The sequence below is a fragment of the Oreochromis aureus genome, linkage group 19 (assembly GCF_013358895.1).
Source record: "Oreochromis aureus strain Israel breed Guangdong linkage group 19, ZZ_aureus, whole genome shotgun sequence".
NCBI classification, from domain to species: domain Eukaryota; kingdom Metazoa; phylum Chordata; class Actinopteri; order Cichliformes; family Cichlidae; genus Oreochromis; species Oreochromis aureus.
The window spans coordinates 28,938,920-29,054,531 of NC_052960.1; the positions used below are offsets into that span (position 1 = coordinate 28,938,920).

A 115,612-nucleotide genomic window follows, 5' to 3' on the forward strand; every position below is an offset into this window, starting at 1 on the left:
GCTCCAGCAGATGATCTGATCATAGGTGTTACAAATGTGCAAAAAAAACTAAGCCATCAAGAAGGGGCCAAATAGTGTCAAATGAGACTAAGACTCCTGCATGCCTTTTGGGCAATGTTTTGAGGATGTAGAAATCCATGTTGTGAAGTGAGATTTGAGCTGGTCATAGGTCTTTAGGTGACTACCCTAGGATGCAGTCTTTTTTCAAATCTAGCCACGTCTTGGTTTGTTTACATTTTCTACATTTTTTGCCTAAAGCACATTTAAACTAGCTTTGTCAGACAACCCAAGACAGACTGATGAGCTGATGAGTGCCTGATGCTGTGCAGTGACACAATCCACCACCCTGGAGTTTTTCATTAATTGTCCCGCTGAGCTAACATTCAGCCAGGAGAGAAACAATCTGCACACAGTGGAGGTGAGTGCCCTAATAGATGGGATCAGATCAGGCCAGAAAGCAATCAGATTGGTCTGAAGTGATCATTTTAGCATTTATACTTCAGAATGTGCTTTGGAGGTGATATCTGTCTTCCTAGAAGATTTATTTTATTTATTTCTATTTCTAAAGCTTTGGGTCATTTCTAAGCTTTAGCTACAGTAACTGGACAAACTATAGCTGTAACTACAGCTGAACTTTAAAAAAACACCCAACCAATAACATGATCACAGATTGTGGAAACTGAGGTCAGCTCTTACAGTTAGAGCCACTTCCTGCTTCAGCATGGATGTGTCAGGTGTCATTTAGTTTGAGCTATTGTCCTAGATTGAAGGAACTTCATGAACTAAAAGAAATGACAGGATACTATACTAACTGGATTGTCACGACCTGCGGGATCGGCAAGGCGCTGATCAGCATCTCTCCACTCCTAGCCCCCCTTCTCTCCTCTTTTTCCTCTCTCTCTCCCCCACTCTCCCCTGTTTTGCCGGGGCGGAACTCATGGCGGGTTCACGCCCTCGGTCCACGCCTTCCCGGATTGTGCACACCTGGGCCTCATCAGACCAGCTGGTATATCAGAAGGAGGAGATCAGCTGTTCAACGCTGGATTGTTGTGAAGGCTTCTGTCAGTACACACCCAGCTCAAGTTTCCCGTGCCTCTGTCTCAGAGACTTAACGTGTTCCTTTGTTCCTGAGCAGCTCCTTCAGTGGGAGACTGCGGCACCCACGGTGTGGGACGGAGAGATTTCGCAGGTCTTTCCTCCCCACTGCTGTCAGACTCCACAATAAAGACCTTGACTGATCTAACACACACATCCACACATGTGCAATAATACTAATGTGCAATAATCCTTTCTGGCATCGTTGTATTTTTACTCAGTTGTATATAGCATTTGTATTCTATTTTTATCTTATTGTATATTTTATTCTATTTTATTCTGCTGTATATAGTATTTTATTTTATTCTATTCTGTACAGTTGTGTACTGTATTTATTCTTATCTTATTTTATTCTAATTTTTCCTTCACAACTTTTGCACTGTCCACTTCCTGCTGTGACAAAACAAATTTCCCACGTGTGGGACTAATAAAGGTTATCTTATCTTATCTTATCTTATCTTAGATTCCCCGGACCCGTTCCCGTGTTTCCCTGTGTGGAGTGTGGAAGGAGTGACAGGTCGCTAGCGAAGAGGAGAGAGGCTGTTTTGAGTGCGTGTGTGATTTCCCCGTTTTCCCTGGAGCCCTGGACCCCTGCCCCTCACGTCTTGTATATAGCACTAACCCCGCACTGTCTGTACATACACTTGGTGAAGATCTGTAATAAACAATCTCTGTTTGAACGCTACCCAGGAGTCCTGCGAGTGGATCCTCTAAGCAACCCGTGACAGTAACAATCCAGCCATACTATGGATCCAGCGGACTCAGCTCAGCAACCCGCCCCCCCTCCAGAAGCCGTGTTGGAGCGACATGAGCAGATGCTACAACACATTAACCATCAGTTGCTCGCGCTCACTCAGGCTCTCGCTCAGCACATACCTCTGCCAGGTCCCGCTATGCCCCCCCCGTCTGCTCCCGCACAGCCGCCAGCCCCGGAACTCTCCACACCACCAGCCTCCGCTTCCGCGGAGCCCCCGGAACGAGCTCTACCGTCACCGGAGCCATTCGCTGGTGAGTTCCACAAGTGTGCTGGGTTTCTAACACAGATTACGTTGCAGTTTAGGCAGCTGCGGCGAACATATGAAAGTGATGGAGCTAAGATAGCCTTTTTTGTTCAGTTACTCCGCGGTCAAGCCTTAAACTGGGCTCAAGCCAACCCGGAGATTACTTATGCTGATTTTCTCTCTAAGTTTAAAAGTGTGTTTGAAAGGGGCACCGGAGCAGAGGCAGCGGGCCACCGTTTGCTGAATTTAAAACAAGGAAGACAGTGTATGGCGGACTTCTCTGTGGAGTTTTGGACACTGGCTGAGGAGACCGGATGGGGGCAGCCTGCGCTGATAAGTACCCTATTAAACAATGTTTGTGATGAACTCAAGGGCGAACTATTAATGAGGGAGCTGCCCAAGACCCTGTCAGAAGTAATCACCTTATGTGTTAAGGTAGATGAACATTTGAGGGCGCGTCGCCGCGCCAGCAACTACAGTTCCCAGAGGCCCGTGGGGCGAGCAGAGACAGCTTCCAGCGGAAGCGGAAGCGGAAGCAGCGATCGGGAAGTGGACCGTGGCGACGAGCATGAGCAACCTATGCAGATCGGACGCTCCCAAATTTCCCCGGAGGAAAGAGCACGCAGATGGAGGTCCGGTGAGTGCTTTTACTGCGGCCGCAAGGGCCATCTCGCCAAGGTCTGTCCAGCACGGCCAAAAGGTCTCGCCCGCCGGTAGAGAGGAGGATACGGGTGGCGAGGTCTCCTCTTCACATTCTCCTCCACGCTTCATGCTAGCTGCTAAAGTGACTGTCCACTCTGCCTCTCACTCCCTTCAGGCGCTGATTGATTCCGGGGCGGAGCAGAACTTCATGGATGCTTCCCTGGCTCTCAAACTCAAGATTTACACACAAGCATTGCCCCACTCGTTGCAGGTCACCGCGTTAAATGGTCAGCGTCTCCCCGACATAACTCACATCACAGAACCCGTGTCCCTAACTCTGTCTGGGAATCACACTGAAATGTTACAGTTTTATGTCTTTCAAGCCCCTCTCACACCCCTAGTGCTAGGATTTCCATGGTTAAGCCAGCATAACCCCGTACTCGACTGGAAGGAGGAGAGGGTTCTGGGGTGGGGGGAGGAGTGTCACATGACCTGTTTAAAAGCAGCTACTCCCATAAAAGCATCTAACCCTCAACCTCACAAGCCCCCTGACCATTCAGCCATCCCATCAGAGTATCATGATCTCAAGCAAGTATTTTGTAAGGACCGAGTGCGCTCTCTTCCTCCTCACCGCCCGTACGATTGCAGTATTGATTTGCTCCCAGGTGCACCTCTTCCCACTAGTCGCTTATACAGCCTCTCTCAACCTGAACGTAAATGCATGGAGAAGTACATTAATGAATCCGTGGCTAATGGACTGATTTGCCCCTCTTCATCCCCCGTGGCTGCCGGGTTCTTTTTTGTTACTAAGAAGGATAAAAGCCTTCGGCCATGTATTGATTTCCGGGGCCTCAATAACATTACCATTAAGAATAAATACCCTCTGCCACTCTTATCCTCCGCCTTTGAACTCCTGCAGGGGGCGACCATTTTCACTAAGCTCGATCTGTGAAATGCTTACCACTTAGTCAGGATAAGAGAGGGAGACGAGTGGAAAACAGCCTTCAACACGCACCTGGGCCATTTTGAATACTTGGTCATGCTGTTTGGACTAACTAATGCTCCCGCTGTGTTTCAGGGTCTAGTCAATGATGTTCTCCGAGATTTCATCAATCGTTTTGTGTTTGTGTACCTTGACGACATCCTCATCTTCTCCCCCTCTCTCTCTGATCATGTACGCCACGTCAGACTGGTCCTGCAACGTCTCCTGGAGAATCGCCTGTTTGTTAAAGGGGAGAAGTGCGAGTTTCATGTGAGTACTGTGTCGTTTTTGGGCTACATCATCGAACAGGGCGATCTAAGAACCGATCCAGCTAAGGTACAAGCAGTCTTGGACTGGCCCACTCCGCCTAACCATAAGCAGCTTCAACGGTTCCTCGGTTTTGCCAACTTTTATCGGAGATTCATCCGTGACTACAGCAAAATTGCTCTGCCACTAACCCATTTAACTTCCCCTAAGGTACCTTTCTGCTGGGATGATCAAGCTCAGGAGGCTTTCTCTCGGCTAAAGAAATGCTTTGTGTCGGCTCCCATCCTCCGACAACCGGATCTCAAGCGACAGTTTATTGTAGAAGTGGACGCCTCGGATGTAGGGGTCGGAGCCGTTCTCTCCCAGCAACTAGAGGGTAAGCTCCACCCTTGTGCTTACTTCTCCTGTCGTCTCTCTCCCGCAGAGCAGAACTACGACATCGGGGACAGGGAGCTGCTGGCAATTAAACTCGCCCTGGAGGAGTGGCACCACTGGCTAGAAGGCGCAACAGAACCCTTTGTAGTATGGACTGACCACAAGAACCTCGAATACATCCGGTCGGCTAAACGACTAAACGCCCGACAAGCCAGGTGGGCTCTGTTTTTTACCAGATTCTGCTTCACCATCACCTACAGGCCCGGTTCTCGGAATGTGAAACCCGATGCCCTGTCCCGCCAATTCACCTCCTCAGAGGATCCCACCCGTGAGGCTCCCATTCTCCCTCCCACATGCGTTATCGGAGCCCTGTCGTGGGAGATCGAGTCCGCCATACGGGAGGCCCAGCGGGCAGAACCGGATCCAGGGACTGGCCCCCCGGGATCGCTCTTTGTTCCCACATGTGTTCGCTCACGGGTGCTTCAATGGGCCCACGGGGGAAAACTCACCTGTCATCCGGGCATTCATCGCACCGTCACCTTCATCAAGCGGTTCGCCTGGTGGCCTACTCTGGCCAAGGACGTCCAAGAATTCATCGCCGCCTGCCCAACCTGTGCCCAAAATAAACCTGTCAACCAGCCCGCTGCCGGCCTACTTCATCCCTTACCTACGCCGAGCCGCCCCTGGTCCCACATTGCGGTTGACTTTGTCACTGGTCTTCCGCCGTCATCAGGTAACACAGTCATCCTCACCATTGTCGACCATTTTTCTAAAGCTGCCCACTTTGTTGCTCTCCCCAAGCTCCCCACTGCCCTGGAGACCGCCCGGCTTCTGTCAACTCATGTGTTTCGCCTCCACGGGATCCCCGCTGAAGTGGTCTCGGACCGGGGTCCGCAGTTCACCTCGCGTGTTTGGAAGGAGTTCTGCACCTCCTTGGCGGCCCAGGTCAGTCTCTCGTCAGGTTTTCATCCACAGACCAACGGTCAAGCAGAACGGGCCAACCGTTGCTTGACATCCACTAATCAGACCACCTGGAGCGAGCAACTGACGTGGGTGGAGTACACTCACAATAGCCTTACCTCGTCAGCCACGGACGTCTCTCCGTTCGAGGCCTCCCTGGGGTACCAACCTCCCCTGTTCCCTGCTATCGAAGGTGAGCACTTTGTGCCCTCTGTTCAGCAGCACCTGCGGCGGTGTCGGCGCGCATGGCGGGCCACTAGAGCTGCCCTTCTTCGCACGGCAGACCGGAACAAACGGCAGACAGACCGTCACAGGACTCCGGCTCTGGCCTACTCACCTGGACAGAAGGTTTGGCTCTCGACCCGGTACGTACCTCTCAGAACAGAATCGCAAAAGCTCTCCCCCCTTCATAGGACCGTTCGAAGTGGACTCCGTTGTTAACCCCGTTTCTGTGCGTCTCAAGCTCCCCAGGACCATGCGTATCCACAATGTGTTTCATGTTTCACAACTCAAACCCCACTGTTCCAGTCCTCTGTGCCCTCCTTCTGGACCCCCTCTGCCCGCCCGGGTCATTGCTGGCCATCCGGCCTTCTCCGTGACTCGGATTATGGACGTCAGGCGCTGGGGTCGTGGCCTGCAGTATCTTGTGGACTGGGAGGGCTATGGCATCGAGGAGCGTTCCTGGATCCCGTGGGCGGCTCTGCTGGACCGGGGCATGGTTCGGCGGTTCCATGAGGCTCACCCTGAGAAGCCTGGGGGTCGCCGGGAGGCTCCCGTTTGGGGGGGGGTGTTGTCACAACCTGCGGGATCAGCAAGGCGCTGATCAGCATCTCTCCACTCCTAGCCCCCCTTCTCTCCTCTTTTTCCTCTCTCTCTCCCCTTCTCTCCCCTGTTTTGCCGGGGCAGAACTCATGGCGGGTTCATGCCCTCGGTCCACGCCTTCCCGGATTGTGCACACCTGGGCCTCATCAGACCAGCTGGTATATCAGAAGGAGGAGATCAGCTGTTCAATGCTGGATTGTTGTGAAGGCTTCTGTCAGTACACACCCAGCTCAAGTTTCCCATGCCTCTGTCTCAGAGACTTAACGTGTTCCTTTGTTCCTAGATTCCCCGGACCCGTTCCCGTGTTTCCCCGTGTGGAGTGTGGAAGGAGTGACAGGTCGCTAGTGGAGAGGAGAGAGGCTGTTTTGAGCGCGTGTGTGATTTCCCCGTTTTCCCTGGAGCCCTGGACCCCTGCCCCTCACGTCTTGTATATAGCACTAACCCCGCACTGTCTGTACATACACTTGGTGAAGGTCTGTAATAAACAATCTCTGTTTGAACGCTACCCAGGAGTCCTGTGAGTGGATCCTCTAAGCAACCCGTGACATGGATACTATAGCTCTATAGGAAAGAAATACTATAGGAAAGAAATAAGAGCAAGTTTTTCTTTGGCACTGTAGCCAGGCTCTCATAGCTCTGTTGAGCCAAGGATTCCTTTAACCTTAACTAGAAATAACTTAATGAATTTATTTATTTATAGTTTATATTCTATTTATTATTTTTTTTAATTTCACAAAAAGAAATTTAGCATTAGAGAAAAAATAGTCCCAACCATCTCACAGATATAACATTATTTGCAATATAGCTGATATAATTTAGTCGTTTTCTGCAAATGATCTTTCTGAGTTAACTTCAGTAATTACTTCCTCCAAACCATCAATGTGTCTTTTAGACCCAATTCCTATAAGACTGCTCAAAGAAGTCCTGCCATTAATTAATGCTTCAATCTAAAATATGATCATTCTATCTCTATTGATAGGCTACGTAACACGGGAGTTCTAGTCAGGTTTCAAAGCCAGTTACAGCACAGAAGCAGCTTTAGTGAAGGTTACAAATGATCTTCTTATGGCCTCTGACAGTGGACTTTTTGGCGTTTGATACTTTTGACTATTTTATTACAGTGATTAGAGCAGACTGTAGCTATTAAAGGTACTGTGCTGTATTGGTTTTAATCTATCTGTCTATCTAACAGACTCCAATTTGTTCATGTAAATGGAGAGACATCTTCACACCCTGAGGTTAATTTTGGAGCTCCACAGGGTTTCGTGCTAGGGCCAATTCTGTTTGCATTATACATGCTTCCCTTAGGCAGTGTCACTAGAAGCCACAGTATACATTTTCGCTGCTATGCAGATGACACCAAACTTTATTTATCCATCAATTATTTACGCTGAATGTGTTAAAGTCAGAAACACTCAGATGACCTCTAATTTTCTGCTTCTAAATTGAGATCATCCTTAAAAATCTTAATATGGTATCTAACAAGATGCTTAATCTGGATGGCATTACCTTGGCCTCCAGTAACACTGTGAGGAAACTTGTAGTTGTTTTTGACCAGGATATATTCTTCAAAGTGTATATCAAAAAATGATGACAGATGACCACAACTCCCTAAGCCTGGTTCTGGTGGAGGTATCTTCCTGTTAAAATGGAGTTCTTCCTTCCCACTGTCACCAAAGACCTGCTCATAGGGGTCATCTGACTGTTGGGATTATCTGTTTTCTCTGTGTTATTGTAGGGTCTTTACCCAACAACTGTTGTGAGTTGGTGCTTTAGAAATAAAATTGAATTGAATTGAATTGAATTGAATTGAATTGAATTGAATTGAATTGAATAACTAGCTTCATGTGACCACTTTTCCTGACTGCTGATAGTGAATCGCAAAAACAGAAAGGCACACTGTGTACGTTTTACTCATGTCATAGTATATGTCCCTAAATGCGGGTGTTTTTACACAAAGTGTCATTGCTTGCTGACAAATTCCAACCCTTGCAGCTCAGATGTTAGTCAGGCAGTTGGGTGGAGTTCCTCATAAAGCTTGCATTTGTTGTGTAACACAATGATCCTGGTGTGACATCTAGCATTTGGCCTCAGTGGCCACAGCAGTAGCTTCTGAAGGGAAAATCAAATCAATGCTTCATTGACTCTGTCAGAAAGTGATGGAAACCTAATTAAAGGCCCTACAGGCAAAGCTGGTCATTTTATGCAGGCAAGCAGTAGGGCTCTAAAATCAAGCTAGTAATATGCACTATTACTGCAATCTGTGTTGTATGGGAGGGAATCTGTAAGCACAAACATGTCTGAGAGACAGTTAAAAGTTAATTGTCAGGGAAAGAAACATTATGTTAATGGTGTAGTGTGACTTCATATTAGTGTAAATCTTTTTCATGTATCAATTTCATTTTTTGCTGTGGAATTTTTAAAAAGCTGCAGAATTTTTGTTTACTACAACGTTTCAAATGTACACATAACTGACTAAAGAAGTCCTCACAACATGAAACAAATCTGCAATATACGAGAATGTTTCTACAGCAGCTCAAGTCAGGAGATCTGACTGCAAAGACACTGTGCCTGTCCATTTTGCAGAGACCTTTCAGTCACAAGATAATAAATCAAATAAGAACATAACTTAGCCCTTGTTGGACATTGAAAGTATTCAGTTTTATAAAGCACCTCTCCAGTGGCTTCACTTCAGACACCGAAGCTGGGCATCCCCGTTTTTATATTGTCTATGTAATTGTGTTTTTCATAATCACTATGTGTAACACGACATACTAGTCCTATCTCACACTGCATTGACAGTGTGAGATCAGTATTTTAATATCATTGTGACATGAATGCAAAAACATGTGCTCCCCAACTCCAGGCCTCGAGGGCCGGTGTCCTGCAGTTTTTAGATGTATCCTTGATCCAACACAGCTGATTCAAGTGGCTAAATGACCTCCTCAACAGCTCTTGCAGTTCTCCAGAGGCTGGTAGTGAACTAATCATTTGATTCAGGTGTGTAGACCCAGGGTGAGATCTAAAACCTGCAGGACACTGGCCCTCAAGACCTGGAGTTGGAGAGCCCTGTTCTAAGGAATAGAATATACACTGTCAAAATATGAGTGTCAGTGTGTTTTTGGCCAAAGTCATGAATATTCTTTCGTTACCTTCATGTGTTTACAATAAACCTGTATGCACTTTGTTGGATTTAATTTACACAGCAGGGTTTGTAATGGATCTAATCACACGCATAAGACAACTCCTAAGGTATAAGTTGTTGACACTGAGGCAGGTAGGACATAAGCCATAAAACCACAGTCTCTACATTAGATGAGTGAACTTTGAAATTTGATGTTAAGATGTCCATGCTGGCTCAGTTATCTTTATGTTGAGTGTACCAGAAGCAGGCCCTGTGCGAAAGACCAGCCATAGACATAAACCTAAACTCGCTCCACAGGGAAGAATTATATCGAATGCATAGTTTGGAGTTGGAACTGTTGGCGTGGGAGAAAGGAGTAGGGTGGGGGCAATGTCCCGTCGAGAGGCAATCAATGCTTACATCCTGTGAACTCTGCATGTAACACAGGAAAGCACTCACAACAAACAAGCAGCCAGAAAACACAGAGCCATATAGAACCAAAGAGAGAGGAGAGTTCTGGGATGTGGACTGGATTTTTGGATGGGCACAAAAAGACCTCTAGATAGCTCAATGGGGTAGCCGTACAGACCCATTTGGTTCCCAGGATAAAAATAAACACAATGAAGTGCATCAAGAGGCCAAGAGGGAAGCCATACCAGTGACATGTAAGTGCTTCTGAAATGGTTGATGCATTGAAACGAAAATATCTGTTATGTCATCCTCTCCAATGAGGCCCTGAATGACTCGTTTAAACTAGTTTTCTCAAATGACCAAAATAGTCTTCCCGTATGGAAAATAAAGAAAGAGATTTTAGTAAATGTTTATGTTTAATATATGTATTGTGTGTTTTGTAAGACCTTTATTCCTTATACTGTGATTTACATTAAAATGTCACCTATTCGACTTTCTCAGGCAACATAATTATACGAACAGGGATAACATAACATAAATTAGAAAACCTATTATTGGATTGAATGGAAAACATTTTTTCACTCATTGTATGTATTTAAAATATTGTATTTTGTTGTGGTTATTGTAAAACAACAGGAAATTTTTCCAGCTGAATTCATGACTTTGTAAAGAATAACACTGTTTGCCCTGAAGCAGACCAGGTGTGGTTTAAAGAAGAATCACAATAAAATCATTGGCGCAAAGTCATCTTGCTTTCAAACAAATGTTTCTGAGCCCTAGACTCTTGTACGAATCTCTATGAGAGTAATGATAATGTTAGTGGAAATGGACCGGCATTTATATAGAACTTTTCACGTCTTACCAACCATTTAAAGTGCAACATGCAACATGAACCATATATTCATATGGGGCTTTATTCTATACAACTTTTGTCTACCTTTCATTCATGCTCAATTTAGAATCCCATTTGATCTAACATACATGTATTTGGATTGTAGTGGGAAGCTGGAACACCCAGAGGAAAACTGCGCAAGCTGGTCATAGGTCTCCTCACATTCCTTATTTTCTTATGCTTATTTACATAACTATAAAGCTGCTGTGTTGTAAAACAGCAAAAAATCCCACTGTATCTTCTCTTGGCTCTTCACCACACATTTGATGCAGTTTTGTTGCTGTTTTATTTTAGTTTATTGCTGAATTTATACACAAATGGGGATTAGTTGGGTTCATAGGCTGGAATCTTGGTTGTGCGTTTTCCTGTATATAAGGGCATTGATGTGCATGCTCTGCAGGCCAAAATCTGTGCAGGTCATTGTTTGTTTGCAACCATTCTGTCTTCTTGTGTTTTTTGTGTTTTTGGCGCTATTTTAATGATTTTCAGAAAATTCAATAATTGCACCGGTATCTATAGATAGAATTGTCATAAATAGTAGAATCTGTTGATACAATGAACAATATTTAAAAGTTGATATTAAATCTGGCAGCACAGTGGCATGGTGGTTAGCACTGTTTCCTTACAGCATGAAGGTCCTAAGTTCAATTCTGCCATCAGGCTGGGGTCTTTCTGTGTGGAGTATGCATCGGGTACTCCAACTTCCTCCCATAGTCCAAAGACATAGTTAGTGGGGATAGGTTTACTGGAAACTCCAATTTGCTAAAGGATGTGCGGTGGAGGATGGATGGATATTAAAATGTATTGAACCTTGTGTTTTGTGTGATAATGGGTTGTATTTGAATGCTCTATCTCCACAGTTTGAGTATGTGACAGTGACATGGTGAGAAGCTGACCATGGGTGACTGGAACCTGCTGGGCAGCATCCTAGAAGAGGTCCATATACATTCCACCATTGTGGGAAAGATCTGGCTTACTATACTCTTCATCTTTCGCATGCTTATTCTGGGAGCAGCTGCTGAGGATGTATGGGATGATGAGCAATCAGAGTTCGTCTGCAATACTGACCAACCAGGCTGTAAGGCAGTCTGCTACGATCGTGCTTTCCCCATTTCACTAATTCGCTTCTGGGTCTTACAAGTGATTTTTGTGTCTGCACCTTCACTTGTCTACATGGGCCATGCTCTTTACTGCATTCGTTCATTGGAGAAGGAACGTCACCGACGACGGGCCCAGCTAAAGGAGGAGCTTGATGAGGCTGAGTTGGCGTTGGATGAACAAAAGCGGGTGGAAAGAGAGCTGAGGAGATTGGAAGAGCAGAAGAAGGTGAAGAAGGCACCTCTGAGAGGCTCTCTATTGAGAACATACATCATCCATATCCTTACACGCTCCGTGGTGGAAATCTGCTTCATCCTGGGCCAGTATATACTATATGGTGTCCAGCTGGAGCCTCTCTATAAGTGTGAGAGACTGCCTTGCCCCAACAGCGTAGACTGTTACATCTCTAGGCCCACAGAGAAGACGATATTTATGGTCTTCATGATTGCTATCGCTGGTGTCTCACTTTTCCTAAACATTCTAGAAATATCCCACTTAGGTATCAGGAAAATCAAACAGGTGTTGTATGCAGAGAGGTACACAGAAGATGACAGTTTGATTTACAGGTCCAAGAGGAAGTCATCCTTACCACATCTCTGTGTAACAAGCAATGTATCACCTCACGATGGGCCTTTGACTCAAACCTTCAAAGTGATTCCAGGGGCGGACCTGAAACCGAGTCATTACAACAGTGGGCTCAAAGCCAACCAGGACACACCAAGACACAACAGCTTGGCTCATGTGGGGCACAGTCAAACCATCTATATCTATCCCCAAGCAAGGAATCCACCCACATCTGCCCTGAGCTGTGCAATCCAAGCTCCCCAAACCAGTGAGGGATCTGCAGTCCCCACAAACCTGGACCTCAATCAAGCCTGGATCCCTGTCATGTCCACTGCAGATGCTAATGAAACAAGCCACAAGGACACTCATGAGGAAGACCATCCTCACCCCAGCCATTTGGAAGCTCTGCTGGCCAGTAGCAACGTCAGGCCCAGAGCTATCACAAATCTTAATGAAAATGAAAGAAGGGAGTCAGTGGGGAGCGAGTTCCTGATCCCCAACACTAGGAAGACTAGCTTTATGATCAGGCCACCATCTGAGAGCTTGTCATCCATGACTGGCTCCACAAGTCCCTCCTTACATACATCAGAAGAGTCAGATGAACTGGGGTCCTTGCAGGGAGACATGCCGATGATGCCACCAGCCGGAGGCCGAAGAATGTCAATGGCAAGTAAACAGCAGTCTCATGTCCCTAAATAACAGAACACAACTGTCCAGAAAGTTGACCTCACCTTTTGATGTTCAGAGGCTAAATTAGACTGTACAGTACTATAATTATATACACACATAACTGTAATGTGTGTAATTGTAGATACTCTACTTGTGAATCTAGCTAAGGCCCAATACTATCTATTCAGGGTTCTGTGGAAATAATGATTAGAATTCCAATTCCCCTAAATTATTAGAGATAAAGACATTAAATGGCCTCACATTTGTTTGACCTCTTGTTAGAAATTAAAGGACACATCAGAGTTACAGAGTCAGCAAATAATTATTTGACTATAATTTTAATTGAAGAGCTCAAAATGGAAAATGTGTCAGTCCTAATGAAATATTACTTTCACACTTGGTACATATTGTATTTTTATTTTATAAGACAAATTTCATGGATGATTTGCCAATGTTTAATTGTTCTGAAATTAAGAGTAATTAGAATAGATTACAAATTAAACATATATGTTAAGCACACACGCTTTAATAGATAACACTGCATTAACCTTAAGATCCCATGTCTAACTAAATTGGTTGGTCCAAAGCTGTATAGTAGCCCTGACACAAATAAAATAAGTTGTATGATAATAATAATAATATAATGAGTCATTCATCTTTTTGCTTTTTCTAAATGTGATGAAAACGTGACAGTACATTAAAAGTCAGAGTTGTCTTTTTGTCTTTTCCAGAGTATGTTTCTGGATATCTCCTCAATCATGAAGAAGTGAAGAGACAAGGCTAATGCCATGGCTGTAAGAGCTGTTGTCCACAACCCAGCTAGGTCACAAACAAGGGAGAAACTGTATCAATGATCCAGCCATCAACATTGATCCACTCAAGTCACATGTGGCCCAAACCACTCAGCCATGATGAGGCAGCAGACTCAGTGCCAAAGCACCTTACAATGTCTACATGTTCACATTAATAGAAAAGGATTTTTTTTTTTTTTTAACATGGACATCTTTCAGTGTGTTGGCCAAATTTTTTTATAATTTTTCAGGAAAAAACAAAAAAGCCCCACCCCATTATTAATCATGGAGCATTGTGCTTAAGAGGATCTGTTTGTTTCTGTAACATGTACTTTATAAGCTTAAGTACCTTTTCTAAGTCAAAGAATTAATTAGAATCTGTGTGTGTGTTCTGGTTCTTCCTACCTTGGTGGGGACCAACAGCCCTCGTGGAGACCAAAATCCAGGTCCCCACTGGGTTGAAGGCATTTTTTATACTCGATATGTGGTCAGGGTTACAATTGGGTTATGGTTAGGTTTAGGGTAAGAGTTAGGGTTAGGCATTCATCTTTGGTGGTTTGGGTAAAGGTAAGTGGCTATGTCAATGGGATGTCCCCACGAGGATAGCAACAGCAGACGTATGTGTGTGTGTGTGTGTGTGTAGTGCAGTGCAGTGATTTCATGTGGAATTATACTTTATATTGTATTAAAATGAAATATTTATTAGCAAAACAAAACAAACAACCCCCCAAAAAACTTTTTTCAACAACTATTTAAACAAAATACACACAAACACACACACACCACTATGGAATTTCCATGCTTTTTATTTTATTTTTCAACAACGAATGCCCAAGCAAAATGTATGTTTTTCTCATATCAAATAACCAAGGCATGGCATTGCACAATAGTTACAAAAACAAAACAAAACAAAACACTGGTCATTTGAATATTCAAAGATTAAAAAGGAAATGAAAAATACTAAATCTGTTTCGAACAGTCATGTTGCAGGTAAAATGAAAATGTAAAATGTACAAATACTATAAAAAGTTACAAACAATGCCACAGAAGCTGTCTACTTGTCTGTCCTATGGTCTTTACTCATGAAGAGGTATGCTGAAGCATGCAGGTAGATAAGTGTTACGAGTGTGTTCAACTGTTTATTTTTTGTTAGCTTTGTTTTCTTAAAACAACAAGTTCACAATCCAAGATTCATTCATTCTGTAAACTGGCTGGATAAAATAGGTAACGCTATTAGTCTGCTATCAGATATCAGATCACTGCAAACTGGAGGCATCTGAAATTTTAATGAATGTCAAAAAACTCTTCCCATATACCCAGTGCTGTGTGCCAAATAAACACTGTCTTCAGTTTCCTGGAAATTCTGACAAATTTATCTTTCAAAGTATAACATTACGTAAAATAATTTAAAGCAGCATTTCATTTCATTGACACAGGTACAATGATATCATTTTACCATAGTAACATATGCTGCCACTGTAGTCTCTGTCTTAAATTTACATTTGAACTGGCATTACATGCGCTACATGACTTTTTCTGAAAATATTTTTAAAAAAGATTACTACACATTCTACAAATGTTGTACCCTGACGTTTGGATTTCTGAAATTCAGACCAGCAAATGATACCTTTGACTTCACTGAAGTAAAACCTTCAATCAAACCAAAATCTTGTTAAATTTACAGTCAAAACAAGGCACAGAATCACTGCATGAAGTTTCTTCATGACTGCACAAAGTGCATGTGGTGAACAGGAGTGAAAGAATATTGGCAACATAATTCTACAATATGACGTTTTTCAGTCTTACAGCAGTTTTATATCACTCCTTTTTTAAAATTAGGGATTAATTATTCCAAAATGTACAACAAAATTTTAATGTTGACTCAAAGGCAAGTGTAGGTGATATTATGATCGCACACAATACATTCCCAAAAAATATCAAAACCCAAAATATTTTTCACATATCTTTGCAATTAGTGTTTTTTCCCCCTGACAAGCCTTTTTTTTTTAGAAACCAGACATAAAATAGGTGGGTGTAACTGGGTCAAGCATTTTATATTCACTTCTTTAAAATTTGATGGTGTTTTGTTACAGGGAAAGGGAATATTCTGTAAGAAACAGTGTTGTAAGCTCATCAACAAATATGGATCAGATTAATTAGATCAAGTGTACATCTCCTTTATCCAGGAGGACATTTGAGAAAGCATTGAGCATATGAAAAAAACCAACACACACAAAGGAAAAGAAGTTATAGCACATAATCTTATGGATAAATACAAATAAAAACAATGATGATACTGTGAGATAACCCAACACATTTTCAAAACAAAGTGTTTTTAATTTTCAAAAGATCTATTTATTTCAAGTAATTTTTCCATTTCAGCACTTTTATACAAACCATGCACGTTCTGTGATTATTCCACATTTTCATAACAATGTTTTCCAGTTTAATGATGTTTGTTAATTACATAACTTTTTAATATATTGATTGCTGGCTCTCAATATTTTCAGAGGGGAGGATGTCACAAATGGAAGGTTCATCAATAATGAAACAAAATGCCTGAAATAAACTTATGGAAGTTCTACTACTGGACCCTGGTGATGACAAAATTTGATTGCCTTGTTTTGTGACACTTACAGTACAGTTTTTTATAAGAGCAGTGGAATTTCCAGTGAATAAAATATTCATTTGATGCTTTAGTCTATACCCTCTAGCAGTACCAGTTAGAATCCTACTCTTATCACAAAGCCTTGAAACTTTTAACCAATCTAAATAAAACATCAGCATTTCTATTAAAATGATATATCAGTGTTAATTTTATCACTACAGTTAAAAGACCATTTACTACTCTACATTGTAACAGACTCACACCTCTTTATGTTAAAATATTACAACTTAAAAGTACGAGTGACTTGCAAATAAAGAACAGTGTGTGTGGCAATAAGTGAGTGAGGGACCAGCTCATGGTCAAAGCTGGCATGTCAAGCTCACATCCTATCCATTAAGAGTTTTACTTTTTGAATTTAAATATCCTATCGTCTTTATGATAGGATATTTAATAGCTTCACATTTACATAATCACACAGGGAAATTTTGACTCTTTATTTCCTGGGTTGATATCTGAGAATAAACAAAAGTGTAATATTAGACTTTCCTGTGCTAAAAGTGGCACAACCCACATTAAAATGCCACGGGCATGCTTCATCATAATGCTCGCTGTGTAGCAGCAACAACACAGACACCAGCAACACTCACCCCTGCCACGTGCCTCACCATTGACATTTCAACGGATGAATCTGGCATCCCTTTAAATCAATATGTGCCAGTGTGCCTGAAACTTTGAACCACCATGCAGTATTACAGATACTGATGCGTATGTAGAGATTCAGTATTTGCTTGGAGTTTCAGCACATTGAAATCATTTGTTAATTTGAAACTGAACATGCTGCATTGAATACTTTTCAGCACGGTTGTCTTATGAACAATGCAAAATGAGTGCAATTTAATGCATAATTACTACAAACACTAAAATATGACTAATACAATAAATACATGGGTCAAAAGGAAAGAAATAACAGAATATGATTTCCTTACACGTCTCCCTCTGAGCATGGAAAGTTATAAATTCTATTGTCCAGTTCCACAAATAGATTCTATGTACTGGTCTTTAAACTGTCGATTACAGACCGTACCAGCATGACTGAATTTTAAACCCATTATAATGGATAATATATCCCAATGATTCAAGACATTATGACCTCTATTAGACAAAGCCAAGAATGTTGATTATTTTATAATTTCACATGTGAACATGGGATTTACTAAAGTTTAAAATCCAGCAAAACAGTGACTTCTCATTGTTAGCATGTTACAATTGAGAGAAATGCCTAGCCTAATTTAAAGCTTAATTTTCTGGGGCTAATCAAACACAGTGGTAATAGTGATAACATGGTCAGCAAACCATTTGGGAGGAGTTTCCTTGGAATCACCAATCTTTCCTGGCCAAATTCCCAATGAGAAGAATCCAGATAAACTAATAACAAAAACATCTCTGTAGAAATGATCCATATAAGATCACCGTTTTTTAACAGTGTCTATGGCAATATTGAAGTGAGGGACTAGTTCGATCAAGCACAGCAATAACATGGTCAGCAAACCATTTGGTTGGAGTTTCCTACCAATCCGGATATAAAAGGAATACAATTCTGCATAAAGCTTGTCAGCAGATGGAAGCATTAGGTGTCTCCTGGTAGACAGCTACACTCATGTTGGAGTTTAGTGTGACTGTGTGAAACCAACATCAGCAGACGGCATGTTACTTCAAATCATCACAATCTTTTGAAACTTCTCATTGGACACCTTGGATTCTGTTTCTCTCCACTCTTCCTCTAGACTCTTGGAACTTGATTTTCAAATGAAATGCAAAATTTACCTTCATCTGAAAAGATGACTTTGGACCACTGAGAAACACACCAGTTCTTTTGCTTTTTACCTTAGCTCTGGTAAGATGCTTCTGACATTGTCTTTAATTAAATGGTGACTTTATAAAAGGAGCAACGTCTGTGCACGGTGCTCTTGATGCACCAACACCAGCCTCAGTCTACTCTCTGTGAAGCTCTCCCAAGTTCCCAAGTGGATATATGCTATTTATACTATTTTACTCAAGCTCAACATTAATGATTTTCAAATGTTTTGAATGTAATGAATACAGAATATATGAAAGTGGCCTTGTTTTTAGAGGAAAAACTTTTCACAGTAGTCAAATATTCTTATATGCAGTAGTAACTGTTTTGAGTTATATGCATTATAATCAAAGACAGTAATTTCTTTGTAAGCTTTGTTAAAAAATGGCCAGCTAATAATACTTCATTTTAGTCTTTGTCAGGATCAAGTGAAACAGGTCTGTGTAGAAACCTTCCAATTTACAGGAAACAATTTGGAACATCTAGAAACCCCAAACCCAGTTTGAACACCATATATGCAGTTTTGACAAAGATCTGCCAAGCTTAATTTTATAGTTTTTTTGCATGCTGATTTTTATACTAAACTCATATTATAAAGACCAAGTGAGAAAATCTTCAGGAAAAATCTTCAGGAAAAATATAAATATAAAGTGACCCCTATGGAAACCATCTATTGGAAACCACTTAGTTGGCTTCATACTTAATTTTAGTGCTAACATCACAAAGCATGTAACCAATTCCATGTCTTCCCCCTTAGATGTACTCGGCAGTGCTTTGACTCTGGAATGTATCTCTGCCTCTTTAGTAGAATCATTTAAAAAACACAGAAGACAAAGATAAAAAAAAAAAATACACAAAAAAGTAAAGCTCAAGTCTGACATAAGAAATTCTAAATGTATATGACAGCTCATTTAATTTTTGTCTTCCAATGTGAAATTTTATAAATACAGAACTTTGGTAACATTTTACTTTAAAGGCCTGTATCACTTAACAGTTACTGCATCAATTTATAGAGTCAAGCCTAAACTGTTTGATATAATCAGATTTACTTCAATAGTTTTTCAATAGTTCATTTAGATAGAATATTTGTATCATTAATTTCATTATCTGTCTAAGGGGCCATGGTCTGCAAGAGACTGTGGATACCCCTGCAAAAATATCCAGGAAAGTCAGCATGGCCTAGCTGAGCTCTCACTAAAATTAAAAACACTCAGACTTGTCCAATTATAGCTCCACTATTTAACCCAAACACCAAAAAGATCTCTAAAAATGGCTGTGGTTTTAGTTTGGATTTATGTCACCTTGGTCATGCCCCAACCATAAGTAAAGGTGGGATTCCCTAAATTATAGACATTAGAATATATATATATATATTTTTTTTACCAATTCATGGTTAAATAACTAGAGGAGCATCAACAGACTGAAGTAAAATGGGTGCATATTCAAAACAGCTTAAAGCTACTTTATATAAATAACATTAATAGAAATAATAATACTAAACTAAACTAAAATTTTCCACATTTCAGTGGTTCAAAATGAAAACTGACTTACAATATATCCAAACATTTACCACTAATCATTTTTGCACATAAGTAACTGTCAAGATTAGACAGGACTGCAAAGTAAAGTTCAGGTTTATGGTAACAAGCATATCACTGTACATTCTGTAGAATTCCTGAGTTTAGCCTCCCATGATGCATGAGAGAGGGAGGGAAGATGATAGGAAGAGAATCCAATGGAACACAGAAAGAGAGAGAAAGCTGCCAATGCTTTTATTTTATACCAGTCAAAAAAATACCTGTTGAACAATATTGAAAGACAATACTGGTATCATTCATTAAAAAAAAAAAAAGAATAGAAACAAATGCTTTAAATATCAAAGTATGCACAGATTGTGTCATTTAGCCCCAAACTCTAAGCACAGTCTTGTCTGTTGTGTTCTTCTGTTGTGCATTTCACAGTCATCTCCTGACAGAAATCCACTGTTACAGTGGGGCTACATACTTTGTCAGTAGATTCAAGCACTAGTGAACGCTCAGGATCCTCCTGCCTTAAAGGCAACATCTCCTCTGCAGGCTGCCTATCCTCTAACCCCTCCTGATTGGCATCCAAATTAGATGTACAAGCAACCTCACTTTGTTGGGTCACAGGTGACGTGGGCTGGACAGACCTGTCCTCAGTTGAAGGTGATGAGGGGTTGGATGTGAGATCAATGCTGGCAAAGATGGGCGATGGCTGGCTGCCTTGCACCTCCCTACACACTTGCTGGGAGAGGAAAGAGAGGTTCTGCAACAGCTCGGACATGCAAACCTTCAGCCTGTTTCGCTCGCTAAGCAGCTTCTCCTTCTCACATACCTGGGTTCACAAGACAAAGCATCATCAGGTTATCATGACATTGCTGTTCCTCATTGCTGATCACTTCATCAGGTAAACTGCAGCCCACTTCCAATCTGGCCCCATACCTCTCATTACAGTTATAAGCCTGTGAAGAATCTTTTAACTCAATCTCATGTCTACACGAGCAGCCTCTGCTTTTCAGTAAAAGTTGCAACGTCAAGTTTAGACCTAGTAAAATTTATATATCATATATTGTTACATAACTGACAAGTGCCTACAAGATTGATATTAGGGAGTTTCTTAATAGGCTTAATAGCACTGGAGCTGGGAATCAATAAAACAACTGTCAATATATTCCAACAGATATTTACGTACAGCAGGAAAAACCCCTGCAAAAGTGGACTGACAATGATCCACTATTGCTTAACATGAGAAAAATGAAGGAGGGTTCACGTTCTGGCAGTCTTTAGTAGTGACACTATTTTAACCATTTAATTTTCTTTTTTTTTTAAATGAAGTTTCCACCTCTTGGCTTTGCTTTGAAATTCTATGCATAAAAATTCTGAGAAGAATTGGTGAGAACGGGAGCCCTGGAAAAGTCCAACTTCTATTCCAAACAAGTCTGACTACTTGCCAGCAAAGCTGGAGGTCACTGCAGGTGTACAGGGATGGTATGCTGGATATTGCATACTCCTAAAGCAATACCCACAGAATCCACAAACCACAGGTGGACTTGTTGGGCAAACTCCCATGCACCCTGAAATAACTTTCAGAGAAGAAAGAGCTAGTTCGAAGTTCCATGACCAGGGTCAACACCACATAGTGTAGTGAGATATTAATAATGATGATAATCTCCTTTTCAGTATTTTGGAGTAGACTTTTCCAGTGAAGCTGAGTAGCATGATCGCCCTATAAGTCGAGCACACAATCCATGAATCGCCAATCCACTATAGCATCTGCTGTGTTAGGTCTATTGTTCCAAAAAGCCAAATATAATAAATGTGAGGTTAGTACCAGCATTTGTGGATTTAAATTATATTTCAAGCTTATGGATCACTAAGGGTTTACAAAATGCATGTAAAAAGAAAAATACATTGTACGGTAATTCCTAAAACAAAAAACAAAAGAGGCAAAAAATTATAAAAAATACAAAAATAAATAATTTATTAATCTATATAACATATAACATACTCCAATGGACCTCAAGAGCAACCTGAGGTTAGTAGCTTGCCCATATTTGGCATGCAGGCTGGAGCAGCCAGGGACTGAATAACCAACCTTTCAATTAGTAGATGACCTGCGGAACCTCCTGAGCTACAGCCACCCCCATATTGTCTTCTTTAACCATATTTACAAATTCCCTGTAAAAAGTTTATCATACTTTTTATTGCTTTTAAATCTGTGAATGGCTTAGATACATTGTTAACACGTTCACTGGACAGACCCTTAGAGCATTAGATTTTCAATGTGGATACTGGAGAACATGTTAGATTAAAATATGGCTTAATAAGTGTCACATTTCCATTTTATACCCACAAACCTTTTATTATTATTATTATTTTATTTATTCAAAGTGTGTGTATGTGTTTTAGTTTACCATACCAGTTTGTGAATCTCGCTCTCCAGGTTCTGGATGCAGTCTAGCTTCCTCTTGCGACAGCGCTGGGCAGCAATACGATTTTTGCTGCGCCTGCGGATGTCATGGATGAATTCCAGCTGTTCCGAGGTCAGTTTATGCATCTTGATGAGAATCTGGAAGTCATTGCGTGGCAAGTTGGTGATCTGGTCCACAGGAAAAGGCAGCTTCACCTACAAAAATCAGGTCTTTATTGCAGTCTATTTAATTTTAAATCAAACGAAACTGTTGCCAAGGAAATTAAGAAAACTATATGTTATGTTTAAGATATTTTCTATTTACATTTAAAAATATAGTTCATATAGAATGCTGCTTGGAAGTCTGCGAACCCTTAAACATTTCCTTTTTTTCTGCATTAATATGACCTAAAACATTAGATTTTAACCTGTCCTTAAATTAGATGAAGTGAACTCAATCAAAAAAAAAAAAATCAGACTCTTCACGTATTTATACAAGAAAATGATTTAACATACATATCTGTCATTTTTCTATATCTACGACTTCAGTGGGATCACATGCTCTGATCTTTTCTCTGCTTTTTGCAGATGATTTGGTTTTGTAGGTGTCACCAAGTGACAACCACGAGCCTGCACTGGGATGTCTTACAGTTGAGAGAGATAAGAAATGGCATTTCCAACTCTGGAGTCATGGCTCTCACCTGAGTCGCTGCCCCAAGTGGAGATGTTCAACTTCAACTGTCTGAGGGTCTTCGTCATAAATCATTATATGAAGTGGTGCCCCCAGTGAAGTACTTTTACCCAGCTATAAATTTGAATATTTTTACATTGTGAATATAAGACTTCAACATAGAACGATTTAATATAGACATAACTGTTATCAGTATGTGTTCAGAAATGGAAGTAGTATTCAATTGTTGCAGTTGCATGTTGTGAGATGGAGTGTACTGTGATATAAAATCCACTAGATGTCAGTATTCTTTGTGCCTGAGATGGCGCACATCTCAGGCACAAAGAACAGAGGTTATCACAACTCTGCCTTATCAAAACAGTTATAGTTCTTTCTGTGTATTCTTCCTCTTTCCATGGAAACACGCTGGCATTTTTTTTCATTTATTGACTGAATAAATAAACGACTCCTGAACACATTTAAATGCATCTGATTAAAACTATTAATGCATCGACAGACATGTTCACCACTTCTTTTTGCTCTTACTGTTACATTGCATCAGAACAGTCCACTACAACAGGACAACCTCTCCTCTTCAAACTAGCAATGCTCTGCACAACAGTGCCAACATTCAAGTATGGTATCATTTATTGTGCTGACAATGGGAAGAGGCACTTATTTACTGGAAACCTGTCACAAAAACATACCATTTGCACCCATTTCTTTTGTTGAACTTAGGAAAAATGCCAAAGACAACACATTTTGACAGCTATAAAATGTAATTTTTGATCCAACAAGGTGATTCCTCAAGAGCTATTATATTATATATCGGCATAGGGTGCTATGTTTAACCTGGACAACATAGATATGGCTTGAACTGAGGAGAAAAGAAGAAATGACAGGCTTAAAAACAGCAAATGAATATTATCTGAAAGTCACTTTCTTTGAAAAAGACCTAACACAGGACCTCAGAGATGCATCTGGCCCTTCAGCTGATTCACAAACTGTTCGTAAATGGTCTCGGTGGAAGGGTGGCTGGAGAGAAGCCATTCCTCAGTAAAGGCTATAGGGAGCAACAGCCTAGCTATGCCAAATTATACAAGAACTGGACTGAACATCAGTGCCGATGGGTCTTATGGAGTGGTCAGATTTTGATCCACTCTGCAATATCATATTGAAAGAGTCTGTTTACCAAAAGCTTCATTTGTCAGCATGAAAACTATCCCAAATCAATGTAGTAAAAGCATAACTGGCTAGAAAAACACACAGTCAGTCCATCAGTCATGGACTGGCCTCCAACATTTTTGCTCAGTACTGTATATATTCATAACTGGCATAACTGGAGCTTGGGTCAGCAGTAGGGATGGGTATCGTTTAGGTTTTATCCGATACCGGTGCCAAATCGGTACTTTTGAAACGGTGCTGGTGCTTAAACGGTGCTCGAACCAGTGCTTAAAGAATGGAGAACACAAACTTTGTCCAAAAACCTCTTATGTTTTTATTTTTAGCAGTCTCTTTTTTTCTGCAAAATGATGAGAACTGTACTAACATATAAACATCATCTGTGCAAAGATTTATGTTTTTAAAGTGAAACAGTGAAAAATTACAGCACTGTCAATACATGAATATCCAGACGTACAAAAATGTCCAATTTTGGCACACAATTGGACACCATGCCAGTTTTTAGGTATTTAAGAGCAGAAATTCATTAATTTTATTAACATGCCTAAAAATGCTTTTTTTAAAAATACATTTTTGAAGAATTAACCACACATTTACATGGTAATGGGCCTTTTCTGCGCATGGAGCGCTTAATTGGCCTCTGGCCCTTTAAACTCTGAGGGGCTGTAACTTTGGTTTCTTTCGGTCAATTTGCATGATTGACACCACTTTTTAATTGTTTGAGCCAATAGAGTCACAGTAACAATGTCACGTTCACGTTACTTCAACCAGTCAGACGTTCCAAGGCCAAAACCCACGTGGGCCCAAATTTACTGCATGTGACGTCTGTCCAGTCACGTGTCTATAGGTGGGTCTAAAATGGAGGTTGTTGACAGAAAACGGCTCTGATGCGGCTAGGTAGGTGTGGTAACTGCTGATAATCATGTGGCTACCGGCTGTAAGAGCCAATTAAAGGTTAATTTTATTGGTACTGGTAAAATGATTAGAGGAGAAATATACATGTTTGATGTTAAGAATATAATTTCTAGTTAATTTCAAAATACTGTTTTGTTAAAGGTATAAGAATATAGAAGTGCGACATTCTAATGCGCTTTTTAGTATTTGGGCTTCCGGCACACTGTAGTTACGTAGTTGGGGAGTCAGATAAGCTGGAAGCAACACAGTTTTTTGACCGAGTCTTGCCATGTAAATTCAAAGTTTCAATAAACATCTTTTTTGCAAGAAAAGAGCCTGGACTTGCTCGCGTTTCAAATGCATGTTGCCGGACTGACTCCTAAAGGTGGTACAGAAGAGTGAAATAGAGAAGGAGTGCCGCCACTACAAAAGTCAAAAAACTCGCTTCACCAATATGTGGGGGATCGGCTGCGTGGCGCTCGGATGGAAGGGCGCAGCCTAGCGGAATGTAAGATAAAAGGCGCTGCTTAAGGATGCTGGCACAGAACCGGATAATTCTTTGGATTATTCTTTAGAAGAAGGTAACAAACTCTCTTATTACTTCGTGCTGTAAGAGGAAACGGACGTCTTTCGGCGGCTCGTTAAGTTTGGTGGAAAACGAAAGTGAAACTTAACTTCCCTGCCGTCGTCAACCCTGCTCTCTTTTTTCTCTCTCTGCCTGTGGGACTGCATGTTGTAAAACAGGATTTGATGCAGTCAATGTGGAGTTTTTGGCACGTTATGAAGCTGGTTTACACTATGTCTATTAAAAAAATCTAAGAAGACAAATAGTGCATGCAACTTGAGCCAATAAACCCCTGAAACTTGTAAGATGGCAGATGAAAGAGAGGTGGGAAGAACGTGTAAGTTAACAGAGAAGGCTTTGGAAGAAAAATTACAGAGATTCATTGCCTTAAGAAGACGAACATTAGGAACAATCACAGGCAAAATAAAGGAGATAAAGACAATGATGAGTGATGCTCAGAACCTTCAAAATGTGAAAGAAAGGATGGAAAGTGACTTTGCATTGGCTCTGAATGAGTTTCACAGTCACAATAACCAGGTTATGAGCCTTTTGTCTGAAGAAGAAAAAATGTTTGACCAGGACAATTGGTTTGAGCCCAAAATGGCATCAATAAGAGAGTTTATGAAAATAACAAAGAAATAGATAGCAGAGGATCATAAGCATATGATTCCAAATGAAGCTGAGCAGCAGGAGCACGTTACAGATGACTTGGAGGAAGCTGTGAACCCAGATGACAGCGCATCACAGGTTGGAGCTAGAAAGGATGCAGTTCATAGCTCGCATGGGTCTCAAATCAGCCGAGCATCTACAACATCTAGAGTTTCCTCCACTCGTGCTAAACAGGAGGCAGAACACGCAGCCTTGTTGGAACGAGCCGCAGCATTGAAGAAAAAGCAAGAACTTGAGTTAGAGTTGGCTAGGATTAGGCAACATCTTGAGCTTGAAACAGCAAGAGTCAAAGCGGAAAAGGAAAAGTTAGAGTTGGAGACTGCACTAGCGGAAAGTCAAGCAAAATTAAAGGTGCTCAAAGAATATGAAAGATCTGAAGATGGTCTGAGCAGTTATGTGTCAATACAAAGATCGCAAGGTCGAGGAGTTAAAAAGGAAAGAGTTGGCATAATGCTCCCACAACAAGCTGATGTGAGTAGTCACGCTAATTCACAAGTGCAAAACTCACAGGTACCACAACTGTCTCATCCAGTCTCCACTCATGGGCTTAATGCTCACATTAACAGAAGTGATGATCTATTGTCAGTCATGCAGAAACAGAATGCAATCACTGAGTTACTTGTGAAACAGCAGCAGCTGGCTCAGTTGCCAACAAAGGACATTCCTGTTTTTAAAGGTGATGCACTACAGGATAAGGCCTTCATAAGAGCCTTCGAACATGCAGTAGAGCAAAAGACTGATAACGATCAAGATAAGCTGTATTTTTTGGAACAGTTCACTGCTGGCGAACCACAGGAGCTAATTCGCAGTTGTGTTCACATGACTCCTAGCAAAGGTTACCGTGAGGCCAGACGGTTGCTACATAAGCACTATGGAGATGAGCTAAGGATCGCAAGCGCATTCATTGAGAAAGCACTCAAATGGCCGCAAGTGAAAAATGATGATGCAAAAGCATTAAATGCTTATGCTATGTTCCTGACTGGATGTTGCAACACCATGGAAGATGTTGAATTTTTGGAAGAGATGGATAATCCAACCAATCTACGCACAGTGATATCCAAGCTGCCCTACAAAACCAGAGAACGCTGGCGTGTAGAAGCATTTGAACTCCAAGAAAAGAAGGGCAAAAGAGCAAGATTTGCAGATTTGGTGAACTTTATAGACCGCCAGGCTAAGATAGCTATGGATCCACTCTTTGGTAATATCCCAGACAACCGTGCAGTGACAAGTGGAAAGACTGACCAAAAGGAAAGATATCCAGCAAAGAAGGAGTTTCGAGGAAGCAGTTTTGCCACCAACATCTCCGCCGAGAACAAAAGACAAGAAACAAACGTTAAAACTGAAAATTCAATCAAGACAGTGAGTGCCTTTGAGAAGCCATGTTTGTATTGTCAGCAGCCTCACACTCTTGCTTCTTGTGTCAAGATTAAGAATCAACCACACAAAGAACGTGTAGATTTCTTGAAGTCAAAGGGACTCTGTTTTGGATGTTTGGTTTATGGGCATCTCAGCAAGTTCTGTAAGCACAGAATGGAATGTAAAGAGTGTTCACTAAAGCACCCAGACATTCTGCACAGCCAGAAAAAAGAAAGTTCTGTGGAAACAAAGAGGAAGGATGCTACTGATGGTAATGAACTTGTGCTCAAGTTCCTGTCAGTCAAGAGACTTGTGGGCTTACAGGGGCCGGAGAAGAGGAATGTGTGCTCTCTATAGTACCAGTCAAGATCAAATCTAAAATAAGTGATAAATATATAGAGACATATGCCTTTTTGGACCCGGGAAGCACGGCAACATTCTGCACTGAAGATCTACAAAGGAAACTGAATGTTAAAGGAAAGCCTACACGGATACTTCTAAGTACCATGAGTCAAGAAAAGCCAGGAGAACAGAAACTCATGAACAGTTTTGTTATATCAGGCCTGGAAGTGTGTGGGTTGGAAGATTCCAAGTTCGTTGACTTACCCAAGGTGTTCACTCACACTAGTATACCTGTGAGTAGTGGAAACATACCCAAGCAGTCAGACATTCAGAAGTGGCCTTATCTACATGAAGTGAGGCTACCAGAGATAGAGGCTAATGTAGACCTGCTTATAGGAGCCAACTGTGCAAAAGCAATGGAGCCATGGCGTGTCATTAATGGACAAAATGGAGGTCCTTATGCAGTGAAGACCACCATTGGTTGGGTTGTGAATGGACCCATAAGAAAAGAACTAAATGATTCAGAAAACAAAGAACCACATTTCTCAGTAAGCCGAATCTCCTTAGTGGAAGTTGAGAAGCTACTGGTCCAACAGTATAACATCAATTTTTCGGAACGTAATTATGACGACAAAGAGGAAATGTCACAAGAAGACAAACAGTTTCTACGAGCAGTAGAAAAGACAACGACCTTCGAAAATGGACACTATAACGTTGGATTGCCACTTAAGAATGAGAATCTGCAAATGCCAAACAACCGTTGTGTTGCGGAGCAGCGGTTAGCATGTTTGCTCAGGAAGTTTAAGAAGAATCCTCAGTTTTTTGAAGATTATAAGTGCTTCATGGAAAACATCATCACCAAGGGCTATGCAGTTCCAGTGCCAGACCATCAGTTGAGCCGTGACGACAACAGAGTGTTCTATATACCACACCATGGGGTGTATCACCCGAAGAAGAGAAAGTTGCGAGTCGTGTTCGACTGTACGGCTTCATACCAGGATATGTCTCTAAACAAGGAGTTACTGCAGGGACCGGATCTGACTAACACGCTGGTGGGTGTTCTTTTAAGATTCCGTGAAGAGCCAGAAGCGCTGATGGCAGACATTGAATCAATGTTTTACCAAGTCAATGTACCAGAAAGAGATGCTGATCTTCTTCGTTTTCTTTGGTGGCCAGATGGCAAGCTGGATGAGCCCATGAAGGAATATAGGATGATGGTGCACCTATTCGGAGCTACTTCCTCACCAAGTGTCGCCTCATATGCGTTAAGAAGAACCGCAGAAGATCACAAGAAAGAAGCATCTCCAGAAGCTGTTCAGACAGTCATGTGCAACTTCTACGTAGATGATTGTCTGAAAAGCGTAGCTACAGAAAAGGCTGCAGTGAAATTAGTCAGTGATCTTCGTGCTCTGTGTACCAGTGGAGGGTTTACATTAACAAAATGGACAAGTAACAGTAGAAAAGTGTTGATGTCAATTCCTGAAGAACACAGAGCCAACGAGGTGAAAGATCTGGATCTTAGGCATGACACTTTGCCAGTTGAGAGAACTCTAGGTGTACAGTGGAACACAGAAACAGATACCTTCACTTACACTATAAGGTTGCAAGACAAGCCAATGACCAGAAGAGGCATTTTGTCAGTCATTAATTCATTTTATGACCCTCTTGGCTTTCTAGCACCAGTCATCTTGCCTGCAAAACTTTTGTTGAAAGATCTCTGTAAAGAGCAGCATGGTTGGGACAAGGAGATCAACGAAAAGCATGCAAAAGTTTGGAAAAAATGGAAAGAAGACGTTGTAGTCCTCTGCAGCTTCCATGTGAGTAGATGTCTAAAGCCTACAGGTTTCGGATGCACCGTTGTTGCACAGTTGCACCATTTTTCCGATGCTTCAGATTACGCATATGGAACTGTCTCTTACCTGTTGATGGAAAATAGACATGGCAAGAGACATTGCGCCTTTCTCATTGGGAAATCAAGAGTTTCTCCGCTCAAGCAAGTCACAATTCCTAGGCTTGAGCTGACTGCAGCAGTGATTTCAGTGAGGATGGACAGATTACTGCGACAAGAACTTCAAGTTCCTCTGCAACAATCAGTCTTCTGGACAGACAGCACAACTGTGCTTAGATACATTGATAGCAAAACATCTCGCTTCAAAACTTTGGTTGCAAATAGAGTTTCACTGATTCGAGAAGCAACCAAGCCATCACAATGGAAATATGTGACATCGGCAGAAAATCCTGCAGATCAAGCAAGCAGAGGCTTAAAGCCAAAAGATCTGCTGGATGGATTCACGGGCCGAACTATCTTCTAGATGAAAATGAATGGCCGGAACAGCCAGTGAGAAAGAAGGAAAACCTTCAAGATGATCCAGAAGTCAAGACTTCAGCAACGGTTAATATGCTGAAAGTTAATATGCTGAAAGTTGAGGAATGCATGGAACCGATGAAACATGTCATTGACTACTATTCAGACTGGACTAAACTGAAAAGAGCAGTGGCCTGGATAATGAAGCTAAGGAAGGTGCTGTGGATGTTAAAGGAAGAAAGAAAACATTACTCGAACATAGTCCAGAAAAATGAAAATGATCCTGAAAAGCAAAGGTTAAAGTTGCAAGTGCACATGGAGACATTTAAATCTGCAATGGGAAAGAAAGCACTTGCTTTGGAGGATCTTGAGGCTGCCGAGTCAGAAATTGTTCGCTTCAGCCAGAAACAACATGATGGAGAGGAGATCAAAATCCTACAGAAGGGAGGACAGCTCAGTTGTAGCAGCCAGCTGTTCAAATTAGACCCAGTTCTGCGAGATGGGATGCTGAGAGTTGGCGGCAGACTCAATAAATCAGGCTTGCCAGAAAATGCTAAACAACCAGCAATTCTTTCTAAACACAGCAAAGTCTCTGAAATCATCTTGAGAGACATCCATCAACGAACTGGTCACTGTGGTCGCAATTATGTGCTGGCGCAGTTGCGATGCAGGTATTGGATTCCACAAGCCAACTCAGCAATTAGAAAGATAATCAACAAATGTCAAATTTGCCATAGGATTTCTGGAAGGGTTGGTGAGCAGAGGATGGCAGACTTACCTGAAGACCGTCTTCTACCAGACAAACCTCCGTTCACGAACACTGGTGTTGACTACTTTGGCCCATTTGATGTCAAGCGGGGCCGGGGTACTGTCAAAAGATATGGTGTCATGTTTACCTGCCTCACTCTCAGAGCTGTACATATTGAAGTTGCAGACAGTCTTGACACAGACTCCTGTATCAATGCGATTCGACGTTTCATCTGCAGAAGAGGTCAAGTTACCATCATGAGGTCAGATAATGGCACAAACTTTGTGGCAGCGGAAAGGGAGTTGAGGGAAGCCATGCAAAGATTGGATAACGACAAAATAGAAAGAGTCCTACAACCAAAAGGTATAAAGTGGATTTTTAACAGCCCGGCTGCTTCACATCAAGGTGGAGTTTGGGAGAGACAAATTTGAACAGTGCGTCGAATTCTCAGCGCTCTCTTGAAGGAACAAGTGCCAAATGAAGATTGTCTTCATACGATAATGTGTGAGATTGAAAGCATTATTAATGGCAGACCTCTCACTAGTGTATCAGATGACATAAATGACGTTGAAGCTTTAACGCCGAGCCATCTGTTGCTGCTTAAGTCACAGCCCCTCATGCCTCCAGGTGTCTTCAACAAAAATGATGCATACACCAGAAGAAGATGGAGACAGGTTCAATATCTGGCAGATTTGTTTTGGACCAGATGGACTCGTGAATATCTTCCACTTCTGCAAGAGCGCCAGAAGTGGCTGAAACCGAGAAGAAACTTCATGGTCGGAGATCTTGTGCTGCTGGTGGACAGTTCTTCTCCACGCAACTCCTGGCTCATGGGGAGAGTGGTTGAGACGTTGCCAGACTCAAGTGGAATAGTCCGAAGATTGAAAGTAAAAACTAAAAGCAACATCCTGGAAAGACCCGTTAACAAGTTGTGTCTTCTGGAGGAGGCTTCATCCGAGCGATGAAGAGAAAGAATGTTTGTTCATGGACATTACAATTAGATTGGCTCTTAATCGAAAGGAGCCAGTTGAGGTGGTTCGGGCATCTGACAAGGATGCCTCCTGGGCGCCTCCTGGGTGAGGTGTTCCGGGCATGTCCCACCGGGAGGAGGCTCCGGGGCAGACCCAGGACACGCTGGAGAGATTATATCTCTCGGCTGGCCTGGGAACGCCTTGGTGTTCCCCCGGATAAGCTGGAGGAGGTGGCTGGGGAGAGGGAGGTCTGGGCTTCTCTGCTTAGGCTGCTGCCCCCGCGACCCGGCCTCGGATAAAGCGGATGAAGATGGATGGATGGATGGATGGATGGCTCTTAATGATTAATGTGTAAGTTAGTAATTGTTTAGTTCTCCCACCTAACCAATTAGGGGCCGGATGATGTAAGAGCCAATTAAAGGTTAATTTTATTGGTACTGGTAAAATGATTAGAGGAGAAATATACATGTTTGATGTTAAGAATATAATTTCTAGTTAATTTCAAAATACTGTTTTGTTAAAGGTATAAGAATATAGAAGTGCAACATTCTAATGCGCTTTTTAGTATTTTGGGCTTCCGGCACACTGTAGTTACGTAGTTGGGGAGTCAGATAAGCTGGAAGCAACACAGTTTTTTGACCGAGTCTTGCCATGTAAATTCAAAGTTTCAATAAACATCTTTTTTGCAAGAAAAGAGCCTGGACTTGCTCGCGTTTCAAATGCATGTTGCCGGACTGACTGCTAAAGGTGGTACAGAAGAGTGAAATAGAGACGGAGTGCCGCCAGTACAGCGGCTACCGGCGAAAATAATGGAGGAAATCTGGACGGTAAGCCAATTTCTGTCTTAGCGCATTTGCGCTGCTGTGTGTTTTTGTGGTCTTCTTTTGCGGCTGATTCAGTGAATTTTGGTCAGAGTGTGGTGAAACTTGATGTTTGGAATTGGTGATAGCTCTGAAAGATAACCAGCCTATCTTTAGCCGGATACATGAAGTCTGGAGAATTTCTGGTTCGCCTTGTTTGTTTAGCGGACTTGTGTGCATTTACATAACTGCTCGTTTAATCGTGGCTTGTTTTCGTTGAGTTTGGTGGTTGTAGAAATGGTTTATATGAGATTTTAGCTGAGATTCAGAGGTTTCTGTGGATACCACACATATCTGGACTTATATTTCTCACCCCGTGTTATAACCAATTAAACGTGATCTCCTCCTTTTTGCTCCCGGTACTGGGGGCGTGGGGTTTAAAGTACTTGTTGCAGGCTGCTGAGTTTGGATCTTTTGCTGTGAAGTACAGCCAGACTTTTGACCGCTTCGCCTTGGGCATTTTTAATCTGTAGCTCTGCTCTAAAAGAACGTACGTACCTGGGCCCGCCTACTATCCTTGTAAAGGTAAAATGATCGGCTAGAATCCAAAGTGTATGACATGTCATGAAAAAAAAAAGCACCGAAATGTGCGCTGCTTTTCGGTCTGGTTACTACCATTTATGTCAGAACCGGTGCCATAATGGCACCCGATACCGGTACCCATCCCTAGTCAGCAGATGGGAGATGTGGGCAGCACACCCATGTACATCCTGCCTTCTTTGCCTCTTTTGTGCAGTTTGATATTTAAATTCATCAAACTTCACTATCTCTACTTCTGCTCTTGACATCGTCAGTTTTACACCTGCCTCCCTCTCAACAGGTATTCTGTCTCGCTTCTACTGACTTTCATTCCTCTTCTTTTCTGGAGCATCCAGAGCATTTTCTACAAACATCATATTCCACGAAGCCTGACCCCATCTGCAAACCTGTCCAACACCACTGCAAACAAGAAGAGGCTGAGAGCAGATCCCTGATGTAATGTTACTACCACCTTGAAACAATCTGTCACTCCTATCGCACACCTTACCAATTTCTCTCTGTCCTCTGTCCTGCACCACCCTACTGCTCTGCCATGCTACGTCCAGATGAAGAGAATCAACCTTTTGGGATTTAATGGCTTCAACAGCAAGACATAAGACAGGAGACAAGACACAAAACACTGCCACAAAGGTGTGTTTGTTTCATCCTTGTGACCTTATTCCAAATGTGATTAATGACCGACAAGGAAAGTGAAGGTTAAATCAATGATCCCAGTAATTTTGAGGCTGTTAAGCCAAATATATACAGTTCTGCTTTAACGCAGTTCTCATGCCAGAAAGACAGTTCCAAGATGACCTCAGTGCCAACACACTGACATTTTGGCTAATGGAGTATAATAAAGAGCCATACTAACCTCAGGTCCAGAGATTCTAGAGGTGCCACTTTCACTGTCTCCCTCTGAGAAAGAGCCTGATTCATCACTGGAGTTCCCACGACTAGCACTGAATGTCTTTTCAGATTTAATCTTTGTGCAGTCCTGAGTGAGGACTACTTCTTTGTGGGGATTCCTGTGCTCCACCATCCCAGCCAGGCAGTGAGGAAGTCCAGAAATTGAGCCTGACTGTGGCGATGAGGAAAAGTCAAACTGGGATGAAGTGGAAGATGAGCTACCAATGGTTGCATCCTCTGGGTGAGAGTATGAGGCACAGGAGCTGGAAATCTGGTTGCATGATTTAGAAGTAGTAGGAGAGTCCACTGATGTTTTCATTGAAACAGGGCAGCTGGTAATGAGGAATGACTGACTGGAGGGAAGGGATTCTTCCTGCATCAAGGTTGAGATGGCCTCATCAACATATGTATGGGACAGCATATGTTGCTTGATAGGCACAGAAGAGAAAATGACACTGCGTCTGTCCAGCTTCCCTTCATGCTTAGACACTGAATTTTCAAGGTTTCTACTTATACCAGTAAGCGCTGCTGGTATCACATTGGCAATGCCAGTGTTGAGGTCAACTTCATCCAGGGATTCCCTCTTCGTTTGTGGTCTCTGTATGACCAGTTCTTTGTAATGATTTAGAGACAGTTGGTTGCTTAGTAGCTGCTGAATGGTGGTGCTTGGCATGCTGCTGAGACCACCTGTCTGGAGGTAGGAACGCAAACAGGAAGAGTATGATACTTGGCTGGAAGATTGCATATCTTCTACTGGAACCCCTTCTACCTCTAACTCCATCTCCAATACCTCCTCAGTACACAAGTCTGAGTTGCTGTCATTCCTTTCATCTCCTTTTTCCTCAAATACGCAGGGTTCTTCTTTGATCCTGGAGGGTGTAAGACGTGTTTGCGGAACAGCGCTACTGTCGGTGAAGTGTGAGCTCAGAGGGCTAATTGAGGTATGGTTAGCCGAAATGATGTCATTACTAATATGATGGTTCTCTACATTGTGCTTGTTATCACAAACTCCATCCTGATATTTCCTATATTTTGGACACTGCGGCAGGTCAGCAACAGCATGACTGCCCTGCTGCCTTGTGTCTGCAGAATCATAACAGGATATTTCCTCAGAAAAGACTGGATTCTCTGTTGTGATATTATCGTTGTATTCCACCTTACCATTATGGGCAGGTTGGCTGTCATTCTTAAGCTGGGCTTGAAGAAATCGGAAGCAAGAGTCCTCCAAATTATGGATACCTAGGACGTCCGCGCACAGAATTACTTCATGGATGTTTTCCTGACTTAAAACCAGCTTGGCGGTGTAGGCAAACTGAAGCAGTGGAGCGAAACCCTTGGCTGTCACCTGTGGAACAGAATTAAGGAGTCAAATTAAAGAATGAAAAACATCTATTTAAAAATGAGAGATCATATTATATCAATGCAGATTTCTTTTGGAAGAACAGATCACAGCTCACAGCAAAAGCTGAGCTAGCAAGCCTCAACACCTCCCACAAATACGGAATGAAGTCAAACCTTCAGTATCACTACACTAATCACTGGCACTCCCTCCCTCAGTTACTTGTTGACACTGGCCATATACAAGCAGTGACCTTACATCAGGACAAGCAAGCCAAACACTGCTTGTCAAGTGAAATCCTAAAATGTAACATAAATTATAACCAAATCAGAAGTGATACACCATTTTTTCATTTACTGTCATCCTGTAGCCATAGTTAGCGTTTGTCTTTGGAAGCACATTTAACTGTGTTTGCCTTGAATCTACTGGAAACTCTAGCATTTATTGTTTTTATATGTGTATCCGTGTCCTGTTTACCATCTTAATATTTTTTGATTTTCCTGTAAATATAGATAGTTAACACAATGCTCAAGTCGTTTAAGTCAGCTGTGTTATTTTCTGCTTCTTAATTCAGATCAAACTGAAGTTATTGTACTCGACCCTGAAAATCTTTTTTTTTTTTTTTTTTTTAACCTGTCCCGTTTGGTTCTTTTGCCATCAGAATAATTGTCTAAAGGCGAAGAAAGATGCCCAACAGATTTACTTTACCAAATGGACCATCCCAGCCTTGCCGTAATGGTCCATTTGATTCACCTTTTATTGTTTATTTTATTTTCACTTGCTGAATACGGGACAGACTTGACTGGGGGAAGGAAAGGGGAGAAAGAAAGAGGGAAAGAAAAACAGCGGGGAAGAGGGACGGGGAAAAAGGGCAAAAAACCAAAAACCAACAGAATAAGCAGACAAAAAATACATATATCGATCACCTGGATCACCTGTTGAGAAAGAAAGAAGAAAGCAAGCAGAAGAAAACGAGAGTAATAAACATCATCACAATGATCTATGGGAATATGTAAGTAAATACTAAATATTAAACATTATTGTGCAGCACGTAAGATCGACAGCGCACAGTGTGCTTTGAGGTAGGAGCCAAAAGGGTGTAGTTTGTGTGTGTGATCACCTGTGTGTACACCTGTGAGCATGGACGCTGGTTTTTTTTTTTTTTTTTTAAAAGGTTCCTTCATGTAATGATCGGCTAGAGGGTGTGGGGGCCACTGCCCGTCCTCCAGGGCATGACGCAGGTATGGAGGAGATCAAAACTCTAGACATCCAGAGGCCCCAGAACACAAGAGACCAAGGAAGACCAACAGAGGGGCAGCCGCGTCACTATCCCAGAAAGAGCTGAGGAGAGTCCCAGATGAGGGGTCACTCAGCAGCCGCGGAGCAGAAGCCAGGGGGGGTTGCAGTGACGTGCCCGTGAGCTCCGCCGGCAGCCAGCTGTGCCTGAGTGACCGAGCTCCGGGCCGAGAGGCCGAGGGCACCCCGCCTCCGAAGTGGCCCGAGCGAGCCCCAGGCTCCAGGCCCCGATAAGCAGCCGCCAAGGAGTGAGCCGGTGTGTACCTGGGCGCCCACCCCCGGACACACAGAACCACCAACGCACCGATGTCTGAGGCGTCCGCCACCGGCAGGGGAAGTGGTGGGGGGAGATAGGCCTCCAAACCTTGGAGGGCCTGAGATGTCCCCAGAGAGGTGGCGTCTGATACCCAACCTGACATATAGACACAGACATACAGGCACACACAGATACAAACATCCATTCCCACCCTCATGCTCTCATAAGCAATTATTCCACACTCAACCAACGTGGAGACAGACATAAAGAGACGCTGTACACACAATCATTCTCCCCAAGCGTACTCTAAGAACCGGGTCTGGGTACCCTTGCCCCTGGAGGGGGAAACTGCACCCAGACCCAGGTGGTGTTACCCTTTCCCTGCGGTGGGGAGAAGCAGACCGCCCGACTCCGTAGCAGCAGGGAGGCCCCACATTCCAGACCCCAGTCGGACGGCCAACTCCTCCTCCCAGCCCCCGCTCCAGCAGGCCGCAGAGAACGGGGTGTGTGAAGACTCAAACCTCCCTCCACCCGCTCATATGTAGTGTTGATGCATGTGTGTTCTAAGGTGCATTTAAAACCCAGGAGGGCATGGAGCTACCTGCCAGAGCAGCAGGTAAGCGCATAGCCCTCCTGCTAGCCCTCAATGTCTACGTGCATTTAAAATTGAGAGGTGGGCAACGACGCCAGGGGTGAGGTGTACACCCTGATGGTAATTTGGATTCTGTGTGGCGTGCCCACCCCCAAGATCCTATATGTATGTGTAATGAGAGTGTGAGTAATGTGAATGTCTAAGGTGTGGGATAAAATTGAGGCAGAGGCAGCCAGAAGGGGACAGAGGGGGGATGCCTCCCTGCACCCTGGTGACACACCCCTACCCCAAGGCCCTGCATGTGGGGTGATTGTGGTGGAGCGGGAAGAGGGAGGCAGCTGGAGATGGGAGGGAAGGAAGGAGGGCAGTAACCCCTCCTGGGGCCAGCTCCCCCGCTGACCCCAGTAGGCACCCCCATACTCTGCAACCCGCCAGGGAAAGGGGGGCCCAGGCCCATCCGGACCGGGGCCCAGCGCAGCAGCGCTGCCCGGCCCCACAGAGCCCGGGACAGTCCACCCGACCCCACCACAGAGAATCCCATCCCATCCCATCATCCACTCATCTTCCAGACTACACTAGACAATAGACGCCCAGGCTGAGATCTTCCTCCACCTCTCCTGTATCTCCCCCTTCTGCAGAGAGAGTTCCTGAAGAGAGGAAAGCTCCTGCAAGATGTGACAACCTCCCCCACCAGTTGAAGAGCTCCCCAGGTGGCTCGATGCACCGGCGGCACCCTGCGCCAGGGCCGGGCCCCCATACACCCACCCGCCCACAACCCCGGCAACACACCAACCAGGACCCAGCCCCTGAGGCCCGGCCAGGGCCCCGGCCCAGAGACGGAGCGCCCCCAGAACCTCACGCCCGTCCCGGACCCACCCAGGGGCAGCCAGGCCAGGTCAGTAACCCACGTCCGTCAGCACAGACCCTCCCCTAGCCCTGCTGCACGCAGCCACGAGGAAACCGTCACCCAAGAGCCAACAGAGCCCTTAATTGGCCATGACCGCTACCCCGGGTTGAGCCCCCGACGGAAGATGCTCCTGGGGAACCCCCCGATGCCCTAAGCCCGTCCCTGCCACCACACCCATCACAACAGTGAAGGCGGGACCAAACTATGACCCCCCCACCCCCACTAGGTGATGGAGCTGATCAAAGGAGCCCAGAGCAATTGATCTGATGTGGTGGCAGAGGCTGTATCAAGACTAATGTAATCTAATAGATAATTTCTATATTGGTTAGAATTAAGATTATTTTTATTTTTCCAGTTCATGAGGACTGTTTTCTTGGCTATGCATAGGGCAGTGAAAACCATATGGGCTATATTCTTTTCCGTAGTGACATTATCTAGGCTGCCCAACAAACACACTAAAGGGGAAGTTGGAATGTTACATTTCAGACACTTTGATAAGTCTTCACATATCTCGCGCCAAAACTTCTGAACTGGTGGACAGAACCAAAGAGTGTGGATATAATTGTCCGGTGAATTGGTTTGGCAGTGTGAGCAGTTGTTGGTAGACGTAAAGCCCATCTTGAACATCCGATGACCTGTATAGTGTACTCTATGTAGTATTTTGTATTGAATTAATTGAAGACTGGGGTTTCTAATTAGATGAAAGGTTTTTAAGCAAATCTGAGACCAGAAGTTTTGGTCTAAGTTAACTGATAAATCCGCTTCCCATTTTGCAATAGGAAGTGATATTGATTCATGTGTTTTAGAAAGCATTCTGTATATTTTGGACAGTAATTTGGGGGTTTTAAGAGTAAGAAATTGAACCACACTTGGTGGTGTTTGTAGTTCAACTTGACCTGGTTTAAATCTCTTTTTTACTATGGATTTAATTTGTTGATACTCTAAAAATCTTTTCTTGTTCCCATCCCATATTGTGTAACTAGTCTGTCAAATGAAATAAATTCTGTTCCTTCTAGTATATGTTCTAAATATTTGATTCCTTTACCACTCCAACCTTAGGTTATTGTACTCGGCCCTGAAAATCTTAGAAATATGGTATCTAACCAGATTCTTACTCTGGATGGCATTATCTTGGCCTCCAGTAACACTGTGAGGAACCTTGGAGTTATTTTTGACCAGGATATGTCCTTCAATGCACATATTAAACAAATACGAAGGACTGCTTTCTTCCATTTGCACAATATCTCTAAAATTAGAAACATCCTGTGATGCTTAAAAAACTAGGCTGGACTACTGTAATTTGTTATTATCAGGATGTCCTAAAAAGTCCCTGCAAAGCCTGCAGCAAGAGAACTGACAGGGACAAGAAATAGAGAGCATACTTCTCCTATAATGGCTTCTCTTCATTGACTCCCGGTTAAATCCAGAACTGAATGTAAAGCCCCATAGTACCCTATCAGCCCAATAGAGCACTTCACTGTAAGGGTGCAGGCTTACTTGTGGTTCTTACGGTATTTAAAAGTAGAATGGGAGGCAGAGCCTTTAGCTTCAGCTTCTGGTTAGGACTGGATCATGTGACCTCAAATCCTCCTTTAGTTATGCTACAACAGGTCTAGACTGCTTGGGGGCTTCCCATGATGCAGTATATCTCCTTCAGTCACCTTTTTCACTTACTATGCGTTTAAACACCACTCTGCATTTAATCATTACTTATTATTAATCTCTGGCTCTCTTCCACAGCATGTCTTTGTTCTGTGTTCCTGCCTTGACCCCAAACCAGCCGTGGCAGATGGCTGCCACTCTCTGAGCCTTGTTCTGCCAAAGTTTTCTTCCTGTTAGCAGGGAGTTTTTCCTTCCCACTGTCACCAAAGCACTTGCTCATAGGGAGACTCTGTATCATTGTAGCGCCTTGAAGCAACTGTGAAATATAAATAAAACTGAATTGAATTTTTGTTATCAATATTTTGATACAGTGAAAAAATTCCCAGCGCTTCACTTGTACCACGTTTTGTCATACTACAGCCTTATTCCAAAGTACACCACATTGCCAAAAGCATTCATGTTTGCAGACAAGCTAGTTTCCTGATGACCAAACAGGAGCAGTAAAGATAGCCAGAGGCCTCAGGAAAGCACTTGCATGACTGTGTGTGGTCATCTAGTGTGTGTCACTATGGTATAATGTCAGGTAAGGCCTATAAAACAACTGGAGCACTGTTATTACTTTCCGGATGCACTGCATAGTACTTATTTCAGTTGAAATGTGGCCTGTTTTTTTGAGTAAATCTGTATTTTTAGAGATATGTAGAAAAGTGACCACACACCACAGTACACAAGTGTTTTATATTACCCATCTCCAACTACCGCATAAGGTTTACTGAAAATAGCAAGTGCTAGAATTGAAGGGCACTTACAAACTATATTCTTTGCCATAGGACAAACAGACAAACAACACTTTGCATTTGCATAAGAATCACAGACAAGAGAGCGACACTAACAGCACTAGGGAAATAAAACAATTTTCCAAAGAAAAGGGAAATTAATTTGTCAAATGATGTAACAACTGTAACGATGGAGTGCAGATCGTCATCCACTAATTTCAGACAACTTTTAACATCACATTTGACTAGAATACTAGAGGAGTTCATGGTCAGCTCAGTTACTACAACGTGTCCAAGTCCTGTGGCTGAAAAACAATGAGGTACAACGCTTGGAGCTGTGACAGACCAAGAACAGTATATTATACGTACACGCGGGCTGATGTAATATTTAGTAGATTTAAACTTACAATACATGATAAATCTATTAATTTGGTCACAGAGTGGTTATGAAACTGGAAGAGATCGATTACAACGCTCTTTCTCATAGTACAAGAAGAAAAAGGAGATGGCACATAACAGTTCGGAGTTAGATATTGTGAGCTAATAATTGTGCCCCATAAGTGACCAATCAACCATTGTCGTGGTTATTTTTTCACATTTTTGATTTACTCATTCTTGTCTGGATCCCTTTACTTCTTACCTGTTATTCATCCTTCAGCTCTTTTGCATTAGGTTTACTTTAGCGTGGAGTTGTTAAGTGTGAATGTGATGGACAGGTTTTTTGGCACTGATACAAAATGTATAAGTTTACTCTATGTGGGTGTGTGTATGTGCTTGTATAGTAAAATATATGGATATTGGTATGCATATAATATAAGTCTATTGTGAGCTAGCATCATCTACATCTCTATTGTTGAGAGAGGTGGGGCAGAGTATTACCTGTCATCACATCTTCAGAGAGGGTAAAAGGTCTTCACATCCAGCCTTTTAGGTTAAAATGATACAGAGTGCTAAAACAGAGTTTATCTACACATGCTCTTGCTAATAATAAATCATCTTTATTCTTAGTTAACGATATAATGAAAGTAGAAGTCTGATTAATATTTTGAACGAGAAATCCAGTTTGAGTAATGACAATTCCTGTTTTAATGGATTTTGTGTGCATCTACATGACCTTGGCAGATTAGTCTGTGTGTAGCTGCAGGAATGTGGAAAGTTAAAAAATGTGTTTCTAACCCATCATTATTCATGATTCTGAATATAAGAAATCTCACTGAATAGTCTGTTTGTGTGTGTGTGTGTGTGTGTGTGTGTGTGTGTGTGTGTGTGTGTGAGAGAGAGAGAGAGAGAGAGAGAGAGAGAGAGGGTAGCCACTAATCTAAAAAGAATGTCTGACCAGAAACTGTATGATTTACTATCATAAGTATATTGTGATCAATATACTCAATACTCGTACTTGAATAGTAAAAAGAAAAATTATTCTTATGGACAATTTCTTTTCAGTGCTGCAGACCTGAGAACCTGAAAACATCCACAAGACACAACAGTGTCTTGTGGATGTTTTCAGGTTCTCAGAACATTGCACTTCTCTTTTCCTCATGCCCATTTATACCAGTTGTTGTCACTCTTACAAACAGAAGTTGTCGTGAAATTGTCTGTTAATAAAGTCTGCAACGCAATCAGCTGTGACCAAGGCATAGTGACAAATGTGTCCTTCATCTAAGAAATAAAAGGCAATACAGCATTCTACAGTGAAATTCCAAGCACTTGAATCTAAATGAGAGAATAAACTAGAAAATTTCCATCACAAAGTGCAGGCCACACTTTTTTCTTTCAGCTTCCAACATAGCAAAATTGGTATGGCCTGATCTGGCCCACACAATGTGCTTACACATGGTCCACATAACGCAAAGAATGACGGCCCTTTGGTGGCCCAGGTCTGGTTTGCCAGAGGTGGCCCACACATGGGCCAGTACAAGGCAGGTTGCAGACACACTGGTGGCCCTGTGCTGGCCCAGAACAGTTTCAGCTCTAGCCCCAGATGTCAGCCTAATGTGTACCTTAATCAAGCCATGTAATAACAACATGTGCCAGAACATAAAAGTGCAAAAGTAACACGACGAAACTCTGTTCATATCTCACTGAAGAGATATGAACAGCACTTTTCTACGCTCCCAGATTACTAAAAGTGCTCTATACAACATGCCACATTCACTAGACTGAGTGCTTCCTAACTACATTCATACACATTAACACTCTTGGCATGCAGAATGGAGGATTAAAAAAGCAGGAACTCCAGCAACACTTGAGGAAAGAAGAACAACTTTAATAATTGACCAACGCGTTTCGGCTTGTGGCCTTCATCAGGGTCATAGTAAAACATTGTAAAAAAAAATTGCTTAAATACAAGACAGGAAACAGAAAAAAATTCAAATTAACCAGTCAAAACTTCACAGATAGGTCAGCTGACATATAATAAGTAGGGTTAACTAGTTAAGTCACAAGTAAATACTGGACTAGAACATTAATGATGAGGAGGAGAGGGGGGTGACATAACCTCCATATGTCTGAAAATAATACATGCATGAATAGCATAAGAACGATACTATAAATCAGTGGTTCCCAAACTTTTTTTGCCAGGCCCCCCTTTTTCACAAGAAAAATGTTCGCCCCCCGCACAAACACATCCTCCAAACACATACACCCATATTTTGTTTACAAACTCCATTGCGGTTTATTTCACACCTCAAACATTTAGTAAACAATTAAGCAAATACAAGTAAACGGCAATAAATTACAGGTAGTAATAAAATAAACTACTAACTCTTTTACGCTACGTCCACACCTACACGGGTATTTTTGAAAACGCAGCTGTTTCTATGCGTTTGGGCTTTTCGTCCACACGTAAACGGCGTTGCGATTCACCGAAAACGGAGATTATTTAAAACTCCTTTTTTGCGTTTATGTGTGGACGAGGAATACAGAGTTCGTCACGCAACGTCAAAGGTATGTGCCTCTTTTCACGTCACGCTGTGCGCCACGTTGTTGTTTACATGAGATGAATTGCAGATAGTCAGATTAACAGTATTTTGTCTCTATCTTCAGGTTTTACACGCTTACATATACACACGCAGTTACTGTCCCTGCATTTAGAAAGGCAGAGGTGTCACGGTGTAATTATTTTACGTGTAGTTGTTTTTTTCCTGTGTAATAATATTCAACATTGCTATCAATACATTTTTCAAAAAAATGCCTCTCTGTGCAAAATGGGTTTAAACACATAAACAGCTGTGGGATACTGTTTGTCCGTGATTTGAACAGGGGGAACAAATTACGGCAGGATCAGCCTGATATTATTTGTATCCCGCTGTAACTTTACTGCATAAAGAGCTAACATCTCCAAAATGTCAGGAGTAGTTAGTTATTACAAGAAGTGTTTGTGAACTAAAAATCAAAAATGTGGGATACTGTTTGTCCGTGATTTGGAGAGCCCAGCGCTGCTCCTGACGCAGGGAAACTAATTTTGCAGGGGAGACCTACCTTGGCACTTGTGCAGGTGAAGCCAAAGGGAAGATATGCTTCACCATATTTTCTAGTCTTTGGCTTGGAAGGAAGTTGGTTTGGAAACATATTTGGCGATGCTTCATCTCCTGCTTTGCGTTTATGTGGGAGCCCCGTCAAAAACCTGTCCACAGTGTCCAAGCGCTCTTTTTTTTTTTTCTTTTCATACCGCGCCCCCCCTGCAATGGCTCTGCGCCCCCCCCCCCCTAGGGGCGGGCCCCACACTTTGGGAACCTCTGCTATAAATATACACACAGGTAAAAAAAAAAAAAAAAAACCCAACAAGGGGCAGTCTTTAATGGTAAAAGCACGTTTGAATTGGAAAACAAGATTACATCAACACATGGGAACATATTTGTTAAAAAATCCTAATTTATGTCTCTAAAATTTAGACTTGAAGTGTAGACTAAAGATGAGATGTCTAGAACGCTACGCCTCCTTTGGCTGAAGTAACAAGATTAATTGAATAAACATTACTCATGTGAGAGTAATTTAACTGATAAAATTAGGATAAAAAATGAAAAATAAAAAATAAAAATAAAATTTATTTAAAAAGCTGTAATTCATAAAAACTCATTGATAGAAAAATCCTCATTCATACCTCTGGGGTGCAGACTCTTAAAACGGAATATCCAAAATGCTTCTCTTTTTTTTTTTTTTTTTTCCGGATAAAATTTATATTGCCACCTCTTTGGTTTAGTTTAATGGCGTCAATGCCTAGGAAAAATAATGGTGAATTTGGATGTTTAACATTGAAGTGTCTTGCAACAGGGCTGGTTAAATCATTCCTCTTGATCGAACTTCTGTGTTCATTAATTCGATCTTTCAGAGGGTGGGATGTTTCTCCTATATATATTTTATTGCATGGGCACTGTATCATGTAGATTACATTTTTAGTTCTGCATGTGATAAAGCCCTTTATGGCAATGGTTTTGTCACCTATAGTAGGGTCTTTGAATGATTTAACATTTTTGGTGTATTGACAATTAATGCATGCCCCACACTTGAAATTACCATGTAGGTTATGGGTTATCAGGGTTTTATCTGGAGTAATAGGGTCCTGGCCAAGGTTTTAATAGTTTTGCAATTTTCATTAGTTTTTATTTTTATTTAGTTTTGACTTCAGATTTTCAATTCTATATCAGTTTTAATTAGTTTTTACCATTTTTTTGGTAGTTTAGTTTAGTTTTTATTTTTTGAAAATCCTTCGTTTCAGTTTAGTTTTTATTAGTTATAGTTACAGTTTTAGTCTTGTTTGCAATACGAGCTACATACTAGGGGCAAGACTGTTTAAAAAATGGAAATAATTAAGTGTAACAAAATCCCAGTTTCATCATATCCATCCATCCATCCTCTTCCACTTATTCTTGGATAGGTTGCTATTCCAGCTACCATACCCTGGTGCACCCTGGACAGGTCACCAGTCTGTCGCAGGGCTAACACATAGAGACAGACAACCCACATTCCCAACTATGGGGAACCTATGGGTTCTTTTTTTAAAAATATTAATTTAGGGCAGATGAACAAACAATGATACCAGGCAACTATTAAAGATATATGGCTTTAATATTTAGTAGACAGATTTACAACAGCATCTGAAAAGCAGGTAGTGTAGATAAACAGAGCTTAGCCAACTCTAAAGTAACTTGGATGAAATTTAAGTTAAACATTAGGAAGCCAAACATTCAATGCTGGTATTACAGCTGTGATAAAACACTGCAACTGACTAGCAATACAATAACACAACACAAAAGCCAAGCCATCATGAGTAACTTTTAAGTGTTTAGTTATACATTAGTAAAATATAAAAAAAAGCAAAAAAAAAAGCACTGAACTGAACTGCAAGTGTGCATGTGGGTGAAAAAGGAGAGGTACATCAGGGTACATCAGTCAAGTAACAATTTTTTGTTGATCTTAAGGAAAACTCGCTGCTCCAGAGATGTGGTTGTTCTGTTTCTCAGCCCAGATGACAGGAGTCCACACACAGAAAAGATGCGTTCCACAAATGCTTGTGAAGCAGGGGCACTAACAAGATCTAGAGCTACAGGGGCAAGTTTTGGATAGACAGCCTGTCTTGCTTTCCAGAAATGCAGGGGTGTCTCATTAAACACACCCTGTTTGACCTCAGTGATGTACTTCTCCATCTCAGTAAACAGACCATCTTGATTTACATATGACAAGTTGAGCTCTATACGAGATGCAAGGAAGCGATATTTCTGAAGGACACTAGGAGGGACCCCTGTTACAGTTTCAGTGGGCTCTGCAGTGTTAACATCATCCTGAGAAGTAGTGCGTGGGTTATACTGAGCTGCCAGGTTCTGCACAAAGGACTTTGCTGCTTTCATCAGCGATGCTGTATCTGGTGACTGAAGAATCAGTGAAACATTTGGATCCAGCAGGCAGGCTCCTGCTGGTGTAGCATCAAACTGTGTGGAATCAGGATTAAGAATACCAGCAAACCGTTCCCTTAAAGACTTCAGAAGCACTTGTGCTAAAGGATTCCTAAAAGGACTTGTCAGCAGATGTGCCTCAAGGTTGAGCAGACATGGCACTACTTGTGAGAGTGACTGGCTGTCACTCTGAAGCTGGTCTGTATGAATGGCAAAGGGTTCAAAGAGCTTGACAAGGTTCTCCAGCTTGGCCCAATCACTTGTGAGAAGTGTATCCATCTTCAGCTGCTCAAGCAGTTGGTTTAGTTCAGCTTGGGTTTCTAGCAGTCGTCTCAACATGTCAAAAGTACTGTTCCAACGAGTGGTACAATCCTGGATCAGAGTTTTGCCACACCTTTTGATCATTTCTTCATTTGCCACTGATGATTTTCTTACAGCATGTACCAGTTTTCTTGCTTTAGTTATGACTTAATCAGCAGTCGGGTGTTTCATGGCATCTTTGATTGTGAGCTGGAGAGTGTGTGCTAGGCACGGCATTCTGTGGAACTTGCTGCTCTCCCCATATTCTTGCAGCTCAAGGTCTTAAAAAAAAAAAAAAAACAGACAGTTATAAAACGTGTAAACATTATAAACATAGAAGCAATAGTCTAAAAATGTTGTTATATTTCCACTTGAGGTATGTATTTGATTTAATAAAAACTATTTCGTAAACTATGGACATTAGCTCTGTGCTGCAGGTCTCTTAAGTAAGCAGACCTGTTTCAATACATTTTACTTCTTAATAGTGTTATCCCCATAGCCATGAGTAGGATCACAGCAGAAGCACTGATTAAAGCTTTTACTGGGGATTGTGAGTCAAATGATGTGGGCAGCCTTTTATGTGAATAAAGCATAAACAGCATTGCAATTATTTAGTTTAAATAAAAAAAGTTGGGGAACTTTCGTTTACAAAAACATAGTGAATCTTTACCAGCTACAGCTAGTTTCCATTTCCAGCCTTTCTGCAACATATATGCTGTCTGCAATATAGCTACAGAGGAAGAGGAAGTAGGAAGTAGATTTCATCCATATATTCACATGCATCAGAAAATTTACTAGGAAACTAACATTATAGCTGCAAATGCTGTTGATTAATGCAACGGTTTATATGAGTAAAAAGAAAAAAAATTGACAATGTGTTTGCTCCTATAAAAACACTCACCAAAATCTCCACGTTCCTCACACTCCGTGTCTGACTCCTCCGACTCAGACTCCATCCACATTTCATGTTGGCCCTCTCCAGCAGCTCTTTGCTCATCCTGAGAACCGTTGGTATCATCAGTTCGCCTGCGATTCTGAAGAAGCCGTACGGCCTTGACGATGTTGGCCCCGTTATCGGTTACAACGAGCAGCACCTTCTCTTTCCCTACAGCCCACTCTTCTAATGTCTGATCAATGCAGCGGGCGATGGCCTCACCAGTATGTGGGTGCTCCAGTCGGTGCAGGTTAAGCAAAGCATGGTGGACCTGGCCTCCAGGTGGGTGGTAAAAACAAGCTGACACACCCATGAAAGATGCTGTTAATCCCCTATTGCTCCAGCCATCTACACACAGTGTTAGCTTCCTCGCTTCTTTTATTAGTTCTTTCAGTTTCTGCTTTGCTATATCCATCTTGGCCCCAATGAGACAATTAACTCTTGCAGCTCCTGGTGTTCGGAATTTTCGTTCAAGTGAATTGCTAAAGTTTTTGAAGGCAATTGACTCACACAGTTGTGTAGATATCCCAGTCTCAATAAACACATTCACCAACGCTTCCTCTCGCTTGTGATGTTCCTGCGAATTGACCAACCAGCAGCCATCGGGTCGCCGTTGGAAGCACCGCATTAATGTTTTTTGTGGGGTTGTCTCAGCATGCATCCCGCTGCCTTGCCTGGGGTTAGCTTCTGTTTCTGGGCATGAGGGTTGGGCGTGCTCCCTTACCTTCTCAAGGTAAGCTAGGTTAGCCTTCTTGTGCAAACTTTTCAGGTGCACTTTAAGGTTTGTGGGATTTTTCCCCTTTAAAAATGTCCCACATATTTTATCTCTTTCCATTACAAGACACTTGCTTTTATCTAAAACACTATCATATTCGAAGTAATCCCAAATTGGACTCTGGCGCTTTCTCCCGACTTTTGTTGACATGATGCTACGCGTGGACGGAGCGGCAACACAGACGACCCGACTGAGGTACTTGCTACCTGCTGGCACAATAAGGCACAGCAAGAACATAACCTGGAAAATACACTTCATTCTCACCCTAGACTAACGTATGACACATACACATCAACGAAAACTAAACACATTTTCTCTATAAATTCAGTTAATTTTAGTTAGTTTTGTGAACGGTCATTTCAGTTTTAGTTAGTTTTCCTTTTTTTTGCAAAGTCTCGTTTTTATTTTTATTTCCGTTAACGAAAATGTTTTTTATTCGTTATTTCGTTAGTTTTCGTTAACGATAATAACCTTGGTCCTGGCAAGCTCTAACAAGTCTATCTTTAATATTCCTTCCTCTCCTGTAAGTTATCATTGGTGGTTCTTTAAAGGTACCTAATAAGTTTGGGTCATTCTGAAGGATATGCCAATGTTTTAGAATTATTTCTTTAATTGTTCTGGTTTTTGGCATAAAGGTTGTGCAGAAGATAAACCTAAACCTACCGTAAACCTAACCTTATCTTCTGCACGTTCAGCCAAAGAAGGCGTAGCATTCTAGACATCTCATCTTTAGTCTACACTTCAAGTCTAAATTTTAGAGACATAAATTAGGATTTTTTAACAAATATGTTCCCATGTGTTGATGTAATCTTGTTTTCCAATTCAAACGTGCTTTTACCATTAAAGACTGCCCCTTGTTGGGGGTTTTTTTGACCTGTGTGTATATTTATAGTATCCATGTCCATCCATATTCATGCATGTATTATTTTCAGACATATGGAGGTTATGTCACCCCCCTCTCCTCCTCATCATTAATGTTCTAGTCCAGTATTTACTTGGGTGTGACTTAACTAGTTAACCAATACCTACTTATTATATGTCAGCTGACCTATCTGTGAAGTTTTGACTGGTTAATTTGAATTTTTTTCTGTTTCCTGTCTTGTATTTAAGCAATTTTTTTTTTTTTTTACAATGTTTTACTATGACCCTGATGAAGGCCACAAGCTGAAACGCGTTGGTCAATTATTAAAGTTGTTCTTCTTTCCTCAAGTGTTGCTGGAGTTCCTGCTTTTTTAATTCTCTCATCTTCTCCATGCACCTTGGAAGCAGGTGAAGTTGTGCCAGGATTTTATGCAGAATGGAGGAGCCAGGGATCGAAGCACTAGCCTTCCAGTAGTGGGTAGTAGGTGATCGGCTCTACCGCCTGAGCTACAGCCACCCAGTGGTAAACATGAGTAAACCCTCACTAGGTTTTGGATAAAGTGTACACTCACAAACCTGTCAAACCTGGCATGGTAAGTGGTATGTCAACCAGATATGGGCCAGGTCTGGCAATGATGGCACTGTTTATGTGGCATGCCACATCTGGCCTGATTATGGTTTGGTTTATGTGGCTCATAAACCAGGCTCATAGACCACAGGTTCTATGAGCCTCTGATCAACCTATCTCTATTAATCGGCTATGTACCACAGGCCTTCAAGCTGGCTGTAGTTAAACCTTTACATAAAAAGCCATCTCTAGACCCAGCTGTCTTAGCTAATTATAGGCCAATCTCCAACCTTCCTTTCATTTCAAACATTCTTGAAAGAGTAGTTGTCAAACAGCTAACAGATCATCTGCAGAGGAATGGCTTATTTGAAGAGTTTCAGTCAGGTTTCAGAGCTCATCACAGCACAGAAACAGCTTTAGTGAAGGTTACAAATGATCTTCTTATGGCCTCTGACAGTGGACTCATCTCTGTGCTTGTCCCGCTAGACCTCAGTGCATCGTTCGATACTTGTTACGTCCCCTGGCTAGTCTAGGGGGTTGAAGGGACGAACATAAAGGTGGATAGTGACGGAGGAGCCAAAATGGTAATTTTAAAAGGTTTATTTAATGCATGTGATGAGATTTGGGTTCAGACTGAGGTATAACTTCAGGGAGAGCCAAGGCCAACATAACAAACAAAAACATCCCTGATGTAAAAATAAAATAAACTTACCTAACTCCAAAGAAAACAAAATATACAACCTATTACCATAACCTACCTAACAACACATAAACAGGAGAAAACAGGATGTCAAAACAAAAGGCAGCTCTCCCCTACAAGCAGTCTGAACATGAAAACAAAATGCACATACAAGTCGCAGAGGCATGCAAGCCTGCACAGGTATGGCAACCACAATGGCCCGAGGGCACAGAAACACAGCTCCACAGGCCTTAAGTAGTGCTCTGTTGATTAACAATTAGCTGGGCTCTGAGCAGCATCAAATCAGGGCAGAGGAGGTGGAGCCTAGACAAAACAAAGAGTTAGTAGGGAGAAGAGACATCATCCTGGGGGATGTAACAATACTGTTGACCATAATATCCTATTAGAGCGATTAGAGCATGCTGTAGGTATTACAGGTACTGTGCTGCAGTGGTTTGTATCATATCTATCAAACAGACTCTAATTTGTTCATGTAAATGGAGAGTCCTCTTCATACACTGAGGTCAATTATGGTGTTCCACAGGGTTCAGTGCTAGGACCAATTCTGTTTACATTATACATGCTTCCCTTAGGCAGCATCATTAGAAGACATAGCATAAATTTTCACTGCTATGCTGATGACACCCAGCTCTATCTATCCATGAAGCCAGGTAACACACACCAATTAGTTAAACTGCAGGAATGTCTTAAAGACATAAAGACCTGGATGGCCGCTAACTTTCTGCTTCTTAATTCAGATCAAACTGAGGTTATTGTACTCGGCCCTGAAAATCTTAGAAATATGGTATCTAAGCAGATTCTTACTCTGGATGGCATTATCTTGGCCTCCAGTAACACTGTGAGGAACCTTGGAGTCATTTTTGACCAGGACATGTCCTTCAATGTACATATTAAAAATATATGTAAGACTGCTTTCTTCCATTTGTGCAACATATCTAAAATTAGAAATATCCCCTCTGAGAGTGACGCTGAAAAACTAGTTCATGCATTTATTACTTCCAGGCTGGACTACTGTAGGCTGCCGGGGAATTCCCATGATGCATTGAGTTTTTCCTTTCCAGTCACCTTTCTCACTCACTATGTGTTAATAGACCTCTCTGCACTGAATCATACTTGTTATTAATCTCTGTCTCTCTTCCACAGCATGTCTTTATCCTGTTATCCTTCTCTGACCCCAACCGGTCGCAGCAGATGGCCGCTCCTCCCTGAGCCTGGTTCTGCTGCAGGTTTCTTCCTGTTAAAAGGGAGTTTTTCCTTCCCACTGTCGCCAAAATGCTTGCTTATAGGGGGTCATATGATTGTTGGGTTTTTCTCTGTATCTATTATTGTATGATCTACTGTGCAATATAAAGCGCCTTGAGGCGACTGCTGTTGTGATTTGGCGCTATATAAATAAAATTGAATTGAATTGGTTTGATCCCTGGCTCCTCCAGTCTGCATATCAAGAGTGTAAATGTGTATGAATGTAGTTAGGAAGCACTCAGTTCAGTGAAAGTGGGTGACTGTGGCATGTTGTATAGAGCTCTTTGAGTAATCCGTGAGAGTAGAAAAGCACTATATAAGATTAAATCCATTCACTGTCTGAAAAGAGTTTCGTCATGTTACTGCTTTGTGGGCACCCACCAAATAGCTGCAGAGAGTAAGGTAAGTTCTGAGGAGTCAGCTGAATAAGAAAAACAAGATCCAGGAAATCACTGGGATAATAAAGTGTTCAGAGGAGGAAACAGAAGCTACTGACATCAAGACACAGAAGCTCCTTACCATGCATGGAGGGTTTCACCCCAAGTCCAGCACCCTGAGACTGTACACTAAGCAGAAGGAAGGAGGCCGAGAAGTAGTGAATTTCACAACCATTATCCAGGATTAAACAAAAAAGATCCATGAGTACAGCCTCTCTAGAGGGAGTGTACCCGAGCTTGAAGGATAAATACCGACCGACTACAGAGGAAGTGGGGAATTATACGCACACACACATATATATAAAACAACTCCAGACTATGTTCCTGTATTTTAATTAAACAACAAACAAACAAACAAACAAACAAACAAACAAACAAACAAACAAAACAACTCAATGACAAAGTTCAGGCATGCTCATGGGTGTTGGTTGCCACAAGAACAAAGAGACAACCACAAATACTGATTGGTTTTGTTGTATACATGCTGTATTTCAGTACAAAAGCATTTGAGTACAGTACAACATTCATGTTGTATTACATGTCTCAGTGCAACATGGAGGCCTGTAAAACAGATTACAATTACAGAACTATATTCATCATTGTGACAGATCTGGGGCATTACAGTGCTAGCCAGTGGTTCCCTAATGAGCATAGGAGTGGATTTGAAGTGGCAGTAACTAGGAGACTACTTCCATTAATACTCTTACCTTATGTGCTAAAAAATAGCTCAATTTCTGCCAACCCTGATGTTCCATCCATTCTCCCCCTCCCTCTTGAGCAAGAAAGGTTATGTTTTCTCGATGTTTTTTATCTGGTATATTCTTGGTCAACATCAACCAATTATCACGGCATAGACGCGCACCTCCACCATGTCCTTTTCATGCTTTGTTTCTCCAAAACATGAAATGGACACGCTTTCAGAAGTTGCATTCCTGCATGCAGAAATTACATAACCAGCAGCATAATATATTTAAAGCCCCGAAGTCAGTAGTGAGCAAAAAACATATTAAGTACATTTGAGGGTCCTTAATCAACAGAATCCATTAAGCTAGGCAGCTAATATGTATGTACATGTAAATGTGCTGATAATGTCTGTGATTATTTTCCTGTTGGGTTGAAATAAAATATCTCCATCTGTTGTTACTGCAGCTTCTATATGTGTGTACATTTTTGGAAAGGCAAAGTGGGAAATGGACACGGTGGACCATAATAGCGTCCACTGTTTGTGTAACAGAAGCAGGAATTTCTCTATCTATGCGGAAAAACCTACTGTTAAATTTCAAATTCCACAGGATTCGGGATGTGTTAAAACCCAAATTGCTGTGTATCAAGTGTATCCCAGCATGCTTGTTATTAAAAGCCATTTTAATAACAAGCATGTCTTTATCCTGTTATCCTTCTTTCACCCCAACTGGTCGCAGCAGATGGCCCCGCCCCTCCCTGAGCCTGGTTCTGCTGGAGGTTTCTTCCTGTTAAAAGGGAGTTTTTCCTTCCCACTGTCGCCAAAGTGCTTGCTCATAGGGGGTCATATGATTGTTGGGTTTTTCTCTGTATTTATTATTGTGCTATCTACTGTACAATATAAAGCGCCTTGAGGTGACTTTTGTTGTGATTTGGCGCTATATAAATAAAATTGAATTGAATTGAATTGAAGTTAGTCTTATAATTGTTTTCTCACAAACACATCTATGTTTATGTTGTCTATTAACTTGCAGTTCTTTACAAAAATTAATGCATTATAAAAATCTCGAATAACTATGAGAAACAAACTGCATGTTAGCCTGTGTATGTTCTTTTCCCACCGTTATTCTTGTATATGTTCTGTACTGCTGTGTACTGTGGTGCATGGGGATGCTGTGCTCTCTCAGAGATAACAATACATTAAAAAAAAGTGACCTGAAACCAAGAGGAGAAAAATCATTCTTTATTTTAAAACAAGACTAATATAATCATCAATTCAAACAACAACAAATACAGCAAATCATATTCAAGTACTAACTAATTTTTCTTACAAATGAAGCCCAAAACACTGGCAAATATAGTGTTTGCTTCGTAAGCTTGAAACACTCAGGGAGATGAGTCTTTTGGTCTTTTGCTGTCTTAGTGCAAAGTTTCAGGCTGAATTATCCTGAGATACCTGAGCTGACAGAGTTAACAGAGAGAAAGAAAATGTTAGACATACCAGTGTCGACCTGGACAGGTAAATGATCAGGAGATAAGGTGTGATTTCTAACAACCAATTTTTATGATGTAAATTAATTACTGGTAAACAGTGTGTCATCACTTACTATGAATTTGTGTGCTCAATATATACTAAAAAAGTGTGTGGTAGCATACATAATACAGCTGTATAAAACTGCTTTATAATTCCTGTTAGTCTTAGATGATTCTTCTTTTCAGAGCTGGTGTCATATTTTAAACGTACCTTATCTTTTTAGTCTAATTCTCCACCTTCCCTCTGCTTCTGTCATCAGCTGAGCTGTAACGTCACACAGACGTGAACAGTCAACAGGACCACAAAGACTGGAAACTGTATACAAAACTTCTCAAATATACTAAATAAGAAAGAAAGAAAAAAAAGAGAAAAAAGGAAGCTGTGTACAGATTTTTACTGATCTACTTGTAGGTTTATGTTTAGTCCTGTAAGCCACATCTGTAAGCTGTCACTTTTATTTGCTTTTAACTCACTCAGATCTTTATTGCTTTATAATGTGTCTTTTGACAATATTTTAACCAACCAGTTAATAAAACATTATTAACCAGTTATTCAGTTATTTCTTTCAATACTTTTCCAAATAATTTTGGAACGAGAAAAAGATAGAGAGGGAGATAACTAACTTTTCAAAAGGCAGATGTTATGTAAAGGTAAATGCACTGGTTCTTGTATAGCGCTTTTTATACTGTACTTGAGCACTCAAATTACTTTATACAACACCCCTCATTCACCCATTCTTACAAGCACTTGTATGTTTTCCTACTTAAGTGCTTTCTATCTAATATTCACACACATCAGAGATGCATCAGAGAGCCACTTGGGATTCAGTATTTTGTCAAATTAAACTTGAATGCAACCAGGAACAACAAACCTGATTAGTAGATAATTTACTTCCTGAGCAACAGCCACCCCTATATACCCTACACTGCTTTAATACGACATTACTTTTCAGTACATTTAAATTTGCTATATTTGTCCTTCAAAACATTTTAAAATGAAGAAAGAATCTACTGCTGGTATAAGACCCATTCATCACTGCACTTAAATCCACACTGTGGTTAAATAATGGATAAATTACAGAATGATGCGAGTTACTTTTAAAATGACAACGCACTTCCTGTATCTCAAGATTTAATTCTGTTAACAAACAAACCACAAGAGAAAACTTCTAAAATGAAAATGTTCCCTGCCAAATTACTTTTAATGAGTCATACAAACAAAATAGAACAACAATAAAAGCATCTAGCAATTAAAACAAGACTATCCTAAATTTAGAGTCTCGGTGAGCATGCAAAGTTCTGTTTGTCAAAGATGTTTGGACATTTGTAGACACCTACCTCTCCTTTTTGCTGGGGTCTTGGCCAACACTGTATTACACACTCAATACCATTTTTAATACCGTAGAGAAAATTCTGACCCCATCCTGCAAAACCATAAGTGACAGTGAAGAAGTCACATTAAGTTTACTTCTTAATTTTTTAATGAATTTTCCCAATTATTTAAATAAATATTTAAGATATATATGTAACCCGGATTAAAAAGATGCATAATAGTAAAAGATAAGTAAAGTCTAAGAATATAAATATCAAAGAGTTCATTTATTTAAATTTTCTTGTTTATTAAAAAGATCAAAGTTCATGTAAAATGATTAAAAACATGTTTGCATTGTTTAAAAATAAGTTATCTTTCTTTTCTTGTGAATTGGTTGTGAGAAGTGTAATTTCCTACAGGAATATGGTCTGTGAAGGTAGCACAAGGTGGAGAAGAAAAGTGAGGACAGAGCGCAAGGAGAGAGGGTGGTGGTGCGTGAGTTACACATCCGGAGAAGCTAGCTTGTTTTTGTGTAGTATTAGTAAGTGTGTTTTGACTTTTCGGAAAGACAAGTCACAGTGTCGGTAAGCTAGTGACATGACACGTAAAGTTTCGGCGTGAAACTGCTGGACTGTGTGTTTCTTGCGGCTATGCACGCATTGAATTAAAGTGAGGCTAACCCAGCCGTTTGCTAATAAGGACTACTGTAGACTGGCGTTTCGCTAAAGTTGTGGAACGTAAAAAGCTGCAGAGGATCGTTACCTAACTGGATAGCGACAGACAGACCCCAGATAGTCACTCTGAGTGCCCGCGTCACTCAGAGTACCTCTGGCAACGTGGGAAGCTAAAACAAGTAGCTTGTGGAGCACGTGGAGATCACGGACCTTCCTCATCTTTGTGCTACTGTAGTCAGAGTGGAGCGCTTCTGAAGGAGGTGAAGACAACCTGTTGCCTGGATTAATCTGGTGGGAGTTACACTTTCACAAGGTACTGAGTTTATTTATTTCTTTTGCTCATTGAGTGAAGAACTTCCGGTTTGGAGATCATTTTGGATTTATACTGGAGCAATACAGGCCTGCAACGTAGGATTTATTTCTGCCGGCTTTAGGCTTAGTTTGGGACTATATTGGTTTTATCACTAGTGGTTTACACTGTATATGTGGAGATTCTGTGTACTGCTGGTAAATTGCTGTGTGCTTTTTTGGTTTCCCTGAATACTGAAACCTGCCATTTTATTATTTTAATGTTTTCATTATTTTAGTAAATTAAAGGAGGGTTACATTGGTTTACTTTGCATGGTGTATGACATGATTTACTGCACTGTAGACACTAGTGTTCATTTTAGTGTGTAGTGCTACTTTTAAGAGTTAAGCTTCATTGATCCCAGAAACAAAAGAGAAGTTAATTTAAGAATATCGTGCGAAAGTACACTAGGAAAAGAACCCAAAGCCCATTTATTTATTGGTATTGAGTAAATAAGGGCTACACATATATGTATGTATGTATGTATGTATGTATGTTTGTATATTCTAGAGATGGCACGATACCACTTTTTTATGTCCGATACGGATATCATAAATTTGGATATCTGCCGATACCGATATGAATCCGATATATTGTGTTTTTTAATCAATAAAACTGTTTTTTTAATATCTTGCTGCATTTTGTATAAGTTCATACTCAAGTTTAAATGAACAACAACACTAAAGCTATTCTGTTATACCTGTATGTAAAAAATACACTGCGCTCAAAATATTTCATAGTTCAGCAATACTGATCAATCTAATAAACTTAAACCTACTCCATCCTACCTATTCTGGTATTTTAAAGAGTACTTAGCAGAAATATTAAGCAACCTAATTAATAGGGTTGCAAACTCCCAGCAAAAGAAAATAGGGAACCACCCCCCACCCTCCACCTCATGATGCTTAATCGACGTAATCAACTTTAATTTGATGCAGGGTGGAAAAAAAATGCTCAGAAATAAATTAATTTTCAAGAATAATTAAATAGATTCAACATCTTTCTTCTACAGAATTGCAGACTGCACAGATGGTACCGTCCCAAAGGAAAAAGTACTATAGCTTACTAGGGTATATTAGACTTAACAGTTACTATATACAGTAATGGACTTCTATACATTTTACATCAGATTAAAACTTTGGGTGTAAGATTCAGATAATTATTTATTAAAAGCTAGACATTTTAAATGAGAATAAGAAAGAAAAGTATGTCTCTGTGCCCCCTTTTCCCTGTTCATGCCCTATCGGCCCCCCTGGCCAAACTTTGCTAGATCCACCCCTGCACAGTTACCAGCCGTCAGCTACGTAGAAAAGGATCCTGGTGTAGAAAGTAATATTAAATACATTCTAACAACAGCTTATCAAGGTTAAACCTGCTGCTGTTGTTCCGCCGCTGGTTTCCTCTTTCTGGTGCAAAGTGGGCCAAAAACAAAGAAGAGAGACGGACTCGCGACAGAAAAGCTGATCAGCTGATCATTGATCAGTTTCACGATTGAAGTAGCAGCAGGAGAGGGAGAGAGAGAGGCAGTCGCTCCATATATCGGTTGTTAAGCTTAACACAGGAACGCTTTACAAACATTCAGAGATGAACTTACACACTTGCTTTACTTTTCTCTGGGATAACTTCCTCGGAGATGAAATGCTGGTTTGCTAGCGAGGCTACAAATACACACAGCCGCTCTATCACGTGATGCATACTGCTCTGACGTGCTACGGTTATGAGCCGAGTTACGCCGTGTCGCAAGTTTTGTGAGGTGCTTTTTTGATATTTAATGGATCGGATTACATTTTTTATTTCTCGCCGATATCCGATCCAGTAATTTACGTCAGTATCGGACCGATACGTAATATCGGATCGGTCCATCTCTAGTACATTCCCCATCTCCTTTTAGACTAGTTGACCAATCTTGATGAACAATGCCTAAAGCCCTGTGAATGCCAACATAAAGGTGTGTTCTCCTCCCTGATGGGCTGTACAATCTCATAGAGCACCATTTTAAAACACGCCCTGTTGTGAAATGGTGCGTTTACGACCCTACAGGTTACCTGAATATGAAAGACAAACTGTTCAGAAGGAATTGGCTGAAATGCTGAAGATGGAAGTAATAGAACACTCACATAGTCCAGTGGATGGAGCAGCGTCAGGCGGCATTGGTGCAGGTGAAGAACGCTCTCTGTGGGGAACCCCTGCTCCATACGACTAACTTTTCCTTCCCTTTTATTTTGTAGACTGATGCCTCGAACAGGTTGGGGGCAGTTTTGTTCCAGCAGGAAAGTGGATCAACTGCCCAGTCATTTACATAACCCAGAACCTGTGTGAGCAAGAAGCCAGATACAGCACCACTGAAAAGGAGTGCCTGGCAATCTGGTGGGCAATTGACTCTCCTCGTTATTACCTCCTAGGCCACTCTTTCACTTTCTGTTCAAATCATGGCCTGTTGCAGTGGCATGAAAGATGTCGATGCCTGGATCACCTGGTGGTATCAGGCACAGCTATTATCCATCACACTAACCATACCTTCCCTATTTCACTAGCTGCCGGGGCCTGGAAAGAGGGCGGTGTGGTGTGTGGAGCTGATAGAGGGCAGTTGAAAACTGTGATAAGAAAAAGTGCCTGAAAACATTGAAAATACACATTTGCAAAACTGCAAGCTGTGTGGATCGAGGCCGTTGTGTGCTACATTTAGGTTACTCCTTAAGGCCAAGGGTAAATGGTGCATGGGATGCAAAACCTGAAAATCCTTACAATACTTTTGAAACTGTTAATCAAACGCTCACTTTGCTAAGAATTTCTGTCAGTCAGGTGAGGAAAGACGTATACAGGATTAGAGTTTCTCTCTTTAACTCTTTCTGCATACATACTCTCAATTTTTCTGTGCACAGCACCATGAATGCTTAAAATGAATAGAGATCGCAAAAGTCACATTTTGTCTTAAAAAAATATCAATATCTATCTCTCTAGATCACATGTGTCAAAGTCAAGGCCCGCAGACCACATCTGGCCCAGCGTACATTTATATCCGGCCCGCGAGATCATTTTATATAGATGTACTATTATTGTTATGCATGGCCCGGCGATATGAGGCGCTAATAATATACAAACTACAGATCCCATAATGCAGCGCTGCAGCCTCCTTGCTGAACGCTAGGCTAACTGGGAACATTCCCACGTCAATCAAGTCAAACTTCTGTTATTGCAAAGCTAGCCGCTCACAATGGTGGAGAGAAAAGTTGATTCTGAAAGCAGCCTTTTAGCACCGGTGGGAGACTGAATATATGTTTAGAGACATTGCTGGTAAACCCGTGTGTCTTATTAGTGGAGCTAATTTGGCTGTAATTAAGGAATTTAATTTAAGACGGCACTACGAGACAAAACGTCTGGATAAGCTGAAAAGTACAGACATGTATAGACAAGAAAAGTATAGACATGATGGATATTGCACGGCTGGCCATCTTCATCTGTGGAGAGGAAATATTGAACATTAAATCGATGCACAGGACAACGACAGGAAAAGACATTTTTTTAAAACGTATGTCAAAGTGTAACCGACATGAAACTACCCTGGGACAAACTTGTTGGACTTACAACAGATGGAGCGCCGGTGTTGTGCGGTGAAAAAAGTGGACTAGTTGGCAGGATGCGAGTAAAGATGCAGGAGGAGAACTGTACCGGTGAGTTAACAGCATATCACTGCATCATACACCAGGAAAGGCTGTGTGGTAAAGTCCTAAAAATGGAGCATGTAATGATCACCGTAACGCAGACCATAAATTTTATCTGAGCTAAAAGTTTAAATCACCGTCAATTTCAGTCTTTTATGTGGGAAATAGATTCAGAGTTGGGATAGAGAGTCTCAATAGAGTTTTTGAGCTCAGCAAGGAAATCAGTGTCAGATGTCAGCTCATGGACATGGCATGTATGATGCGGTGAAGGCATTTCAAGTGAAGCTGTCACAAATGCACCAGTGCAACTTGCCTCACTTTCCCTGTTGCCAAGTAATGTTGAACCAAGTCAGCGGACTTTGCTGAACTGCACCTGTGCAGATTCAGATGGAGCTGCAGTGTAATGATACACTCAAGGGAAAGTAAGACACTGAATGGCCCGAAGAGTTTATTAGTTCCATTCCTGAAGCAATGCCCCAGCTCCGTCTACATGCGGCACCAACCTTGTATATGCTGTCATTTATTTTTTCTGGGGGTTTTGGCAGCATGTTCATATTTCTAACTTGCATAATTTTCACAGGATATATTTTTATGAAGAGCAAAATATTTAAAGTTAAAGTTTATTTTTTTAAGTTTATTTAATCTGGAATAATATCCCTGTCTGTTTTTTATTCATATTTATGTTTAAAAAACATTGTTTTAGTGTGTTCAATAAATATTTATCTTGTTTGGCCCGCGACCTGAAGTGTGCCTTGAGTTTTGGCCCCCTGTGCAATTGAGTTTGACACCCCTGCTCTAGATAGATGTAGCTAAAAAGCATGGAGGTAAAATTCTGTATACTATGCTGAATGCTGATAACAACTGCAACACAGCAGCCCAAACTGATGTTATGTTTTTTTTTCAAGAGCTCTCCAGTAACATTTAGTTAGTTAGTTAGTTAGTTAGTTAAACTAATGACATGAGTTAAATCCTTAAAATCAGTGAATGTTGCCATTCTTTATGTGCTGTCATGGTGCTCCTTTACCTTGTCTGGCAGGCTAATGATGAGTTCTGCATCATCAGGTGACCGGCTGTGCCTCAGCAGAGCTTGCAGGAAGTAGTGGCTACAAGCTGCAAGGACAGCCCTGTGTGCTCGTAGCCCCCTGCCCTCTACAAGTACAGTCACATCGCACAAGATGCCCTGCTGCCGTTGATCCTCCAGGCACAACATCATATTGGCACAGTGGACTTTGGATTCGTACACGTACAGAGGCGTTGCTGCCTCACTATCTTGCTGCTTGCCTGTTGACATCACTCTGTGTAGCACCCTGCACAGAGAAAAGAAACATGTCAGGACACAATTTCAGTTAAGCTTAAACTATTTGTCCGAGTAACATTTTCTTTTTCAAATCAACAAAATTTCCGAATTTACCAGAGGAACCCACCCGAGGGATTAATAAAGTTTTATCTAATCTAATCTAAAAAGAAGTAAATAATTAAATTAGGATTAGTGTTGTTCAATACAAGTGATTTCCTTTCCAATCTGAAGGACATACCAAGAAATATTCAGCCTGGTATTGAAAATGCTGATCTGATACTGATACTTTGTACATAAACCTAATGTGTATGGGGAAAAAAAGTAGTGTTCTGTGTATGTTCTGTGTTCTGTGTGCTGTTTGTTTGTCCGTCCATCCATCCATCTTCTTCCGCTTATCTGGGGCCGGGTCGTGGGGCAGCAACCTAAGCAGAGAAGCCCAGACCTCCCTGTCCCCGGTCACCTCCTCAAGCTTGGGGAACACCAAAGCGTTCCCAGATAAGCCGAGAAATATAATCTCTCCAGCGTCTCCTGGGTCTGACCCGGGGCTACTTCTGGTGGGACAGGCCTGAAACACCACACCGAGGAGGCGCCCAGCTTGCATTCTTTTTCAGATGCCCGAACCACCTCAACTGGCTCCTTTTGATTTGGATGGCTGAACTCCTCAACCTAAGGGAGAGTCCAGCCACCCTTCGGAGGAAGCTAATTTCTGCCGCTTGTATCCGCGATCTCGTTCTTTCGGTCACTACCCACAGCTCATGACCACAGATGAGGGTAGGGAATGTGATGTGATGAATAAAAGTAGTGTATTTCAAATTATACCTTTATAATGAATAGAAGACCTTAAACTATTTGTTGTCATAGTTTAATTATAAACAATTATTAAGCAAGAAATAAAAAAAACAGAAATGTCAATACCTACATTTTAACAGTCAAAAACAAATACCTCCACACAATTGGTCATGTATGGAACTATTAGGAACAAACTTTCCACTGTACTCAAAAGTTGTTACAATGTTTTTTTAGCAGAATAATATAGTGAATAAGGTGAACTTTACCAACTAAGACATGTTAAATATGTCATCCATGTACATTATTAATAGTTTAAGGCCCAGCAAAGAACCTTGTGGTAGTCCATAGGTAACCTTCAGTAAATGTGAGTCAGCATTATTTATTTCTACATTCTGATATCGTTGATTAAAGTAACTGTTTAACCAATAACTGTCCCTCTAATACAATGTCTCTCCAGCTTTTTAATCAGTAGTCCAAGCTCTATAGTGTCAAATGGTTTTTTGCCTCAATAAACACTCCCACAGTACATTTTCTGTGCATTTGCTGTGTCTTCTGATAGCTGCCATGCAGCTACAGCTATTAACTGTAGCAGACGTATTTGCTCGAAACCAGTAATGTCAGTCAGTTAATAGACTCTACTTTCACAGATATTATTTGTTTTTTCTAGGAAACAGGTTTCAACTTAGTGACTGCAGACACATTTCAACAGTTTTTACTATACATTATGTTTTTCTTACTAGCCACATTTCAGTTCCAGTCCAATCAAGTGGACTTTTGTAACTGAATTTTCTACCGATATCAATTATTTCTTTTTTATTAACGCTTATAATAAAAAGGAGTACTCCCTCCTTTAATATTTTCAATAAAGTTTGGCTTTCTGGACTTATATGTGTTAAAACCAAACTGCATGAGCTTTACTGCTGCACATATTCCTTCACCCTTTGACAAATACCTGGTCTATTCATGTATACAGGCACTTTAAAAAGAAGCTATGATTCAGTTTCTAATATTCTGGAAATATCGTCTCTTCAAATGATGCTGTAAAAAAAAAAAAAATACAGCATACAGAAAAAGTAAACAGAGACACAATGGACAGGATACTGTTTAAAGTTGTCATTTTACACTTACATAAAGTGTGTGTGTGTGTGTGTGTGTGTGTGTGTGTGTATTTGATAGAATTAGATACAAAGATAAAACTGAATTCCACATAGATTACAGGCAGCTCTGTCCAGAAGCGTTTCATTGTGTTTCATTTTCATTCTGTAGTACAAAAATTCTGACACAGGCAGCTGAGCATGCAGTCTGTATTTCTCATCAGCATTAGGCTCTATATGTGTGTCTGCTGACTCATGGTTTTTAAATAGGCACATCCTAGCACTGGGGGTTTGACAAAATAGTACTAACGTTTTGTTTTTTTCTCCCTGCTCATCTCAGCACTGCAGATCATCTCCTGCATTTCCTTACCAACACTTCAGGCTTATCCCATTCAGTACTGTTTTTTTTTTTGTTTGTTTGTTTTTTTGCCACTGCCACTATTTACCCACTGGACTTGGGTTTTCATTGAGTATATTTCGGCATTCTGCTAGATTGAAAATGAAATAAAATATAAACAGCAATCCTCAAGATTGCTATTTGCTGTCATACAGACTTTGGAAATACAGACAGTATTTTTTAGTTTAAGACACATCTTGTGGCTTTTATCAATGGATCAGTCAGTAAAGAAGCTACAGAATGTGGACCGCATGCTAGAAGATTTTTGTCAATTTGCCTTTTTCCATTTTTTCCATCAATTTAAACTAAAGCCCTGTATACACATTCTGGCGGAGTATCCAGAGAACACCCATGTAAACATGGGGAGAGCATGCAAACTCCACACAGAAAGCCCCTGGACGGATGGTGGAGTCAAACTTGGGACCTTGTTGCTGTGAGGTAACAGTGCTATACGAACTCCCAGTCTGGGTCAAGGACACCCGCTCTACTTTTAAGATTAAGCTTACAAATTAACTTTTCGATGAAGCTGAGGAGCAGCTTCACCATAGATCAGGTAGATACAGATCATTTTCTGTCTCAGATACGCATGCCAGCCCTGTTCCAGGGGAAACAAAGACAGGTTGGACCTCTTCAACCTAGCAAGCTATACAAAGACTGAGTTATGAGAAATCCCCTGGGGATTTCCCCACAGACTTTTATGAGGAGTTTTCTGGACAATGGTGATTGTCTAAGTCAAACTATGCATATGTTGCATTTATTGAGAGGTTCATGTACTGTCCAATTAGAGTGTGAGGAGTTTGTGGTAATGTCTCATTTGGAAATGTCTGCCCCGACATCTCTGCTTGCTAGAGGTGCAATCATTCGTGCAAAGTGATGCAAGACGAATCACTATCTTTTTAGCTGTAGTTCACTAGTATTCCTGCTATGTTAATTTTGTGTCATACACATACCTGAAACCAAGGAATGTTGTAAAGGTGCCTTAACTAGATGATTATTTTTGTGTAATGTGTTTTTTGTTGTTGCTGTTGTCCTTCAGTATGTTTGAATATTCACTCAGTGTTTACTGTGATCTGCAAGGGCCAGCAGCAGAGCTGGAGTGGCTTATGCCCCAGCATCTAAATAAACAGCGCAGTCCAAGCCACAAATTGAACGCCTATATCCAACTGGTCTCTCTACTGTACACCCCAATCCAACACAAAATTACACAATGCAGAGTCCGGGGTATAGGGAGGCCCCTGCACGGTTGGGTTACATATGTAACTGGCTCTAATTAACATTTGTATATAGAAAAGGTAAATAGCCCTCAGCAGTGCGGAAATTATTGGTCTAACTCTTTGATAACTGTAGATGATTTTGGCTACAAGTTTAGAGACAAATTTACCAAGTCTTATTTAACCGGATTGGGTGATTTTTATTAAAGGGCTTTTTTCCACGGATAGTGTTAGGAGATTTGGATTGGATTTGGCAGGACAGGAATAGTAAAAACAAAGAAAAGCGAAGAATAAAGAGAAACAGGAACATATAAGCGTTAGTAACTTGAGGTTACTCTATTCCGTAATCCCGGTTCTCTGATAACGTGAGGGAGGTGTCTCAGAATGGGGAACGCTCTCCCAGCGTTGTTCTTAGAAGCTTCTATGTCATTACTCCAGCCAGCATTGGCTGATGCTTGCGTCAGGGAGGGGCCACCCTCCGCCCTATAAAAGGGTGTGACGCAGCGTCACCCATCACTCAAGATAAGCTCACCTCTTCCTTGCTTTGTGCAAGGAGGGTGATCTGGTGAGACACCTCACTCATGTTATCAGAGAATGGGGGTTACGGGATAGAGTAACCTCAAGTTCTCTTTCAAATTTGTTTCGGTGTCTCACTATGGGGATATGCAGAAAGGGCCCAAGAGGTTGCCATTCCTCTGGCAGAATGAGCATGGGGGGGTATCTGTGTTGGAATAAGCCAATTGGATCGCCTCAACAATCCAGTGGGAAATGCGTTGTTTGCTAACAGGCTTGCCAACATGTGGTTTAGCCCAGGAAACAAACAGCTGATCTGACCTCCTGAAAGCCTTTGTTCTCTCTATATAGGTACATAAAGCCCTAACTGGACAGAGAGCATGTAGGTGCTCCTGTTCAGGGGAGGAGAAAGGAGCAGGGCAAAAAGCTTCCAGATCCAATGGGGTGCATTAGAGATAAGGATTTTTGGGCACAAAGGCCGGATTTGGCCTGAGTGTGACTCTAGAGTTATCCCGCATGAATCAGGTGCACTGTTTGTGTATTGACAGCGCATGAATAGCGCTGACACGCTTCGCAGATGCGAGAGCCAGGAGCAATCCAGTCTTCAGAGACTGGATTTTTATTTACACCTGGCTTAGTGGCTCAAATGGTGGCTGTGAAACTGCCCCCAGCACCAGGTATAAATCCCATGTGGGGATGAAAGGTTTAGACACCGGGTGGAGCCGTCGTGCCCCTTTCATAAAACGGCGGACTAGCGGGTGATGGCTCAGTAGGCCATACACGAAGCCCACATGAGAGGCTGAAATGGCTGCTAGATATACTTTAATTGTGGAAAAGGCCTTTCCTTTATCTAACAGCCCCTGGAGAAAGGAGAGAATTGTTGTCACAGAGCAGTGAAAGGAGAGAGTTTGAGACTTTCCACACCACTCCTCAAATACCCTCCACTTTTTCTCATACAATGATCTTGTAGAGGGGGCTCTAGCACTCTGAATAGTGCTTATAACACCCTGGGGGAGTCCTGCTGTACTCAGATTCAGCCTGTCATGGGCCAAGCCCCCAGGCAAGGCACTCGCGGTGAGGGTGAAAAATCTCCCCCCTGGTTTGGGAGACTAGGTCTCATCGGACAGGGAGAGGCCAAGGTTCAATCCACAAGAGGGGCATAATCTCCGCTAACCAATGGAACCTCGTCCACCTTGGGGCGATCAATATCATTGTTTGCCCTCTCTCCCTCACTCTGATTAGAGTGGGAGAAATTAAAGCCTGTGGAGGGAACGCATAAAGCAGAGCATGTGGCCATTTGGGAGCTAATGCGTCTATCCCTAGCCGAGCCTCCTGGTCCCTCAGGGAGAAATACAGTGGACAGTGCGCGATCTCCCTCGAGGCAAACAGGGCGATCTGTGGCTGGCCAAAGCGGGTTCAGATTTGGGTCACCACCTGTGGGTGCATGGTCCAGTCCCCGTATTGCAGGTTCCACCTGGACATTAAGTCTACTCCCAAGTTTAGAGCTCCTGGAATGTGAGTAGCTCTCAGTGACAACAAATTGATACTGTTCCACATGATCAGTTTGCAAGCCAGCATGTGCAAAGGATGGTACCATAACTCACCCTGTCTGTTGATGTATGCCACAACAGTGGTGTTTTCTGATCAGAACATGGTGGTTTCTTAACAGGGGAAGGAAGTGTCTCAGTGCTAGAAACGCTGCTAGCAATTTTAGCCAGTTTACGTGAACACCCCTCTGTCGTGAGTCCCAGTTGCTGCTCACTGCTCTGCCTTCATGAGTGGCACCTCAGCCCGTGAGACTCGCGTTTGTGGTCCCCACCTTTCTGGCTGTAACAGCCCCCAGTGACACCCCCTGAGTGTGAAATGTGGGATTTCTCCAACAGTGGAGTGCTGAAGCGCAGTCTGCTATAACTCTGATATGGCGGTGGGTATGGCGCTTTTGATTCACTCTCAGTGATGCAACCCATCGCCAAAACTCCCTCATATGCAGTCTGTCTATTGGAATGCTCGCCACTGAAGACACTATTAATCCTAGTATCTGCAGGCATCTTCTGAATAGGAAATATCTTCCCACCTGTAAGATGCCGGCATGTGATAGCATTTTTTTTACTCTGTCCACCGAGAGACACGCTCTGTACGAGGTGGAGTTTAGAGCTTGTTAGGGTTCAATGTTGAGAGAGGAATCCAAAATAAGCACAGATCCGGGCGGGTGCAATTTAGACGGCATTTTAATGAACACATGTGTGAGTTCAACAACCCAATCAGTATTGAACTGCTTTACCATATTCAGACAACGGTTTTATAGGGTTAAGATAGTACAGCCCCCTTTTCTGTTGCTAGGCAGATTTAAACAAAGCATACGTCACTCCAAAACCACAATGACTCTTAACATAGTCTAAAACAGAACATCTTCTTCGGGTCGACGCCAAGTGCTTCCTGTCAGCTGTCTTCGCTGTCGCTTATCTTCTGGGACATCTGGTCCACGTTCTGCACAAAATGTCACTCATGCACAACTTTGCAGTCATAAACTCTTACCTACTAAATGAGTCTATCTGTGTGTGCGTACACGTGCGGGGGCGCGTGCATGCTGTGTACTGCGTACGTGTCGTGACCTCTCACTATTTGTGTCTGTATGTGTATGTCACGTCTGTCTGTGCGTGCAGAGTTTGCATCTGCTCTCTGCACCTTAGTTGACCTCAACTTAGGCAACCAGGCTAAGACCATCCTGTGTGTAATGATCTTAACTTCTATGTAAAATGTATAAACAACTGTTTCAATCTAATCCAACTACTTAAAGCTTAAATCAAAGATAAATGCATAATAAACACCCTACTCTTTGGCTTGCACTCACTCTGCTTTCGGTTTCACTTCTGCCAAAGCATGCCCTGCAGACGTGTTTCCTGTCAGCCTGCAACTCCGCCTGTCACCCACTGAAGACTATGTGTAAGAATATAAAAACATTCAAAAGCCTTTAAAATTATAAATTCAACTCCACAGTTTGAAGTGGTTATACTGAACCTGTAATAAAGACTAATATGATACCAATATATTTGAACATCTGAATGCATCTGAATGCAACATCACTCTCAATCATGAAATGGTAATAATGATTATAAAAATAGCAGCAAATAATAGCAGGAAAATATTTCTACTCCTCTCAATTCCCTCTCTTGTGGTGGCCCTCGGAGAGGGTCACCACACACTTATAACATTACTCTGACCCTCTCTAGAAATGCCAGCTCCCCCTAAGAACACTCCATGGGTCAAGTCAGGTTCTTCCTTGGTCCCTCTCTTGTTCTCTTTATTCAAACCTGATTCAACCTAATATTACTCAAAACATGAACCTAATTTCGTATTTGGTTTTTGACTTTTATTTTTATATCTTAATCAACCGTACTCAGCATTTGTAAAACTCTAAAAAGCACTGCCTTTAAGAGGATCAAAGGAAGCACGTCTCCGCATGTGCTTCCTGTTGCTCCTTATCTGATCATCCACATCCTGTACACAAACTGTCGCTGCTGCAAGGGCCTACCTCTCATCTAAAGTCACCTATCACAAGAAAATATATCAAGAAAATCATTATACCTGCTTATTCTACTAAAGGATCAAAGAAAAAACAACCACTTTAATCACTAAGTGTAAGCACCTAGTTAATTGCTCCTAGATAAACTTCAGCATAGCTAAAAGCTGAACTCTAACTGTATTTTGGAACTCACATTTCCTGCGTTATACCCTGTTTTAATATAACATTTTATTTCCTTTTTGCTGCTCTTAATGTAATGATACATTCTAATTTATACTTTATCAGACTCAACCAAAATATATAAGCTTTCTCCCCTTTTGCTTCTGTTTTAAACAAAAACTTGGTCACTTCAACAAGCATTTGTTATTCTGTAACTGCTTTTTATGTAATAAGACTAATTTAGAGCTGCATGTGTTATCTCAATATTTTACATGTCACACAGTTTAGTTACAACCAAACTCCTATTCGGTTCCTCTTGTCTGTCACTTGTTACAGGGCCAGCTCAAATTCAGTTAAAAGCTAAAGGAATTTCAGGCCCTAGGCCTCACCTATGTTTAAACCATATGTGTTTGTAAGCGTGAATGCTGTTTATCCTTCTGTTGCTCCAAGTCCCCTACACTATATCGACTGAGACATAACGCTCATCGAAGCTTATGACCTTAGCTGGACCGAACATCAACTCTGTTAATGAGCACGATTGCAATGTGTAAGAAAAAATCATTTCTACATATTTGATCTCCAATATTATTCATTTGAGTCAGCGACACTTTTAACATCCTCATAAAAGCTCTCCTCTACCCTAGAAATAAATCTATTTACTATCTGTTTCTAAAGCCTACATTATAACAACTTATTTTAAAAATCAAAAAGAGATCCCATATTTTCTTCTCATAAAATGTTCACTATTTTCCCCAAAGCATATCCTTTATTCCCACAGTTTCCCTCTAAGTTTGGTGTACAACTTCTTATTAACACCAGCAATTTATCTTCTAAACAGAATTCAGTTCATTTTACTCCTTTCTTTAGAATTAACAATCCCTGCCTCAGTTTTACCATATCTAAATTATCAAACAACCCCAATCGTTATAAAATCATACTAAAACCCATTTCAAATTAAATCTTAAACCCCTCTCTTTTTTGACACATCTCATGTGGCAAAAAACTCAACATGCTTCACCCAAGCTTAACAAATTAACAAGGGAAAAAAGGTTAGTCATATCATATCATTTCTCAGAACACTTCAGCCATCCTCCTCTCCGGTATTTTGCTCCAGCCCTGAAAACCTGTGTTTAAGGAACAAAATCAATTTAATTATTATGTCAAATCTTCTCAAAATCGTTGCTCCATGCAAAGTCTGGATCCTTGGAACTTCCTGGAAACAAAACCTGTACTTAACTCTCCCCCTTTATGATCCAGTCTGTGTCATGATAAAAAATAAACTTAAACAGAACAGTTATTAATCATGTATCACCTCAGTTAATGGTAACTTGAGTTATATCAAAAAATGTTTTCCCTTTTAGCATTTTATAATGTAATAATATGGTCTAACCCAAATCAACAAAACAAAAATTCACTCAAAGGAACATCAGCATCCCCAGATTTAAGTCTCCCACTTGTCCTGCTTATGGCAAAAGCAAAACAAAGCATCCCCTTTCTTTTCCTCACATGGTAAATTTGTCCACATTTATTCATTCCCACCTTAGTCCAGTCACTCACATTCACTCACATGCATTCACACATGATATTTTTGCTGATACTGCAGCCTTCTGCGCAAATAATGAAATGCTCCACATCAGCAAAATGAGCTCAATCATTTGTTTTATTTCGTTTTCCTTTTTAGGAAAATAGTTCTCTATACTTTTGACTGGATTGACTCGCTGCAATCCGTTAAACAGGGACTTCCAATCTGATCAGGTCCCCACAGGTAGCCTTTCCTCCACCCATTGAAATCTGGAAAAGTCACCTCATATCTGTTTGTCCGGAAATTTTGTCAGCGCTGTTAGTTCACTCTCTTCCAGGCCTGCTTAGAACAAAAATGAAAAAAAAAAAGAGAGCTGATTATTAGCTCATCAAAGTACAAAACAAAATCACCTGACAGGTTTTTCCTAAGTGCACTGTTACAAAAACTATGGGCCCTTTTAGACATATCCATGTTTATCAAAACTCCCTCTATTAAAATGAAAACAACAGCCCCAAAAATCTTAAACAATCTTAAATTTCACCCATTCAACGCACTGAAAACCTTGTCAAAAGATCAAAGACCGTTTGCACAATGTCACCCTTCCTCACTCTCCCATGTTTTCATTCAGCATAAAATATAAACCGATTTCAACAACGTACCATCACTAAATTATAAATTTCCTGTCCAAATCTGCACCTCTGAACAGACCGGACCACCGTAATCAAATATCCTGATACTTTACCATTATATATTTCGCCAAATAATCTTCAACAGCCACCGCTCTCTCTTGAACTGAAAGCCTCCGACACACACGCACACAGGAAGTGTCTCTGCTCCAGCTAATTTGCATAGACTCACAGCTCAACAGCCAACTTGACAAGAGAAATACATGTTTAAACCTTAACACATTATTGAATTATTTTCATTTTCTTTCTATACTAATCACTGATTTTGATCACTCAGTACGAGAGCACTCCTGAGTCACTCTTATAAACACTAATCACTTTTCTTTTGTTTTTTCCATAACTCACTCCCTTGTCATACAGCTTCGTTTGAGTTATTCCACAACAACTCTATTTTATCCAAGTGTGTTTTAAGTGTATTTTCTTCAACATTCACACCATTTTAACCCTCATGAAATTAGCAGGCTGATTTAATTACATATGTTTGTGTTCTTAGCCAAGTTTTAATCACTATCTATGCATTACTCTTCATGAGCTTATCTCTGTAAGGTTAGTGCATTTTCTGTTTGTATGTGTGATTTTTATAAATGTTTCTTTATGATCTTTGTGATCTTGTAAATGTTTCTTTTGCAGTGTTTCAAACTCCTTTTGACAGGGTGTGTTTTCTCTCTGGCTCATCACTGGTCATTGTTAATGACATTTCCCCTCCGCCTGTGCCCAGTGGCCTTACCTGTTAAATCCGTCTCCTCCAGTGACTCCAAGGTCACTCCGGGACTTAGGTTCAAGCAATCGTGACTGCGCCTTGCCTTAGGTTGTCCCAGGGTTTCGAGGTGGGATCTTACCCGTCATGGGCTGTCCAGCCTTCCATGCCCGCCTACTACAGGGCCAACTGGGCAAGGGTGTTATCAGGTCTAGGGACACACTGGTTCTGGAAATTAAAGGAGTGTAAACTGCTTTCTTTATTAAACTTTCCAACAATAATTTCACATGTAACAGTTAGTGTACGTGCGTTTTCAATTCATTAATGTAATTGTTAGTTCATGTATTTATTTCTCTCGGTCTGTCTCTTTTCTAAACCCTGTAATTAATATAATTTTATTACTTCATTACTTTTTCTTAAAACATGCATTCGCTTCATCTTCTTAGAATTTAACTCTGTCTATTTCTCTGGGTGCTCCCCTGACATCATCAGTCACACACACACACCTTCCTCTCACACACACAGCAGCACAGTATTTCCTGTTTCTCTTTCCTGTTTCTACAGATTAATCAAACACTTGTTTTTTCATATTTACAGTCTACAAACCCTCTTTAGTTTTACTAAGTCTTGGTCTAAAAACAATACACCCTTATTTCATGCACAGTTTTAAATATTCCAAGTTTTTGCATTTGTCAGTTTTTGTGACATCATTCACACAGTTAAAATCACTCAAAATACGCTTTCCTAGGAGTATTTTACAGGCATGCTTTCCATAATCAGAAAGAGCAAGTCAAAAAGAAAAGAAAAAGAAAACTGAAACCTCTCATCGTCCTCACAGCTTCTCACTACACACACATAACTGAAAAAATAAAACACACCAGCATTTATGGCTCAAGATATATACATCTATCAAAATTCAGTCAATTACTATACATCCACACTAATATATTCAAACTGTATTTATACTCTCGTGATAAGCAACACCAGCCTCTTAAATACAGGCATTTAGCAATATTGGCAAACAATAGTTATAAAGCTCAATACTCTCGAAACTGAAACCACCCTCTCTGCGCGTCACCGCTCCTCATTTGCATTTACACACACCATCAGTGCACATCCGGCTGTGCATTGCTGACACAGAGACTGATCTTACTCATAGATCTCATATTTTATATTACAGACGTCTTTAATTACAACTGCACAGATTTTTTAGGCCTTTTCAACTCCTATGTAATTTCGATAAATATAACATAACGGCTCCAACCGATCAGTCCCAGACTTTTTGTGCTCAATTCACCAGGGCGGTCCCAGACTGTCCTGTCCAGATTTCTAAACCTAACTTAATTTGCCAGCATACCCAATAAGCGCAAAACTAGGAGACTCTAACTCCTAGCAATTTCGGAGGTTCCCAAGTTCTCCCCCGCTGTCGACGGTACTATCCCTACTCTTCAGGGTAGGTCGAGGGTCAGCGTCCTGCCCAAGCAGGACAGTCTTTTCGTAGTTTATGCTGAAACCCAGAGCCATCAGGTGATCCACTGTCAACCTGGTGTGCTCTCTTCCCATTATTTCGTGCCCTTATCAATATGCCTGGGTGCAACGCTTGAGTTTTTAACCCTGAGCGGCAGCAGTCGGGACATGTTTCCTGGGCCAGTGGGTCTTAGGGTTCTGCGATCCTAGAGGACCCTGGGCCATGACCTGCAGAGCATGGCGTGTGGCGACTGGGTGGAGGCGGGGGCGCAGCCTGGATCCTCCTAGGAAGACACAGTTGCAGGGCTTCTCCCTCTTTCTTTTTCTCCTCGCACCGTCTTGCCATGGTGGCAACGGCGGTCCAGAAAAGGCCAGCGGGGTCGATGCTTTCATCCAGAATGTCATGTTTTTCTCTGTCCGAAAGCAACGACAAGTTCAGCCATCTTGCCCTCTCCTGCAGGACGATGATCTGAGAGCTCTGCCCGCCGCTTGTACTGCTGCTCTAGTGAGGTGGAGACACTGGTCCGTAATGACGCCCAGCTCTTCCTACAGCTCGCTAGCATCGGGGTTTGCAGCAGTCTGGTCCTGGAGCTATGCCGAGTAGGCTAGCAGGAGCGATGAGGCGTTCAATGCCCTCATGGTGGTGGCAACTGATATATACGCCCTATTAGCCAGGGAGGACTGCAGGCGTTCGGCCTTGGAGGGCAGGGATGGACCAGATGTCATGGAAAGTTTCTGGTTTGGGTGGAGATGAGAAGCCAGCAGATTCTCCACTGTGGGAATTTGGTAGATGCCCTTCTCGTTCATTCCAGCGCAGTCAAACGCCATCACTCCCTGCACGGGTTGGGTGGTGAAAATGGCTTTGCTCAGCAGCGTGTGACCTCGTCCATGCATTTGGGGAAAAGCAGCAATACCTACGTAGTAGTGCGCTTTGCTGTGGGGAGCCTTTTACCCTCATACTGTGAGGTGGAGGTCTCCGTTGTCACCGTGGGCCATGGGATTGCAAGCTTTTCAGCTGCCGGTTTTGCAATGTCAAATAGCTCCGGCCACAGGACTGTGTGCCGGGGTTATCACAATCGGCGCCTTGTATCGCAAAATTCTGACCAGAGGGGGCAAACAAAACATCATCCCCATTTGAAACGAGACGATATCCATATCGTCGCCCCAGCTGGTGCCTGGTGTGGCTGACTCGGTGTGCTCCATCCGTGCATTGATTGGAGACAGCATTGGGTCCATCTTTGACAGGCTAGCCTGGCGGGCTAGCTTTCGACGAAGGCTTTTCAGGGTAGAGCAAGCGCAGTCTTTGCATGAACCCGGTTTGGAAATAGCCACTTGGGCTGCTGGAAGAGTTAACCATCTCTTGGAAGGGCTGCCCGTTCAGCAGCAGAAACCCCAAATAGGGTGTTTCTTCCCTGGATTTTGAGGGCATGGAGAAGCACGGCCTACTCCATAGGTCCCCTATGGAGCCACTAGTTGCAGCTCACCTCTATCCGCAGTTGGCTACAGCCTTGTTCAGGAACCCCACACTCCAGTCGTAGGCAGACCGCTTTCAGTCTGCCATGACTGAAAGGACCCGCAGAGTGGCGGCTTTAGCGGTAAGGGCACTGAATCCTTCCTCCATACTAGGTGCCTACCAGGCAAAGCTATGTGAGGACATGCATACAAATGTGTGGGAAGAGATTACTGTGATCAGGACATTTGCCTCTGCATGCAGCACTGCGCAGTCCAAACCACAAGGAAATCCATGTGGATGATTGTGTTACAAAAGCGAGTCAGATGGTTCAAACTGGCAAACCTGTCAGAGAGGGAGAAGGAGGACATTTTGGACATGCCGATCGTGCCTGAAGGCATTTTCGGGCCTGTTATGGCGTCCATGTGGAGAGTTGTGAGGTGAGCCAACACCTTTACAGACCTGGGTCCTCCCACTCAATTCAGGATCCCAAAACTGATGAAGCCCCCAGCCACCCCCCATTTCTCTCTTGGCGGAGGTGGACGCATCTTTTTTACCTCTCCCACCCTTATCTTTCCCTCTTGGCTTCTATGTCCTTGTCTAGTCTCATCTAACTTTAACCCCTCAGAGAGTCTCTCAGTCTTGTTCTCTAAAACCTAAAGCCCAGTTGTCCTGCAGCGACGTTTGCTGCCAAATCAGCCGGTCAGTTGTGTCCTGAGCCTGGCAACACTCTCGATGGAGGACATTGAACAAGATCTACTTATTCGGAACAATGATAACAGAGTTCTGGCTGATCGGAGCTGGCTCGGACCTGGCTTATCAAAGAACAAAGAAAGTGGTTACAGCTGTTCAAAACACCACAAGGCTGTCCGACATAATTGACGATGGGCAAGCTGTGAGTACTCAGACTGTGTTTATTGAACGCAATACTGATAAGATCTTGGAGAAGCTCACGGCTCTGCAACAGAAATTGAGAGACCTGATGACCAGTGACAGACATTAAGACCAACTGTGAAATTGGAATGCAGTTGTTTGTTCAAACCCAAACAACCATCTCCCTTCTTGCGGCTGTCACAAAATCTGTCACAAGGTCTTGGGTTTATCGGGTGGTGGGGAGGGAACTCTACATGAACAGAGATGGAGGGGAGTTGACCTTTTGAGAATGATATCTATATGTATTTTCCTTTTTATGAGCGTGTGTTTAACTTAGTCAACAAATGCTGGGAAAGAGGCGAAGTACCCGGCGACTGGACGAGAGGTACCATCGTGAAACTCCCAAAGAAGGGTGATCTGTCAAACTGCAATAATTGGTGTGGCATCACCCTCCTCTCCATCCCAGGGAAGGTGTTCGGAAAGGTATTACTTCGGCGACTATTGAGAACGGTGGACGAACGGCTACGCGAGGAGCAGGCGGGTTTCAGAAGTGGAAGGTCCTGCATTGAACAAATATTCACGCTGAGATCAATTATTGAGCAAAGCCTCGAATTCCAGCAAAGGCTATGCGTGAACTTCGTTGACTTTAAAAAGGCTTTTGATAGCCTGGATCGGGACACGCTCTGGAAAATCATCAAGTCTTACGGCGTACCCGACCGCTTTGTTACCACGTTCCAAGCGTTGTACCGCAACTCTAGTTGTTGCGTCCGAACAGACAACGGCATCACGGAATATTTTAACACGCTATTTTACGCTACACCATCAAACACAGCGGTTACTGTGAATTGGCAGCAGCAGCTAGAAGAGGTGGACAGGTTCATGTACCTGGGTTGCACTTTTAGCAGTGACGGGGACGTGGAGCATGACATTAAGTGCAGAATTGGGAAAGCATGGGCAGCCTTTCAACAACTACGACCTATATGGATGACCACTGCACTGCCTTTATCAACCAAGTTGCGGCTCCTGAAGACCATCGTTATACCGACGGCACTGTATGCAGCGGAGACTTGGAAATCAACTGCAAAGATCAACCGCCATCTTGACGTCTTCCAACAACGTTGTCTTCGACGGCTGCTCAAGATCACATATCGGGATCGCATTACCAATGAGGAAATATATCGCCGTGCGGGAGTAGAGCCGCTCCATGTCCAAGTCACCAAGCGTCGGTTCAGATTTGCTGGTCACATCCTTCGGCTACCGGACGCGAGGCCTACCCGTGTCGCGGTTCTGTGGAACCCGAAGAATGGAAAGAGACGGCGAGGAAGACCCAAAATAACATGGAGGAGGACTTTCCTTGAAGATTTACGTTCAGTCGAACTGTCATGGGATGAAGCAACAACTGCCGCGATAGACCGAGTTCGATGGCGTTCTCTTGTCGCCCGATGTGCCGATCGGCGCGGGAGGATCTAAGTCTAAGTAAGTCTTCTTGCGGCTACGCAAGGGCAACTGCAAGAAGGGAGATGGCCACGAGCTACCCACAGCTCGTGGCCAGAACAACAATTTGATTTCTCCAGTGCTTTCAACACCATCCAGCCACGACTTCTAACTATCGGGAGTGGACCACCACATGCCCCAGTGGATACTGGACGATCTCACAGGACGCCCACAGTATGTGAGGACACAGGGCTGTGTCTCTGATATGCTGGTCTGCAGTACGGGGGCCCCACAGTGAACTGTGCCGGCACCGTTCCTCTTCACCCTCTACACTGCAGACTTCTCCATCAACTCCCCACGCTGCCACCTACAGAAGTTCTCTGACGACTCTGCCATAGTCGGCCTCATCACAGGTGAGGATGACTCAGAGTACAGACAGTGGACTGGTGCCAGCAGAACCACCTGCTGATCAACGCCGGGGAAACCAAAGAGTTGGTGTTTTACTTTCGGAGACGCAGACCCACCACACTGACACCGGTAAACATCCAGGGAGTGGACATTGAGATAGTGGACTCTTATAGGTACCTGGGTGTTCACTTGAGTAATAAACTAGACTGGAGCCACAACACCGATGCTCTCTACAGGAAGGGTCAGAGCAGACCTGCTGAGGCGGCTGAGGTTATTTGGAGTCCAGGGCGCCTTTAAAGACCTTCTATGACTCTGTGGTGGCATCTGTCATTTTTTACAGTGTTGTATTTTGGAGCAGCAGTTTATCAGCAGCTGAGAGGAAGAGGTTGGATAAACTCATAAGGAACCCCAGCTCTGTTCTGGGATGCACCCTGGATCCAGTGCAGGTGGTGGGAGACAGAATGACTATGGCCAAAATAAAATCTCTGATGGACAGAGTCTCCCACCCCATGCATGTAAATGTTGCTGAACTGCAGAGCGCCTTCAGTGACAGGCTGATGCATCCTGGATGCATGAAGGAGCGTTTCCGCAGGTCCTTCCTTCCTGCAGCTGTCAGACTGTGCAATCAAAACTGCTCCCAACTAACATAGATGTTTACATCAGCGCTGTAACTTGCACTATTTTATCAACCGATTCACACTACAACCTGGGTTTTCCTGTTATCTGTATTTAATTTTATAAAACGGTACAGTACTCTGTTTTTGGTAACTATTGTCCTTGATGTAAATATGTAAAAAATTGTTTATGTTTATGTTCTGTGTCCTGTGTACTGTTTGTTTGTCCGTCCATCCATCCATTTTCTTCCACTTATCCGGGGCCGGGTCGCGGGGGCAGCAGCCCAAGCAGAGAAGCCCAGACCTCCCTGTCCCCGGTCACCTCCTCCAGCTTATCCGGGGGAACACCAAGGCGTTCCCAGGCCAGCCGAGAGATATCTCTCCGCCGTGTCCTGGGTCTGCCCCAGGGCCTCCTCCCGGTGGGACATGCCTGGAAAACCTTGCCCAGGAGGCGCCCAGGGGGCATCCGTGTCAGATGCCCGAACCACCTCAACTGGCTCCTTTCGATGTGGAGGAGCAGCGGCTCTACTCTGATCCCCTCCCGAATGGCCGAACTTCTCACCCTATCTCTAAGGGAGAGGCCAGCCACCCTTCGGAGGAAACCCATTTCCGCCGCTTGTATTCGCAATCTCGTTCTTTCGGTCACTACCCACAGCTCGTGACCATAGGTGAGGGAAGGGGTGTAGATTGACCGGTAAATTGAGAGCTTCACTTTTACACTGAGCTCTCTCTTCACCACAACAGACCGGTACAGCGTCCGCATCACTGCAACCGCTGCACCAATCCGTCTGTCGATCTCCCGCTCCCTTCTCCCATCACTCATGAACAAGACCCCGAGATACTTAAACTGTTTGTTTGTATATGTGTTTTTCTTGCTGCTGTTACAACCAAATTTCCGCTTGTGGGACAATTAAAGGATTATTCTATTCTATTCTATTCTAATTCTCCTTGATAACAGGACTGTGTTTTGACCATCTGCTCATATCCTTCAAGGTCACCTGCGTCAGTTGTAGGACTGTTCACCTTTGCTTAACCGGGTGAAAGGACACTCTATCTCAAGTTGAATATAGGATACACAGACACACACACACAAATATCTCATGTACACTGACAAAGACACACACTCACCATCCTCCCACCTCACAACAGCTCCGAATGCTTACTTCCACCCGAAGTAGGCAGGCGCATCTGTCCAGCCCCAGAAGACTGGCAGCAGGACCGGGCTGCTGCCTACATGGGTTAACTCCAGACGCCCCCGGAAGGGCTTGACTCAGACTGCGGTTCTGCCAGCACAACCCATGCAGCCCATCAGTTAGCAAGCTTGGAAGATGAAGATGAAGAGGCCGGGCTGACAGCACCCTCTCTTCCCACGGGTGGCCCCACAGGCCATGTTAAGGAGTGTATTGCATTGGCCCCCCTGCCCCTTCAACCCCCCCGCCACTGCATGTATGGAGCCCACATGCCTAAGCTGCAAAGGAAGGAGACTTTGTTGCTGGAACAGCAGGCAATGTCCCAATTTCATGTCTTACAAGCATACACTTTTGTTGTTTAATAAAGCATGTCCCACCGCCACATCCACACTCACTGTTGAGGGCACAGTCGGTGGCAAGGTGACTGGTTCACTTCAGTTGACCTGAACGACGCATATTTCCACATTCCCATTTACCCTTCACACAGGAGGTATCTGAGGTCCCATTTCAGGGTGTGTGTTACAAATACAGAATGCTGCTTTTCAGTCTGTCACTGAGCCCCAGAGTGTTTTTTCGCTGCACAGAAGCAGCATTGCAGAGGCAGCTGGCATTTGTCTGGCTACACAGTTAGATGACTCCTTCAAGCATGGTCAGAAGAGGAGGCTTGTCACGAAGCATCTGGCTGACCTGGGCTTCATAATAAACACTGAGAAGAATGTATTGTCTCCAGTACAACATATAATATTCATCGCTTTACCTCTGGAATCGATCTCATTTACAGCCCGACTGTCAGAGAAGAGAGTGAAAAACGCTCAGAGCACGCCTCGCTCTTTTTCGCCTGCACAAAACATTTCCCTTCAGATTATGCCTTTGTCTACTGGGTCTGATGGCCTCTGCTATCCTGGTGGTCAAGCTCTGCTGAGTGTTTATGAGTCAAGCCACCCAGTGAGTTTCAGCACTGGGTGGCTTCTCTTAGACTGAGCCCAAGACGCAAGGAAGCAAAATTGTGGCAGAACCCTCTGTAATATCCAGAAATAAACCAAGGAAATGACGTAACTCACACTTGGTGGTAAGAATGGGGAACTCTGCAATTGCGGCTACCTTGGCACCTACTGGATGCACTTGACCTACCTGTTTGCCAAAGTAAATTATATTTCATTAATATTTAAAACCAGTAAGCATTATGAGGGTCATGTTTTTTTATTTTTTTCAGTGCAATACCATCAGACCGACCCTCCCAGGTGATAAGCTGACAGCGATGCAGGGGGATTATTCACTTATACCCTGGATTGTTGATTACCTGACAGGAAGACCACAATATGTGCATCTTCAACACTGTGTGTCTGATGAGGTGATCACCAACTCCAGGGAATCACAAGGCACCGTCCTCCCACTTTCCTTTTCCCCCCTCTACAACACTGACTTCAGTCACTGCACAGAGACCAGCTATATTTTTATTTATTGGTTGCTTTAAAAATGAGCCTTCCTGCAACCCTGAATAAGTGGATGAGCGCAAGAAAAGAGATTCATAATTTATATGTATTTATAGGAAGATATTTATATAATTTAGTTTACATATCAAATGATAATTAGACTAAGATATTTTACCTAGATATAATCAAAGCCTTCTCAAAGGTGACTACAAGCAACATTTCTGTAAAAACTAAGAAGAAACTGGGTTTAAAAAAAAAAAAGAAATCATGTTAGATTTTGCATGTTCATAAGCAGATATATATTTGTAGACTTCTTGAATAATTAGATTTGTTTCTTTTCATTGGGACCAACAGAGGGAGCAGAAACCCAGTATCTAAAATCCCAAAACACAAACCATCCCAAAACAGCCCACAAATAATAACAATAAATACACCAAACACAAAATCACTGAGTCATGGACTCAGGATCATGACATGATGGATTTTAAAATATGCATATTTACTATTTATTGTGTAAAGTGGAATAAAGAGAGATTGAAGTCTTCCTGGCTACCACTTACTATCACAGCTGAAGGGATAAAAGGACTTGGCACCCAGCCTTGTGTTCAAAATGTGTTGAAAATGGTCAGAGTGCTAAACTAAAAAAAAGAAAAGAAAAGATGATAATGATTTTAGAGACAGGTTTAACCCAGGCCTAGGTGATAGTCTGCGTAGAAACAGCGATATTAGAGTGAGTTTGTGTGTGTGCGGGGGTGCCCAAGTGAATGAGAGTGTGTGCTCTCATGTGTGCCCTACAAGATGAGCAGTTCAAACGATTGGATTCCAGTTCCAAGTTCACCACTGGAAATTTCAGCACAGGTGCCAAGGGGAGGTTGGCCACAGTGGGCTTACAGATTGGACTTGGATTTGACTCCATTTCTGCTCATCATCATCATCATTGTCGTGTTGGATATTTCTGAGAAGGATTTGGACTTCCATCATTTTGCAAGTGGATTGTAGCTTCTAGAGACTTCCAAAGACGTTTTCTGCGGATTATATTTTTTGAGAAGATCTGGGATCTATCAAGGAATCCTGCTTTCCATGAACACAGAGCACTGAGTTGGAACTTATGTTCAGTACTGGTGCCCATCTTACCACCAACTTCTCTTCTCCCAAAGATAAGAACAAAATTAACATTAGCTCAGAGTGGGTTAATTAAATAAGCAGAATTTATGTGATTTGATTTTTCTTTTTTTCTTCTTTTTTGTTTAGGTAATTTTTAGGTATTAGCCTAAAAATTACTTTAGATATAGGGCTGGGTATCGTCACTGTGCCGTTATAGGTGCATGTCTGATGCAGGGGCGTTAACACCTTTCTTATATCACCACTCTGAAGACCGATGAGCGTTGTCAACAGGTTTACTGACATTCAAAAGGGTAAAACTAAAAACAAGACAAAAAATACAGTTATGATATACATATGTGCAACATAATATGCATTTATATATCACATGTCTAATTATGTGAACTTGTACTATTGATGCTATCCAGACGACCTCCAAAATCGCGGGTAACTAGCTTAACAAAAGGACTAGCTTTACAGCCAAATACTGCATTAGCGGACAACATATTGTACAAAAAACAAAGTTGCAATTTATACTTTAAGTACATACCGGCGATACAACCATAAACAGAAGATGTGGACAGTATTTTTTCCAACAGGACATAAACTGTGTGCCGATATGTTTCCCTTCTTCTTGCTCGCTTGCTTTGCTTGACTGAGCGGACTTCCTGTTCAATAAAGTTTTTTCAAAATAAAGCCGTTTCTAAAGTGCATTACTTGGAGCAACCACAGAGGGCGCTGTAAACACATAATGAATAGCAACTGACTGAGAATGATATTTTAGTGATACAACATTTTACAACTTTTAGTGATAACAGAACACTCCCCGCCTGGCGTGAATAAACGCCACAATTAAATATTGGGGAAAACAACATGTTAAGAAGGCACCAAAGGTACAATCTCTGAGATAGGTCTGGTTAACACCTTCGTACCATCTGATTTGGCTACCTTAATTTCCATGGTACGTATTTTACCATCTTTACTTGGGAACACCTTAGTTATGAGACCAAGGGGCCATTCATTTCTTGGCACTTGACTGTCTTTGAGTACCACAACACTTCCTAAGCTCACGTTAGGCTTGCTTGATTGCCATTTGCGGCGTGGCTGGAGGGTAGGAAGAAACTCTTTCCTCCATTTGCCCCAGAAGATGTTTGACAGGTGCTGAACCTGGCGCCACTGATGTTTGTAGAGGTCTGATGCTGTGAATTTTTCAGCTGGAGCCTGAAGGGGTGCTACCTTTTGAGTCAGGAGAACAGCTGGAGTCAAGATAAAGGGGTCACTCGGGTCTGATGAAACCGGGACAAGGGGTCTAGAGTTTATGATAGCAGCCACCTCTGCCATGAAGGTGACGAGAACCTCATGAGTGAGTTTAGTGGTCTTAAGCTGAAAAAACATAGAGTCCAATATTCTCCGTGCTAAACCTATCATTCTTTCCCACGATCCGCCGAAATGGGAGGCATGAGGTGGGTTAAACGTCCATTTAGATCCATGTTCTTTTAAGAAGGTGTGCACAGCTGTGTTGTCCAAGTTTGAAGGGATTTTCAGTTCTTTACATGCGCTTACAAAATTGGTGCCTCGATCAGAGCGAACACTTTTCACTGGTCCCCTCACGGCCAGAAATCGTCGGAATGCATTAATGAAGCTAGATGTATCAAGTGACTCTACCATTTCAATGTGAACTGCTCTAATACTCAAACAAGTGAATATGACAGCCCACCTTTTATTCTGATTGACGCTTCCTCTTGTACGTCGTGAAGACACAAACCACGGACCAAACACATCTAAGCCCACATTTGTGAACGGGGGATCTGTTGTGAGACGGTCTGGAGGGAGGTTTGACATTTTTTGTGTGCTCAAAGGGGCACGAAGTCTTTTGCAGGTAACACAGTGATGGATGATTGTGCTCACTTTTCTTTTACCGCCTACTATCCACCATCCTGCGGAGCGAACGGCTCCTTCTGTGAAAAGGCGACCCTGATGCTGGGTCTGCTCGTGGTAGTGCATTATGAGAAGCGCTGCAACATGGTGGTGGCCGGGAACTATGAGAGGGTTTTTCTCACCTTGGCTAATGTTTGAGTCTCTGATGCGACCACCTACTCTAAGGAGTCCTTCTTTATCCAGATAGGGGTCTAAGTTTTTGAGAGGACTGGTTTTGGGTAGTTTTCCATGTTTTTGCACACACTTGATTTCTTCAGCGTACACGTCCTGCTGTACTGCTCGAATGACAAGGTTCTGGGCTTGGTTTAACTCATCCACAGTAAGTCCCGTTTCACAGTAATGCCAGCCATGACAGTGATTGGCTTTGCTTGGTGGTGATTTGAAGTTGTGGATGACATGTATTAGTCTAGAAAGAGCACGTGTGAGGGATTTCCAGGTAGAAAACTTGGCGAATCTGTCTGAGCCCAGTTCTTTAGTTGAAGCTGTTGTTTTGAGTGCAGTTACCTGAGGTCTTACATCTGAGTCCATGCTGGGCTCTACAAGGTCATAGGAGTCATTTAGAGAACTCTGAATCTGATGCAAAAGGTCAGGACCAGTGAGCCAGTTACTAAGCGGCAGCTGGTATGCAGGAACAGAACGAGTGGCATGATCTGCAGGGTTCTGACTGCTTGCTACATAGTGCCACTGGCATGGCAGAGAAGATCTGCGGATTCTAGTCACACGATTACTGACATAGACATAAAATCTTCTAGACTCGTTGTAGATGTAACCTAGGACTACTTTACTGTCTGTGTAGAAGGTAGTGTGATCTAGTTTACAGTCAAGTTCATCTGAGATAAGATCTGCGAGCTCAACCGCTAAAACGGCAGCACTAAGCTCTAATCTTGGAATAGTCTGATCTGGGCGTGGTGCTAGCTTAGCCTTACCCATTACGAAGCCTACTTGACTGTGTCCTTCTGCATCTGTCACTTTTAAATAGGCCACTGCAGCTATGGCTTTGGTAGATGCGTCTGAAAAAACACACAGCTCTTTTTTCACGGCTGTTGAAGGGGAAATGTCTGTGTATGCTCTGGGAATGGTCATGTTAGGCAGGTCTTTGAGTGAGTCTTTCCACTGTGTCCAGGACTCTTCCATTTCAGGAGGCAGTGGAGCATCCCAGTCCCCATTTTCAGCAGTAAGTTCACGTAGAATTGACTTTCCCTGTATGGTGACTGGTGCTACAAAGCCCAGCGGATCATAGAGGCCGTTTATTGTTGATAGAACACCTCGTCTAGTAAAGGGCTTTGACTCATCAGATACTTCAAAGGTGAAGCAGTCTTTACTTAGGTCCCAGAGGAGACCTAGGCTACGCTGCATGGGCACTGAATCAGCTTCAAAGTGTAGGTTTTTTAGATTTTTGGCATGATCTTGAGTCGAGAATGCCTCTAGTACTTCCTTTCTGTTTGCTGCTATTTTATGCAGTCTTAAATTTGAGTTTGCAAGTGCATCTCGGGTTCTTTGGAGTAGAGATATGGCCTTTTCAACAGTAGGTAGAGATTTGAGTCCATCATCAACGTAGAAGTCGCGCATGACAAACTGCTTCACATCTGCATCGCAGTCTGGTTCGACGCGTAGGACAGACTGGTGCAGGCCATATATGGCCACTGCTGGCGATGGGCTGTTCCCAAAGACGTGGACTGTCATTCTATACTCCACAATTTCTTTGGAAATGTCATTGTCGCGGAACCACAAGAAGCGTAAGTAGTTCCTGTCTTGCTCTTGCACGTTGAAACAGTAGAACATCTGTTCGATGTCTGCTGTGAAGGCAACGGCTTCTTTCCTGAAGCGTATTAGGACCCCAAGCAATGAGTTATTAAAATCTGGTCCTGTTAACAGAACGTCATTCAGGGATACGCCTTCATACTTGGCGCTGCTGTCGAAGACGACCCTGATCTGCGTGGGTTTACGGGGATGGTAGACACCGAATAGTGGCAGATACCAACATTCCTCATCCTCTTTTAGTGGAGGGGCAATTTCTGCATGTTTGTTTTGGAATATTTTGTCCATGAAAGCGATGAAATGTTCCTTCATCTCTTTTTTCTTTTCAAAGGTGCGAAGAAGAGACATTAGGCGATTCAGGGCCTGTGGTCTGTTGTTAGGGAGCTTTCGGCATGGATTTTTAAATGGTAAAGGAGCTGTCCAACTGTTATCTGTGTCTTTTGTTAGTCCTTCCTCCATTATTTTTAAGAAGGCATTGTCCTGGATGGAAGGTGAGATGTAGTTGTCGTTTCTGGTTTGTTTGAACACATTACATCCTAAATGATCCGGTTCACAAGCAGTGTCTGCCAGCTGGGAGCTGACGTTGAGTGGAACTTGTATCCCACAATGTTTCTCTTTTATGTTGAAAACATTAGGACATGGCTCAAACGCTGTGGGACGTCCCCTTTCAGTTGTATTTGTGAACAGAGTCCTTACTGCAGGAGTTTTGTGGACGTCACCTAAACACACGTTTCCTACTATGACCCATCCTAGGTCCAATTTTTGAGCATAGGGTGCGTTGTTAGGGCCACTTATCTGTTTGCGGACTTTGTGAGCTCTAATGACATCCCGTCCAAGAAGCATTAGTATGGGGGCGTTAGGGTCCAAGGCAGGAATGAGGTGAGCCACTGACTTTAGATGGCTGTGGTGTCTAGCTGCACTGGGTGTGGGGATCTCATCTCTGTCATTTGGGATATTTTTGCACTCAATTAGGCTAGGTAGTGGGATGTGGACTGAACCATCTAAAGCTGCCACTACATAACCTGTAGCTCTTCTACCCATTGTCTCTTTGGTACCTGCACATGTCTTAAGCGAGTAAGGGGAACTAGGGCCGCAGTCATTAAACAACTCGAAGAACTCAGGACGTACTAATGATCTGTTACTTTGTTCATCATGGATGGCATAAAGCCTTACTGCTTGATGTGGGTGGCCTGCTGGGTAGACATTAATGAGACAGATTTTAGAACATGATCTGCCTGCTTCATTCACACCACAAACCTGAGTGCATTTAGAAGTGATCTCCTCTGATTCAATGGTGTCAGGCTCCCCGCTATGCTCTGCTGCCGGTTCGGTTTCTTTTAGCCAGGGAGCTGGTCCTGGGTGGAGAGCCGTACAGTGCTTCTCATCGTTGCACTCGGAACACTGTACCTTGGCTTTACAATTCTTTGCTATGTGTGAAGATGAGGCACAGCATCTGAAGCAAAGGTCGTTTTCTTTTAAGAACGTTTTCCTATCTAACAGTGTTTTCATGTGAAATGCTCTGCACACTGAGAGAGGATGGGCTTTCTTGTGAATTGGACAAAGCTTTTGACCATCTACAGTTTTGTTCGGGGACCTCTGTGTGTCTGAACTAGAGCGAGAGATGACATCAGTTTTGTGCACAGAAATCTCTTTTTGCCTGTTTGCCCTCCAAGGTAGTTTGTCTGGTCTGGGTGCATCAGGTGATGGTGTGAGGTTAAGGCTGGGGTCGTTTCTAGCATCAGCTTCTTGTGCAACAAAGTCTACTAGAACACTAAATGGTGGGAAGGAGACACATTTTGTGCGTTTGTAGTTGGCGCCTACTGTGATCCACCTTTCTTGCAGGTAGAAGGGGAGTTTTTGAATGATAGGATTTACTCCTCTTGCTGTATCTAGGAACGCAAGACCGGGGAGGTCTCCTTCAGCTTTAGCACACTGCACTTCCATGAGCAGGTCACTAAATTTTCTCAGTTTTGCAAAGTCTTTGGATGAGATTTTTGGGAATGCATCAATTCTTTTAAACAGTGCATCCTCGATCACTTCGGCTGAGCCATAACATTGTTCAAGTCTGTCCCATATCATGTTGAGGCCATTGACTGGGTTGTTGATGTGTATGGCTCTGAGTTGTTCTGCATGTTCAGCCGATTCTTTGCCAAGCCATTTTAACATCAAGTCCATTTCTTCACTTGCCGTTAGATCTAACCCACTTATAGCATTTTCAAATGAGCGTTTCCAAGCTCTGAAGTTTTGGGGCTTGTCATTAAACTGGAGCAGCCCTGTTGCCACTATTTCACGACGAGCAAAGTATCTGATGAAGTCACTCACATTTGATTCTCTAGGCTCTTTGTATAAAGGCCTAGCATCATGGAAGCTGGATGCTGACACCTGATTTGACCAATTGGTACTGTAGATTTTATTAGCATGACGAGAAGGGGAAATGACTGGAGTTTTTTGGCAACAGTCAGGATCATCTGGTAGACCAATTGGAATTTTTTGTAGGTCATTTTCTTTTTTAGGGCTTGGTGGCTGATCACAGGTGAGCTCTGGTTTACTTTGTGTTACATTTTCATTTTGTGATTGTTGAAGAGCAGCATCATTTTCTTTTCTCACAAATGCAGATTGGCCAATGACATATTGTTTAGTTCGTTCTGCTGTTACTGAGGGGCAGATTTTGCTGTGTGCTTCTGTCTGTGCGGCAGCAGCTGCTTCTAGTGACTCTGCTTCAGCAATGGATGCCTCGACTTTAGCTTTTGCTACTTCTATTTGTGCTTTTTCTACCTTCAAATCCATTTCTTTAGCTGCGAAGTTGAGACGTGCCTTTGCTGCCTCAGCTTTTGCTCTGGCTTTGGCTGCTGCAGAACCTGTAGAGGAGGCACACGAAGCTTCGGACCGGGTCTTGAGGGATGACGCCTTGCTGGACATGTTGGAGTTGACTAGACGACTGCTGGCTCACTGCTGTATGCCGTGTTGCTCCGAGGCGTAGTAGTGGTCAGCTTCACTCTAGCGTGCGATGACTGCGTTATCTTTGTTCGTGCGGATGCCGCCGTTTTACTGTGCCGTTATAGGTGCATGTCTGATGCAGGGGCGTTAACACCTTTCTTATATCACCACTCTGAAGACCGATGAGCGTTGTCAACAGGTTTACTGACATTCAAAAGGGTAAAACTAAAAACAAGACAAAAAATACAGTTATGATATACATATGTGCAACATAATATGCATTTATATATCACACTGCTACTACACAGCATATGTCATATGTCTAATTATGTGAACTTGTACTATTGATGCTATCCAGACGACCTCCAAAATCGCGGGTAACTAGCTTAACAAAAGGACTAGCTTTACAGCCAAATACTGCATTAGCGGACAACATATTGTACAAAAAACAAAGTTGCAATTTATACTTTAAGTACATACCGGCGATACAACCATAAACAGAAGATGTGGACAGTATTTTTTCCAACAGGACATAAACTGTGTGCCGATATGTTTCCCTTCTTCTTGCTCGCTTGCTTTGCTTGACTGAGCGGACTTCCTGTTCAATAAAGTTTTTTCAAAATAAAGCTGTTTCTAAAGTGCATTACTTGGAGCAACCACAGAGGGCCCTGTAAACACATAATGAATAGCAACTGACTGAGAATGATATTTTAGTGATACAACATTTTACAACTTTTAGTGATAACAGAACAGTCACTGATTTCTAGAATCGATTTGATTCAGATTCACAAGGTCCCGATTCGATTGGATTCAATCCATGATTCGAATTTTTTTAATGCAGAAAACAGAGATTTTTAGATGGGGAAACTGTTCTTGAAGCACACTGAGAGAGAGAGAGAAAGAGAGAGAGCTGTGCATGAAGTGTGATTTTATCATGGTGGAAGCAAAACAGCAAAAGTCAGAGGGAATTAATGACGATGTTTATCCGAAGCGAAATGTGAAGCTTAGTTTAGTCTTCTTTTGCTGCTGTTTCAGTCAATTTTGGTTGGAGAGAGACAAAACCTGCAGCTTCAGAATATAACGCAAAAAAAGACGTAAACACAAAGTGTAGACCCGCCGACACATCAGAATCTGCAAGCTGTTGGCTTTCAGCCCCGACGGTGTGTCAGTGTACGTGACATCGAGTGGGAAAGCTGACATCTCACTGATTCTGATCCATCTGCGTGTCCGCACTTTGTGTTTACGTCTTTGTGCAGAATCCTTGTACCTGCTTTCCTGTTTTAGCTGTTTGGTGGTTGTCGAAATTTTGTGAGGTTTAACCTGATATTCTGGCATTTCTGGCAAAATACATTTATACTTAAAAATCGATTCAGGATTTTAATGAAACGATATCATGTTATCCAAGGTAGAATAGATTTTAATCTGAAAATCAATAATCAAAACCATCCCTATTTAGATATATGAACTTTAAGACACTCAAAACCAACAAAAACGCCCACAAATCCACTACAAACTGGACTTGGGAACAATATGTAATTTGCACACTCAGTCACATAATTTAGATGTGTTTTCATTACTGAACATGCATCTAAATTATACTATGTTTGCACATTTTGCATCTTGCACATGTCTTCGTCCTGTCTTGTCTACAATACCCTGACTCATAATTTGAACCTGGTAACCAATACCTACTGCACGATCCACTGAGTATTGTCTCTGTCCTGTTTTTGTTTATTATATAGTTAGTATTGTATAGTTGTTATTATTATAGTATTGTATAGTTAGTAATAGTACCTTTTTATCTCCTAATTTTTCCAAAATTTAGCAATTTATTATTTATTTGTAATTCCTAGTTTTATATCACTTTGAGATATATCTTTTATAGTCTTATAAATGCACCATGGGGGGCTTGGGGTGAAACGGCATTTCAGTACACTGTATACTGTGTATATTATTGTATTGGCAATAAAGTTCTTGAATTTAAATTATCAACCCAGAAATTCACATTCAGCACAAGGTGTTTTTTTTTCTGCCCATCATATATACGGTACTGTGCAAAGGTCTTGAGTCACCCTTCATTTCTTGATAGTTGACTAGGAAAATGGGAAATTGTTCAGGCAGTTTATTGAAACATCAACATCAACCCATTGCCAGTCAGGTTCTTTCCAGATCAATCAGTCAATCAATTTTTACAAGATCTCCAACACCCCTGAAATACAGCCCCACACCATGACAGAGACTCCATTATGTTCTACAGAGGCTGTAGCTCAGGGGTAGGCAACTCCAGGCCTCAAGTGCTAGTGTCCTGCAGGTTTTAGATGTGTCCTTGATCCAACACAGCTGATTCACATGGCTAAATTAAATGGCCTGGTACTGAACTAATCATTTGATTCAGGTGCGTTAACCCACTGGCACTTCACATTGCCTACGTCTGCTGTAGTTACTCACTGTTCTACCTTACCTCTCTCCTGAATTCCTCCATGAATACTGATAATGATTTCCAAATTGGATTCATCACTCCATGACATCTCTTAGGTTAAGAAGAGACGTGATGAGTAGTAAGCAGCTGTGTGGCTAATTTTCAGAAAGAGCACTAAAGATGTGATCTTTGCTTTATGAGTGATATTTGACAAGTATAAAGAAGTTCAGATGGAGTTGCACTGTGTCTGTTGATTTAGAGAAAGCATATGGCAAGAGAATGTGCAGCATGAAGAAGTTGGGAGTGGCAGAAAAATATCTGAGTTTGGTGCAATTATATAGAACATGAACAGAGAAGAAAAAGCAGATTTTTTTTAAAGTAGCTCTGTTTTCTGATGCCTACATTGCAGAGAATGACATTGCCTCCACAGCTAAAACAGGAAAATGAGTACAGTTAGGGGTCAAAGTGGTATTTTGCAAGTGGGGGGAACCATGAAATCATCTGCAGTGGCTCAGCATGGGGAAAAGTACCACAACTCAGAGTAATTTCAATTGTGAGCTCTAGTAGATTTTCCTAGTGTACGGGCAGTGATCCGCTGACTTGTACTGCTGCTGCTCTAAGGTTTACTATTCTTTATGGAATTCCACAACTGAATTCAGCAAGATGTGAGCTGAGGTTTCATGAGTTGTCTTGGCTGTCTTCCATTCTCTACACTCACAATAAACCATTTCTACAGCCTTTATACTTGGCCTCGATGGCCAGTGTCCTGCAGGTTTTAAATATCACCCTGGGTCAACACATCTGAATCAAATAATTAGTTCATTACCAGGCCTCTGGGGAACTCCAAGACATGTTGAGGAAGTAATTTAGCCATTTAAATCAGCTGTGTTGGATCAAGGACACATGTAAAACCTGCAGGACACCGGGAGTTCCCCCACCCCTGCAGTATACAGTTAGTATAAAGATGGAACTCACTGAATGAATAATGTAACCTAACATATGAACACCACATCTATGACACCAGTCCAACATGCTGTTCTTTACTTTAAATACGGCAAACTAACCTGTTCATTCTGCACTACACTGTAGAGTACTTTTACACAGTCTTTACGTAAAATTAGTACACCTTATTTTGTTTTGCAGGATGCAGTGCAATATAAAAATCATAAATTCACATCATATACAGATCCAACAACTGATTTCAAAAATATTGCCAGTGCTACCCCTCAGCCTCCTAGTAGACATACCTATGGTATCAATTTCCAAATAAAAAATCCAAAAAAATCAAAATCGTCTTGTTCTCAAGTTACTGGGTTCACAAGATTTTCAGAAAACATACTCTGACCTTGAAATCAAGGTCACTGAGATTTGAACTCCTCCAAGCTCTCTTGGTTTCTGAAGTCCCAAGATTAGCATTTTCCTTTTTGAAGCCAGCTTTAACCAAGATTTACTAAAAAATGAATGAATTTTTTCATGAGGCAACAGGTGGCCCTGTCACTTGATGTTTGCTCTCACTGCAGTGATCACTGCCTGTTCCAACACACAGTGGTGTTTTTATGTAGTTTATCTGCGTAGCAATCTAATTAAAAACTTAGATAACTTTTTATTTCATAGTGTAATCTTCCTGTACTTCATCTGAAGCACACTCACTGTGTATTCACTCACTAACTTAAAGTCACAGTATTCACTCACTGTGCCTTTACATTTTCGATAGCTTAGCTTAGCTCGTAGCCAACTTGCTAGAAGCATTGGCCTCTTCACCTGTCCCTCCACCACTTTGCTGCTCATTGTGTCAGATGTTTAGTTACTCCTCGGCCTCCTTTAGCAGTAATGATACTGGTAATAAATGTAGCCTATTTGCAGCTCTCGAGGCCAGGATCCCTGAATTGAAGACTCGGCTTCGCACCCTTGAAGCACCTGTAGCTAGCCAGGCCCCTGTAACTGCTGCAGCTGAAGGTAGCATAGGCCCCGCTAGCTGTCCCCCGGCAGACTGTCCCAAGCAGCCAGGGAAACAGGATAGCTGTGTGACGGTGAGGAGGAAGTCTTAAACAGAAGCCTTAAACAGAAGGGGGGTGGTGTGGCAGCAATTTTCCACACCAGCTTATTAATCAACCAAAGACCAAGAAAGACTTTTAATTCATTTGAAAGTCTGATGCTTAGCCTTGTCCACCCCAGCTGTAAAACTCAAAAAACAGTCGTACTTGTTATCATCTATCGTCCACCTGGGCCTTACACAGAGTTTGTCTGATTTCTCAGACTTTTTATCTGATTTAGTTCTCAGCTCAGATAAAATAATTATTGTGGGTGATTTTAACATCCATGTAGATGCTAAAAATGACAGCCTCAACATGGCATTTAATCTGTTATTAGACTCAATTGGCTTCTCGCAATGTGTAAAAGAACCCACCCACCACTTTAATCACACTCTAGATCTTGTTTTAACATATGGCATAGAAACTGAACATTTAACAGTGTTTCCTGAAAACCCTCTGCTGTCTGATCATTTCCTAATAAAATTTACATTTACAATAATGGATTACACAGCTGATAATGTCACAGATGTAATATTATCTACAGCTACTTTCAGTACCGTTGATATTCATGTACAGTTTTTTCTCCAATTGATCTTTCTGAGTTAACTTCAGTAATTACTTCCTCCATCAACGTGTCTTTTAGACCCCATTCCTACAAGACTGCTCAAAGAAGTCCTGCCATTAATTAATGCTTCAATCTTAAATATGATCAACCTATCTCTAATAATCGGCTATGTACCACAGGCCTTCAAGCTGACAGTAGTTAAACTGTTACTTAAGCCATCTCTCGACCCATCATAGCTAATTATAGGCCAATCTCCAACCTTCCTTTCATATCAAAAATCCTTGAAAGAGTAGTTGTCAAACAGCTAACAGATCATCTGCAGAGGAATGGCTTATTTGAAGAGTTTCAGTCAGGTTTCAGAGCTCATCACAGCACAGAAACAGCTTTAGTGAAGGTTACAAATGATCTTCTTATGGCCTCTGACAGTGGACTCATCTCTGTGCTTGTCCTGCTAGACCTCAGTGCAGCGTTTGATACTGTTGACTACAATATCTTATTAGAACGATTAGAGCACGCTGTAGGTATTACAGGTACTGTACTGCAGTGGTTTAAATCATATCTATCTAATAGACTCCAATTTGTTCATGTAAATGGAGAGTCTTCTTAACACGCTGAGGTTAATTATGGAGTTCCACAGGGTTCAGTGCTAGGACCAATTCTGTTTACATTATACATGCTTCCCTTAGGCAGCATCATTACAAGACATAGTATACATTTTCACTGCTATGCAGATGACACTCAACTCTATCTGTCCATGAAGCCAGATAACACAGCAATTAGTTAAACTGCAGGAATGCCTTAAAGACATAAAGACCTGGATGGCCGCTAACTTTCTGCTTCTTAATTCAGATCAAACTGAGGTTATTGTACTCGGCCCTGAAAATCTTAGAAATATGGTATCTAACCAGATTCTTACACTGGATGGCATTACCTTGGCCTCCAGTAATGCTGTGAGGAACCTTGGAGTCACTTTTGACCAAGACATGTCCTTCAACGCACATATTAAACAAATATGTAGGACTGCTTTCTTCCATTTGCACAACATCTCTAAAATTAGAAATATCCTGTCTCAGAGTGACGCTGAAAAACTAGTTCATGCATTTATTACTTCCAGGCTGGACTACTGTAATTCATTATTATCAGGAAGTCCTAAAACCTCCCTGAAAAGCCTTCAGTTAACCCAAAATGCTGCAGCAAGAGTACCGACAGGGACTAGAAAGAGAGAGCAGATTTCTCCTGTATTGGTTTCCCTTCATTGGCTCCCTGTTAAATCCAGAATTGAATTCAAAATCCTGCTCCTCACATACAAGGTCTTAAATAATCAGGCCCCATCTTATCTTAATGACCTTGTAGTACCATATCACCCCATTAGAGCACTTCGCTCTCACACTGCAGGCCTACTTGTTGTTCCTAGAGTATTTAATAGTAGAATGGGAGGCAGAGCCTTCAGTTTTCAGGCCCCTCTTCTGTGGAACCAGCTTCCAGTTTGAATTCAGGAGACAGACACTATCTCTACTTTTAAGATTAGACTTAAAACATCACTTTTTGCTAAATCATATAGTTAGGGCTGGACCAGGTGACCCTGAATCCTCCCTTAGTTATGCTGCAATAGGCATAGGCTGATGGGGGATTCCCAAGATGCACTGGGTGTTTCTTCTTCACTCACTATGTGTTAATAGACCTCTCTGCTGAATCACACTACTAATCTCTGTCTCTTTGCCACAGCATGTCTTTATCCTGTTTTCCTTCTCTCACCCCAACCGGTCGCAGCAGATGGCCCCGCCCCTCCCTGAGCCTGGTTCTGCCGGAGGTTTCTTCCTGTTAAAAGGGAGTTTTTCCTTCCCACTGTCGCCAAAGTGCTTGCTATTATGATTGTTGGGTTTTCTCTGTATGTATTATTGTAGGGTCTACCTTACAATATAAAGCGCCTTGAGGCAACTGTTGTTGTGATTTGGCGCTGTATAAATAAAATTGAATTGAACAGTGCTAACCCCTGATGACCATATTATCATTATCATTATTATATTTTATTTTAATTATTTTTTGTGAACAATCTGGTAAGTTACAACAAGAAGTCTGCTAATGTGCCGACTGGCTTCAGTCACCTTTCCCCTGTCCCAGAGTATGGAAAATGTAAGAGAAAACAGATCACAAGAGCTCAAACATTCTGATGTTAGTGTATTTCTATTAACACAAAGATGAAGAGAGAAGAGAGGCTTTGTAGTAGGCTACTTGCTGAAGGATAACAAAGAGCTAATCTGTTAACAAGAAGACGTCCTCACAATGGCTTCTAAGTCTCCAGTCATATTATCTGGGGAGTAGAAATAACGGGATTTGGTGATGACTGGGTGTAATAAATATTTATATACCACGTGAATAAAGATATTCTAATCAAAATTTAAACAAAAAACAAAAAAAGACCTCAGAGATTATGTCACAGTTTGAGCACGGGGATTGTAATGGTTGAAAAGCAGAAGCAGAGCCAATTCTGACACATCCATTCTCAGCGCGGAATGAGACAGTTACAAGATACATAACGATTTATTCTTATCGTGGTATAGTGTTCATTGAGGTGGCTGCTCAGTAGTAGAGACGGGAATGAGGCGCAGGGAGGCTGGGTCCTTTGTCCTTTTGCAGCCCCTTCCTCCCCGAGAATGGCAGGACTCGAGTCCGTTTCTGGAAGCAATTGTCTCCCGCGTAAAACATGTGCCTCCAGTTTAAACTTAAGTATTAGAGAATGTATTACAGAAATTGGATATGGTGAGCAAACAAATAACGGTAGGCATATACAAACGCTGATAACTTCCTTTTAGGAAGCATGTGATCGTCATAAACTAACTGTACTGGTGGTCCAGTACGGAGTACAACAGAGGTTTCTTTCAGTTGGATACTATCAATATTTAGTCGTTTTAATAACGTAAATTCATGTTGATACTGTTTGTTGAATTTAATTGGCAATCAACTTAGCAATACAGCCCCAAAACACAGATTTGTTAAGCTTCGCACTGTCCCGACGTATTTTGCGGCAAAGGTTACGCGTTTTCAAGGCAAACACACATATAGCGTAGCCCACTGCATACCTGCTGACCCGTGTGAGGAAATCACAAAAGGCGGGTACGCCTCAGGAATAAGTGAAACCGTGGTCAAAGCAACTCCAGTGAACACAACAGCAATGAAACTGCAACACAAACAAGCGAGGAAATCTAGCCAAACAGATTAGTCCAATCCAGTGCTGACAGAGGCTCTTGTTGTCTGCTTTGTCCAAGCGTAGTAAAAGAGCAGAGGAGGACTTACCAGTTTTTGTTGTTGTTTTTCTTGCTCGTCTACGTTCAGTTTCTGAGAAACAAAAATTAATCCATGCTGTGCAGTGTCGCTGCGTTTAACAGGCTTTGGACGTGAATCGATCAGTGACAGACTGGTCTCTTGTGAGTGTGATTGTGTGTTAGGATGAAACGCCTTTTCTCCTCCAGCTGCATTGTTGACATTGGTTTCCTGACGTCATGCTGACCCCCCATTCACAACAGCGGCCAAGCGACCCCCTCCCCTCCTACGAAAACAAAGCCCCGCCCGCCAAACGACGTAGCACAGATGTGTTGTGGACTTGAGGCTCAGGATTATCTCGAGGTGGTGAATTATCTGCCAGGCTGGTGTTCATTTAAGCAGATCACATTGTTCCAAGCTAATAAAATAACATTTAAATTTAGAATAGTAATTCATGTTTTTAAAATGCATAATTCACCTATTGTATTCAAATTATTAAAAAAAAAAAACGCTTTTAGAAAAGTCCATTAGGCCTAAAGAGAAGTCGATAAGAATGGAAAAAATGTTCTAGTTAGAACCCCCTGTCCACAATAGTTTGAACACTAAGTAAAATGTGAGTAAATCATTAATATTTAGAGAATGTACACATAGAACAGTGATGCTCTCTGATCCTTTGTGCCAGGCACGTGCGGGGGGGGGGGGGGGCTGGAGGGGCTTGAGCACCCGCCCCTTTCCTGATGGGTGCCCAGAGTGCCCTTTTGTTGAGGCAACTTTTTAAAAAAAATTTATTTATTTATTTTTTTAATGTGTGTGTGCGTGCGGAGTCCTGTCTGTGCCCCTCAACAATAATATTTAACTATTTAATCACAGTTTTGCTAAATAAAAGGATCTGGCTTGCATCAGTCACATGATCACTATTAACCAATGATCGCCCTTGACGGCAGAACGCGCTGGTTACAAGCCGGGAACAAGCTCATAAAGAGCACGCGCATTTTTAGCGGTCCGGAGCTGTAGGAGAAACACAAATTAACTCAGAGACAGACTGATGCGACAAAACCAGTAAGTAAGTCTACAGCACACAGGAGTATTAGCTTATCACGTACACGTTGGTAAGCTGTCTTGTTGCAACTGACGAACTGAAACAAAAGAGCGTGCCGTGTGTGTAACAGCGCGACAAACCTGTCCTTTTATTAACTGCACAAGTAGTGCTGGTCATAGCTGCTGGCTGACTGTGTAAGGCTGTCATGGGTCTGTAGCTCTGTCACCGTTTTAGGGAACATATTTAGTTTTAAAGTAAGTTACAGGGCTTTTCCTGCCTTTCTGGAGGGCTTATATTTCACTAAAAACGATCTAATATGCATGTCCACATAATTATGGATTATTATAATTATAATATTTAAAAAACATACGCTGTATTTTAAAGAACATACATTAAGACACAGATTATATTAGATTTATATTTTAAAATGCTGATTTTACAGCAGTAAAATTATTGTATCTCTACAGTTTAAAAATGTAATAAGCTTTCTCCCTGCACAGAGTGGATAGTGAAACAAATGGAATCATCATAAATACATTATTTCATATTTATTACTTTTTCCCCCTCATTGCTTTATTATTGTAGCTCTAGTAATAAATAATAAGGGAAGGATTCTGGATCAGCTCCATGATGCCCATAGTATATACAGTATTCTGAAGGTCTAAAATGTCCCTGTGCGTGCATGTGTGTGTTTTATTTATATGGATTTTTTTTAAATTAGTACTCATGATATAACATTGTCCAGACATGGCTGGTAAGGACATGAGGAGGAAACAGTAGGAGCTGTGTGAGGCTACTAAAGGCAGTGGATCCCTCAGCAGCTGGATTACAAAGAGCACAGGTAACATTAACACATGTACCAGTTGTTGGAGAGGTATTCCAGTATAAAAATAATAATAAGCACAACTGGAATGTTTTGCTTCTATAACATTTTTCTGTCATCATTTTATTATAGATTAAGTGCAAGAATTGTTAGGTGTGGATAATTAAATTATAGTTTATTGCAAAAGCAAGTTGCCTTGTATCTGAGCCTTGTTCTCAGATAGACAGCAAGTGGAGAGTGTTATATGAGATGAGGGGATGGAAGGAAGAAGAGAAGCAGAGTGATTCACAGGCAGAGCCGAGTTTATTTCTCACAGTTTTTTGTTGCCTTATGGTTCCAAGCGCATTTTGTTATGTTCTTTGCATTTTGTTATTATCTCACGACACTTGTTTAATCAGCTACCATCTCTCCTATGAACTTTTTAATGTCTACAGTCTCAGATCAACACAGCCCTGCCTTCCAGCACTATCAGTAGCAGAAGCAGCAGAAACCCCTCAACAGCAACATTGTACCCATCAGGTAAAACATAGGCTATGTTTGCACATCATACTATATCACAACAGTGATATAGTATGATGCAATCCCATATTAGATTCTTGATGAATGTGTGTTGTTGTTATTCAGCCTGGTTCGATGTGCCCCTTTTTAACTTTGAGCACCCGCCCCTTTAAACGTCTCTGCACGGCCCTGCTTCGTGCAGCACTGCTTCAAAAGGACAGGATTCTAGAAATCACTGCATTTGCCCACCAACGCTTCTGAAAACTTGATACACAAAAGTTTAAACTTCACTATGTATATTCAACAAAACATAAAAACAAGATGGAGAAATACTACTGCCTTCTCGTGCAAATTTTTGTCTTTTTTACATTATACACTGTTACAGTTCTTTTGGAGATATGTACATAGATATGGATATGTACATTGTCACCTTTTTTTTTTTCTTCATTGCCCTAAAATGAAATAACCAATTTATGTTGCTCAAAAGCACTGGGAACAAAATTAGTGGCATGTTCTTGTTGCTGATTAAGTTACATTGAATCTAAAGTACAACACTTGTACATGCACAAAACAGGTGTAGTTCTAGATTTAAATCATGTGTTTTAAACCCTGTTTGCAGTGTTTGAAGGCCATTCTAAGAAGTGCAGTGGGTATGACATTGTTTCTAATACATAGCATAATCCTGGAGGAGCTGGCAGAGCTGTTACATTTTATCAGTTTGCCAAAGACTGGCACCTCTTGGGCTTCATTCTGAGCAGTTAAATTCAGATCAGCCCACATTCTCAATGTCAAGCTGTTATAAATAGCTGTGACTGATTTTTGCAGATTCTCTGGCAACTAAGATCACTGCAGAGTAGGGACGAGATGTATTCAGGGTTCCATGGATTATCATGGTAGGAAATAACAAAGGGGGGCAGCATGGCGGTGCGGTGGTTAGCACTGTGGCCTAAAAGAAAGAAGGTCCTGAGTTTAACTGGAATTTGCTTGTTCTCACTTTGTTTGCATGGGTTCTCTGCGGTTAGTCCGTCTTGACATGATTCTAAATTGCCCATAGGTGTTAGTGTAAAAGTTTGTTGTTTATAGCACACCAGCAAAACACAAGAAAGGGAATGGGTTCGGCCTCAACACTCCAACACAAAAATGACTATAGTCAGGGTTAGAGATGGCACGATACCACTTTTTTATGTCCGATACCATAAATTTGGCTATCTGCCGATACCGATATGAATCCGATATAGTGTGTTTTTTAATCAATAAAACTGTTTTTTAATATATTGCTGCATTTTGTATAAGTTCATACTCAAGTTTAAATAAACAACAACACTAAAGCTATTCTGTTATACCTGTATGTAAAAAATACACTGAGCCCAAAATATTTCATAGTGTCAAGGAGTGCAGTGTGGCAGGCAGGAGTAGGACCCAAAATGCAAGCGCTCAGACTCAAGGTGTAAACTCAAAGTCACAGCTTTATTGGCTGGCAGGGAAAAAGGCATATAAACTAAACTAGGAAATATAAACTTACACTTGACGGAGAGGCACACGAGGAAACACACAGCTTGAGGGATGATGCGACACTGACTCAGAGAAACACAGGGTTTAAATACACTGGGAAGTAACGAGGGGAATGAGACACAGAAGGAGAGCACAGCTGGGAGAAATCAGAACTGATGAGACGAGGGAGCAAAGTAGAATACACTCACAAGAGACATGGACCTTCAAAGTAAAACAGGAAGTAGCACAGACGCAAACTAGACTAGGGGAGACAGAGCAACTAAGAAACACAGAACAACAACAAAGAGACATAGAGGGCAGCTATTAAATACTCAGAGAACTAAAGAGAATACAAGAAAGCCAAACTAAGACACTAGACTAAAGAATAAACTGGGGGAACAAAGGGAACTAAGATCATAATACAAAACTCAGAGACACAAGAAACTCAAAACACTGGGTCACCGACCCAGGACCGTGACACATAGTTCAGCAATACTGATCAATCTAATAAACTTAAACCTACTCCATCCTCCCTATTCTGGTATTTTAAAGAGTACTTAGCAGAAATATTAAGCAACCTAACTAATAGGGTTGCAAACTCCCAGCCAAAAAAAAAAAAAAAAAGGGGAACCACCCCCCACCCGCCACCTCATGATGCTTAATCGATGTAATCAACTTTAATTTGATGCAGGGTGAAAAAAAATGCTCAGAAATAAATTATTTTTCAAGAATAATTAAATAGATTCAACATCTTTCTTCAACAGAATTGCAGAATTCACAGATGGTACTTTCCCAAAGGAAAAAGTACTATAGCTTACTAGGGTATATTAGACTTAACAGTTACTATATACAGTAATGGACTTCTATACATTTTACATCAGATTAAAACTTTGGGTGTAAGATTCAGATAATTATTTATTAAAAGCTAGACATTTTAAATGAGAATAAGAAAGAAAAGTATGTCTCTGTGCCCCCTTTTCCCTGTTCATGCCCTATCGGCCCCCCTGGCTAAACTTTGCTAGATCCACCCCTGCACAGTTACCAGCCGTCAGCTACGTAGAAAAGGATCCTGGTCTAGAAAGTAATATTAAATAAATTCTAACAACAGCTTATCAAGCTTAAACGTGCTGCTGTTGTTCAGCCGCTGGTTTCCTCTTTCTGGTGCAAAGTGGGCCAAAAACAAAGAAGAGAGTCGGTCTCGCGACAGAAAAGCCGATCAGCTGATCATTAAGCAGTTTCATGAAGTAGCGGCAGGAGAAGGAGAGATAGAGAAGAGGTAGTCGCTCCATATATCGGTTGTTAAGCTTAACATGGGAATGCTTTACAAACATTCAGAGATGAACTTGCACACTTGCTTTACTTCTCTCTGGGATAACTTCCTCGGAGATGAAATGCTGGTTTGCTAGCGAGGCTACAAATACACACAGCCGCTCTATCACTTCATGCATACTGCTCCGACGTGCTACGGTTATGAGCAAAGTTACGCTGTGTCGCAAGTTTTGTGAGGTGCTTTTTTGATATTTAATGGATCGGATTACATTTTTTATTTCTCGCCGATATCCGATCCAGTAATTTAGGTCAGTATCGGACTGATACCGATACGTAATATCGGATCGGTCCATCTCTAGTCAGGGTGTAAAGTGACATTTGGCAGGTGGACAAGCTCTAACATAAGATACAATGCTGTTCACAGTATCACAGCAAATGTGCTGCAGAAATATAGAAAGAGATATAAAATCAAGTCAGTGATTCTGGCACATGTATACAATCATAATAAAAAATAAAGTTAAACACACAGTGGAAAGTACAGTAATATGCATATTTTAATTCCCTTCCTTTTAAAACCAACAACATTGCTCATCTGAAAAAAAAATAATCAGTGGCGGCAGCAGTAGAAGGCCAGTATGACAGCTACATGAAACACTATACACAGTTTCACATATACTATATTGAGTATTCACTCACCCATCCAAATCCTTTAATTGAGATGTTCCAATCATTCCTCAACTCAGTGAGTTCCAGTGTGGTACCATGTTAGGATGCCACCTGTGTGACAAGTCCAGTCATGAAATTTCCTGGCTACTAACTATTCCACAGTCAACTATTAGCGGTAATATAACAATGTGGAAGTGATTGGGAACAACAGCAACTCAGCCACATAAAATCACTGAGGTGTGGGCAGAAATTGACAAGTTTGTGGACAGTCATTCGCTATAGACCTCCAAAGTTCAATGTCCTTCAGGTTAGCTCATGAACAGTTCGAAGAGAGCTTCATGGAATGGGTTTCAATGGCCGAACAGCTGCATCCAAGCCTTACAATAAAGCATCAGATGCAGTGGAGTAAAGCACTCCACCACTGGTCATATATATATACATATATGTGTATATACACACACACACACACACACACACACATACATATATATATATATATATATATATATATATATATATATATATATATATATATATATATATATATATATATATATATATATATATATATATATATATATATATATATATATATATATATATATATATATATATATATATATATATATATATATATATATATATATATATATATATATATATATATATATATATATATATATATATATATATATATATATATATATATATATATATATATATATATATATATATATATATATATATATATATATATATATATATATATATATATATATATATATATATATATATATATATATATATATATATATATATATATATATATATATATATATATATATATATATATATATATATATATATATATATATATATATATATATATATATATATATATATATATATATATATATACATATATATATATATATATATATATATATATATATATATATATATATATATATATATATATATATATATATATATATATATATATATATATATATATATATATATATATATATATATATATATATATATATATATATATATATATATATATATATATATATATATATATATATATATATATATATATATATATATATATATATATATATATATATATATATATATATATATATATATATATATATATATATATATATATATATATATATATATATATATATATATATATATATATATATATATATATATATATATATATATATATATATATATATATATATATATATATATATATATATATATATATATATATATATATATATATATATATATATATATATATATATATATATATATATATATATATATATATATATATATATATATATATATATATATATATATATATATATATATATATATATATATATATATATATATATATATATATATATATATATATATATATATATATATATATATATATATATATATATATATATATATATATATATATATATATATATATATATATATATATATATATATATATATATATATATATATATATATATATATATATATATATATATATATATATATATATATATATATATATATATATATATATATATATATATATATATATATATATATATATATATATATATATATATATATATATATATATATATATATATATATATATATATATATATATATATATATATATATATATAGATCAGCTTGTACAATTGTTCACCATCAACATTGCGTGCAGCAGCAACCACAGCCTCCCAGACACTGTTCAGAGAGGTGTACTGTTTTCCCTCCTTGTAAATCTCACATTTGATGATGGACCACAGGTTCTCAATGGGCTTCAGATCAGGTGAACAAGGAGGCCATGTCATTAGTTTTTCTTCTTTTATACCCTTTCTTGCCAGCCACGCTGTGGAGTACTTGGACGCGTGTGATGGAGCATTGTCCTGCATGAAAATCATGTTTTTCTTGAAGGATGCAGACTTCTTCCTGTACCACTGCTTGAAGAAGGTGTCTTCCAGAAACTGGCAGTAGGACTGGGAGTTGAGCTTGACTCCATCCTCAACCCGAAAAAGGCCCCACAAGCTCATCTTTGATGATACCAGCCCAAACCAGTACTCCACCTCCACCTTGCTGGCGTCTGAGTCGGACTGGAGCTCTCTGCCCTTTACCAATCCAGCCACGGGCCCATCCATCTGGCCCATCAAGACTCACTCTCATTTCATCAGTCCATAAAACCTTAGAAAAATCAGTCTTGAGATATTTCTTGGCCCAGTCTCGACGTTTCAGCTTGTGTGTCTTGTTCAGTGGTGGTCGCCTTTCAGCCTTTCTTACCTTGGCCATGTCTCTGAGTATTGCACACCTTGTGCTTTTGGGCACTCCAGTGATGTTGCAGCTCTGAAATATGGCCAAACTGGTGGCAAGTGGCATCTTGGCAGCTGCACGCTTGACTTTTCTCAGTTCATGGGCAGTTATTTTGCGCCTTGGTTTTTCCACACGCTTCTTGCGACCCTGTTGACTATTTTGAATGAACGCTTGATTGTTCGATGATCATGCTTCAGAAGCTTTGCAATTTTAAGACTGCTGCATCCCTCTGCAAGATATCTCACTATTTTTGACTTTTCTGAGCCTGTCAAGTCCTTCTTTTGACCCATTTTGCCAAAGGAAAGGAAGTTGCCTAATAATTATGCACACCTGATATAGGGTGTTGATGTCATTAGACCACACCCCTTCTCATTACAGAGATGCACATCACCTAATATGCTTAATTGGTAGTAGGCTTTCGAGCCTATACAGCTTGGAGTAAGACAACATGCATGAAGAGGATGATGTGGACAAAATACTCATTTGCCTAATAATTCTGCACTCCCCGTACCAGGACAAGCACAGAGATGAGTCCACTGTCAGAGGCCATAAGAAGATCATTTGTAACCTTCACTAAAGCTGTTTCTGTGCTGTGATGAGCTCTGAAACCTGACTGAAACTCTTCAAATAAGCCATTCCTCTGCAGATGATCTGTTAGCTGTTTGACAACTACTCTTTCAAGGATGTTTGATATGAAAAGAAGGTTGGAGATTGGCCTATAATTAGCTAAGAAAGCTGGGTCGAGAGATGGCTTTTTGAGTAAAGCCAGCTTGAAGGCCTGTGGTACATAGCCAATTATTAGAGATAGGTTGATCATATTTAAGATCAAAGAATTAATTAATGGCAGGACTTCTTTGAGCAATTTTGTAGGAATGGGGTCTAAAAGACACGTTGATGGTTTGGAGGAAGTAATTATTGAAGTTAACTCAGAAAGATCAATTGGAGAAAAAGAGTCTAACTTAACATCAATGGTACTAAAAGTAGCTGTAGATAATATTACATCTGTGGGATGATTATTGGTAATTTTTTCTCTAATGATAAGAATTTTATTTGTGAAGAAGTTCATGAAGTCATTACTAGTTAACGTTAAAGGGATTGTTGGCTCAGTAGAGCTCTGACTTTTTGTCAGCCTGGCTACAGTGCTGAAGAGAAACCTGGGGTTGTTCTTATTTTCTTCAATCAGTGACGAATAGTAAGATGTTCTGGCTTTGCGGAGGGCTTTCTTATAACTCAGCAAACTATTTCTACAGGCTAAATGATGATCCTCTAAATTTGTGACACGCCATTTCCTCTCCAGCTCACGAGTTATCTGCTTTAGGCTACGTGTTTGAGAATTATACCACGGAGTCAGGTACTTCTGATTTGAGACCTTAGTTTTCACAGGAGCTACAGTATCCAGAGTCGTATGTAGTGAGGAGGTAAAATTATTAACAAGATAATCGACCTCTGTTGGAGTAGCGTTCAGGTAGCTGCTCTGCTCTATGTTGCTACAGGCCATTGAAGATGATAACAGTGGGTGGATTATATTCTTAAACTTAGTTACAGCACTTTCAGAAAGACATCTACTTTGATAAAGTCTACTCTCCACTGCTGTGTAATCAATTATTGTAAATGTAAATGTTATCAGGAAATGATCAGACAGGAGGTGGTTTTCAGGAAACACTGTTAAATGTTCAGTTTCTATGCCATATGTTAAAACAAGATCTAGAGTGTGATTAAAGTGGTGGGTGGGTTCTTTTACATTTTGAGAGAAGCCAATTGAGTCTAATAACAGATTAAATGCCATGTTGAGGCTGTCATTTTTAGCATCTACATGGATGTTAAAATCACCCACAATAATTATTTTATCTGAGCTGAGCACTAAATCAGATAAAAAGTCTGAGAAATCAGAGAGAAACTCTGTGTAAGGCCCAGGTGGATGATAGATGATAACAAATAAGACTGGTTTCTGAGTTTTACAGCTGGGGTGGACGAGGCTAAGCATCAGGCTTTCAAATGAATTAAAAGTCTGTCTTGGTCTTTCGTTGATTAATAGGCTGGTGTGAAAAATTGCTGCCACACCGCCCCCTCGGCCTGTGCTTTCGAGGTTTCTGGTAGTTAGAATGACTCGGGGGTGTTGATTCATTTAAACTAACATAATCATCCTGCTGCAACCAGGTTTCTGTAAGGCAGAGTAAATTGATTTGTTGATCAATTATTAAGTCATGTACTAACAGAGACTTGGAGGAGAGAGACCTAATATTTAATAATCCACATTTCACTGTTTTACTCTTTGGTTCAGATGTGGATACTGTATTGTTCTTTCTTTGTGATTTTTTATGTTTAAGTTGTTTATTGCTGGTTTTAGTTTGTTTTTGTCTTTTGGGAGCTGACACAGTCTCAATTGAGATGGGTTTTTGGGGGTAGCAGGAGGAGAGAAGCTGCAGAGAGGCGTGTAAGACTGCAACTCTGCTTCCTGGTCCCAACTCTGGATAGTCATATTTTGGGGGGTTTAATAAATTTGTCCATATTTCTAGAAATGAGAGCTACTCCATCCAAAGTGAGATGGATGCCATCTCTCCTAACAAGAACAGGTTTCCTCCAGAAGGTTTGCCAATTATCTATGAAGCCCACATCGTTTCTGGGACACCACTCAGACAGCCAGCAATTTAAGGAGAACATGCGGCTAAACATGTCACTCCTGGTCTGATTGGGGAGGGGACCAGAGAAAACTACAGAGTCCGACATTGCTTTGGCAAAGTTGCACACCGATTCAATATTGATTTTAGTGACCTCCGATTGGCGTAACCGGGTGTCATTACTGCCGACGTGAATTATGATTTTACTGAATTTACGTTTAACCGTAGCCAGCAGTTTTAAGACAATAGACACCCAGGTTGAGTCATTCTCCACCTCTCCAATATCTCTCCCCACCTGCAGAGTGAGCTCCTGGAGAGAGGAGATCTCCTGCAAAGATGTAACAGCCTCCCCACCTGTTAGAGAGCCCTGCAGTTGGGCAGATGTACCAGAGGTCCCCCGCACCAGGGCTGAGCCCCCATGCACCCACCCGCCCACCACCCCTGCGACACAACAACCAGGACCCAAGGCCCCAAGGCCCAGCCAGAGCCTCAGCCCGGGGGCGGAGCACCCCCAGACCCCCATGCCTCCATGCCCGTCCCGGACCCACCCTGGGGCAGCCATACTACCAGGCCAGTAACCAACGTCCGCCAGCACAGACCCTCCCCCATCTCCGCTGTACGCAGTCACAAGGAAAACACCATCTAAGAGCCACTAGAGCCCCTAACCAGGTCATGACCACAACCCCCGCATTAGGTCCTCCAGGGAAAACGTTCCTAGGGAATCCCCAGACATATCCCCATATCAACCACAATAGCGAAGGCAGGACCAAACCATGACCCCCCACCCCTACTAGGTGATGAAGCCAATCAAGGGACCCCAGAGGGATTGATCAAATATGATGGCAGAGGCTGTATCAAGACTAATGTGATCTATTAGATGGTTTTTATACTGGTTAGAATTAGGATTATTTTTATTTTTCCAGTTAATGAGGACCATTTTCTTGGCAATGCATAGGGCCGTAAAAATAATGTGGGCTGTGTTTATTTCTGTAGTGACCTCATCGAAGTTGCCAAGCAAGGGGAGGGGAGGCTGGAATGTTACATTTCAGACACTTTGATAAGTCTTCACATATCTCACGCCAAAACTTCTGAACTGGTGGACAGAACCAAAGAGCGTGGATATAATTGTCCGGTGTATTTGCTTGACAGTGTGAGCAGTTGTTAGAAGACGTATAGCCCATCTTGAACATCCTATGACCAGTATAGTGCACTCTATGTAATATTTTGTATTGTATTAATTGCAAATTGGGATTTCTGATCGATTGAAAGGTTTTTAAGCATATCTGAGACCAAAGGTTTTCTTAATGTTGCAACAATTACTTTGTTACTGAAACCTAATAAGCCAGCAACACATTGTAGTTCTTATAGACCAATCTCACTGTTGAATTATGATTACAAGACAGGATTGAATGGCCATTGTTATTTGAAGTTTTGAAAAAGTTTGGTATTGGAAACACATTTTTTAAATGGATTCAATTGATATACTCCAACCCTCAAGCAGAGATTTTAACTAATGGTCTTTTTTCTGCACCATTCAGATTATATCGTGGAACTAGACAAGGGTGCCCCTTGTCACCTCTCTTGTTCACCTTGGCAATTGAGCCTCTTGCAATGGCAATTGCAACATATCAGGAATTAAAGTAGGCAATGTTGACCACCGTATTGCCCTATATGCAGATGATGTGATCCTGTTCTGCACTAATTTAAACAAATCAATACCATCCATATTAAGTCTCATTAATACATTTAGTACATTTTCGGGTTATAAAATAAATTTTGATAAATCCGAAATATTATTTTTGAATAAAAATGAACGACAAAATCCTCCAATCAATACTCCCTTTCTGCTATCTGAACATGGGTTTACTTATCTGGGTGTGAAATTAACTTACTCAATTGAAAATATTCTGGCATCCGATTATAATTCCTTAACGACGTCAGTTACTACACTTCTAAACAGATGGATGAAACTACCTATATCTTTAATTGGTCGTATTAATATACTAAAAATGTCAATTTTGCCAAAATATCTTTACCTTTTTCAATCAATACCTCTCTCTCCACCAAACTCTTTCTTTTTAGATTTGCAAAAACTATTCCGAAACTTTATTTGGAATAACAGAAGATCAAGACTCAGAATTTCATTATTATACCTTCCTTATGAAAGAGGGGGTTTACAACTTCCAAATTTAAAGTGGTACTTCTGGGCTGCTCAAATCAGAGCAGCAATGTTTTATTTTGTTAATGAGCAAATTCCAGTGTGGGTTTCTATGGAGTCTACAGAAATCAAAATTCCCCCTAACTTATATCTTTACTCAGCTGACAAGAAGACACTAAATAAGCAAACTAAGAACCCCTTTTTAAAAAACACTATAATGATCTGGTTTGAAACACATAACTACTTGGGAGAAATGACACAACTGTCTAGGTTTACTCCGATATTTGGAAATAACAACTTTCTTCCTGGTAGGGCGGATGCAGGTTTCAAATTTTGGTTTGATCAAGGTATAAGAAAAGTGTCTGATATATTTAGGAATAATACGCTTATGTCTTTTGAACAACTTAGAAGGACTTTTTCTATTCCTGTCAAACAATTAAGAAATTTTATCTTAACCACACAAGGTAACAGCTTAGAAATCCCCACCTACTCCTCTCTAGAGAACACAGTTATAAAGCATCTAAATGGGAGAGGTTTCTGCATTGTACAAATTATTTATGGAAAATTCCAAAGAATCAACACAGTCTATTTTAGAGGCATGGAGGAATGATTTGCAAATGGATATATCTGAAGATGAGTGGTATAAATCATGCTCCTTGGCCCAGAGTCAGACAATTAATGTGCAATCTCAACTACTTCAATATAAATGGTTAACAAGACAATATATTACTCTGTCAAAAATGCATTATTTTAATTCAAACATCCTAGACACCTGTATTAAGTGTGGAGTGGACAGGGGCACTTTATTTCACTGTATATGGAAGTGTCCACATGTGAAAATCTTTTGGGAAAAGGTAATAAATCTGTTGAGTCAAATTATTGGTGATGTGATTCCACTTCATCTTAAAATATGTATTTTAAATATATACCCGAATAATTTTGTACCTGCTGCAAACAATAGAGCTCTGTTAACGATTGGACTTTTGGAAGCCAAGCGCTGTATTGCTATGTGTTGGAAAAATCAAAAAATATGTGGACTATCTCAATGGCTTAATGGACTGACATCTATACTAACTATGGAGAAAATAACTTATGCATTAAGAAATAAACTGGACAAGTTTTGGGCTATATGGTCAAAATTCTACAACTTTCTGGAGAACTGCAACGTATACACTGTGGACTTAACGGCCTGAAGTGCTAACTTGATTTGTATATCTGTCCTTCCCTTCTGTTATGGTTTGCTTTGTTTTTGTTTCTATTACTATGTTGTTTCTGTTGTTGTTGTGGTTTTGTTTTTATTTATTTTTTATTTTATTTTTTATTTTTTGTTGTTGTTCACGGTGCACCATGTAAAACCGGTTAAATCCAATAAATAAATGTTTAAAAAAAAAAGGTTTTGGTCTAAGCTGATCGATAAATCCACTTCCCATTTTGCAATAGGAAGGGATATTGATTCATCTGTTTTAGAAAGTGTTCTGTTATTTTAGACAATAATTTGGGGGTTTTAAGATTAAAAAATTGTACCACACTTGGAGGTGTTTGTAATTCAGCTTCACTGGGATTAAATTTCTTTTTTACTATGGATTTAATTTGTTGATATTCCAAAAATCTTTTCTTGTTGATCCCATATTGTGTAACTAGTCTGTCAAATGGAATAAATTCTGTTCCTTCTAATATACAGGGAGTGCAGAATTATTAGGCAAATGAGTATTTTGTCCACATCATCCTCTTCATGCATGTTGTCTTACTCCAAGCTGTATAGGCTCGAAAGCCTACTACCAATTAAGCATATTAGGTGATGTGCATCTCTGTAATGAGAAGGGGTGTGGTCTATTGACATCAACACCCTATATCAGGTGTGCATAATTATTAGGCAACTTCCTTTCCTTTGGCAAAATGGGTCAAAAGAAGGACTTGACAGGCTCAGAAAAGTCAAAAATAGTGAGACATCTTGCAGAGGGATGCAGCAGTCTTAAAATTGCAAAGCTTCTGAAGCGTGATCATCGAACAATCAAGCGTTTCATTCAAAATAGTCAACAGGGTCGCAAGAAGCGCGTGGAAAAACCAAGGCGCAAAATAACTGCCCATGAACTGAGAAAAGTCAAGCGTGCAGCTGCCAAGATGCCACTTGCCACCAGTTTGGCCATATTTCAGAGCTGCAACATCACTGGAGTGCCCAAAAGCACAAGGTGTGCAATACTCAGAGACATGGCCAAGGTAAGAAAGGCTGAAAGACGACCACCACTGAACAAGACACACAAGTTGAAACGTCAAGACTGGGCCAAGAAATATCTCAAGACTGATTTTTCTAAGGTTTTATGGACTGATGAAATGAGAGTGAGTCTTGATGGGCCAGATGGATGGGCCCGTGGCTGGATTGGTAAAGGGCAGAGAGCTCCAGTCCGACTCAGACGCCAGCAAGGTGGAGGTGGAGTACTGGTTTGGGCTGGTATCATCAAAGATGAGCTTGTGGGGCCTTTTTCGGGTTGAGGATGGAGTCAAGCTCAACTCCCAGTCCTACTGCCAGTTTCTGGAAGACACCTTCTTCAAGCAGTGGTACAGGAAGAAGTCTGCATCCTTCAAGAAAAACATGATTTTCATGCAGGACAATGCTCCATCACACGCGTCCAAGTACTCCACAGCGTGGCTGGCAAGAAAGGGTATAAAAGAAGAAAAACTAATGACATGGCCTCCTTGTTCACCTGATCTGAAGCCCATTGAGAACCTGTGGTCCATCATCAAATGTGAGATTTACAAGGAGGGAAAACAGTACACCTCTCTGAACAGTGTCTGGGAGGCTGTGGTTGCTGCTGCACGCAATGTTGATGGTGAACAGATCAAAACACTGACAGAATCCATGGATGGCAGGCTTTTGAGTGTCCTTGCAAAGAAAGGTGGCTATATTGGTCGCTGATTTGTTTTTGTTTTGTTTTTGAATGTCAGAAATGTATATTTGTGAATGTGGAGATGTTATATTGGTTTCACTGGTAAAAATAAATAATTGAAATGGGTATATATTTGTTTTTGTTAAGTTGCCTAATAATTATGCACAGTAATAGTCACCTGCACACACAGATATCCCCTAAAATAGCTAAAACTAAAACAAACTAAAAACTACTTCCAAAAACATTCAGCTTTGATATTAATGAGTTTTTTGGGTTCATTGAGAACATGGTTGTTGTTCAATAATAAAATTATTCCTCAAAAATACAACTTGCCTAATAATTCTGCACTCCCTGTATGTTCTAAGTATTTGATTCCTTTACAACTCCAATCTGGAAAGTTGATCATATTATTGTTTTGTAATATGTCAGGGTTGTTCCAGATAGGTGACCGTTTGCATGGGATTAATGAAGACTGTTATTTTTAGAAACTCCCACCATGTTGTTAGAGAAGAGCTGATGTTGATGCTTTTAAAGCATTCATGTTGTTTGATGTTTGAGCTGAAAAATGGTAGGTCTGAAATTTCTAGATTATTATATAGTGCCTGTTCTACATCTATCCAAGGTTCATCTAAGAAGGTGTGTTTTAACCATCTAGAGATGAACTGAAGCCAGTTGGCTAAAAAGTAGTGATTAAAGTTAGGCAGATCTAGTCCTCCTTTATCCTTGGTCCTTTGTAGTGTTTTTAAGCTGATACGCGGGGGTTTATCTTTCCAAAGGAATTTAGAAATATACGAGTCTAGAGATCTGAACCAATCTTGTGATGGCTTACTTGGGATCATTGAAAATAAATAGTTTAGTTTTGGCAAAACCATCATTTTTATAGCGGCGACCCTTCCCATGAGTGATATGGGTAGAGATTTCCATCTAGCCAGATTGCCTTCTACTGTCTATAAAAGTGGGATATGGTTTAATTAGTTAATTCTGCAAGTTTGGGAGAGATATTGATACCTAAATATTTAATGTTTCCAGATTGCAGTCAGGTAGATGAAGAATTATGGAAGGAGCAATTAATCGGAAGAAAAGTAGATTTTGACCAGTTAATTGAATAATCTGAGACTCTTGAGAAAGAGTTTATCAATGCAATTACTCCAGAGAGATTAGTTTGTGAGTTTTGGAGAAAAAGTAACACATCATCCGCATAAAGGCTGATTTTATGTTCCACGTTCTTACATTTTATGCCCTTAATTGTTGTAGCCTGTCTAATTGCTGCTGCTAGTGGTTCAATAAAAATTGCAAACAGTGAAGGGGAGAGTGGGCATCCCTGCCTGGTGCCCCTTAGGAGACAGAAACTGGAGGATGTTTGGTCATTTGTTTTGACACAAGCTGTTGGGGAATTATATAATATTTTTAACCAGCTTACAAAAGAGTTTCCAAAACCAAATTTGTGTAAAGTTGCAAATAGAAATTTCCAGTTAACTCTGTCAAACGCTTTTTCTGCATCAAGAGACAATATTATTGTTTCGATGTTTTTACTGTATGAGTAGTCTATTAAATTAAATAATCTACATGTATTTGTTGATGAGTGCCTACCTTTTATGAAACCAGTTTGGTCAGGATGAATTAAAAGGGGGGTTATTTTCTCTAATCTCTTTGAGAGAGTTTTGCAGATTATTTTAAGGTCTACATTAATAAGGGATATTGGACGATAGCTTGAGGGATATACAGGGTCTTTGCCTGGTTTAATAAGAGACTAATATTTGCAGAGTTCATAATTGGTGGTAATCTGCCATTTTCTTTGATTTCTTGCAACACTCAGTGAAAAATTGGTGCCAGAATCGTCCAGAATTCTTTGTAAAATTCTGCTGGAAAGCCGTCTGGACCTGGAGCCTTATTATTGGGCATACTTATCAGGGCTTCCTGGAGTTCACCTGGCGTCAGTGGTGAATCCAGTGCCATTGCTTGGGTATCTAATAATTTTGGAAGAGTTACGTTGTCGAGAAATTGATCAATTTCGTTTTTAGATGGGTTTATTTGTGGTGTATATAAAGTTTCATAGAAATCCCTAAAAATTTTGTTTATTTTTTTAAGGTCATATATTGTGTTCCCAGATAAATCTTTAACAGCACATATGGTTGTTTTTTCTTTATTGATTTTTAACTGGTTAGCTAGAAATTGACCGGATTTGTTACCGTGTTCAAAATTTTGCAAGCAAAGTCTTTGTACTAAGAATTGAGTCTTTTTATTAATAATT

General features: G+C 41.3%; 3 protein-coding genes across 12 annotated transcripts; 1 reads left to right on the forward strand and 2 right to left on the reverse strand.

Annotated features, from left to right (window-relative positions):
- Positions 1-11,468: 11,468 nt before the first annotated feature.
- LOC116334515 (gap junction alpha-10 protein-like) lies at positions 11,469-12,932 on the forward strand. Its single transcript, XM_031757944.2, has one exon. The coding sequence runs from the start codon at positions 11,469-11,471 to the stop codon at positions 12,930-12,932; it is 1,464 nt and encodes a 487-aa protein (XP_031613804.1).
- Positions 12,933-14,481: 1,549 nt separating this feature from the next.
- LOC116330260 (transcription regulator protein BACH2-like) lies at positions 14,482-97,765 on the reverse strand. Of its 10 annotated transcripts, XM_039602925.1 has the most exons (7): positions 61,788-61,923; positions 60,687-60,828; positions 59,497-60,559; positions 59,219-59,412; positions 34,042-35,421; positions 22,096-22,302; positions 14,482-20,511 (listed from the first exon to the last, which is right to left on the reverse strand). In XM_039602925.1, exons 4-7 carry the CDS (start codon positions 59,294-59,296, stop codon positions 20,071-20,073), a joined length of 2,106 nt encoding a protein of 701 aa, XP_039458859.1. In that variant the 5' UTR covers positions 59,297-59,412; positions 59,497-60,559; positions 60,687-60,828; positions 61,788-61,923; the 3' UTR covers positions 14,482-20,070. The 10 variants fall into 10 exon arrangements, 5 of the variants coding, with proteins under 5 accessions (XP_039458859.1, XP_039458857.1, XP_039458855.1 ...); XM_039602923.1 differs by having other exon boundaries at positions 59,219-60,559; XR_005609271.1 differs by lacking the exons at positions 14,482-20,511; positions 22,096-22,302; positions 34,042-35,421 and adding exons at positions 54,094-54,689; positions 54,978-55,031; positions 56,105-56,190 and having other exon boundaries at positions 59,219-60,559.
- Positions 45,893-49,028, reverse strand: LOC120434677. Its single transcript, XM_039602926.1, has 2 exons — positions 47,937-49,028; positions 45,893-47,316 (listed from the first exon to the last, which is right to left on the reverse strand). Exons 1-2 carry the CDS (start codon positions 49,000-49,002, stop codon positions 47,204-47,206), a joined length of 1,179 nt encoding a protein of 392 aa, XP_039458860.1. The 5' UTR covers positions 49,003-49,028; the 3' UTR covers positions 45,893-47,203.
- Positions 97,766-115,612: the final 17,847 nt, after the last annotated feature.

What these genes read in the sequence shown, in the direction of transcription:
- LOC116334515 (XM_031757944.2), top strand. Translation starts at nt 11,469, where the DNA reads ATGGGTGACTGGAACCTGCTGGGCAGCATCCTAGAAGAGGTCCATATA.
- LOC120434677 (XM_039602926.1), bottom strand. Translation starts at nt 49,002, where the DNA reads ATGAAGTGTATTTTCCAGGTTATGTTCTTGCTGTGCCTTATTGTGCCA. An exon ending in TGAGGAACGTGGAGATTTTG is followed by an intron (nt 47,317 to 47,936) that starts GTGAGTGTTTTT and finishes TTTTTTTTTAAG; the next exon opens with ACCTTGAGCTGCAAGAATAT.
- LOC116330260 (XM_039602921.1), bottom strand. Translation starts at nt 62,054, where the DNA reads ATGTCAACAGGCAAGCAGCAAGATAGTGAGGCAGCAACGCCTCTGTAC. An exon ending in CTAGAATCTCTGGACCTGAG is followed by an intron (nt 22,303 to 34,041) that starts GTTAGTATGGCT and finishes TGATTTTTGTAG; the next exon opens with GTGAAGCTGCCTTTTCCTGT. An exon ending in AGAGCGAGATTCACAAACTG is followed by an intron (nt 20,512 to 22,095) that starts GTATGGTAAACT and finishes TTGTGAACCCAG; the next exon opens with GTATGTGAGAAGGAGAAGCT.